General features: G+C 41.3%; 1 protein-coding gene across 1 annotated transcript; it reads left to right on the top strand.

Annotated features, from left to right (window-relative positions):
• The first annotated feature begins 17,114 nt into the window (after nt 1-17,114).
• On the top strand, nt 17,115-85,350 carry LOC142760797 (putative serine protease K12H4.7). Its single transcript, XM_075863977.1, has 9 exons — nt 17,115-17,343; nt 31,694-31,875; nt 34,902-35,134; nt 36,933-37,068; nt 52,300-52,414; nt 68,960-69,161; nt 74,381-74,471; nt 79,687-79,895; nt 84,824-85,350. Exons 1-9 carry the CDS (start codon nt 17,167-17,169, stop codon nt 84,931-84,933), a joined length of 1,455 nt encoding a protein of 484 aa, XP_075720092.1. The 5' UTR covers nt 17,115-17,166; the 3' UTR covers nt 84,934-85,350.
• Nucleotides 85,351-130,618: the final 45,268 nt, after the last annotated feature.

The following is a 130,618-nucleotide window of genomic DNA, read 5'->3' as shown; positions in this document are numbered from 1 at the left end:
CCACAGTTATTTTGCTATATTTATTGGAGTTAGTCTGTGAAAATGAATATCAACATTTTTGTCCACTAAAATGTTGCATCTTTTCATTTTCACAAGGGAAAAAGGAGAAAAAGCCGCCCAAAATTAGTATCGGAATCTCTCCCGAGTACGACAATACAACCAATCTTTTTTTCTGAAGAAACATAAAAATTTTTAATATTTACAAGGAATAGAGGAAAAAATGCACCCCAACATTTGTAAAGCATCTTCTCCCGATTATGGAAATACCCCATATGTGGTAATAAAAGTGACCCCATTTGGGAAACAACACCCCTCAAGGAATTTTTCTAGGGGTATAGTAAGCATTTATACCACACAGGAATTTTGCAGAATTTAGTGGAATTAGGCCGTGAAAATGAATATCAACATTTTTGTCCACTAAAATGTTGCATCTTTTCATTTTCGCAAGGGATAAAGGAGAAAAAGCCACCCAAAATGTATAACTCAATCTCTCCCGAGTAGGACAATACCCCACATGTGGTTATAATTGTTTTTTTTTTAATAGAAATTAATTAACCTTTGCAGGACTGATCCTTTTTTGCGTTTCCATTTTAGTTTTTCACTCCCCACCTTCCAAACGCCATAACTTTTTTATTTTTCCATGATTAGAGCGGTGTGAGGGCTTATTTTTTGCGGAAAGAGTTGTAGTTTCTATTGATACCATTTAAAGTACCATATAATGTACTGGGAAACTGAAAATAAAATCCTTTGCGGGGTGAAATTGGAAAAGACTGCGATACCTCCATTATTTTTTGGGTTTTGCTTTTACAGTTTTCACCGTGCGGTAAAAATCACAACTTAACTTTATTCTGCGGGTCAATACGATTACGGTGATACCAAATGTATATAGTTTTTTTTATATTTTACTACTTTTACAAAGACAAAACTATTTGATAAAAAAAAAAAATTGTTTTGTATCAACACATTCCGAGAGTCATAACTTTTTTATTTTTTGGTCGATTGAGCGGTGTGAGGGCTTATATTTGGCGGGACGAGCTGTAGTTTTTATTGGTACCATTTTTTGGTACATACAACTTTTTGATCACTTTTTATTACATTTTGCTTTAGAGCTAAGGTGACCAAAAAACAGTGATTTTGGCATTTTAAATTCTTTATTTCTTACGCCGTTCATTATGCACCAAAAATTACAGTTTTAGGCCTCATGCACATGACCGTAGTGTTTTTCTGGTCCGCAAATTCCAGGACCGTGTTCCGCGAAATGTCCTCCGCAGTTCATCCGTATGTAATCCGCAGTTCATCCGTATGTAATCCGCAAAAAAAAAAAAAGCCTAGGTAAAACAGGATGACGACAGAACTCATTCCCGGTCGTCGCCTAGCAACACTTCCGCAAATCCGCAAACTGCGGTTGACACACGGAGGTGTACCCGCATTTTCCACGGGCCCATTGACTTCTATGGGCATGTCCGCATCGAATTTGCGGGCCGTAATAAGACATGTCCTGAGTTTCTGCGGCACGGATTTGCGGACATGCGGAGACCCGTGAAAACACGGATAGTGTGTATGGGCCCATAGAAATGAATGGGTCCGCAATTCTCACGTGGATTTGCGGGGGAATTGCGGACGCAAAAACACGTTCGTGTGCATGGGGCCTTACTTTATTCTGCGGGTCGGTACGATTGCGATACCATATGTATATAGTTTTTTATGTTTTGCAGCGTTTGCACAATAAAATCACTTGTTTATAAAATAATTAATTTTCTTGTCACCAAATTCTGAGAGCCGTAACTTTTTTATTTTTCAGTCAATAAAAGTGGCTTGTTTTTTGCGGGACGGGCTGTAGTTTTTATTGGTACTATTTTGGAGTACATGCGACTTTTTCATCACTTTTTATTCTATATTTTGAGAGGGGTGGTGACCAAAAAAATAGTGATTCCGGCATTGTTTTTAGTTTATTTTTTTTGCGGTGTTCGCCGTGCGGGAAAAATAACATTATAGTTTTATAGTATTTTTTTCCTATAAGATACTTATTATAGAGTAAAAACATCTTTTATTTTTCAACTTTTTTTAAATTTTTTTTTTTCTTTTTTACACTTTATTTTTTTACCTGCAGCTCTGATCGCTCTGACCTAGGTAGTGTAATGTATTCCAATGGTCAGTGTGACCTCATAGGCTTTCATACATGGCAGTCCCGGAGGCCGTTATCTGGCCTCCAGATGCCATCACAAGCATCAGCAACCCCCAGAATTGCATGGGGGCTGCTGAGGTGCTACAAACCCCCTAAATGTGGCGATCGCAATCGAGCGCCGCATTTAACGGGTTAATTGCCAAAATCAGCGGCTATAAGCCGCTGATCGGCAATAGTGGAGTGTCAGCTGTCGGGGACAGCTGACCTCCCGGTTCCCGATGCACACTGTCACCGACAGTGTTCATCGGGAACGACACAGTGACTTCCTGTCACTCTGACAGGAAGTCTATCAGGAGGCTGGCACTGATAGGCTTCCGTACATGGCAGACACGGAGACCATTACTTGGCCTCCGGTCACCATGCTAGTCATCTGCAAACCTCATGATTTCATTGTGAGGTCTGCCAATGTGCTAGAAACCCCTAAAATGCGGCGACTGCAATCGATAGCTGCATTTAAGGGGTTAATTGCCTAAATCAGTGGAAATGAGCCTCTGATTGGCAGTAGTGGAGTGCCAGCTGTCAGGGACAGCTGTCCTCCCAGTTCCCGGTGCACACTGTCGCCGACAGTGTGCACCGCGAACCGCGCAGTAACTGTATGTCCTCGTGCGCTAAGATACTGGCCACCAGGACGTACAAATGGATTTCGATGGTGTAGTTTAGAGCCCACCACCCACACTTAATTTTTGCAATTCTCCATAGTATATATATAAAGAAAAAATAGATCTGGAGTTTGTATACAAAATATAACTTTTTACTGTATTTTCATATAAAATCTTGAGACAATGTTAACCTAGACATATAGTGAAATATAATGTCTAATCTGACTAATCAATCATATTGGATATATGCCATAAAAAAAAATGCAAGAATCCACTACGCATGACTACTTGACATATGTATGCACTATATGTCTATGTTAATATTGGCTCAAGATTTTATATGAAAATACAGTAAAAGTTATATTTTATATACAAACTCTGGATCTTTTTTTTCTTCACCAGGACGTACAGTTGCGCCGTAGTGCGCCTAGGGGTTAATTTATTTGTGTGTTGCAGAATTAAGCCTCCTAGCTTCCTACTGTGCTGTGTGGGCACTAGCATCATACTGGGGTACATTGGGCCCACCAAAGGAAATTATCCTGAGTGCCCACCCTCCAGCTATACAGAAAATGAGCATATTCACTTTTAGCTGTATCATAATCTTTGTTGTTATTATTGCACACAAAGGACATACTGTATCATAAATAAGATCTAATAGGTTATCTGTAACTCACCCCATAAGAAATAGACCCTAGTGTCAAGCGGAAAGCTCCAAAGTCACATGGAGTTGTCTTCTTCTAGACCTTTTGGGCCCATTATTGTATCATAGTCTGAGCCCACCAGAGGACCTCCAGTCACTTTTTACAGATCAACTTTACAGTTGTATTGGACACACACTCAATTTTTCCTTTTTTCCTTTCTCTCCCTCCATCTAGATACAACATTAAACAATATATAACACAATATAATTTTCTCCATGTATATATCTAATGGGACAAATTCATCAATCTATGCTAAGGCTCTATGGTGTGAACTTAGCCTAAAAAGGGAGAATCCTGAAAATCGTTGCAAATGACTGGTAAACAAGCGCTGATTTACAATACAGCTTGTCGATCGGCCCTTGTTGGCTCTATTTAAACAAAGCAATGAACACAATGTATGGAGAACAACGATTATTAATACGAACATTTGTCGCCATACATTTTCCATCTTATTAGCATTTTTTTGACTGATTAGCCGACAAACAAGTATTTGTTCGTTTGTCAGCTTATCGCTGCCCTGTTTACACAAGTCAATGCTTGGGAACGAGCGTTCGTACGATTATTGGCCCGTGTAAAATGGCCTCAAGACACTTTAAAATATTTTCTATTAAAAGGGGCATGGCTTATGCATGGAGGAGGTGTGGCTTGTTCTTGGGTGTAGATATCATTTTTTGTTTTGATACATTTGGCCTTTCCCCTAGTTCTTACTAACCTACCAAATGTCAGTAAAGGTAGGGGACTGATGGAAGATAGTGTGATGCAGGGTCAGACTACACAGGGTTTCTTTGGTATCTGTTACCATTGATGCACATATTGAAGTTGTAGAAACAAAACTATATTTTTAATCAAGACTTGCTAATTTTATATGCATCGTGACAATAAAAAAAATGTGTCTGCGAAGGTTCTCATAGCTTTATGGGACTAGTGCACCCTCTAATGGAAAGAAATATGTAAGCAAATTAGGAAACTTTTAAATATTACTCCGTGCTGACTTCTTCTATGTTTCTTATTCAAAGATCATTACTTTCAACGCTTTATGAGCATTTCTCCAAAATATTAAAAGGTTGTCATCTTTTTTTAGGCCCTGATCACATCACGTTTCTGATGTACGTCTAGCATGTATGCTGGAAAAATTCCTGATGTACACGCTAAACGTGTTCATATGGCTCGGTTGTTAAAGTTTGCTTTTTATCTATTTCCTATATCTCTAAAATATTTAAATATTTATTCATTATATTATATTAATCTTATATTTCTGGAAAAACTAGATGATAACACTGGTGGGAGCTTTAATTCTGACCAAAGGGTTTTTGCCAACTTTTCCAGAAACAGAAACAAACAGTAGGACAGAAGGCTGCTAGAGAATACCTCAAGTCGTAGTTTTAAAAGAGCTGCAGAGCGACAGGTTGGAGACCACTGATCTCGAGTAACCAAGAGGATTTTCATCTAAATTCAATTTACACAAAAATCTGATTAATATGTGCATAGGACAAAAGCATTGGTTTAGTACTGCGAAGCCTCCTAGTTTATTTTCAATGAGGCGATGAGCCTAATGCATGAGTAATTTAAAAGACAGACCTGTGGCTGGAAACCTACTGGCTGACAACTCTCCAAATGAGGCTATGTTCACATCTCAGTTTGGCCCTTCTATCAGGGTTTTCCGTTGAGGATTCTGTCACCTTTGACGGGAAGAAAAGCACAGCATGCGCCACAATTATTGCCATCAAAATGAGGGACACCTCAACAAGACATTGATGTACCACATTATAAGTCAATGGGGTTGGTTGGGCGCCACTCAGATTTGTTGTTAGATGGATATTGTACAGCTTTATGACTTTCATTATGAACGAAAGCCGTAGCGCAGATGTTAACGGAGACTAAGGCACTATTTGTTAGGCAGAGTATCCCTAGAAACCAGTCGGTCTCAAATGACCCAGATGTTCAACAGAAAAAAAAAAAAATTAAAGGTGTTCAATACTGGACAACTGATGACCTATCCATCTGATAGGTCATCAGTACATGATCTGTGAGGGTCCGACACCCAGACTCCGCACCGTTAAGCTGCACCGGCTGCCTCCGAGCACCGGACGTACATGCCGGAAGCAGTTGGCTCCGGCCACGGCATAGCGGCCAAGCTGCAGTACTGCAGGTCTTCTCCTATTCAAATGAATAGGAGCAGAGCTGCAGTTCGGCAGCAGGGCCGCTATGCAGTGTACGGAGCCAACTGCTTCCGGCTCCGTACATCGCATAATGGGCCATAACATCCGATGCCCAGAGGCAGCCGGAGTAGCTTAACAGTGCGGGGTCCGGGTATCGGACACGCACCGATGATATACTGATGACCTATCCGGTGGATAGGTCATCAGTTGTTCAGTAGTGGACAACCCATTTAAGGTTTAGTTCACAATGGAATTTTCATGCTGACGTGATTTTTGCATCTGAATCAGCTTGAATTCCGTCACTAACAAGGCCCCCATGAATGTTAATGGGAATCTGCCTTGTTGTTAAGACAAGGTGGAATTTCATCAGGTGGAATTGCAAACCGCCTTACTGAAAAAAAAAAAGAAGTGACTTGTTTGGCCCTGGTAACATTGGGGCAAATTTACTAATACTGTCTAAGTTTTAGACAGTGTAAACTTAGATAAGGGAGTCAAAATTTAGCAAAGAGTTTCATTCTATATTTTTTCAAACTTCAGACACTTCTTATCAAACACGTCGATAAAAGTGTCTAAAACAGTTAATAAATGTGGCAGAATATATACGCCAGAATTCTGGTGCATTATAAATAGAAAATCTGCCCCAATGTGTTTTTTTGCAATAGATGACCTACATACACCTAGTGACAAAAAAAACACATTTTCTGGATACATTTACTCCACAGGAGGCTTATCATATATCTATATATTCGTGTCAATACATACAAAGAACATATAAAATTCAGTGAAAAGCTGTTAACCCTACTGTGGCTATCTTACACGTGTTATATTGCTGATGGATAATCATCCATCAGTGATTTATGGCTTTGAGAAGAAACAGGACATACATCTATTTCTATACCTTTTTTTGTGACCCATTTCAACAAAATCGTTTGCCCCTGCTGGGAACTATCTCTATGGGAGTCTTCAAAAGTTCTTAAAGAGGCTCTGTCACCAGATTTTGCAACCCCTATCTGCTATTGCAGCAGATAGGCGCTGCAATGTAGATTACAGTAACGTTTTTATTTTAAAAAAACGAGCATTTTTGGCCAAGTTATGACCATTTTTGTAGTTATGCAAATGAGGCTTGCAAAAGTCCAAGTGGGTGTGTTTAAAAGTAAAAGTCCAAGTGGGTGTGTATTATGTGCGTACATCGGGGCGTTTTTAATACTTTCACTAGCTGGGCGCTCTGATGAGAAGTAACATCCTCTTCTCTTCAGAACGCCCAGCTTGTGACAGTGCAGATCTGTGACGTCACTCACAGTTCCTGCATCGTGACGGCCACATCGGCACCAGAGGCTACAGTTGATTCTGCAGCAGCATCAGCGTTTGCAGGTAAGTCGATCTTACCTGCAAACGCAAGAGGCAAGTTATGTTCAACTATATCTTTGATCTAATATGTTTAGAATGTATTTAAGAAAAAACATGACAATTATTCCTTAAAGGCTATGTAAACTTTTGAAACAGTGATTTTTTTTAAATAAAAATATCAGTCAGTGTGTTTGGTGCAAATTTCAAATTAGTTTTTATTTAAAATTCTCTTTACTTTTTGAAATACTGCTGCTCTGTATCCTGTATACAACACAGCTGTATCCAGGCGCAATTGTAGCTTTTCTGCTGACTGAGGCGAAAATTGAAATGGCGCTCCCCAGATTTTTATTGACATCCTGGCTGTTCTACATCACTAGCAGCTTCCTCCAATTCTTGCGGATGCGCCGTTGCCTTGTACTGGCATGCGCGGTGCAGACGGGCAGACTACACCTCGCTGCATGGTGCGTGAGAGAAAGTTGGAGGAGACTGGAAGTGATGTATAACAGCCAGGGGGATGTCAATCAAGCATGGAAAGTTGAGTTTGGAGACAGGACTCTGTGACTCTTCAGGATAGCGGCACCGCTCCATGACCTTCTAATGAGTAATCCCTTTTTAATTCTCATTAAAAACAAAGGTAATGTATCAAAAGCTAGATGGAAATAAGTCTAAAAAGTGTTGTGTAATACAGTATCCCTTTTACAAAGAAGTCAAAATCATTCACATGGATACAATAACAGTTTAAAAGCACTATAAAACAAAGGAATTGCAGGGGGATACCTGGATGGAGAGTCGGAGTGAAAGTGAACCAGCCGCCTCGACGCACGTTTCTCAGTGTATTCCTCAGGAGTCGTGATCAATAGGGAGAGGCAGGGAGCTAATGAATAGGACAGCAACCAATAGAAGTGGTTAGAAAAGAGTCATGTGATAATTTCTCCTAATTGGAGACCAGCCATACCTATTTAGACATGAGTCATGTTACCAGGACATCCGGAAATAGCGTCCTTATTGGCAGTGCTCTCCTGAAGGTAATGTATTAAGCCACGATCTCCCAGCCGTGAGAGAACTGATGGCGCATGCGCAAATGTCCGCCCGTGTTGGAATAAGAATGTAACCGCCACGTAAGGAAGGAACATGGAGGGATCGAGTCCCTACCCCTGCCGAAGACAGGGAATAGAGACAAACCCCCCTCCGACACGCCTCCCTCTGCGCGAACGGAACAGCATATGAGAGCAGGAACAAACAGTGCATGCGCACTGTCAATCCCGGAGAGATCACGGAACTGGACCCAGAACATTAAAAAAGAAGAAATAGGGTATATGTATCTATCAAATGTGAAGAAAATAAATATATAATCAATGTGTTACAAAATGTAAAGTTGTAGGTGAAAACAGGAGGTGAATAAAACCATATGTGCAAAAAGGTGCAATAAATAATATATAAATATGCAAATTTTAGAAACACAATTGAACATAATTATAATTATACATGCAATACATCTGAAATGTGATACCAGGTAACACATAAATATAATCAAGATTTAATAATTTTATGATTATATAAGACTTAGGGTCCTAGGAATAAAAGTACAATACAATTCATACAATAAAGTGCCTAGTCTACATAATATTTAACATATTAGTGCCAATAATATACCATAGCAAATAACAAATATCATATATAATTAATAAAGTATCAGGTGACGTGTGAACAATAATAAAGTTTAATATTTAAATAAAAACCTAGGATCCAGAGAATAAAAATACAATACCATCTATACAATAAAGTGCATGGTGCAAAGTATACAAAATACTTTACATATTACTAGTAATAATATGCCACAACTACCTAATAATAAGAGTATCAACTTAAATAATACAAAAAAATGTTTTGGTCTCCTCTTTGACTTTCTTGAATATCTTAATAGTCTGCAAAAAGGAAAAGGAAATGTAGTAACTTGACATCTTTCTGGCTGCCAGTCTGCCCCAAACATGCGCTGCTGAGATCTAATACAAAAATAAAAAATACAAAAAATTTAAACAGCAATAATTTCAATCACAACAAAGAGTACAATGAGAATGACATACTGAATATAGAGTACCTAATTGCCCCCTCCCCCCTTTTTTTTAAATTTAAAAACATGAGGATAACACATCTATAGTCTATCATAGAAAGGCATTGAAACCAAAACTTTCATTAAGGCCCGAGGGTGCCAGGGTGCCCAATTTGTGAATCCATTTACTTTCCAATTGCGCCAGTTTCTTACCCCAGTCACCTCCTCTTGATCCCAGATGTAGTCCGTCAATTCCACGGAAGCGGAGGAACTTAGAATTACTTTGATGAAAAACTTTAAAGTGCTTGGGTATGGTCTTCAATTTCGAAAGGTCTTCCTCATTTTGTGCCTTCTCTATATCATTAATGTGTTCCCGTACTCTCACCCTGAATTCACGAGTAGTAAGACCCACATAAATCATTTCACACGGACAAGTGGCATAATTAATAATGGCTGTGGAGCTACAAGAAACATTTTGTTTAATTTTAAAAATATTAATTTGTCTGGAATCCTGAAAATCCAATGCTCTATCAATGTTGGCACACGCTTTGCACGTGCCACATGGGAAACATCCCCATTTGGGTCTCTTGGTACCCCATGGATTCTGGGTATCAGGAATGTAATGGCTATGACCTAGTTGATCTCTCAAATTTTTTGCACTTCTTGCTGTAATGAGAGGGAATGGAGACAAATTAGGATCGGCTAGTAAAATGTGCCAGTATTTCTGCAAAATCTTGGTCATATTTGACCAATGAGAATGATAGGTGGTAATCATTCTTGTTGATTGATTGTCTGATTTTATCCTCTTATTGGGACAAAGAAGATTAGTTCTGTTATAACCTTTTTTGATACTGCTATTTGAAAATCCTCTTCCCTGGAATCTCATTCTCAAATCATCAGCCTGATCCTCAAATTTTTTTGGGGTGGAACATATTCTCTTCATACGTAGGAATTGTCCTACAGGTATCCCTCTGATAGTGGATGGCAAATGCGTGGATTGGGCATGAAGCAGTGAATTGACTGCAGTTTCTTTTCTAAAGACGTCTGTCTCTAGATTCCCACAGATATCTGCCTGAATGCTGATGTCTAAAAATTCTACATTTTTTCCACTCTTATATGTCAATTTGACATTGATATCATTTTTGTTAAGATTCTTCATTAGCAAATCTAAATAGCTTGGAGTGCCCTCCCAAAAGAAAAGGACGTCATCTATATATCTCATCCAGTTATGTATTTTCTCCATTGCTGCAAGAGGGTCAGTAATGAAAATCTATCTTTCCCAAGCTCCCAAGAAAAGATTGGCATAAGACGGCTCACAGGTGGCCCCCATGGCTGTGCCCTGGATCTGCAAAAAATAACGATCCTTAAAAATGAAACAATTGTGTGTCAAAATGAATTAAAAAAGACCAAGAAGTAACTTACAGAGGTCTTCTGCCAAATTGCTCGATCTCAGAAAAAGGGACACTGCCTGGAGACCATCTGTGTGTTGTATGGAAGTATACAGGGATTCTACGTCCGCTGTGACCAGAATCATATCCCTGTCAAGGGTCATGCCCTCCAAGCGATTAAGAGCTGCAGTGGTATCCTTGATCAAAGAAGGTAATTCAATAACCAATGGTTTTAAATAATAATCAATGAACTTACAAAACATTTCGGACATACCATCATTCTCTGAAACTATTGGACTTCCTGGGGGATCTGAAATGTTCTTATGAATCTTTGGTATCAAATAGAAGGTGGGAACCCTGGGACTCTTGACCATCAGAACATCGAAAATATATTTGGGTATAATGCCCTCATTCATAGCATCTTCCAAAATTTCCCCTAATTGTTTTTGAAAGGACAGAAGGGGATTATTACTAATTTTTTGTAACAGGTAGTGTCATTTAGCAGTCTAAAGGCTTGTTTTTCATACATCGTTTTTGGCCAAATTACTATATTCCTCCCTTTGTCTGCTTGTTTAATTTCTACTCCTTTAAAGGTTTTAAGTTCTTTTAAGGCCTTTCATTCTTGGAAGGAGAGATTATCATTGCCCCATCTCGTGGGCAATGCTTCCAAGTCTTTAATCACCAGTTTAACAAAAATGTCTACTGCCGGGCAGAGACTCAATGGTGGAAAAAAAAATGAAGATTTTATCTTCATATGTGGAGGAAAAGTACTGTCTTGTTTGTCAGACGACTGATCTTGTAAAGATTCTAAAGCCAGGGGCGTAGCTAGGGGGGTGGCAGGCGGGGCATGTGCGACAGCCTTCAGCATTGTGTGGGGGCGGCAAAAGAGAGGCCACCCACACGCTGTAAGCATTGGACCAGTGTGCTGAAAACGTCACTTGCTGCATCACGCAGGACTTCTTTCTCCGCCCTGCATGTCCCTTCTCTGCTCCAGCTGTTCTATCATTAGCTGTCAGCAGTCGGGGACAAGCAGGGGGGAGGGGGAGGAAGTCTGCAGAGATAGGACAGGCATCATATGGAAGTCTTCCTCCCCGGGTTCTTCTTCGTCAAAAAGGATGGTTCTCTTCATCCTTGTATCGACTACCGAGGTCTCAACCAGATCACGGCGAAAAATAAATAACCGTTGCCACTGATCTCAGAACTATTTGATCGTATACGTGGTGCCAAGATTTTTTCCAAACTAGACCTGCGTGGGGCTTACAACCTAGTCCGGATTCACCAGGGTGATGAATGGAAGACTGCATTTAACACCCGTGATGGACACTATGAATATCTAGTAATGCCCTTCGGCCTGTGTAATGCTCCCGCGGTCTTCAAGGAGTTTGTTAATTACATTTTCCAATGACCTCCTCTATGTTTGTGCAGTAGTCTACCTTGATGATATCTTGATTTTTTCTCCAGATCCTATGACGCATCAGAGACATGTCCGTCAAGTTTTGCTGCGGTTAAGGGAGAATCGTCTGTACGCTAAGTTGGAAAAGTACGTGTTTGAAAAAGATGCTCTACCCCTCATCTCTAATCGAGGTCTCGAGATGGATCCTGAAAAGGTAAAGTCTGTCCTGGAATAGCGACGCCCTCATGGCTTGAGGGCCATACAGTGCTTTCTGGGATTCGCTTTCTAATGTATTGCAGTATATCGTGATTCTGACAGGCACCTATTAATCCCTGCCGGAGGCAAGGCTTTATAGGTGTACAAAGATGGCGGACCTGGGGGCGTTCATTAAGCACCCAGGCAGCCAGAGCAACCATCGCCCCTTGCGATTGCGTTGCGGGGGGCGCGATGAGCTGTTAGAGGGGGTCGCCCCCCTCTTTCTGACGATTTAAATGCTGCGGTCGGTATTGACCGCAGCATTTAACGAGTTAAACTAGTGGGATCGCGCTCGAGCGCGATGCAGCTAGTTACTCTGAAGTGTCGGCTGTAAAAAACAGCCCACACCTGCGTGAGCCCGCTCCATACTTCACCTACCCGACTTTGGCGTATGGATACGTCAAATGTCGGGAAGGGGTTAAATTCAGAAAATGCAATTTTTTTCACATTTTTTCAAAATTTTGTTATTTATTACAAATAAACTGAATATATCGACCAAATTTTACCACTAACATAAAGCCCAATGTCTCATGAGAAAACACTCTCAGAATAGCTTGGATTGGTTTAAGTATTTCGAAGTTATTACCACATAAAATAAAATATGTCAGATTTGAAAAATGGGCTCTCAGCCTTAAAGAGACTCTGTCACCACATTATAAGTGCCCTGTGGTACATACAGCAGAGCAAAGCGTAATCTCCCTGTAACCTGTCATTTACAGCGTGATCCCGTGAGATTACGCTTGCTCTGCTGTAGATACCACAGAAACTTTAACAAAGTGTTGGGATTGTGAATAGACATCCCGTCCTGGCTGGAAGGAATGTCTATTCACTGTCTAAACAATTCAGTAATGTTAATGTGTCAGTATAAGACAGCACATACTGATCTAGCAGGATCCCTAAGTGCTGACTAAATGAATGGAGAGAAGTACATGACGCTGATTGGTCTAAAGTAAAAACACGCCCAGTTGGGCATTAAGAAAGTAATTAGCATAAAGCTAAAATCACTCCTAGCGTGGTAAAAATAGATTGTTTTTCTAAATAAAAAGCACTGCTGTCACCTACATTATAGCACCCATCTCCTTATGTAGGAGATAGGGCACTTATAATGTGGTGACAGAGACTTAAGTAGATTTGAGAATGAATGCAAACAGGGGAATAAAGGCTGCTTCCTTAAGGGGGTTAATCTTAAAAATAATTATTTTTTATTTCAATTGGGGGCGGCAATATTTGAACAAAATTTAAAAAAACCAATTTTTTAATAATTTTAACATTATCTTTTTAATTCAAAATCATAGCGGGAGCATATTCCAAAATTTTATAATTATCCTATTAAGCAATTATGAAAAACTTCTAGAACTGAAATGAAAAGGTGATTGTGGTCCCATTTTTTATGAAGAATGTGTAATGCCGGCGGTGGGTTCCGCTCCTCCCAGCGGACCTACTCGTACCTCCGCTGCCAGCACCTTGGCCCTACTCCCCGTCCAGGTCGTCCTGTGTGCATCTGATGCCAGTCTGCTGTTGCTATCTGTTATCAGCCTGTATCCAGTTATCCGCTATCAGTCTGTATCCAGCTAGCTGCTGCCAGCCTGTGTCCAGCTCTCCTCTGTCAGCCTGTGCAAGTGTCCAGCTATCCCTTACCAGCCTATGTCCAGCTATTCTCTGTCAGCGTGTGTCCAGCTATCTGCCAGTGCCCAGCTATCTGATATCAGCCAGTATCCAGCTTTCCGCTGTCAGCCTGCGTACACCTACCTGCTACCAGCCTGCATTCAGCTGCCCCCTGCCAGTCTGCATCCTGCTGCCTACTACAAGTTCGTGTCCTGTTGTCCGCCTTCAGTCTGCATGCCAGCTTGCACTCAACTGTCCGTGACAAGCCTGAAGCTTCCTATCAATTACAAACTGTATCGTGTGGTCTGAATCCATCTGCCATGGTACATCCTGCCAGTGCCAGTATCCTCGGTGTACTGCACCGTATTGTCATGGTCTGCTGGGCCAGCAGCTACTCCACCGGGACCACCTCAAGAGATAGCGGCATGGTAGCCTCCCCGCATAGAAGGCAAGATCCTTGTATAGGGGTTAAAGGATGAAGACCGAGGAGGCTACTTAGATAACGCCCTTAGAGGTGGCATCAAGCCAAATCGATGGATTAGCCCAGTGAGTCCACAACCTGCTGGTAGTAAGTTTGTTCAGGCCACAGACCCTGCTGGCAATCCGAAACCTACGGTGCAGGCGCTCTATGATGCCATCAAGGACCTCCACGTTCGTCAAGATGACAGTGGGCTTATTACCAACTGGGCCCCTATGCAGATGTATGTCCACACCTAAATGGACGTCTCTATTTGACATATGTTCAGACAGTATGCATCGGCGTAGCTGTTTTTTTTTTTTTTACTGTTTTGGAAAAATGAGTCAGCTACATTTTCCAACTCAAGGGTGTCCAGTAAAAATAGGTATTTTCTACAATTTGAGTAAATACTACATTGTGTGTAACTGGCATATATTTCTGATTTATACTCCAGACATATACCGTAAATGTGGTGTGGATTCACAAATGCAAGATTGATGCAGTTTTCAATGCAGTTTTTTTTAGCCAAACACAGGAGTGGACACAAGAGAGAGGATTATAAATAAGGGTATGTTCACATGGCCTATTTTCGGCCGTTTTTCAGGCCGTAAACGCCTGAAAAACGGCCGACAAATCGGAAGCAGAACGCCTCCAAACATCTGCCCATTGATTTCAATAGGTAAAACCGCATTCTGTTCCGATGGGCCGTTTTTTTACGTATAAAAACGGCCGCGAAAAAGAAATGCAGGACACTTCTTGGGATGTTTTTGGAGCTGTTTTTCTATTGAAAAATCTCCAAAAACGGCCGCAAAAAACGCAGCGAAAATCGCGAGTGGCACAAAAAACGTCTGAAAATCAGGAGCTGTTTTCCCTTGAAAACAGCTCCGTATTTTGAGACGTTTTTGACTCTGCGTGTGAACATAACCTTAGGCTTAGTTCAAATCACGTTTTATGCCTATGTTTGATGTAAACGTCGGGAAAAAGCTCCCGTTAAACGTAGGCTGTGACGGATGCCTAACAGGGGGTTCTGCCGCTATAGACTTTAATGTTATGCGTTGAACGGATACGTTGTGAACTAGGTTCATGAGAGTTCATGACGTATCCTCTAAACGGATATCACTTTAGTCTTTTGATGACGGATTCCATAGGCTCCCAAGTTTTAAAAGAATATATCGCAGACTAAACATTATTCTTAGACTACTACACTATTCCATCCTTAACCCCTTAATGACCGCCGATTAGCCTTTTCACGGCGGTCATTAATGGGCTTTATTCTACAGCGCCGCTATTCCACGGCGCTGCTGTAGAATAAGTAAACAGAGAAGGGAGCTGTCAAATCTCCCTGCTCTCAGCTGCTAGAGGCAGCTGAGGGCTGGGGGCGTCCCTGCTCTGCCGGGTGAGATCGATATTAGTATCGATCTCACCCGTTTAACCCTTCAGATGCGGTGCACAATAGCGTGCACCGCATCTGAGTGGTTTTGGAGAGAGGGAGGGAGCTCCCTCTCATCCCACCGACACCCGGCGATAAAATCGCAGAGTGTCTGTGTCTTCTATGGCAGCCGGGGGTCTAATAAAGGCCCCCAGGTCTGCCTGGAGCGAATGCCTGCTAGATCATGCCGCAGGCATGACCTAGCAGATGCCTGTCCGTTTTAAACGGACAGGCAGTAATACACTGCAATACAAAAGTATTGCAGTGTATTATAATAGCGATCGGAGGATAGTGAAGTGGGACTAGTATAAAAGTAAAAAAAGTTTAATAATAAAAAAAGTAAAACAAAAAAAATGAAAAACCCAGCTTTTCCCCTTACAAAATGCTTTACTATTAAAAAAAACTACAATAAAGCAAAAAAGTTACGCATATTTGGTATCGCCGCGTCCGTAACGACCCCGACTATAAAGCTGTTACATTATTTAACCCGCACTGTGAACGCCGTAAAAAATAAAATAAAAAACAATGGAAAAATTGCTGTTTTCTGTTAATCCTGACTTAAAAAACATGTGATAAAAAGTGATCAAAAAGTCGCATCTACTCTCAAATGGTACCAATAAAAACTACAAGTCGTCCCGCAAAAAACAAGACCTTATACAGCTATGCCGACGCAAAAATAAAAAAAAGTTATAGCTCTTCGAATGTGACAATGGAAAAATGTAAAAAATGGCTTGGTCATTAGGGCCCAGAATGCAAGCAGGAGGAAGGGGTTAAAAACAAAATGATATATTGACGTCTGCCAGCCTGACGCACAGGGAGCTTTCTCATCATACACGCTAAACGTAGGGCAGAAATGTGATCTGAACAGGGCCTTAATCTTTTCTTTGTACCATTTCCTCCTTTTGGGTCCACTCCTGGATTTGGTTAAAATAACAGCATCAAAAACGGCATTGAGAGTTGTAAGGGTATATTCAGACGATGCTGTCAAATCGCGGTTATTATGATATGATTTAGCAAAAAAAAAGGCGTTTTGTGGACATTGCGCTGATTAACAGCAGCGTCGGAATGTACCCTTATTAAGCGTATATTCATATTTAGTGGTTGTGGTGTGGTTAAAAACTGCATAAAAACACATCTTAAAATAAACCGCATGCGTTTTTGCTGCGATTTGATGTTTTTTTTTTAACTTACTTGCATTTCTACTGAAACCGCATCAAAGAACGCATCAAACTGTGGTAAAAACGTATGCGGTTTTCAAATGCATTTTTTTTTAATGCGGTTTTAACCTTTAAGCAAAGTCACATTCAACTTCTTTTATTATCCACTTCCGGTTTTGGCTTCAAAAACGGCATAAAAAAGCTGAACAAAACCTGCACACGTCTGAACTAGCACCATGAGGAGGGAGAGCTCATTATAGTGTTCTTTTAACTCTTTCCTTTCCAGAGCGCACCACTCTGGGCTGTAACAAGGCGCTCCACGCAGGAACTGATCTTTACGAGGGAGCCAGATTTCCCCCAGACGTCTCCTTGATTCGGAGATGGGGAAGTCAGCTGATATAAGAGGTCATGTGACCCGGTGCAGGACACAGCGTTGAGGACATGGCGCGCACGCAGCTGCTGGTACTCCTGGCCGGGCTCTGCTTGGCAGGCAGCGATGCTTTCACACAAAGAAGCTTTCAAAGCAAGTCCGAAGTGCTGGTGACCGTGCAGCAGGATCGCTGGTTTATGCAGAGGCTGGACCACTTCAATGGGGCTGACACCAGAGTTTGGGAGCAGGCAAGTTACAGCGAAAGTCTTATATACGGTTTACTGTCTATTCACACAGAGCGGTCTGATCATGGCTTGATGCTGCGTTTACTACAAAATACTGTGATTTTATTTAAAAAAAAAAATATTCAATGAATCATTACTTGACTGCATTGTGTGAACATACCCTAATGCTAGCACCTACGCCAGTTTTGCATTTGGAGCTACTTTAAAAGTAATAGCCGGCAGCTGTGTAACTAGCCGTTCCCTAATAGTGTTCTTGGAATTTGACGTGTGTGTCACACTAATGTGCTCAGATTCAGTTCCGTTATGTGGGCTATACCGGTATTTCGCTGCGTCTGACGTGATGCCTTCTCCCTTTTGCACACTTCTGCAGGTGTAGAGATGTGACTTGTGTGCCCGATAGCAGAGACCTTCCTGATCCTTCTGTATATTAGTGCAGAGGTAAACCGTGTGGGGGATTTATTAAGGCTAGCATTTCATTCACCACTCTTAAGCCCAAGTATGTCTGAGTGCAATATACGCCAAACGTATAATGCGGCTGATTGCTGCCCTTTTTACAGCGGCCAATGATCGGGAATTACAGTTCATACAAGGGTCCGTCCCGACCATTGGCTCATGTATCTGGCTCTTTAGTTATATTCTTGGCATTTTATGCCCCTACAAATGTTGCGGATTTCCATTTCTTCGCATCTACCAAATCTGTGGTGAAATCCATTTTGTTACGTGTGGATTTTGCTACCGAATCCCAATGAATTTCCCCGTTTTACACTGAAAAGGGTGAAATCCGCTGTGAGCGTCCAACAGAACGAGAATGCTGCGTGTTTGTTCAAATCTCATCCACGTGGCTGGGACTGTAATTTGCTGTGGATTTTCCACACAAAAAAAAAAATCTGCAGCATTTCTGGCTGGTGTGCAGGGGCCTAATGTAATAGGGGGCATATATATATTATTAGATACCACCTGCTAGGTTTTTCTTTTTTTGCTCTCCGGCTTCTTTATAATACGGACTAGCAGTGAACATTCTATACCCTGCACTGCTGAATAAAGTGTTGTGCATGTAGTTCTCAGTTATGCAGTTACCCTAAATTTAAAAAATCGGAAGAAAGCGACGCCACATTGTCATGTGATTTAGTTCCTCTTCAAAAGCAGTTTACATGATTAACCGTTTTCTATCCATTCTGGAGCAAATCATTAAACATGTATATATGTAATACCTTTTTAGTTCTGTATCGGTTTAGTCTTCTAGTTGCAGGAGGTTACACATCTGACTTTTTTTTTTTGTTCTCGAGATCTACTCCACTCGTTATGGGAATAGGTGAGCTTTATATATATAATATATGTGTGTGTGTATCTCTAGGTGTAGGGTCCAGCTATGGGGGGATTATACTGTGTGGGCTAAACTGAGGGTTAGAGACATGGCTTAAAGAGGCTCTGTCACCAGATTTTGCAGCCCCTATCTGCTATTGCAGCAGATCGGCGCTGCAATGTAGATTACAGTAACGTTTTTATTTTTAAAAAACGAGCATTTTTGGCCAAGTTATGACCATTTTTGTAGTTATGCAAATGAGGCTTGCAAAAGTCCAAGTGGGTGTGTATTATGTGCGTACATCGGGGCGTTTTTACTACTTTTACTAGCTGGGCGTTCTGAAGAGCAGCATCGGCGTTTGCAGGTAAGTCGATATAGCTACTTACCTGCAAACGCTGATGCTGCTGCAGAATCAACTGTAGCCTCTGGTGCCGATGTGTCCTGGCTCGTCTGACACGATGCAGGACCTGTGAGTGACGTCACAGCGTGATCTGGCAGAAGCTGGGCGTTCTGAAGAGAAGTGGATGATACTTCTCATCAGAGCGCCCAGCTAGTAAAAGTAGTAAAAACGCCCCGATGTACGCACCTAATACACGCCCACTTGGACTTTTACTGTTAAACACACCCACTTGGACTTTTGCAAGCCTCATTTGCATAACTACAAAAATGGTCATAACTTGGCCAAAAATGCTCGTTTTTTAAAAATAAAAATGTTACTGTAATCTACATTGCAGCGCCTTTCTGCTGCAATAGCAGATAGGGGTTGCAAAATCTGGTGACCGAGCCTCTTTAAGTAGAACATGCTCCATAATTCCCGGCATGGTTCTACGGCACTGACACTTATCCGTAGCGATACAGAAAGGTGTCTGCGGCCAATAGAACTAGGCGGGTCCGTAATTGCGGACAGTGTTACGGTCCGCAATTGTGGAGATCTTCTACAGTCGTGTGCATGGGGTCTTACATAGTGTTTCAATCCTGTACGAATTTGTTTGAACGATGTAAGTTGCAATGTTAAATACTTTTGTGTCAAAAATGACAAAAGTATAGTAGATCTGATACCGTTATTGGCTGACCATAAAAGTTCTATATGCAAGCTTTCAGAGCACAAAGGCCCCTTCAGGCAGTTTACAAATGAATGTCTTAGGCCCCATGCACACGACCGTAAACTCCCGTAATTACGGGCCCATAGACTTCTATTGGCCACGGGTACCTCCCCTTATGCTTACGGTAAGGTGCCCGTGCCGTTGAAAAATATAGAACATGTCCTATTTCAGGCTGTAATTATGGCACGGGCAGCCCATAGAAGTCTATGGGGTTCCCGTAATTACGGGTGACTTCGTGTGTGCACCTGTAATTACGGGAGCGTTGTTAGGTGACGTCAGGGGATAGTCACTGTCCACGGTGCTGAAAGAGTTAAACGATCGGCAGTAACTGTTTCAGCACCCTGGACAGTGGCTACCAATCACAATATAGATAAAGTTGTAAAAAAAAAAGACGTTCAGACTTACCCAGAACTCCCTGCTTCTTCCTCCAGTCCGGCCTCCTGGGATGACGTTACAGCCCATGTGACCGCTGCAGCCAATCACAGGCCAATCACTAGCTGCAGCGGTCACATGGACTGCCGCGTCATCCAGGGAGGTCGGACTGCATGTCAAGAGAGGGACGTGTCCCCAAGACAACCGCCGGGTAATTATGAATTTCTTTTACTTTTATTACGGAAAGGGCTGTCCTTTTTCTCTATCCTGCACTGATAGAGAAGGGCTGCCGATTAGTGCAGTGCAATTTTGCACGTACCCGTAAATACGGGTGGAATACAGGTCGAATACGTGTGACCAAGGACCTGTATTTACGGGTGGACAAAAATATGGTCGTGTGCGTGGGGCCTTAGAGGTGATAGATACATCATTAAGATAAGCCGGGCCCATAAAACGGAGGTTATAGGGGTGATGACTTAGGAGTTAAGGCATCTGGAGTCAGTCTGATGGGGGACGTGACGTGTGTCCATGTAGTGGCTCATAAATCCAGGCGTTAGATTGAGGCCTTGTGTCAATGACTGGAATTTTATCATCCCAAATTTTTCTTTCTCTGTTGTTTTTAAAATGACCCTTTTAGTATTAGGACCTTTAAATCTGCCAAACTGTGATCAGGTCCAGAGAAATGTTTTCCCACTGGTGTATCCACCTCCTGTTTTATTGTATGTCTGTGAAGATTCATCCTGGTTTGTAGTTTTTGTATTGTTTCTCCAATGTACACAGGATCATGTACACTACATTGGAGGATGTACAGGAGAACGTGCCAGTGATTTTATAGTCCTGCTGCGTGTTTGGTATCTGGATGGTGTTTGATGACCAGATGTTGGTACAGGTCTTGCACTTTCTATTGTTGCAAGGAAAGGTGCCAGTCTCTGATGGTGGTGAGAGGGACTTCTGACCAGGAGATTCCTTAGGTTTGGTGGCTGTTTGTAGGCAAGGAGTGGTAAATCTGGGAATATTTCCTTCAGTTTATTGTCTTTGTTGACTACAGGTTGGAGATCAGCAGCAATTTTCCTCAAGATGTTAATTTGTGGGTTGTATATGACCACTAGGGGCACCCTGCTGTTGTCTTCCTTCTTTTTGTACTCCAGAAGATTGCTCCTTGGAGTTCTTGTTGCTCTGTAGATCTGATCATCTATAATCCTTGGATGGTATCCCTGTTGTAAGAATGTATTCCTCAGTGATAGCAGGTGTTGTTTTCTGTCTTCACTGTCTGAACAGATTCGTATATACCGCAGAGCCTGGCTGTAGATCATGGATTTCTTTAGGTGTCTTGGATGGAAGCTGTTCCATCTCAGATATGCTGGACGGCCGGTAGGTTTATGGTAGATTGTTGTTTGTATGGTATTGTCTCTCATGTATATGGTCATGTCCAGGAAATGTATTGGAGATGTTGAGTAGTTGAGAGTGAGTTTGATGGTAGGATGGAACTTGTTGAAGTTTTTATGGAAAGAAAGCAGTTCATGTTCAGAGCCTGTCCAGATTATCAGCAGGTCATCAATGTACCGGAAAATGCTAGAGGTTTAGTTGCGCAGGTTGATAAAAACTCCTCCTCTAGTTTGGCCATGAACAGGTTAGCATATTGTGGTGACATTTTTCTACCCATAGCGCTTCCCATACATTGCAGATATAGGTCTTTGTCAAATAAAAAAAAAAATTGTGATGGAGTACGAACCTGATGAGTTGTAGGGCTGGCTCTGTCGCTAGATTGTTCTTTTGAAGAAAGTGTTGGCATGCGGCTCTGCCATCCTCATGGGGGATGTTAGAATACAGAGACTCCACATCGATGTAAGTTGAAATTCATAAGATTGGATTTTTCACTTACGTTGGGAGTGCTACAAGGTTTTCTTTCTAATATAAATATAGATATCTCTCATTCATGTCATGAATATGCATCTGGTTTGTCATGCCATACAGTGTTATACGATCTCACTGACCCGTTACACCCAATCACAGTTCAAAAGAAATCTAATAACTCCTATTAATAAATGTGTCATGTCTTTCACAATTGTGGGGCAACAACTGGGCCATGCACTTTCAATTCTCCCCGTTAGCCATAAAATGATAAAACCTACTCCTCTCACGGCCCCCCCCCTTGTATTGTGGCCCATACAAGGTCCTGACTGCGTCAAGGTATGAATACATATTGTTGTAAATATGTGACGCCGTTCTGATGCTGGGTAACATGGCAAAGGTTGCCATTTTTGTAGCAACTGCAATGTTCCTGTGGTAGTGTGAGCATGCATGAGAGATTTTTGTGTATATTTGTTTCATGGAATTTTATATGGACTCGTGGAGTGTAGCATGTAAAGAACAACAAGTATGTTCATTATGGGACTCTGTGATCATATTGGCGATCCGGCGGTGCAGCGCTCCTCTGTGCGGATTCTATGGTAGACTCTCTACCTGGCGGTTACTGCTTCTCCTCCACTACCAGTCTGGTTGCCTTCATGGATGGGCAACTGAACAGCACTGCTGAAGGAGAGGTTCCCTTTAGGAATGTGGGCCCTGGGTAATTGCCCTGTGTGCCATCCCCCCTAAATCCAGTCCTCACAGTAGGATACATTGCCCCAACCCGCAGGGAATCTCCTGATCTCCCGGTCTATAGATGGACAGTGATGTCAGGAGCTACAATACCAGAGTTCCCGGACAGAACATTGCAAGCGCTCTGGCCAGGGACTCAGTCTGGAGGAGATCCATTGTTAACCACTTTTCAATGCCCGAGTTCCTGGCCAGAGCATTGCAAGCGCTTTAGCCTGGGACTCCGGCTCTGGAGAACATCCTGACGTCACTGTCCATGTATGGATAGTGATGTCAGGAACGTCCCAAGGGCCAAAGTCTGCGGGCAGTGCTCTTCTGATGCTCTGCCCGGGGACACGGGCATTGGAAAGCTCCTGCCATTGCTGTCAATATATGGATAGTGATGTTGCGATGAATACCTGTGACTGATATCATACAGTGGCATCAGTCACCCACAGACTCCCATGTTAAAAAAAATTGGAATAGCATAGTCTACCATGTTCCATTCTTAAAATAAACAAAAATGGACGCCTTCCTGATGTACACGCTGCGTATAGGGCAAAAAAACTATGTAAACTAGGCCTTAGGGGCCGATTTACACGAACGTGAATTGCGTCCGTGCAGGCCACGTGGTTTTCACGCGGCTCGCATGGACCAATAGAAGTATATGGGGCAGTACAGACAGTCCGTGTTTTTTGCGCTGCGTTTGTCCGCAGCGTAAAAAGCGCGACATGTTCAATATCTGCGTTTTTCGCCCATCACGCACCCATTGAAGTCAATGGGTGCGTGAAAACCAAGCATGCCACACGGAAGCACTTCCGTGCGAACAGGCTGTTTCGTGCAACAGCTGTCAAAAGGATGAATGTAAACAGAAAAGCACCACGTGCTTTTCTGTTTACAAACATCCAAATGGCGAGTCATAATGATGGCGGCTGCGCGAAAACCACTTAGCTGCGCATCATATGCTGCTGCCACACGGAGCTGTCAAGTGGCTTTCGCGCAGGCAAAACGCTGCGTGTTTTGCGTGCGAAAACTCCACGTTCGTCTGAATCAGGCCTTAATGGTCATCATACAAATTAGCTAGAAATAGTCCAAAATGGCTTATTTCAGCTGATTATCTGGCAAATGAATCTGGTTGGAAAATGGTAATGCAGGTTCAAATGAAAGGAGGATTCCAAGGCACTGGGTTAATTTAAAACGTAGTATTTATTCTTATGTCAAGTGTAAAAGTGATACGTTAGTGACATTTTGGCCAAATGGCCTTTTCCAAGCTGAGCAGGAAACACTGATGGATGGACCCACGCTGAGTGGAATGGAGTTCCCATTACCTTGTGGTTGCTATATATACACGCACACATGTGTGTTCACCCTCATTAGCTTGAGAGGTCATTTGGCCCAAAAGTCGCTAATATATGGCTTTTACGCTTGCTACGAGAATAAGCCTTACGTTTTCAATTAACCCAGTGCATTGGAAACCCCTTTTTTTGTTTGCTTTTATCCAATAATGGTGGATTATAGCTCGAAAGAGCAAATTTATTTCGGGAGCGGTGCTGAGGATTCTTGTGTTGTCTCGTGGTCTTACAGGTTCACATATCACGAGGAGAGATGGTAAATAAATCTAGCTTATTTAGATAAAAATAAATACTATCCTTTTCAATTTCCAATTCTAGGATTTTCCAAGGACCCTTTCTTTTGCCTTCAGACTCAGGGACACATTTGTTACAAAATTCTAGTTCTGATACTAAATATCCATTCAAGAGGATCAATTAAAATGAGTATCTCTACCATGAACTTAAAGGGAAGGTGTCGCGAATTTTTATTTTTATATATATATATAATATTGCTTTTAGTATGTTATTAAATACTTTTTATTTTTTGTGTTGTACTTTTTTCTTTTACTTCACTATGGGGGCTGCCATCTTTTTTTTTTTTCTTCTCTGTATGTGTCGATTAACGACACATACAGAGATGGAATACGGCACATACATCCCCATAGAGAATGCGAACGGGAGCCGTTCCATTCACTATAGCGTACGCCGTCTGTGTGGGAACGGTGCATGCGCCGCTCCCACACAGACCAAAAGGAAGGTCTTTGGCAGAACGAAATCCGGCGCCATTTTCATGTGGACCGGAAGCCGTGGCCGGACAGTAAGATGACTACTTCCGGTCACGGCTTCCGGACATATGTTCCAGGCAGCGAAGACGCGAGGAGTAGGAACGGAGGCGGCGGCAAGACCAGGTAAGTTATGTTCATGTATGTGATGTGTGTATTATATTCGTGTTATACTGTCTGATTACCACTGTATCTAATCCTCCTACACTGTGTGCTGCCATTTTCTGAGCGAATGCACGCTGTAGGAGGATTAGAAGATTCAACCACCTCTTTCTCCTGGCACTAGTCAGGAGAAGGGAGGGGGGGGGGATTCTGTGAGGACACTAGAGCGAGTGTGTCTACACCAAATTTGCAGCATAAAGCAATGAGGTTGCTTTACCACATTGCAATGCTGCAATTTTGGGAATTGCTCCCTCTAGTGACCAGCACATGGAAATGTTATAAATTAGAATCTAATTTTATAATATTTCCTGACCATGTTTAATCACTTATATACTAACTGTTTAACTAAAAAAAAAAAAAAAAAAAATTCTAGCGACACATTCCCTTTAAATTAATATAAATTCACATGCGGCAGATTTGTGCAGAAATGTCTGACCATCCTATTCATCTGAACGGACTTGCAGAAATCCACACTTCATCAACGTTATCATCCAGTTGTATGATCGGATTTTTCAGTTGCAGAATTTTATGCAACGAATCTGCCGCATGTGAACATGCAGTCTCAAGGAAAATTGACTTTAGGGTAACAGTCTCAAGATAAAGACCACAGATGAAGTCCAATTAAAATACCTTACACTTATATTTTTCTAAAGGAATGTGTCAATTTCTTATACATGTAATGGCCTATGTTTAATTTCGCTAACATCTTGCGCATATAGTTTTTTCTTTTGGGGTGCTTTAACCCCTTCCCGCTTTGGCCACTTTTGGCCTTCCTGACAGCCTTATTTTTCAAACCTGACATATTTCACTTTGATGAAATAACTTCGGAATGCATTTTACATCTCCAAGCGATTCTGAGATTGTTTTCTCGTGACACATTGGACTTTATGTTAATGGAAATTTGCTCAATACATTCAGTTTTTATTTGTGAAAAACACCAAAATTTAGAGAAAAATTGCAAACACATTTAAATTGAGAAAAATGCAAATTATCTGCTTGTAAGACAGGCAGTTATACCACACAAAATTGTCACTAATTAACATCTCCCATATGTCTACTTTAGATTTGCATTGTTTTTTGAACATCCTTTTATTTTTCTAGGACGTTCCAAGGCTTAGAACTTTAGCAGCAATTTCTCACATTTTCAAGAAACTAGTTTTCAGGGACCAGTTCAGTTGTGAAGTGTCTTTGAGGGCCTTCTATATTAGAAACCCCCAATAAGTCACCCCTCAAAGTATTCAAAACAGCATTTAGATAGCTTCTTAACCCTTTAGACGTTCACAGGAACGTTTCAAAGTAGAGGTAAAATTTACGAATTTCGTTTTTATTTTGCAGAAATTCATTTTTAATCCTTTTTACTTTTTTTTGTAACATAAGGTTTTATCAGAGAAATGCAACTGAATATTTATTGCCCAGGTTCTGCAGTTTTAGGAAATATCCTACGTGTGGCCCTAGTGTTCTTATGGACTGAACGGGTCTTCGGAGCACCGTGTGGATTTTGGGGCTTCCTTTTTATTCGGATATATTTTAGGCACCATGCCAGGCTTAAAGCGCTCTCGCGGTGCCAAAACAGTGGAAATCCCCCAAAATGGACGCCATTTGGGAAACTACACCCCTCAAGGAAATTATCTAGGGGTATAGTAAGCATTTTGACCGCACAGGTTTTTTGCAAAAATTATTGGAAGTAAGCTGTGAAAATTAAAATCTACCTGTCGGATAGCAATATTTTTTTTTTTCTCCTTTCCACCAGGACCAAAGGAGAAAAAGCAGCACAACGTTTGTAAAGCAATTGTAAAGATAATACCCCATACGTGGTCGTAAACGGCTGTTTGGACACACAGCAGGGCTTAGAAGGGAAAGAGCACTATTTGGCTTTTGGAGCTTAAATTTAGCAGGAATGGTTTGCGGAGGCCATGTCGGATTTGCAAAGCCCCTGAGGGGACAAAACCATGAAAATGCCCAAGAAGTGACTCCGTGTAGGAAACGACACTAGCTTTAGCTCAATTTCGTTTTCTCAACAAATAAAGGAAAAAAAGAATCCCAACATTTGTAAAGAAACTTCTCCAGAGTACGACAATACCCCATATGTGGTCATAAACGGCTGTCTGGACGCACGGCACGGCTCAGAAGGGAAGGAGCGCCATTTGGCTTTTGGAGTGCAGATTTAGCTGGATTGGTTTCTGGGCGCTATGTCGCATTTGCAAAGTCCCTGTGGGACCAAAACAGTGGAACCCCCCCCCCCCCCAGAAATGACCTCATTTTGGAAACTACACCACTCAAGGTATTCACCTAGGGGTGTAGTGAGCATGTTAACCCCACAGGTGTTTTGCAGAAATCCGTGTGCACTCTGGAAATGGAATTTTGTTGCATAGATATGCCAATATGTGGTGCCCAGCTTGTGCCACTATAACAAGACAGCTCTCATTGTTATGCTGTGTTTCTCGGTTTTAGAAACACCCTACATGTGGCCCTAATCTTTTGCCTGGACGTTCGACCAGGCTCAGGAGTGAAAGAGTACCATGCGAAGTTGGCGCCTAATTTGGCGACTTACAAAGTATTGGTTCACAATTGCAGAGGCTCTGATGTGAAATAATAAAAACCCGCTGAGAAGTGACCCCCATTTTGGAAACTACACCCCTCACGGCATTTATTAAGGGCTATAGTGAGCATTTTCACCCCACAAGTCTTTTCCATAAATGATTGCGCTATGGGTGGTGCAAAGTAAGTGTTAATTTTTCCCTAGATTTGCCACTGAAATGGCATATGTCCTGACCAGCTTGTGCCACTGGAGACACGCATCCCAAAAATTGTTAAAAGGGTTCTCCCGGATATGGCGCTGCCACATATGTGGAAGTAAATTGCTGTTTGGGCACACTGTAGGGCTCAGAAGGGAGTGAGCACTGTTCGGCTTTTGGAGCGTGGGTTTGCCTGGTAGTTTTTGTTTTGGAATTTTACTGGTGCTTCAGCTTATGAGGGGGCACATGTAAACTGGGCAGAGTTCATCAGGGGCATAGTCAGGTGGTATAAAAATGGGCTAAAATAACCCAGAGATGTGTGTTACACTGTGACACAATCCTTTATCCACAGGCCACTGATAGATGATGTCCTTTCTTATCCCTCTTTTGGTCTGCACCTTTGCAGTTTGGGGAATTTTACTGGGAAGTGTTGTCCTGGTATAATATGGGCGCCCTCGCTTCCAGCAGATGTTTGGGTCCTCCCCCTTCCTTGTTCCATAATTTTAGGTCTTTGATAAATCACCTTTTGAAACCGAAGAAATGTTCCCCTTGGGCCTGCACAACTGCATTTTTCTTTCCTGACTCATTGGAGCCTTAACAAATATTTTAATTTTTTTTCTTTAAATTTTTTATAGACTTTTTTTTTTTTTTTTTTTTTAAGAGCATTCACCATGCGTTATAAATTACATGTTAACGTTATTCTGCGGGTCAGTACGATTCCGGCGATACCTAATTTATAGCGCTTTTTTTTTTTTTTTTTTTTTTATGTTTTACAACTTTTTGCACAATAAAATTTACTTTTGTAAAAATGTATTTTCTGTTGCCATGTTGTAAGAACCAAAACTTTCATCTTTTTGCGAAGGAGCTGCATGAGGGCTTGTTTTTTGTGAGACTAGCTATATATTTTTTTTTTTTTTAAGGTACCATCTTTGGATACATGCTACTTTCTGATCACTTTTTATTCCAATTTTTGTAGGGCAGTGACAAAAAACGTGATTTTGTTTTTTTTTTTAACACCGCTCACAGCAGGGAATAAATAACATCTTTTTTTTTTTATAATTCAGGCCGTTACGGACACAGCGATACCAAATATGTACGGTTTATTTTTTTGTTTTTCAATAATAAAGGACCTGTTGAGGGAAAGGGCAATTGTGTTTTATTTTATTACTTTAAACTTTTATTTAGTACTTTTTACAACTTTTACTTTTGTTTTTACACTTTTTTTATTTTATTTTTTGTCCCACTTGGGGACTTAAAAGTCCAACTGTCAGATTATTTTACTAATACTTTGCACTACCTATGTAGTTCAATGTATTAGATCTGTCAGTCATTCACTGACCCCAAGCCGATTTAGGCTTCTTCTCCGGTCGGGGCCTAATCCGCTGCCGTAATGGAAGAGCAGGAGGCCGTTGTTAGGCCTCCTGTTGCCATATCGGCAGCCCTGCTATAGCATGGCGGGGCTGCTGATCTGCTACCAACCACAAAGATGCAGCGATCACTACATCTAAGGGGTTAATGGCAGGAATCAGCGCTAGCTCTGAAAAAATTTAAACAATAATAGTTATTGATGTCCTTTTAAGATATTAACTTTATTTATCTGACCGTCTCCATCCCCTATCAATCCAAATTTATCTGTAATACTGTGAAACGAACCCTTGGTCCATGTTCACACGGCATATGTTCAAGTTGAAAAATATGAGGTTGATTTCAAGAGAAACTTTGTGTCTCTTGTGAAAAGCTTCAACAAATGACATGTCACTTGTTTTTCCAAAACGTATTTTTACAAGGCATTTTCAAATTCAGCGGTGTAAAAATATCCCTCGTATGAACTACACCACGTATTTCAACAGTAATGGGAGTGTTTTTATGCTCCGAAATACACCTGAAAATATGCTGTGTGAACATGGCTTAAGACTGCTACCGGAAGTAATGTGGCTGAAATCCGAATTTCTTTTGGTTCTGCAAAACTAAAAGATCCAAATAAATGCCCATGGGGAAAGCAGGACCAACATGTGGAGGACTGCATGCTTCATACACCGTTATAAATGTAGAGTGTATTTTGTATGCTGAGCCTCTTCTAGTCAACCTCCCAAAAAAAAAAACTATAATTTTTTTTTTATTGTGGCCCGTACGGCACAACTCTCCCAACCAACACCACTGCCCCAGATCAATACGAGATAATTAGTAAACCTGGATCTGAGGCGCGCGTGCAAAGTCTAGCAGCTGAATAAAGGAACGGACTGCAAAGCGAATGCAACAGTGCCTACTGCTTATCCAATTTACGGTTTTAGGTTTCGAAAATCAACGTGAACCTTGGCCATATTCAGTCCGATATCTTCCTGGAAGGAATGTGAGAAATTCCAGAGGTTTCATTGCCCAAGCCAAGAAAACCCCTGAACATACACAGCTATTTCATTGCAGGGCACAGGAAAAAAACGTTTTCTAATCTCTAGATTAAGCCTGGATTCAGACGAGTGTGTGCGTATTGCGCGCGCAAAAAATGCGGCGTTTTGCACACGCAAAAGGTACATAACAGCTCTGTGTGTCAGCAGCGTATGATGCGTGGCTGCTTGATTTTCGTGCAGCCGCCATCATTATGACACTCTGTAAACCGAAAAGCACGTGGTGCTTTTCTGTTTTCATTTATAGTTTTTACTGCTGTTGTGCTAATCACGCGCGTCACACAAGTTCTTCCGTGTGCTGCGCGTGATTTTCACTCACCCATTGACTTCAATGGGTGCGTGATGCGCGAACAACGCACAAATATAGGACATGTCGTGAGTTTTACGCAGTGGACACACGCTGCGTGAAAATCACGGACAGTCTGAACGGCCCCATAGACTAACATAGGTCCGTGCGAGGCGCGTGAAAACCACGCACGTTGCGCGTCTTAACAAGCCCTAACTGATCTCCAATCCACCAACTCCAGGTGGGGTTTTTGCAGGTTACGATGCAGATTGTCCGGGGAGCTGACAGGTCCCCTTAAAGTCACTTTCACATGGCAGTTTATTGCATCAGCGTTTTTATGCCAAGAAACCGAAGAGGCGCCAATATTTCACTTTATTTTTCTCTTTGTTGTACTCTTTTGTGTGAAAGGGACATTAGATTAAGTGTTTGAAGGCAGTTTATGTGCGCACACCAAGCTTGGCTAGAAGAGCGTATTTACATTCATACATTTGTGCATATGAATCTGCGTATTCTATATAAGCATGATGCATTTATTAAAAAGACTGTTCACTTCTTGATATGACCACTAGGGGTCATGCACACCCTGACAATGACTAACATCAACTCTTGTATTTTTTATTAAAGTCAAGCAAGGGTGTTGGGGCTGGGGGTCATGTACTGCGACCCCGCCTCTAATGAAATAATTATTCTCCAACTCTGTAGCAATTAGATTGCATGATGACCTTTTCGTTAGAGAATTGGCTGTAGTATGTGGTGCAGTGCAGAAGTAAGGATTGGAAGTATGAACGTATGGTGACTTGCAGAGAATACTACACCTACTATATAAAACATCTGTCTTTTTGGACAGAAATTGATGTCCCTTTTAAAACCAGTTAGCTGCTCTGAAGATGTTGTAGTAAGGACTTTTTTTATTTAAAAATTTATTTTTAATTTTTTTTTTTCATTTCGCAATATGTTTCACCGGATCCATGTTGGTACCATTCTTAGCCCATAGAAATCCATGAGATGAATTTTAAGAATGTATATTGTGTTTTCATACTTCCTGTACATATTTATTCCGTATTTTTCCAACTTTACACAACCGTACAAAAGCAGCAAAAAAATAGTTAGCTTTTTTTGTTAAAGGACTAACACAATACAGAACAAAAATGAATCCGCTACGGAAACAAAACAAACTGTAAAATCTATATATTGCGCATCCAAATGTGATCCGTGTTTTGATATGTAAGTGTGAATGAGCCCTTATGTGGTTTATTCATTCAATGACTTTGTGTAAACAAGTTTCCCTTTTCTTCTGCAGAGGTATTTCATGAATGTCTCCTTCTCCCAAAGTGGAGGTCCTGTGTTCCTGATGATTGGCGGAGAAGGTGCCGCTAATCCAGCGTGGATGACGCAGGGTACTTGGATCATTTATGCTGAGAAGATGGGAGCCCTATGCCTACTACTGGAACACCGCTTCTATGGCAAAAGTCACCCAACTAAGTATGACTAATGATGTGATAGAGGGATGATCTATTGTCAAATGTATTACCTTGTACATCATTAAATTTAATTACAATAGATTATTTTAGTTAACCCTTTACACACAATAAGACTAAGGCCTCATGCACACGACCGTAGCCCGACCGTAGCCGTGTGCACGGCTGTGATTTTCGGGTCGGCCGGCTGCGGACTGTCAGCGGACTGTCAGCCGCAAGCCGCCCGCACATGGCCGCGGCCATTGTTTTCAATGAGCCCGGACCGCAACTCCGGACCGTAATAAGACATGACCGTACTTTCTGCGGTCCGGGCTCCCGGGCCGTGCACGGACCGCAAAAACTACGGTCGTGTGCACGGCCCCATAGAAAAGAATGGGGCCGCAATTCTCCCGTGGATTTTCGGGGGAATTGCAGACGCAAAAACACGGTCGTGTGCATGAGGCCTAAGAGAATAGCAAAGTAACAAAATAGAGACTTAAATCAATGGAGCAGATTCATTGATGTACTTGCATCGCTTTTCTGCCGTAAGCATCTTAAAAAAAAAAAAAAAAAGAGGCATTCGGGTCGATTTGCCGTATCTCTGAAGCCCAGGTGGCACCTTTTCCAAAATATATAAATGTTGAAAAGTGCCATCGGTTTCACACATGGCACTGGAGGAGAGACTGTCGCTCCACTTGTATGGTGTGCCAATTTTAATAAATAAATATACTCCACTATTTTAATGTCATTCAAATTGTATCCACGTAGAAAATGTAGTTGTTTGTTCTGGCATTCTATCACGGTTACGTTTCTTATCCCTTCCTTATTAATGCCAATATTATATCATGACAATTTAGGATTACACCAAAACATAACATGTATTTTTATTTGTTGCCTGGATTATTTCAATATGTTCTCTATTGGCCTTCCAGTCATCTGGCCATGATACATTGAACATTCAGATTAAAATTTATCAGGAAGAGCACAGCCGAAAGGTTTTACGATCATTAAAGGGAAACTGTGTATTAGCAAATCGGATTCCTTTCGTCATCTGTGATGAGAAAGGAAACAAATTCATAAAACGCTATAAAGTACATTATATCAGCAAAGATGCTAGGAAAGCAGACAATGGTGTGTGTGTGTGTGTGTGTGTGTGTGTGTGTGTGTGCGCGCGCGCACATCGTTTTAAATGACCTAAACGTTGGGACTTATTTGACAGCTTTCTTTTAACGCTGCAATTGTAGCATTTGTTTCACTGTCATTCGCGAAAAAAACAGGAATACTCTCATATGATGGTTTGCATCAGGTCATTGAGTTTACAGAAGTACATAAGGAGAATATCAACTAAAAGCCTTCAATTGGATATATTGCGGCAGATTTACTAATCCAAATGCACCAGATTTCTGGCGCAAATGCAATCTGCTGAATTTATGAAGTGTTTCAGACACACTTTGCGACACTGGTTTTTAGAAAAGGGGTGTGGCTTAATATGTGCCAAATTGCACAAATTCTGGGGTGAAAAAGTAGGTTTATAGCTCTGTCACCAGATTATAAGTGCCCTATCTCCTACATCAGCGCTGTAATGTAGATAAGTCGTTTTTATTTTGAAAAACGATAAATTTTGTCCAAGTTCTGAACAATTTTATATTTATGCTAATTAGGTTCTTAATTGACAACTGGACGTGTTTTTAGTTTTTTACCAACTGGGCGTTGTGAAGAGAAGTGTATGACGCTGACCAATCAGTGTCGTATACTTATCCCCATTCATTTTTAGCAGTATTCTGAACACCGCATGATCCTGCAAGATCATGCTGTGTTGTCATACTCCCACGTTAACTTTACCGAAGTGTCTTGAGAGTGAATAGACATTGCCTCCAGCCAGGATGTGATGTCTATTCCCACTCATGAGGGCGGATTTACACGCGCGTGTGTGTTTTGCGCACGCAAAAACCGTGGCGTCTTGCGTGCGCAAAAGGCACTTGACAGCTCCGTGTGTCATGTTCATATGGATGCGCGGCTGCATGCTTTTCGCGCGGGCCGCCATCATTATGAGACTCCGTTTGGATGTTTGTAAACAGAAAAGCACGTGGTGCTTTTCTGTTTATTCATTCTTTTACTGCTGTTGCGCAAATAACGCGCATCCCACAGAAGTGCTTCCGTGTGGTGCGCGTGATTTTCACGCACCCATTGACTTCAATGGGTGCGTGATGCGTGAAAAACGCCAAAATATAGAACATGTCGTGAGTTTTACGCAGCGGACTCGCGCTACGCAAAACTCACGGACAGTCTGCACTGCCCCATAGACTTGCATAGGTTCGTGCGACCCGGATGAAAAGCACGCGCGTCGCATGGACGTATAGCACGTTCGTGTAAATCCGCCCTGACACTTGGGTAAAATTTCTTGGACTTACTCACACAGCACAGCATGATCTCGTACGATCACGTGTGCTGTCATTCACAGAAACTTTACTGAAGTGTTGGGAGTGTGGGTAGACATAGAGTCCTGGCTGGAGGCAATGTCTATTCACTCAAGACACTTCGGTAAAGTTAATGTGGGAGTATGTGACAACACTGCGTGATCTCATGAGATCACGCTGTGTTCGGAGTACTACTAAAAATGAATGGAGAGAAGTGTATGACACTGATTGGTCAGCGTCATACACTTCTGTTTACAATGCCTAGTTGGTAAAAAAAAAAAAGTAAAAACACGCCCAGTTGTCTATTAAGAAACTAATTAGCATAAATCTAACATTGTGCATAACTTGCTCAAAATTGATTGTTTTTCAAAATAAAAACTGCTGTTCTCTATATTACAGCGCCGATCAGATTATGTATGAGATAGGCCACTTATAATCTGGTGACAGAGCCTCTTTAAAGTAAGCCAGCCAAGAGGTGGTATTAAATATCACAGAAGTGTCTAATGAAGCACCACATTTATCATCTAGCATAACCCACTACATTTTGTGCATCTAGTCTATTTTCTCAAATTCAGACACCTTAGTATTAATTGTAAATCTACCCCATTTTCCTCATTTTTCTTTTCTTTCTTAGTGACATGAGCGTGGAAAATTTACCATACCTGAGCAGTCGGCAAGCCCTGGCAGATCTTGCACATTTCCAGACGGTAATGACTGAGAATCTGGGATTAGGTGATAGAAAATGGGTCGTGTTTGGCGGTTCGTATCCTGGGTGTCTTGCAGCATGGTATCGGATAAAGTATCCTCACTTGGCCCATGCAGCAGTTGCTAGCAGTGCACCTGTTAAAGCTGTTGTGAATTTTTCAGGTAAGTGTAGACTAACTATATGACATTCTTTTAGTGCTTTACCTTTTGGATTGCATCTCACAATTGAACCCACAGCTATATAGGACCCTGTGTTGTTGTGTTTCTCATAGTTTATTCTATGGAGTATGCTACACGGATATTATTCCCCTGTAGTGGACCATATTGGAGTAAGCGGTCTCCGAGAACCTTACCTACCAATACCTCATCTCCTCTGGCATGGATATAAACATACATGAATGATGTGATGATCCGCACAGGAGTGTGGACAGGGGTTTGGGGATATATAACCCTCCTATCCCAAAAAATGTACCCAAGGATTTAATGTTATTTGGTTGACTGACCTTGGCAGTATGGATTGCTACGGGGCCACTTTAACAAAATGGCACCTTCCCTGGGCCCACAAGCCAACATTAACATGACATGACGTTTTCATCCTTCCGTGCTTGTCGGCTGCTTGCATAAGGCCTGCCTGCAGGCTGAAGACCTGCGGAGGGCATGACCACAAGAATACAGGATCTAAGTGGAGGGATCCATAGTCTGTCTTCTACATAACACTTGTTAGAGGGAGTCATCTAAACAAGCGCACGTGCCGCCATTACTTCAGTGAAATCCACCTGGTGTAGAGTACCCCTACCCGTTCTCTTAGTCTTAGACTAGTTTCTTCCTAGTTAGTGATTTACCTCTATCAACCTTCATGTCTGCCTTTACTGTTCTCGTGTAAGAGATGAAGTGACACACATCGACACTTGACCTGTGTAATACAACACGAAGTGGTAAACTACAAGCAGAATGTTAGTAAATTAGACTAAAATTAGGATTTAGGTCACCTCATGCCAGTTTGCATCTGCCCCTATCTATGTTGGAGCTGCTGTGGGTAGTCCACACATGTCCCATAGGACAAATCGATCTATCAGAAATCCTCCCTACCCCTTTACATATGCCAGTAGATCTGTACCTGCAGAGCTGTGAAACCTAAGCGTTAATACTGGTATACATGAATTCATACAGATGGCTTCTCACAAGCCGCTTTTTGCTGTTGGGTAAAAGTAATCCTGACCGCAGAATGGAGACAAGTGTCATATTTTATCCATGTGGCAAATGTGATGCGAGCCGCATGTCCTGCCCAGCTGAGAGCTTCAATGGTGCCTCTCTGGTAGCGGAGACCACATTGCAGCTGAGCGCTTGTTAATAATCTCTAGTTGCGTAGCGGAGCTTTGACCTGCTCAGAATTCTTTAATTGTTGGCGACAGACATGTTCTCACACTTTATTTAACAAAACAAGTACATGTTTGTACGGTAGCCTGCAAATTGGCAGTATTTTGAGGAAAGGGACGTGATTCTATACATCTGTGTGAAAGGAGACCGAACGCATCACACGTGAGGAAATAACTACTCCTTTAGTTTTCATGTCAATGGAAAAAGGAAGAGGGATAAGTTTCCACTTTTTCGTTCTGATCTATCCGGTTTTCAGTCCTTTTGAAAAATATAAGCCGCAACCTGGTTGCTTGTCATGAGCAGCTGCTCCACTTTTTTCCTTTGCACCAGTGCTGATACACCTCCTCAATTTTTTTACTGGTACCCAGTCTAAATACCAGCTAGGCCAGTGGTTTGTTATTGGCATGATGAGGTAGGCATGATCTACGTGCATCGTAGAGGTGAACTTTGTGCCAAATTCCTCATTTTGAAATCGTAAACTTTTTGGTTTCTTTAAGTCTTCTTCTTTTTATTTTATTTTTTTTAAATCCCGAGACCGTTTCATAGATGAGGCTTGTTGTGTGTTTTTGCTTTTGCTTTGTAGAATACCTGGATGTTGTGCAGGAGTCTCTGGCAAGAAATCACTCTGATTGCCCCGGTACAATTAAAATGGCCTCAGACACCTTGCTAGAGCTGCTGGATTACAAGGAGAACTATGGAAAAATAACCAAAGATTTTTAGTAAGTAATGTAAAAAAAAGTTTTGTTTTTTTCAAAATATTGTGTAATTTACATGTTAACCCCTTCCCGCAAAATGACGTGTCTGGTACGTCTGCACATTGCAAGTAATTTACTGCAATCGCACGTATCGGACACGTCCTGTAGATGTAGCGGGCACAGGAGCTGCGCTCACATCATCTTCCGCGGGTGTCAGCTGTAATATACAGCTGCAACGGTGGCGATTGCAGTTACCGCCGATCGCAGCCGTTTAACCCCTTCGATGCGGTGGTCAATGGCGCCCACCACATTGAAGTGGCTGGCAGAGGGATAGGGCTCTGTACCCCACTGGCACCCCCCCCGCGAGCGCTGACTGTTGCTATGGCAAGCAGGCAGCCTAGCAACGGCTTCCTGGTCAGCCAGGTACAGAAGCCTATTAGGTCCTGCCCAAGGCCCTAATAGACTTAACTGTCAGGTAAAAAAATGACCGTTACAATACACTGCACTACATAAGTAGTGCGGTGTATTGTACAGGGGATCAGAAGACCAGATCTTCAAGTCCCCAAGTAAGTGTAAAAGAAAAAAAATGTAAGATAAATTAAGTCTTTTAAATAGCAAACAATTGCCCGGTTTCCCTGATCAAGTCCTTTTTTTTATAATTGAAAAAAAACTATACATAATAGATATCGTCGCATTTGGAACGACTTGAACTATAAAAATAACCCGTTATTTTTACTGCACGATGAACACCATAAAAAAAATGTAAATTTTTTATTTTTTTTTGTGAGACAAGGTGACCATAAAAATAAAATTAAGTGATCAAAAAGTTGCGAGTACCCTAAAATGGTACCCACAAACTACAGTTCATCATGCAAAAAACAAGCCCTCCCACAGCGATATCTGCTGAAAAACAAAAGTTATGGCTGTCAGAAAATGGTGACATGAAGGTATTTTTTTTATTTTAGAAGAGTATCCTTATTGTGGGAAAGTAGTGAACCTTTCACCTGCCTATACATGTGAAACATGTAATGGGCAGGGCCGCACAAACCCTGGGGCACTTTACATTTTTTTTTTTTTTTTTTTTATACCCTCCTCCGTTATATTCATATCGGTGCCGTTATATTCATATCGGTGCCGTTATATTTGGCGCCCGATATTTAAATAACGCCTTGAACTGTTAATGGGGCGTGTGATGGCAAGGGGGCGTGTTACTATGGCTGTGACACCGTCCAATCAGCTATGGACCGTGTTACAGCAAGAGCTGGAGAGAGGAGAGCGTGTGCACGTGCACACTCTCAAGCTGTCGGCTGACCAGGACTAGACTGAACTCTCGAGACATCAGTCTTGTACTTGTTTGCCGAACTGGCAAGGGGGATGTCACTGCTGCAGACCGTCTAAGGCTGGGTTCACACACTATTTACGGACGTAATTTGGACGTTTTAGCCCCGAATTACGTCCGACAATGCGGCTCATAAGCGTCATCTGCCCATTCATTAGAATGGGTCTTACAATGTTCTGTGCCGACGGTAATTTTTTTTTTACGCGCCGCTGTCAAAAGGAGGCACGTAAAAAAGACGCCCGCGTCAAGAAGTGCCTGTCACTACTTCAGACGTAAATGGAGCCGTTTTCCATGGACTCCATGGAAAAACCGCTCCAATTACGTCCGTAATGGACGCAGCAAAAAGCGCCTGCACATGCCATTACGGCTGAAATTACAGTGCTGGTTTCTCCTGAAACCAGCTCCGTAATTTCAGCCATAACGGAGGCTGCCGTGTGAACATACCCTAAGAGCTAGAGAGGAGAGCATGCTGCACATGTATGGGCAGGTGAGAGGTTCTCCTTAAAAAAACAAACAAAAAAAAAAACAACAATATAATCGACCCACAGAATAAAGTATGAATGCTGTAATATCCTGGCTCTTCCTAAGCTGCTGCAGGTGTCCGCTGCTGAAGAGCGCCCCGTATGTCGAACAGCTGCTCTTCGGCGCCCCCCCCTTTCCCTAGCATCGGGTTGCGCCCGTGGCACATGCCCCGCCTGCCCCCCCTAGCTACGCCCCTGAGATAGGACTTGTGAGGTTTCCCACTAGTAAACACTTTTCAGAGGTTTACCCATGGTAATAAGGGTTGGAATATGAAACTTGCATAGAACTGCTGGAACACGTTTTCACTTATCTTTTCCTGTGGTCCGGAGCCAAGGTTTAATTTGGATGTTTTACTTTTTTATTAACCCCTTGATGCACCATGATGTGCCGTTACTTCCTGGTGCAGGGGGAGAAGTATGGGATGGGCTCCTGCACTGAGCTTGCTACAGGTGTCAGCGGTGTATTACAGTTGACACCCTGGACATTAGAAAGAGGTGGATGGCCTCCTCTAAAAACCTACCAGCCCCCGCGACACCATAGTGGGGTGCTGATGGTTGCCATGGCAGTCCAGGGGCCTAATTAAGGACCCCAGGTCTTCCTTCACTCTGTCTCCCTTAACAGAAGCCTATAAAAATTACTATACACTGCAATACATTAGTATTGCAGTGTATTAACCCCTTCCCACTTTGGCCGCTTTTGACCTTCCTGACAGAGCCTCATTTTTCAAATCTGACGTTTCACTTTATGTGGTAATAACTCCGGAATGCTTTTACCTATCCAAGTGATTCTGAGATTGTTTTCTCGTGACACATTGGACTTTATGTTACGGGCAAAATTTGCCCGATACATTCAGTATTTAATTGTGAAAAACACCAAAATTTAGCGGAAAATTTCAAAAATTAGCATTTTTCTCAATTTAAATGTATCTGCTTGTAAGACAGGCAGTTATACCACACAAAAATGTTGCTAACTAACATCCCCCATATGTCTACTTTAGATTGGCATCGTTTTTTGAACATCATTTTATTTTTCTAGGACGTTACAAGGCTTAGAACTTTAGCAGCAATTTCTCCCATTTTCAAGAAAATTTCAAAAGGCTATTTTTACAGGGGCCGGTTCAGTTGTGAAGTGGCTTTGAGGTCCTTAGATATTAGAAACCCCCAATAAATCACCCCATTTTAAAAACTGCACCCCTCAAAGTATTCAAAACAGCATTTAGAAAGTTTCTTAACCCTTTAGACATTGCGCAGGAATTAAGGCAAAGTAGAGGTGAAATTTACAAAGTTCATTATTTTTTTTTCCAGAAATTCATTTTGAATCAATTTTTTTTTTGTACCACAGAATGTTTTACCCAAGAAATGCAACTCAATATTTATTGCCCCGGTTCTGCAGTTTTAGGAAATATCCCACATGTGGCTCTAGTGTGCTACTGGACTGAAGCACCGGCCTCAGAAGCAAAGGAGCACCTGGTGGATTTTGGGTCTCCTTTTTATTAGAATATATTTTAGGCACCATGTGAGCTTTGAACAGGTCTTGTGGAACTAAAACAGTGGAAACCCCCCAAAAGTGACCCCATTTGGGAAACTACACCCCTCGAGGAATTTATCTAGGGGTGTAGCAAGCATTTTGACCGGCCAGTTTTTTTGCAAAAATTTTTCGAACTAGGCCATGAAAATGAAAATCTACATTTTTTTCAAATAAAATGTAGGTTTAGCTAATTTTTTTTTTTTTCATTTCCAAAAGAACTAAAGTAGAAAAAGCACCACAACATTTGTAGAGCAATTTCTCCCGAGTAAGACAATACCCCACATGTGGTAATAAACGGTTGTTTGGACACACGGCAGGGCTTAGAAGGGAAAGAGCGCCATTTGGCTCTTGGAGCTCAAATTTGCAGGAATGGTTTGCGGAGGCCATGTCGCATTTGCAAAGCTCCTGAGGGGACAAAACAGTGGAAACCCCCCACAAGTGACCCCATTTTGGAAACTATACCCCTTGAGGAAATTATCTAGGGGTACAGTGAGCAGTTTGACCCCACAGGTGTTTTACAGAACTTATTGGAAGTAGGCCGTAAAAATGAAAATCTACATTTTTTTCAAATAAAATGTAGGTTTAGGTATTTTTTTTTTTTTTTTTTTAATTTCCACAAGGACTGAAGGAGAAAAAGCACCATAAAAATAGTAAAGCAACGTCTCCCGAGTAAAACAATACCCCACATGTGGTCACAAACATCTGTTTGGACACACGGTAGGGCTCAGAATGGAACTAGCATCATTTGGATAATGTCTGGGTGCCATGTCACATTTGCTGAGCCCCTGTAGTACTAGTACAGTGGAAACACCCCAAAATTGACTGCATTTGGGAAACTGCACCCCCTGAGGAATCATCTAGGGGGTATAGTGAAAATTTTGATCCCAAAGGTTTTTTTGCTGAATTAATTAGAATTAAAGGGGTTGTCCGAGATCCCAACATTTTTTCAAAAACTTTGTCATACATTACCCCTTATACAGACAACCTAAATAAAGCATTATTTTTAAAAAAAATTCTACTTAGCACATTTCTTCTTTGAATTCAGCACAGTTTGTTTACATGCAGTTCAGCTCTGGTTTGTTGATCTTTCCTTGTGCTGAAACTTTTTTCACGTGCACGCTCATTGCAGGCTGCAATGAGCGTGCACGTACCTTCCAAGAGTTCATGTGAGCAGTCCTTGCTCCTCCCGCTGACCTCCTTCACTGGACTTGTCTCCTTGATGACATTCTTGAAGGATGGTGAGCAAATGTTCTCCTCCCCCATTATGTTTTTCACATTTATGTTTTATTTCTCTTTTCAGTTCTATAAACCTCTTCGTGTCTACCCTAAGGGTATGTTCACACGCACTAATTACGGACATAATTCGGGCATTTTTGCCCCTAATTACGTCCGAAAATAGCGCCTCAATAGCGTTGACAAACATCTGCCCATTGAAAGCAATGGGCAGACGTTTGTCTGTTCACACGAGGCGTATATTTATGCGCCGCTGTCAAATGACGGCGCGTAAATAGACGCCCGCGTCAAAGAAGTGACCTGTCACTACTTTGGGCATAATTGGAGCCGTTACTCATTGACTCCAATGAATAGCAGCGCCAATTACGCCCCTAATGGACGCGGCGTTCAAGCGCCTGCACATGCCGTTATGGCTGAAATTACGGGGATGTTTTCAGGCTGAAACATCCCCGTAATTTCAGCCGTTACGGACGCCCTCGTGTGAACATACCCTAACCCTTGTCCGCCCTCCTCTATCTCATGTCTCTCTCCACTAAGGCTTTGTTCACACAGAGTTTTTTGGCAGGAACAATATCTGCCTCAAAATTCCGTCTTGAAGTTTGCGGCAGATTTACCTCTCCCTGCACGTTGTTTTTTGCGTCGTTTTTCCCGGCGTTTTTTGTGCGCTGTTTGCGTTTTTCTTTGCCGATTTTTTTCGGGGCGTTTTCCGCTTACTTTATCTTGGCTTTTTTTGCTTGTTTGTTTGCGTCTTTTTTTGCGATGTTTTTGAATGTGTTTTCCGTTTCGTTTATCGTATCCTTTTTTTCGCGTCGTTTATCGTTTCTTTTTTTGCGTCGTTGTTCTCGGAAATTTTTTATGCGTTTTTCGTTGCGTCTTTCATGTGGTTTTCCCCGTTTTTTTTTTCGCAGCCTTCTTTGCCTCTTTGTTTGCGGCTTTTTTCGCGTCATTTTCCACGATATTTTTTTCGTCGTTTTGCGTGTCGTTTATCATAGCCTTTTTTTCTACGCTTTTCGCGTATTTTTTTTGGGGTTTTTTTTTTTCTGCGTCTTTCGTGGCGTTTTCCCTGTCGTTTTTCGTGGCGTTCTTTGCCTCTTTGTTTGCTGTTTTTTTCACATTTTTTTTTTTAAATGTTTTTCCCCGCGTTTATTGTAGCCTTTTTGGCGTTGTTTGTTTTTTGCGCCGTTGTTTGCAGCTTTTTTTGCTTTCGTCCAGCCCCGTCTTATGCCTCATGCACACTTGCGTGTAAGATTGACGCCCGTGAGAAACGCATATGAAAACAGGCCAATTTAAAATAATGGGTCGCGTGTGCTGTGCGTGGTTTTCACGATCAGCACACGGGCGAGATTCACCCTGTTGAGAATGGGGCCTTAGGCACGATTTACACAAGCGTGAATCACGTCCGTGTGCTGTGCTTTGAAAAAACGCACAACACACGCGACCCATTTATTTCAATGGGGCCGTTGACACATGCGTGACTTTTCACGCAGCGAGAGTCCGCTGCGTGAAACATACTGCATGTCCTCTATTGGTGCGTTATCCTGCACCTACACTCACATTGAAGTCAATGCATGCGTGAAAACCACGCACCGCACACACGTGTTTGGTGCGTGATTTACACAATTTGTTAGATAAAAAAAATGTGCTGGCTTTGTGAGTGCGTGAATAACACATGACAATCGAAAAGCACACTGATGCATAAGGGCGGATTTACACGAGCGTGTGCGTTTTGCGCACGCAAATACAGTGGCGTTTTGCGTGCACAAAATGCACTTGACAGCTCCGTGTCATGTTCATATGGTGCGCAGCTGCGTGCTTTTCGCGCAGCCACCATCATTATGGCACTACGTTTGGATGTTTGTAAACAGAAAAGAACGTGGTGCTTTCCTGTTTACATTCATACTTTTTACTGCTGTTGCGCGAATCACGCACGTCCCACAGAAGTGCTTCTGTGTGGTGCGCGTGATTTTTACGCACCCATTGACTTCAATGGGTGCGTGATCCTCGAAAAACGCAGAAATATAGAACATGTCGCGAGTTTTACGCAGCGTACTTACGCTGGGCAAAACTCACGGACAGTCTGCATGCCCCCATAGACTTGCATAGGTCCGTGCGACCCGCGTGAAAACCACGCGGGTTGCACGGACGTATAGCACGTTCGTGTAAATCCGCCGTAACGCACAGACATGATTGACGCAAGTTTTTCACGCGTGTAAAATACACACGCTCGTGTGCATGAAGCCTTACTAATGGACGCTGTTAGACAGTAATGAACTAGTAATACATTTTAAAATAAATGAGGACATAGAAAAAATATTGTAATGAAATAACACACAACACTGGTTAACGATTTTATTAAAAATAAAAAAGGGTGTCATTGAAGTAGTCCTTGAACTGTAAAAAACACATAACTAAGAAAAAAAAAGTGATGCTTAGATACACTGCTCATGTGTGATACTGTCTGTTTGACCATGTATCTAAGCCTACCACAAGGTAGCCTTAGATACATTACCCAAGCAGACAGTGTCACACATGGGCCATGTATCTAAGAATACATGTTAGGCTTAGCTACAGGGCCCCAAAACACAAATCTTATACAGGAATAAAAAGAATGTCATCTGGGGTCCTGTATCTAAGCATACATTGTGTTAGGCTTAGATACAGGCTCCATGTGTGACAATTTTTTTTAGCCACTGTATCTAAGCCTAACAATGTAGGCTTAGATACAGGACCCCAGAAGATCTTTTACAGTTTAATATTATACGCTCTGCTCCGGGACTCCTGACATCGTAGCAGAGCCTATAATAGAGTAGTGCGGCTCCTCCTTGGGCCTGCTCGGTGCTACGGCGCAACGGTGTCCCGCGGGTCGCAGATAACAGCCTCAAGGGCTGCATGCGACCCGTGTGCTGCATCGAGTTGTCTGATCCCCTATCAAAGCCTACTATGTGTAGGCTTTGATAGGGGAAGAACTAAAAGTACAGAGGTCACTGTACCTCTCTAGTCCGCAGGTGCCGTCCCTCTTCACTTTTTTCACTGTGAACACTCATAGGCGCGCTCACAGTGAAAAAAAGCTGCATAGGCTGGGCGGGCACCCGCAGAAACGACACATCTCCAGTGACGTGTCGTGTCCCATCCGAGGTCTCGCTGGGGCGAGACCATGTGATCGGGACACGACACGACAGTGGAGGAGGAAGAAAACGTGACGTCAGAAGACAGGTGATCTGAAGAAAAGAGCTGCCAGAACGGAGAACAGAAGCAAGATTGCACAGGCAAGTATATTAGGGAATATTTAATGTGTGTATTGTGTGTTTAACTTTTAAATAAAAATATATCTCGGACAACCCCTTTAAGCTATGAAAATGAAAAATATATTTTTTTTTTTCCAACAAGATGTAGTTTTAGATCAACATTTTTCATTTTTACACGGAATAGAGAAGAAAAAGCACCTCAACATTTGTAAAGTAATTTCTCCCGAGTACGGTAACACCCCATATGTGGTTATAATCAGCTGTTTACGTATGTGGGAGCATTCAGAAGAAAAAGAGCGGTATTTATCTTTTGGAGCGTAGATTTTGCTGGAATGGTTTGCGGACGCCATGTTGCATTTGCAAAACCCCTGATGTACCAAACAAAAGTGACCCCGTTTTAGAAACTACACCCCTAAAGGCATTTATCAAGGGGTGTAGTGAGAATTTAGACTCCACATGTGTTTTTCAGAAATGAATACGCAGTGGATGATACAAAGTGAAAATTGCAATGTTTCCACTGATCTGCCCATTCACCGAACAATATGTTGTGCCCCTAGAGAATCTTACCCCATAAATTGTTAAGCGGGTTCTCCCGGGTATGGTAATGCCTTACTTGTGGCCATAAATTGCTGTTTGGGCACGCTGTAGGGCTAAAAAGGAATAGACCGCCATTTTGATCATGGATTTTGCTTGGTAGTTTTGTTTGAGTTTTGCTGGTATTTCCGTTTATAATGTGGTGGCATATGTAATCTGTGCGGAGAACATCAGGGTAGGGATGCACGGTGCATCGAAACTTCGATACTGTTTCGATACTTTGCATCCCTAAACGGTTCGATACCGCTATTTCCTGTATTTCGATACTTTGCTGCGCAGCCGCACAGCTCAGTATAGTAATACATGAATGTATGGGAGCGCAGCTGCGGCTGTGTAATTCAGCCACAGCCCCGCTCCTGAGTCCTGATAACATGTGCGCACGGTCAGGATGATGCGATGCGGCCAGCGCTGTACTTATGAGCGGCGGCACTGGAGACAGAACATGGCGGGCGCTCTGCAAAACACACCCATGTTCTGTCCTCCGTGCCTGAACCGCCGCTCATTAGTGCAGCGCCGGCCGCTTCTCCTCATGCTGACCGCGCGCGCACTTCCTGTCAGGAGCGGGGCAATGGCTGTATTACACAGCCCCGCTCTATAACGGCGGAGATCAGAGAAACCTCTCATCTCCGCCGTTATTCCCCTGAATGCTGCGATCACAGCTGACTGCAGCATTCAGGAGAAAATGAGAAGGGGGGATGCCCCTGGATCGCGTCACAGGGAATTCCTGTGACGCGATCGAGGGCCATACCATATATGGGCAGACAGCCCAGGGTCTATTGACGGACACCAGGGCTGTCTTACCATATTTCTTGTTGTTAGGACATACCCAAGTATGTCCTAACAACTGCCTGTGTGCTATCTGTCCACAGGCTAATGTACTGGCACATATCTGATATATGTCAGTACATTAAAGTTTAAAAATAAAGTAAAAACAAAGTATTGTTAAATGTAAAAAAAAGACACCTTCACCTTTTTTACAATAAACATTAAAATAAGTCTCAATACATAAAATACACACATTCAGTAATGGCGCGCACAACAATGTTTTTGCATCATTTATGATGTGAACGCTGTAAAAAAATGAAATAAACACGGCTTTCATTCACTTATTATTGTGAGGCGCGAGGTGCGATGAATTTACCCTCCATGTTCCTCACATTAATAGTAATTAACCCCATCATGTACCTCGCACATTAACCCATTATGACTGAGAAACATGATGGGATTAATTACTATTAATGTGAGGCGCGTTCAAAATTCATCACACGTCGCGCCTCACATCAGAAAACGGAAGATTTTTTTTTTTTTATTACTGTTGGCAAAAGTATCGAAATTGGTATCGAAATCGCAATACTAAACGAAGTATCGGTATCGAAGTCCAAATTCTGGTATCGTGACATCCCTACATCAGGGCATATGTAATCTGTGCGGAGTATATCAGGGGTATATGTAATCTGTGCGGAGTACATCAGGGTATATGTAATCTGTGCGGAGTACATCAGGGGTATATGTAATCTGTGCGGAGTACATCAGGGGTATATGTAATCTGTGCGGAGTACATCAGGGCATAATAAGAGGGTATAATAATGGGGTAAATAATACAATTATCCATAGATGTGTGTTATGCTGTGAAGCGATCCGTTATGCACAGGCCGGTGTCACACTGATAAACGGTTTTCTTTCTTATCCCCCTTTTGTAACACTCTTTACACTGCACCTTTTGGGGACTTTTTCTCCTTCGTAGTTTGGGAAATATTACTGGGAAAGTTTTGCGCTGGTATAATACGGGCGCCCTCGCTTCCAGCGGATGTGCTGTGTCCATTCCCTTTCCTAGTTCCTGAAACGGAAGGAATGTTCCCCTCCGGCCTGCGCATTGAGATGTTTTTTCATCACCGCATTACTAGTGCCGTAACTTTTTTTGTTTTTCAGTTGATTGAGCGGTGTGCGGGCTTGTTTTTTGCGAGACGAGCTGTAGATTTTATTGGTATCATTTTAGAACACATACGACTTTTTGATCACTTTTTTTAATTTTTTTTTTTTGGTTAAGGAAATTACCAAAAACAAGCAATTCTGGAATCGTTTTTTATTGTTGTTTTTTATCGGCATCCACAGTGCGCCCTAAATTACATGTTAGCTTTATTCTGCGGGTCGATATGATTACGGCGATTGCAATACATAAAAAAACCACTATATAAATTTGGTGCTTTTGCACAATAAAATCACTTGTTTTATAAAATCATTTGTTTTCTGTGTCGCCATATTCTAAGACCCATAACTTTTTTATTTTTGGGTGCACAAAGCAGTGTCAGGAATTATTTTTTGCGGGACGGATTGCCGTTTTTATTAGTACTATTTTGGAGTAAATGTGACTTTTTGATCACTTTTTATAGCCTTTTTTGGAAGGAGATGTGACCTAAAAACAAAGATTCTGGCGCAGTTTTTCATGTTTTTTTTTTTTTGTTTTTTTTTTTACGGCGTTCACCGTGCGGGATAAATTACATAATAGTTTTGTAGTTTGGGTCGTTACGGACGCGGCGATACCAATTATGTATAGTTTTTTTTTTTTACATTTTTACGGTTTTTACCATCATAAAAGACTTACTATGGGAAAAAAGTCAGTTTAGCTTTTTTATTTGAAATGTGTGTTTTTATTGTTTTACCACATTTTTATTATCATTTTTTTTACTTTTCTGACTTGTCCCACTAGGGGACATGAGGGCCTGATGCCCCGATCGTTACTCTAATACACTGCACTACATACGTAGTGCAGTGTATTAGCGCTGTCAGTTATTCACTGACAGCAATCCTATGAGGACTCGCCGCAGGCGGGTCCTCATCGGCTCCCGTACAAGGCAGACTCGGACGCCATTTTCTGGCGTCCGATTGCCACAGCAACCCAGCGATTGCATCACTGGGTTGCCGGTAGGGTGAAAACCTATCAGATGCTGCGCTCTATTGAGCGCAGCATCTGAGGGGTTAATCTGCCGGATCGGAGAGTAGCTCCGGTCCTGGCAGTTACAGGAGGGTGCCAGCTGTATAATACAGCTGTCACCCCACGGTGATGGTGCCGGCTCTGCTTCTGAGCCCGCACCATCACTGCGCCGTACATATACGGCGCTTTGCGGGAAGCACCTCCCGACAGTGCCGTACATGTACGGCGCATGTCGGGAAGGGGTTAAACCTAAATTAATGTAAACAAACAAACAAAATTGTTATCGCTAGAAGTCTGAACTATTACGATATGACCTTATTTAACTCGTGTGCTGAATGCAAAAAACATAAATAACTCCAGAATCGCTGTCTTTTGGTCAACTTGGCACTAAAAAAAATGTGCCAAAAGTGATCAACCGGTCTATTTACCAATAAAAACTAAAGCTCATCCCGCAACAAATAAAGCCTCACTCCACCCAATCAATGAAAAAATAAAGTTATGGTTTTCATATGGCAAGACTATTTTTATTTGAACAAATAATTTTTCCTTGTAAAACATTTAAAAAAAAAAAACTATACAAATTTGGAATCTCTAATTGTGTGGACCAGCAGAATAAAGTTAATTTGTAATTTTTACCACTTGGTGAAAGACTTAAAAGCAGAACCCAATTCCACTCCATATAGAATTATTTTTTTCAGTTACCCAGTACGTTATATGGTACTTTAAATTGTGCCAATAGAAACTACAACTCCTCCCGCAAAAAACAAGCCTCCACACCACTCAATTGACGGAAAAATAAAAGTTATGGGTCTTCGAAGGCAGGGAGTGAAAAATGAAAAAACAAGTCTTGGACTTCAAGGGGTTAATGTGACATTTAATATTTGCATTTTTGATTATGCTCTGATTTTAGGTATAATCTTTACTGATTGTCAAAGAGCGCTTCTATTCCTGAAAACTCATAACTGGACTTCTTCAGTGATTAAATGTCTGGAAATTACTGTGGCTAGATTACATTGATAGGAAATGAATTGATGCTATTAATAAGGTCTTTGGCTTTTTTAAGGGTTACTTCTCATGTGGTAGATTTTGGTGCAACAGTTTCTGCTACTGAAAATCCATTCCATTCATCTGAATAGAACTTGTAGAAATCTATTCACCTGCTGCAGACACCTCCCCATTCAGATGAATGGAACTAATTTTCAGTGGCAAAAATTTCTGCAACAAAATCTACCATGTGTGAATCCACCCTTAGGCCCCATGCACATGAACGTGCTTTTGCGGCTGCAATTCCCCCGAAAATCCACGGGAGAATTGCAGCCCCATTCATTCCTATGGGGCCATGAACACGACTGGTGTCCACAGTCCGTGCATGGCCCAGGAGCCCGGACCGCAGAAAGAACGGGCACATCCAGGCCATGTGTACGGCCCGCAATTTGCGGGCGGTTCGCTAGTGTCACTCTGTGGCCGGCTGACCCGAAAATCACGGCCGTTCACATGGCTACGGTCGTGTGCATGAGGCCTTAGGGTATGTTCACACACTTAGCTCTGTACTTTCAGATGTGTTTTTGAGCTGTTTTCAAGGGAAAACCGCTCCTGATTTTCAGCCGTCTTTTAAGCAAACTCGTTTTTCGCAGCTTTTTTTTTTTTTTTTTTTTTTTACGGCCGTTTTTGGAGCTGTTCTTCTAAAGTGACATGCACTTCTTCTTTTTCACAGGCGTTTTTTACGCGGGAGTTTTTAAAAACTGCGTAAAAGAACGTCCCGTTGGAACAGAACGCAGTTTTTCCCATTGAAATCCATGCCCAGATGTTTAGAGGTGTTCTGCTTACGATTTTCCAGCCCGAAAAACAGCCCAAAATAAGCGGTGTGAACATACCCTTATAGTTAACTATTTTTGTGTTGAATAGTTGTCACTCAAAATTGGCCTGAAGGACACCATTGACTTACTATGGGGTCCATTAGGGTTCCATCATGTCGTTCCTAACTTTTGCAGCATGCTGTCAAATGTGACGGATGGAGACTCCGACGCAGATGTGAACAGTCTTATCTGGCAGAAGTGGTGAGGTTGTATTTCTACAGGGAGAAGAGACCCTGAAAGGAATAATGGAGCACATTGACTACTTAGTCATCACTTTCTGTTTGGTTGGGACATGTGTCATTGGCATAGGATCAAGTTTTTTTTTTTTTGTTTTTTGTTTTTTTTACCAAACTTGCACAATGTCTTGTGTAGTCCAAAATTGAACTCTGCAGGAGCTTAGGACAACCATCAAGCGAATCATTATAAGGCTGGGTTCACACGACCTATTTTCAGACGTAAACGAGGCGTATTATGCCTAGTTTTACGTCTGAAAATAGGGCTGCAATACGTCGGCGAACATCTGCCCATTCATTTGAATGGGTTTGCCGACGTACTGTGCCGACGACCTGTAATTTACGCGTCGACGTTTGACAGCTGTCAAACGACGACGCGTAATATGACTGCCTCGTCGAAGTGCAGGACACTTCTTTGGACGTTTTTGGAGCCGTTTTCTCAGACTCCAATGAAAACCGCTCCAAAAACGGACGTAGAAAGCGCCGCGAAAAACTCGAGTTGCTCAAAAAACGTCTGAAAATCAGGGGCTGTTTTCCCTTGAAAACAGCTCCGTATTTTCAGACGTTTTTGGTCACTACGTGTGCACATACCCTAAGGCTCTGTTTACACTGGTTTTTATGGCTTCCACTAAAGGAGCGATGGTAAATTTCATCACAATACAGCTGCTCTGTATTCAGAATACAGAGCAGTTGTATCTAAAATATTTGAATACAGACTAACTAAAAAGTTACACCAAACGCACTAAGGCTGGGTTCACACTGAGTTTTTTTGATGCGGAAAACGCGCCAAAAAAACGGCTGAAACTGCCTCCCATTCATTTCAATGGGAGACGGAGGCGCTTTTTTTTTTTCCGCGAGTGGAAAAACCGGCTCGTGGGGGAAAAGGGGACATGCCCTATCTTCGGGCGTTTACGCCTCTAACCTCCCATTGACCTCAATGGGAGGCAAAGAAAGCATATTTAGTGGCGTTTTATGCCTGTGGCGCTCAATGGCCGCGCGCGAGAAACGCCACGAAAATCTGTGTGCCATCAGGGGAAAATCTGCCTCAAAATTCCAAACAGGATTTTGAGGAAGATTTTTCCTCCTGGAAAAAAAACTGTGAACCCAGCCTTACTTGTTTAATAACAAAATGTTCATCAAAGGTTTACATAGTCTTTAACTACAGGCCCTTTTGCGTCATACTTATTGAATCGCCTTGTATAGAAAAAAAAATACAAACCAAGCAATAGTTTAAAAAACTCGCCCTAACATGTAAAGATACAAAAAGAACGTTGGGTAATGTCCAATGCACATTGGCAAGAAGATAGGTCTCTTACACACTCACTCTCACAATGGTGACGGATCCGGTGCCAACGGTTTCCATTTGTCTCATTTGTGCAAGGGTTCCGTCATTTTGGCAGAATCAATAGCTTAGTCGACTACGCTATTGATTACGTCAAAACGACTGAACCCTTGCACAACGGAAACCATTGACATCGGATCCGTCACCATTGAAATCAATGGTGACGGAAACGGAAACCTATGGTTTTCATTTGTGTCAGTCAGGGCTCCGTACCGACTGAAAGCTCCAACAGAACGGAGCCCTGACACAGATTTGAACGCAGCATAACTAATGTAAATAAATATAGCATGTTGTATCACGTCTTATGTACAGTATGGATTCTGATTTGTCACACTTGTATGATCTAATGCTACAATGCTTTTATCTGTGTTTGCTGTTCCGAATGCACCTAATTTCACTTTTTTTTTTTTTTTTTTTTTTTTTTTTTTTAAGTCTATGTAAACTCCTGGTTATACGTTCCAAAATGGACATGGCCTTCCTCCTTGACACTATTGCTGAGTATATTATGGATGTAGTTCAGTATAACAATGACAATCGGGAGTTTGAGGTAAGTTCAGTTACTACCCTGTTCACTATCTTAACCCCTTCAGGACGCAGCCACTTTTGGACCTTATGACACAGCCTCCTTTTTTAAATCTGACATGTCACTTTATGTGATAACTCTGGAATGCTTATACCTATCCAAGCGATTCTGAGATTGTTTTCTCATGACATATTGTACTTTAAGTTAGTGAACAAATTTGGTCGATATATTCAATATTTTTGTGTGAAAAACACCGAAAATGTGCAAAAAATTAGCATTTTCTAAATTCAAATGTATCTGCTTGTAAGACAGATGGTTATACCACACAAAATAGTTACTAGCTAACATTTCCCATATGTCTACTTTAGATTGGCATTGTTTTTTGAACATCCTTTTATTTTTTTAGGACGTTACAAGGCGTATAAGTTTTAGCAGCAATTTCTCAAATTTTCAAAAAAATTTCAAAAGCTTATTTTTTTTTTTTTTAGTGGCTAGTTCAGTTCTGAAGTGACTTTGGGGGCCTTATATACAAGGAACCCCCACAAATCACCTCATTTTAAAAACTGCACCCCTTAAAGTACTCAAAACAGCATTTAGAAAGTTTCTTAACCCTTTATGCGTTTCACAAGAATTAAAGAAAAGTGGAAGGGAAATTTTCAAATTTCATTTTTTTTTTTTTTTTTTTTTTTTTTTTGCAAAAATTCCATTTTAATCCATTTTTCCTGTAGTACTGAAGGTTTTTACCAGAGAAACACAAATGAATATTTATTGCCCTGATTCTGAAGTTTTTAGAAATATCCCACATGTGGCCCCAGTGCGCTACTGGACTGAAACACCGGCCTCAGAAGCAAAGTAGTACCTAGAGGATTTCTGGGCCTTCCTTTTCTTAAATTATATTTCAGGCACCATGTCAGGTTAGAAGAGGTCTTGTGGTGCCGAAACAAAGGAAACCCCACAAGTGTGACTCCATTTGGGAAACTATACCCTTTGAGGAATTCATCAAGGGGTGTAGTGAGCATTTTGACCCCACAGGTGTTTCATAGATTTCATTAGAATTGGGCAGTGAAAATGAAAAATTACATTATTTTCCAATAAGATGTAGCTTTACCTCAAAATGTTTTTGTTTTTTTTTCAACAAATAAATGAGGAAAAGCACCCCAACATTTGTAAAGCAACTTCTCCAGAGTACGGAAAGACCCCATATGTGGTAATAAAGTACTGTATGAATACACATCAGGGCTCAGAAGGGAAGGCACGCCATTTAGCTTTTGGAGCGCTGATTTTGCTGGATTCATTTCTCTGCACCATGTCGCATTTGTAAAGCTCCTAAGGTACCAGTACAGTGGTAACCCCCCAAAAGTGACTCCATTTAGGAAACTACACCCCTTGAGGAATTTATCTAGGGGTGTAGTGAGCATTTTGACCCCACAGGTGTTTCATAGATTTCATTAGAATTGGGCAGTAAACATGAAAAATTTCATTTTATTTTTTTTTCCACTAAGACGTAGCTTTAGGTAAAAATGTTTCATTTTCTCATCAAATAAAGGAGAAAAATCACCATAACATTTGTAAAGCAACTTCTCCAGAGTACGGAGAGACCCCATATGTGGTAATAAAGTACTGTATGAATACACATCAGGGCTCAGAAGGGAAGGAGCGCCATTTGGCTTTTGGAGAGCAGATTTTGCTGGATTGGTTTTCTGCGCCATGTCTCTTTTGCAAAGCCCCTTAGGTACCATTACAGTGGAAACTACCCAAAACTGACTCCATTTGGCAAACTACACCTATTGAGGAATTAATCTAGGGGTGTAGTGAGCATTTTGACCCCACAGGTGTCTCATATATTTTATTAGAAATGGGCAGTGAAAATGAAAAATGATATTATTTTCCAATAAGACGCAGCATTAGTTAAAATTTTTTCATTTTCTCAACAAAGGAGAAAAAGCACCGTAACATTTGTAAAGCAACTTCTTTACCCCACACGTGGTCATAAACTGCTATTTGGACACACAGCAAGGCTCTAAAGGGAAGGAGCACCATTTAGTATTTGGAGTGGAGATTTTATAAGATTCGTTTTTTGACACCATGTTGCATTGAGCTATAGTACCAGTACAGTGATACTCCCGAAAAATTACCCCATTTTGGAAACTAGATCCCTCAAAGAATTTATCTAGGGGTGTAGTGAGCATTTTGACCGCACAAGTGTTTTGCAAAAATGAGTAAACAATAGATGTTGCAGATTGAAAATTGCTGTTTTCCACAGATATGCCATTTCAGTGCCCAATGTGTTGTGCCCAGCTTGTACCACCGTAGACACACATCCCATAAATTGTTAAGCGGGTTCTCCAGAATACCCCATATGTGGTCATAAATTGCCGTTTGGGCACACTGCCAGGCTCAGTTGGACCACCATTTGACTTTTGAAGCGCAGATTTTGCTTGGTGTATTAGTGGTATTTCAGCTTATAATGTGGGGGCATATGTAAGATGGGTGGAGTACATCAGGGTATATGTAAGCTGGGTGGAGTACATCGGGGTATATGTAAGCTGGGTGGAGTGCATCGGGGCATATGTAAGCTGGGCGGAGTGCATCGGGCCATTTTTTGTGGAACGAGCTGTAATTTTTATTGGTTCCATTTTGGAGTTTTTTTTTTTTTTTTTATCACTATTTATTCCATTTTTTGGGAGATGAGGAAACCAAAAAACAGCCATTCCAGCACGTTTCTTTTTTTTTTTTTACAGTGTTCACCGTGCAGTATAAACAACATGTTAACTTTATTCAGCAGGTCGATACGATTACAGCGACACCAAATTTATATCGTTTTTTACGTTTCACTACGATCCCACAGTAAAAATACTCTTTTTTTTTTTTTCTAAAAAAAAAAAAATCATTTTTTTGTGTCGCCATTTTCTGACAGCCATAACTTTTTTTTATTTTTTCGTTTATATCGCTGCGGGACGGCTTGTTTTATGCGTGACGAACTGTAGTTTCTATTGGTACCATTTTGCGTTACTTGCAACTTTTTGATCACTTTTTATTATATTTTTTTTTGAGACGAGATGACCAAAAAATAAAATGCTGTCATTGTTTTTTATTAAAAATGTTTACGGTGTTCACAGTGCGGTAAAAATAATGTGATATTTTTATAGATCAGGCCGTTCCGAACGCGGCGATACCTATTATGTATATAGTTTTTTTTTTTTTTCATATTTTCACATTTTTTCTAATCATAAAGGAGTTGATCAGGGAAACAGGGCAAGTGGTGTTTTTATTATTCTTAACTTTTATTTATTTTTTCTTTCACTTTTTTTTTTACATTTTTTACTTTTTTTCTTTTACACTGACCTGGGGACTTGAAGATCTGGTCTTCTGATTCCTGGTACGATGCACTGCACTACTTATGTAGTGCAGTGCATCGTAACTGTCATTCTTCATTTGACAATTAGCGTATTAGGTCCTGCCTCGGGCAGGACCTAATAGGCTACCGTACCTTGGCAACCAGGAAGCCTAGTAACGGCTTCCTGGTTGCCATAGCAATAATCGCCACCCGCGATCCATCGCGGGGGGGCCCGGGGGGATAGAGGGAGCTCTCTCCCTCTGTAAACCACTTCAATGCGACGGACGTCATTGACAGCCGCATTGAAGGGGTTAAATGGCTGCCACCGGCGGTAGCAGCCATTGCAGCGGCATGTCAGCTGTGTATAACAGCTGACAGCCACTGAAGATAAAGAGCGCACAGCTCCTGTGCTCGCTTTATCTGCAGGGCGTAACTACGCCCAAATGCGGGAACTCACTCAGAATTTGGACGTACAGTTACGCCTAAATGCGGGAAGGGGTTAAATGACCCCTCACGGGATTAATGTACAGATGTGTCCACCCTTATCTTTTATTGAATTGCATTAAGTTATACAATTTATCATGCCAATTCAATAAGCCTTGCTCCATCCAGGAAAGGAACGTTTACTATAAAATATATATTGAAGATTATGGCTAACCGTTAATGAAAACCCAAAATTTAGTCTCAGAAAATTAAAATATTGGGTAGAAGTTCAAGATTGTAGACTCCTCATGTCACTCTAATCAGCTAATCAACACAAAACACCTGCAAAGGTTTCCTAAGCCTTTTAAATGGTCCAACAGTCTGGTTCAGTAGGCTACACAATCATGGGGAAGACCGCTGACTTGACAGTTCTTCAGAATAGGGATGCATAGAAACTTCGATACTATTTTGATACTGTGCACCCTGAAACGGTCCGATACCGTTATTTCATGTATTTCGATGCAAAGCGTTGCGGCCACGCAGCTTAGTATAGTAACACCTGAATGTATGAGAGCGGGGCTGCGGCTGTATCAAGTGCACGCGCGGTCAGCATGATGTGTTGCGACCAGCTGTGCACTAATGAGCGCCGGCACTGAAGACAGAACATGGCGGCCGCACACTGAAAGACACCCCCCATGTTCTATCTTCAGTGCCTGTGCCGCTGCTCATTAGGGCAGCCCCTGCCGCTTCACTTCATGCTCACCGCGTGGTGGCACTTATTGTCAGGAGCGGGGCATTGACTGTGTTAAACAGCCTCAGTCCCATTCTAACGGCGGAGATCAGAGAAACCTCTCATCTCCGCCGTTATCCCCCTAAATGCTGCGATCAAGGCTGACTTCAGCATTTAAGGGGTAAATGAGAAGGGGATGACCTTTGGATCGCGTCACGGGGAGTCCCTGTGAAGCGCTCGAGGGACATGCCATATATGGGCAAACAGAGCAGGGTCCATTAAAGGACCCCAGGGCTGTCTGACCATATTTCCTGTTAGGGCATACTGAGTTATGTCCTAACCACTGCCTGTGTACTATCAGTACACAGGCTAAGGTACTGGCATCTAGATATATGCCAGAACATTAGTTTAAAAAAAAAGTCAAAAAATATAGGTAATGTTAAATTCAACATTTACAATTCACATAGTCTCAATACATAAAATATACATGTTCGGTATAGTCGCGACCGTAGTAACACATTTGTTTACCCTGTTATAAAATAAACTGCTTTCTTTCACTTACCCTGTGCCTCACATTAATATTATGAATGTTGAACCTCCATGTGCCTCAAATTCAAAGTAATTAACCCCATCATGTTCCTTACACACTAACCCAATGTTGTCCATTATGACTGAGGAACATGATGGGTTTAATTACGGTTAATGCGAGGCATATGGTGGTTCAAAATTCATCACACCACGCACCTTTTTTATTTTATTTTTTTTGTTGGCAAAGAATCATTTTGGTATAGAGCATCACAATACTACACGAAGTATCTGTATCCAAGTCCAAATTCTGGTATCGTGACAACCCTAGTCAAGAAGACAGTCATTGACACCCTCCAGAAGGAGGGTAAGCCACAAAAGGACATTGCTAAAGAAGCTGGCTGTTCAGAGTGTTGTATCCAAGCATATTAATGGAAAGTTGAAGGAAAAAATGTGGTACAAAAAGGTGCACAAGCAACAGGGCTAACCGCAGCCTTGAAAGGATTGTCAAGAAAAGGCCATTCAAGAATCTGGGGGAAATTTTACAGGGAGTGGACTGCGGCTGGAGTCAATGCTTCAAGAGCCACCACACAGACGTATCCAGGACATGGTCTATAACTGTTACGTTCCTAGAGACCACATCAGAAGTGTCTTACCTGGGCTAAGGAGAAAAAGGACTGGTCTGTTGCTCAGTGGTCCAAAGTCCTGTTTTCAGATGAAAGTGGGATCTTGGTTTCCAAATGAAATGCAAGATTTACAGTCTGGAGGAAGAGTGGGGAGGCACTTAATCCAAGTTGCTTGCGGTCCAGTGTGAAGTTTCCACAGTCGGTGATGGTTTGGGGAGCCATGTTATCTGCTGGTGTTGGTCCACTTTGTTATATCAAGTCCACAGTCAACACAGCCGTCCACTAGGAAATTTTCGAGCACTTCATGCTTCCCTCTGCTGACAAGCTTTATGGAGATGCGGATTTCATTTTCCATCAGGACTTGGCACCTGCTCACATGGCCGAAAGTACCAATACCTGGTTTAAAAACCACAGTGTCACTGTGCTAGATTGGCCAGCAAACTCTCCTGACCTAAACCCCATAGAGAATCTATGGGATATTGTCAAGGGGAAGATGAGACACCAGACCCAACAATGCAGACGAGCTGAAGGCCGCTATCAAAGTAACCTGGGCTTCCATAACACCTCATCAGTGCCACTGGCTGATCGTTTCCAGGCAACGCTGCATTGATGTAGTAATTCATGTAAAAGGAGCCCAGACCAAGTATTGAGTGCAGATGCTGGACGTACGTTTCAGTGGGTGTACATTTCGGTATTAAAAAAAACAAACTATTTTGAAATTGGGCTTATTTAGTCTAATTTTCTGAGGCTAAATTTTGGGTTTTCATTAACTTTTAACCATAATCAACATTAAAAGAATAAAAATTCTGGAAATAGAGCCTTTAACATCTCGCGCCACACATCTCTGGATATGTCTGGTTTAGAGAAGTTAAGGGAGCACACCTCTTTAACATTTAAGTAAATGCCAGCATTGGGTTTATAGTACTAGATCAGTTAAAGGGGTGTTCTCATCTTAACCATTTATGGCAGATCCACAGGATATGCCAAAAATGTCTGACAGGTGAGTGTTCCAGAGGACCCGCACCTATCGGGAGAACGGGTTGTCTAGTGACCCAGTTTGCCGATTTCTGGCTAACGCACTCCTTACAGTGCAATGAAGAAGTGTCTTGTGTGGAGCCCTTCCCACAAAAATTCAATACGTTATAGAAAGAACCAAGCAAGCGGCAACCTGGGAATTGGCTCTCCAGACCTTTGTTCCCCAGATAGGTGAGTGTCCCAGAGATGTAATTCCATAAAGGTTTGCTTTGAAATGACCACTTTAACTTCTGTGGACCGAGTTAGAGGAGTATATAAAAGCTAGGTTTGATATCAACCACTTCCCCCTTTTTTTTATTTATTTTTTTCCCCTTGCCTTTTTAGCTAATGTTTCTATTCGCTGTGTACATATACCTCTATTACAGACCTTGTACAAGTTATCACCTTTTACTCCTACAGCACTCCTGTTCTCCTGTCTGTACCCCTCTTTTCACTATTCTCTTGTACATTTAATATGTTTATATTGTGGATGATCTTTCAGGGCGTAGTTCCACAAAGAAGGCCAGGAAATAATTGTAGCCAGTTTCGTTACGTTAACGTAATCCTTCTGATGCCTTGGACTAGGATTTATTCTGTTTAGGAAGTCTAATTACACTTTTCGTTTATTGGAAGGACTCTGAATGGGGAAGTGTGTGCCAAAAATGTGTTTTCTTTACTCAGTCCTATTTCTATAAAAGAACAAATGAGCATAACAAAGAAAATGTTTTGAGTCTGTACCGACTTTAAAGTAATGATGGTAGCCAAGTAAAAATTCACTTTAATATTTAGCCATTTTCAAAAACCCTATTGGAAATTACAGGACCCTTGTCTATTAGCAATAGTGGAGAGTGGTTACAACCTTGTCTCCATCTTTCTTGCTGTTTCTTTCGGGGACCCAGCACACCTGTGCATTACATGCACGGTCTACTGGCTGTTATGGCAACTGTGTAATGCTTTGTTTGCCCTGTGGGGAAATTTAACTCTGGCTGCCATGTTTATATGTAGCTTACAGCGGTTTGGACAACCCCTTTTAGGCTCTGTTCACATCTGCGTTGGGGTCCCGTTCTGACGTTCCGTCTGAGCTTTCCGTCAGAACGGGACCCTGAACAGACACAAACCAGAGGTTTCCGTTTCCACTAGGCTATTGCTTCCGGCAAAACGATGAAGCGGTGCACAACAGACAAACGGAAACCATGGGCACTGGATCCGTAACCATTGAAATCAATGTTGATGGAAACAGAAACCTCCTGGTTTGTGTCCGTTCAGGGTCCCGCTCTGACAAAGCTCAGACGGAACGTCAGAACAGGGCCAACGCAGATGTGAATGAGGCCTTAATCCATACAAATTACTTTTGGCTGTTTTTTGTTTTTTTTTTGTTAAAGGAAATTAGTGATTGCATGACACACTTCCAAATGAAGAATTGTAGAGAGATACCAACTATAATTGTTGGTCTGCAATTTTCTGCTAGAGAAAATAAGGTCAACTACATGCAGTGTCCCATGTCGCTGGGGATAATTGTTTCTTTTTTTTTCTTTTTTTTTTTTTTTTCTTTTAGGACCTTTTTTATGGCAAGAATTTTATTCATGTGGTTTGTTCTTGAGAAAATTCTAAATATGAAATTTGACTGCCTCCCACATTCTCTGGAGTAAAATGACTGGCCTTTTGGTAGTAAATGTCAGATCCGATCAGCCCCATAAAAAAGAAAGGGTCTTTTCTCATCAATGTATAAAGCTCCTCAAATGATACTGAAGTCTCCTGCTTACTCATCGAAGCTGAAGGAAATGTGTATCCTGCTGTATACGGCCCATTTAGAAAAAAATTAGGCGGAGAATTGGGCAGAGTATGGCCCCATGCACACGACCGTAAAAAGCCTCCGTTTTTGCGGACCGCAAAAACTGACCCATTCACTTTAATTGAACGCGGACACCTTTCAGTAGCGCTACGGAAGGGTGTCTGTGCCGTGGAAATGTTCCGAAAAATATGTAACATGTCCGTTCTTTTGCATTTTGCGGGCCGTGCTCCCATACTTTGTATGGGGGCACGGCCCGAAAATGCGGCTGTCGGCGGGGGCCGTGCCCGCGGGCCATGATTGCGGACATGGTCGTGTGCATGGGGCCTATGGGGCAGGTTTCAATGATCAGTAGGGCTCAACATCATGCAGATCTTGGTGTATGTTAAAATCTCTGTATAATTACCTAATTCTGCCCATTTCCTTGTGAAGAATTGGCACCCTATGCTCTAGAGAAGTTTTTTTCAACCACGGTTTCTTGGGACCTGGTTTGGGTTTTCCCTGAAGAGAACCGCAAGAGCTGCCACTTTTACATATTTAATAAACTCAAACCTTCACCGATTAAACTATTACAATGTACAGTATGAGATCCAAATATATCCTATCACCTTGTATTCTATATTTGGTTCTCATACATCGTAATATTAGTGAATGTTGTAATTTATACGCTGGTGCCATATACGTTTTTGACTATGAACAGTCTAGAATTTTTAAAACCACAAAAAAGGCCATACTCACTAGGTAGGTGGGTGGGTGAAAACCCGTTCCCATCAGGACGCAGACGGGTCAAAGAATGCTGCAGAAGGAGTGTGCATTAAATAGTGATAGCCCCTCCCACTAGTCTTGAGGGGAGTGGCGGACTAAGTGCTCAAAGGTGTGCGATAAATGTGTGTCAGTGTAGTGCTAGGGTGTGAATGGATGGTAAAAAATAAATATGTATGTATGAAAGTGTCAGAACTGTGTAATAATGTAATAAAAATAAATAAATAAAATGTTATGAATAGGGGTCAGTGCTGTGAATAGTACATGGGGTGTCAGTACTATGTGTAATACGTGGAGGGATAAGTTCTGGTTAGGGACTCGCAAGGCACTGGGGACCCTTGACGTTGGGTTGCGAGCTTTGCGTATTTTGGCCAAAATAACAACTAATACCCCATGTTTCATGGATATTTCTTACTACGTACACTACACTTTTTTTCAGGACGCAGCCGGGTCTTATATGCTGGGAGGGCATGATGTGCTGGCGTTTGGTTTGGAATGCAGAGCAGCCCGCTTTAGCTAACACTAGCGGCGTTACAAATAGGCTGTTATTCGGCAAGATACGCCATGCCTGACGACCAGCACATTATCCCTCCACGTATTACACATAGTACTGACACCCCATGTACTATTCACAGCACTGACCCCTATTCATCACATTTATTTTATTTATTTATTTTTATTACATTATTACACAGTTCTGACACTTTCATACATACATATTTATTTTTTACCATCCATTCACACCCTAGCACTACACTGACACACATTTATCGCACACCTTTGAGCACTTAGTCCGCCACTCCCCTCAAGACTAGTGGGAGGGGCTATCACTATTTAATGCACACTCCTTCTGCAGCATTCTTTGACCCGTCTGCGTCCTGATGGGAACGGGTTTTCACCCACCCACCTACCTAGTGAGTATGGCCTTTTTTGTGGTTTTGATATTTATGTCCCATTTTTTCTGTTTGTGTTTTTAGTCTAGGATTTTTAGGCTAGGTTAATTTTACCAGTGAGAGATAGATTATATTTAAAAAAAAAAAAAAAAGTCAATTTTATAGATTAATTTGCATTGTGCACAGAGAAATAAGTATTTGATCCCCTACCAACCATTAAGAGTTCAGCCTCCTCCAGACCAGTTACACGCTCCAAATCAACTTGGTGCCTGCATTAAAGACAGCTGTCTTAAATGGTCACCTGTATAAAAGACTCCTGTCCACAGACTCAATTAATCAGTCTGACTCTAACCTCTACAACATGGACAAGACCAAAGAGCTTTCTAAGGATGTCAGGGACAAGATCATAGACCTGCACAAGGCTGGAATGGGATACAAAACAATAAGTAAGATGCTGGGTGAGAAGGAGACAACTGTTGGTGCAATAGTAAGAAAATGGAAGACATACAAAATGACTGTCAATCGACATCGATCTGGGGCTCCATGCAAAATCTCACCTCGTGGGGTATCCTTGATCCTGAGGAAGGTGAGAGCTCAGCCGAAAACTACACGGGGGGAACTTGTTAATGATCTCAAGGCAGCTGGGACCACAGTCACCAAGAAAACCATTGGTAACACATTACGCCGTAATGGATTAAAATCCTGCAATGCCCGCAAGGTCCCCCTGCTCAAGAAGGCACATGTACAGGCCCGTCTGAAGTTTGCAAATGAACATCTGGATGATTCTGAGAGTGATTGGGAGAAGGTGCTGTGGTCAGATGAGACTAAAATTGAGCTCTTTGGCATTAACTCAACTCGCCGTGTTTGGAGGAAGAGAAATGCTGCCTATGACCCAAAGAACACCGTCCCCACTGTCAAGCATGGAGGTGGAAACATTATGTTTTGGGGGTGTTTCTCTGCTAAGGGCACAGGACTACTTCACCGCATCAATGGGAGAATGGATGGAGCCATGTACTGTCAAATCCTGAGTGACAACCTCCTTCCCTCCACCAGGACATTAAAAATGGCTCGTGGCTGGGTCTTCCAGCACGACAATGACCCGAAACATACAGCCAAGGCAACAAAGGAGTGGCTCAAAAAGAAGCACATTAAGGTCATGGAGTGGCCTAGCCAGTCTCCAGACCTTAATCCCATCGAAAACTTATAGAAGGAGCTGAAGATCCGAGTTGCCAAGCGACAGCCTCGAAATCTTAATGATTTACAGATCTACAAAGAGGAGTGGGCCAAAAGTCCATCTAACATGTGTGCAAACCTCCAACTACAAAAAACGTCTGACTGCTGTGCTTGCCAACAAGGGTTTTGCCACCAAGTATTAAGTCTTGTTTGGCAAAGGGATCAAATACTTATTTCTCTGTGCACAATGCAAATAAATATATATAATTTTGACAATGTGATTTTTCTGTTTTTTTTTAAATATAATCAATCTATCTCTCACTGGTAAAATTAACCTATCCTAAAAATTCTAGACTGTTCATGTCTTTGACAGTGGGCAAACTTACAAAATCAGCAAGGGATCAAATACTTATTTCCTTCACTGTAGGTTGTTCTGTTAGTCCTTCAGCTTTTTCTATCTTCAATCTCTTCCTTTTTTTTTTTTTTTTTTTTGTTCTATTGCCTTATAGATATAAACACCTTTTGTTTGCTATTAAGAATTGTAGATCTATAAATTTATAAAAAAAAAAGGCTAACAAAAATAATTATTGGAAGTATGAAGTGAGTATAAACTAATCTGAGAAAATAGTTAATACCACTCTCCATATGCAGTGGATAAAGTGCGTGAAAGTTGCCAAATACCTAATTAGATTCTCCTTTCTACTACGTGACTTTCTTGTATTGTTCCTGTTGCGACATTTAAGAGCATGAAATTTTCTAAACTCTTGGCCATCTCTGTTACCTCCTCCTTTGACATTTAAATTTATCAGATGTTTGATGTTCGCTCGTAATACTCCTTTCCAGACTGAACATTGTGGTTTTCTATTCCTTCCAACTTTGTATTCCAGCATGTATTGAAAGTTTTTTTTTCCCATGTTTAGGAGGAAGACGCCAAATTTGTACTGTTAATGTTTGTTTTGGAATAAATGGTGTGTACAATGATGTGCAGCCTCTTAAAATCTGTATGGGCGGAAGATTAAGGCGTTTAACCTGAAATCTGATCTTCTCTTAACCATGAAGCATTTGTCAAAATGTTTTGTAAAAAAACAAACAAACCCTTCTCTAAGTTGTGCTGTTCCATTAAGGCCTCATTCACACAAGCGTATCCGATTCACACGTGTGAATCGGGTCCGTGTGTGTTGTGTTCTGCATCAGTGTGCTTTGCGAGGGGCATGCGTTATTCACGCACTGGCAAAGCACCTCACTTTTTTTTTTTTTTTTTTTTTTGCAGCTGAATTGATGTTCTAATCATGCACCGCACATGCGTGTGCGGTGCGTGGTTTTCACGCACCCATTGACTTCAATGGGCACGTAGGTGCGGGATAACGCACCAAAATAGGACATGCAGTGAGTTTCACGCAGCGGACTGTCGCTGCGTGAAAAATCACGCATGTGTGAACGGCCCCATTGAAATCAATGGGTCCGCGTGCTGTGCGTTTTCAACACACAGCACATGGACGTGATTCATGCTCGTGTGAATGGGGCCTAAAGCGGATTTGATATTTTATATTTATGCTGTCCTGTCTCAGGGCAGCATAGAGAAGAAACATACATGCTGATTTCGGCGGTCTGTCACTTATTGGGTAATGTGCTGTCGTTTCTGAGAATTTAGTAATACTTGCCGTGCGCGGCCGGCCTTCAAGCTGGTGCCCAAATATATTCATATTTTCATATTCAATATATTCATATTTTCACGCTGCGATTAAAACCGGAGTACAACTTATTAGCTTCATTCACTTGCAGACTGTGCGCGGTGTACGTTTTAATATGGGGCAGAGAGGAGACTTAAATTACGGCAGCCCTTTACTTCCTCCCTTCTGGAGGAACAAATACAGCATCTGACAACTGTATGGTTTATAGCTGTTTTTGTTTTTTCTTCTCTCCCACGGACTGTAATAGAGGAAAATTAAAAAATCGCTACAAAAAAATGTTCTAATTGGACACGTGTAACGGCCAAGCTTTTACTGCAAATTGGTTCGGTTTTCAAAACCTTCACATTCACTGCTGGTTTTTTTTTTTTGTTTTTTTTTTAAACGTGGTAGATTAGTTTTGTTGAACCACTAAGCAACATCAAAACTCTAAATCATAAATAAATGAAAATGAAGTACACTATTGAATGTGATTGGTTATTTTTCTCTGTTTTAGGTGATTCTTAATTTTATTTTTTTCAAATTTTGTTTTAAATAAAAATATATATTTTTCAGAGGTGTGTGTGTGTGTGTGTGTGTATATATATATACACACACACACACACACACACACACACACACACACACACACACACACACTCTCCTCTCTACAAACAAGCTGTATGGTTCGCTAGGAGCTCAGTCAGTTCAGCTGAACTGATGGCTCGGCTGAGAGCAGGTCCTGTGTGTCTCACAGTTGACCGCTTCTATGTATAGAGGAAGCTGTAGCAGAGAAACTAAACAAAATTGTTTATGCCAATAAAAAGGGTTTACAATTCTCTAAAACATTTAGTTTATTAATGACTAATAAGAAAATAAAGTGTACATGGCCTTTAAGGGTATGTTCACACGGCAGCGTCCGTAACGGACGAAATTACGGGGCCGTTTCCAGGAGAAACGGCATGTGCAGGCGCTTGAACGCCGCATCCATTACGGACGTAACTGGAGCTGGTTTTCCATGGAGTCCATGGAAAAAGGCTCCATTTACGTCTGAAGAAGTGACATGACACTTCTTTGGCGCGGGCGTCTATTTACGCGCCGTATTTTGACAGCGACGCGTAAATATACACCTCGTGTGAACAAACGTCAGCCCATTGCTTTCAATGGGCAGATGTTTGTCAACGCTTTCAAGCCGTAATTTCAGACGTAATTCGGGGGTTAAAACGCCCGAATTACGTCCGTAAATAGGCCGTGTGAACATACCCTAACTCCTCCCAAGCACTCTTGCCTCTGTCCATTTAGCCTGGTGCTAATGACCTGAGTAATCTGAGACACTCGTTGCTAGTGATGTGTAAGGGTATGTGCACCCACAAAATCAAACGTCTAAAAATACGGAGCTGTTAAGGGAAAACATCTCCTGATTTTCAGCTTTTTTTTTTTTTTTTTTGTTTGTTTTAGCAACTCCTTTTTCACTGTCGTTTTTGGAGCTGTTTTTCTAGAGTCAATGGAAAAAAAGCTCAAGAAGTGACATGCACTTTGCAGGCGTTTTATTAGGCGGCTGTTTTTAAAAACGGCCATGTAAAATTAACGGCCGTCGGAACAGAACGTCATATTTCCCACTGAAATCAATGGATAATGTTTGGAAGCGTTGTGCTTCCGATTTTTTTCTTTTTTTTTTTTTTTGGTCTTTTACGGCCCGAAAAAAACTGCCGAAAAGCCGTGTGAAAATACCCTAAGGGTATGTTCACACGGGCTATTTTCAACAGTTTTTTTGGGCCGAAAAATCGGAAGCCGAACACCTCCAAACATCTGCCCATTTATTACAATGGGAAAAGCTGCGTTCTGTTCCGACGGGCCATTTTTTTACGCGGCTGTTTTGAAAAACTGCCGCGTAAACGCCTGTGGATAAGTCCAGGTCACTTCTTAAGACGTTTTCGAGCAGTTTTTCATAGACTCTATTGAAAACCGCTCGAAAGAACGCTGCGAAAATGGCGCGTGGCTTAAAATCTTCTGAAAATCAGGAGCTAGTTTCCCTTGAAAACGGCTGTATTTTCAGACGTTTGAGTTTGCGTGTTAACATGTCCAAATCACATCCCTTGTTAGGGTATGTTTGGCGGCACTTATGCCAATCCTCATTTCAAGCTGTCGAATTAATGCTATTGCTTACAGAAGATCTTTTTTTTTTTCTTGCGTTTTTTTTTTTGGGGTAAATCCTGTGTTTTTATTATCGGGACAGCCAGATAATAAACTTCTGTTGCATAATATTTGCCACTGCACAAAATTTATTAAATAACCCCTTAACGACACAGATACGCACTTTCATGGCTGTTATTAAGGGGTCCTATTCTATGCCGCTGCCTTTCCATGGCGGCCTACTCTAAGTCCTACACAGGTTTCCCGTACAGGCTAGAGTGGGTGCTCTGCTGTCTTATGACGGTTATTCTAAACAAAAAAAACAATATACCCCAAGAGGGTGCCATTTGAAAAATACAACTTATCCCGAAAAAGTACTCATGCAGCCATGTCGACGAGAAAATAAAAATAAAAAGATAGCTATCTGAATGTGACTATTGAAAAAAATAAAAATAGCTTGCTCCATTAAGGCCCAGAATGTATGCAGGGGAACGGGTTAAAGAGCCACTTTGACATAGTTTTAAAGTCAGGTTGAAATAGACAAGTCCATCTAGTACGACTTGTTTTATCTTACAGTATTGATCCAGAGGACGACCAAAGTAAACCCAGTGTGATATTTGCCAACTGTCCTCAAGGGGCAAAAAAAAATCCTATGCTGAAGGTTTTATGAATACTGCCCTGGCTATATAGAGATCATTAGTCGGATCCCTGTATCGACCCTTGATATGTTTATACATAGTCATTCCCCCTCATACATGTGTGCTCTCCAAACTATATGAGCCAATTTTACTGTAATCCTCCTGTTCCCCTAATGACTTGTGACTTGCCTCAGAGACCCCTCCAGCTCTGCCTTGTCATTCCCACCAAAACCATATTGCATGTGTGGTCTAAACATGTTTTATAACTGTCATTTTGATGTATCAAATTATGTCGCTGTGCACTATTCACTAAGGCTATGTTCACACTACATATAAAGTGTATGTTCCACATCTGCATGAGCTGAATGTATTCATAGGGCCCCATTGACCTGATGTATGGCAAAAGATTATCCTCTTGGCATGTGTTGGCAGTGTGCGTCTGCATACATGTTACATAGTTTACTACACGTTATACGTTTTTTACAATGCGACTCTATTGACGACTAATGACATGTCAAATACCTCTGACTGAAGGCTCCAATGCAATGGTAACAGAGCTAACCGCAGTCTTTTTATATCCTATCACAATGGTCTTCTACCTGTATCTCTGCAGCTTTTGCAAAACTACAATTCCCAGTGCATGCTGGGATGGAAAAAAGAAACCCTGCATTCGGTAACACGGTGCATAGATGGGGTTCCGCTCCGTAGAATTATGTGAAGAATTCTTCACGTAGTGCATCCTGGGAGTTATAGTTTGACCACAGGTTAATTACCTCTGCTCAAGAACGAAGAATGATTGACCAGTTAATTATTCATACGTATTATTATGTTTGAGCGTATTTTGTTTCCTCTTTTAAAGGGTGTGAAGGGCGGAAATATGACTATTAATGTGGTCTGTGACATCATGGCCAATGAATCCTTTGGCTCTCCATATGACAGATATGTTGAAGTTATACAGCGCATTATGAAAGCCCGTAAGGAAAAGTGCATTGAAGCAAGTTACCAGCAATTTGTGCGTGACATGAGTAACATCCACTGGGAAGGGCCGGCTTCATCAGGAGGTAAAAAGTGGACCAGTACACGGTCTAAACTAGAAATGTATAGCTAGACCTTTTGCAATATGAATCTCTCAACTCCAAGGAAGCTGTAGAGGATCGATGAATCTAATATACCTGCTGCCCAAAAAAATTCTGTCTGTTGGTATCCATAGGTCTGTTATGACCTGGGTTGCAGTGCCATTTTGTCCATAATGATGTAACCTTGTATGAGAGCCATTGGTCGATAGTCATGTGGTTACATAAAGGCCTCATGCACAAGACCGTAGCCACGTGCATTGCCGTGATTTTCAGGTCGGCCGGCCGCGGAGTCACCCGTGAGCCACCCGCAAATCTATGGCCGCATCCATTATTTTATATGAGCCTGGACCGCAGGACACGGCTGTAATAAGACATGTCCGTTCTTTCTGCGGTCCAGGCTCCTTGGCCATGCACGGAACGTGGAAACCACGGTCATGTGCATGGACCCATAGAAATGAATGGGGCCGCAATTCTCCCGTGGATTTTGGGGGGAATTGTGGCCGCAAAAGCACGTCCGTGTGCAAGGGGCCAAAAGGTTACTGCAACCTTCTCAGAACAGACCTATCCATACCGATCGATTCTAATATAATTACTATCCAAAGACTTCTATATCTTCATTAGAAAATGTTTCTAGAACTATATATTCATTAGAACCTTTTGCTTCAAAAAAAAAAGTTCATGTGCCAGAATGCATGATCCTAAAACTAAAATATCAGTACATGCGAAAACCCTGCAATTGTTCAGTTTGACATTGCCCGAGGAATAGGTACACACAGTTCTGAACTTCTGTGTCCTCCGTTCATGAAGATCAGCAGCACAAGTCGCTGTCTCGGAGGTCTGTCTCCTTCTGTATTTATTGACTCTTCATAAAAAAAAAAGGAACACTGGACAGCAAGGCCTAGCGGATAAGGGGAGGGGGGTGTCAAACTTCAAGGCACGCGTCAGATACGCTGCATAAAAACTGCGACGTGTATCCGACCTGGAACCCGCAGTACATTACGTCTGAGAAACCGGACCACATTGTGGTGTGGTTTTTCGGCCAGAATTTCTGCTGGGGGAAAAAAAAAAAACCCTTTCAAACTTACCCACTCCCTCCCTTCTGCGCATAGTCCGGCCTCCTAAGATGTTGTTGCAGGCCATGTGACACTGCAGCCTGTGATTGGCTGCAGCGGTCACGCAGGATGCAATGTCATCCCAAGATGCCGGACTGCAGGAAGGAGAGTTCTGGGTACGTGTTTTTTTGTTTATTTTTTTCCGGAGTTGCAATTTTTGCGGCGGAATCACTGCGAATCTGCCACAATAGTTGCAACACTTGGCTTTCTGTTGCGGGTTTTGCTGCCCCATTGAATTCAATGGGGAAAACCCACAACAGAAAATCAATGGAAAAGCAGCATAAATTGACATGCTGCGGATTTAAATTCCGCACCGCAGGTTATTTAACGTTTACACTGCGTTTTTGTTTCTTTTTCCACAGCGTGGGCGTGAGATTTTCTTAATCCCATCTCCTTTGTTGCTACTGTAAATACTGTGGAATTTCCACACACCATTCTGTTAGGCCGGGTGCCCACATAGTGTAAGAGCTGCGGAATTTCCTCAAGCCTCTTCTCTTGCCAACTCCTTCCCAGTGCCGATGTATCCCCTGATTGAATGCAGCCCAGGAGAGCAAGGCGCCACCTTTTAAAGGATAGGAGAGCCCTATTCCTTTAATCCTATGTAAGGAAGTATATTAACAATTGCCTAATGACTGGTACAGTGTAGCTTTACTTTTTACTGCAGCTACAAGAGAAAATCCAATATTACTAGCACAAGGTACAGAATAGAATGGGAAAATCCCCATCCGAAATCTGCATTTTAACCCGTTAGCGACCGCCAATACGCCTTTTCACGGCGGCCACTAACAGGCTTTATTCTGATGCATAAGCCTTTTTACATCGCTGCATCAGAATAAAGTAAACAGAGCAGGGAGCTGTCAAATCTCCCTGCTCTCAGCTGCCAGACGTAGCTGAGGGCTGGGGGCGTCCCTGCTCTAACGTGTGAGATCGATATTCGTATCGATCTCACCCGTTTAACCCTTCAGATGCGGTGCTCCATAGCGTGCACTGCATCTGAGTGGTTTTGTATAGAGGGAGGGAGCTCCCTCTCATCCCACTGACACCCGGCGAAAAGATCGCAGAGTGTCTGTCTCCGATGGCAGCCGGGGGCCTAATAAAGGCCCCCAGGTCTGCCTATAATGAATGCTAATGAGTGTTAAACGGACAGGCAGTAATACACTGCAATACAAAAGAAAAGTATTGCAGTGTATTATAATTGCGATCGGATAATCGCATAGTGAAGTCCCCTAGTGGGACTAGTAAAAAAGTTAAAAAAAAGTTTAATAAAGTTAATAAATAAATATGGGAAAAAAAAATATGAAAAACCCACTTTTTCTCCTTTACTATTAAAAAAAGAAAGTAAAGTTACACATATTTGGTATCGCTGCGTCCGTAACGACCCCGACTACAAAAGCTATTACATTACTTAACCTGCACGGTGAACGCCTGAAAAATTGCTTTCTGTGAATCCTGACTTTAAAAAAAAAAAAGGTGATAAAAAGTGATCAAAAAGTCACATCTACTCCAAAATGGTACCAATAAAAACAAGTCTTCCCGCAAAAAAAAAAAGCCCTCCTACAACTGCATCGGTGGAAAAATAAAAGTTATGGCTCTTCAAATATGGAGACACAAAAACAAATAATTTTGAGGGAAAAAAAAAAAGCGTTTTCACCGTGTAAAAGTAGTAAAACATACAAAATATATACAAATTTGGTATTGTTGCAATCGTAACAACCCGCTGAATAAAGTTGTGTGTTATTTATACCACACGGTTAAACGGCGTAGATTTAGGACGCAAAAAAGTGGCGAAATTTCAGATTTTTTTTCTATTCCCGCCCCCCCCCCCCAAAAAAAAGATAATCAATAAATATGTACCTCAAAATGGTGCTATTAAAAAAAAATGTCCGCAAAAATAAAAAAGTTGTAGCTCTTGGAATGCGACGATAGAAAAACGTTAAAAATAGCTTGGTCATTAAGGTCTAAAATAGGCTGGTCATTAAGTTAAACGCTTCAAGACCCAGATATTGTTTCCGTTTTTTTCCTCCCCCTCTTTGCAGGACGAGCTGTAGTTAACAGTACCGTTTCTTGCACCAAATGCATTGGGGAAGCTGTAAAAAAAAAAAAAAAAACTTCGTGGGGTGGAATAGAAAAAAAACCAGCTTCCTTAATCTTTTGAGGGGTTTTGTTTTTTACGGCGTTCACAGTGCGGTAAAAACGGTGCATTAACCTTCTACTGGTCAATACGATTATGGCGATAACAAACGTATATTGATTTGAGCGGTATATGGGCTTATTTTTTGTGTGGCGAGCTGTAGTTTCTATTGGTACCGTTTAGGGCTACATTTTATAAGTGATCAAAAAGTCTCGTAGCCCAAAATTGTCCCAATAGAAACTACAACTCGCCCTGAAAAAAATAAGCCCTCATGCCGCTCAATTGATGGAAAATGAAAAGTTATGGCTCTCAGAATGTGGCGACCGAAACACAAATTTTTATTTTTAACAATTAGTTTTTACACCATTCACTACTTTTACAAGGAAGAAACTAAGGCCCTCAAAAGTTTGAGGAATCGCTGGGTTTTGGTCACTTCATATCACAAAAAATTAAATCGAAAGTGAAGTGACCAAAAACCAGCGACTCTTGCGGTTTGCGGCATTCACCGTGTGCATTAAATAACGCTATAGTGTATTTGGTTGGACTTTTATGCTCGCAGCGATACCAATTTTGTAGGGGTGTTATTTTTGTTTTTAACATCAGAGGAAAAATGGGAAAAGGTTTTTTTTACTTTTAATTTTATTAGAAACGTTAACTTTTTTTTTAGACTTTTTATTAGTTCCCCCTAGGACTTGAACCAGCGATCATTAGTATTGCAGTGTGTTGTACCAGCAATCTAACATTTTGCAGTATATTGTCATTTTTACAGGGTCCTGTTAAACCAAGCCAGAGACATGGCTTAACGGGAGATGAAGAAAGGCAGCCTTGGGTCCTTCATTAGGCCCCTGGTCTGCCATGACCACCATTGGCGCCCCCTGATTGCTTTGTGGGGGGGGAGATGAGCTGTCAGAGGGTGGTGCCCCCTTATTTGTAAGATCTTAGATGCTGCGAATGTGCTTGATCACAGCATCTAAGGGGTTAAACAGCCAGGAACAGCTGTTTTTGTATTTTTCCTGACTGTCCGCTGTAAAACACAGCTTATGCCGCTTAAGAGTCTGAACGTAACTTTGTTTCAATGGGCCATATCAACTTTATTTTTATTTTTTTCTAAATTTAAAGGCGATGTACACCTTTTTGAAAGGGATTTTTTTTTAAATAAAAATGTCTGGTGCGACTTTATATTTCGTTTTTATTAAATTCATTTTTACTTTTTTTAGATACAGCTGCTCTATTCTGTATAAAGAGCAGCTGTATCTTACGCTGAATCCTGTACCCGTCAGGTCTGCGGGACTGATAGGATCAGTGTCAGCGGGTCCTGCGTGTCTGACACACAGGGTCCACCTGTTATCCATCACATTGAAGTTCACGGAGAACCCACTGACACTGAGCCCGTCCGTCCCGTGGACCTGACTGATTCAGGTCTTAGCGCACGATACAGCTGCTCTGTATACAGCTGTCTCAAAGTAAAAAATGTTAATAGAAAATTCATAAAATTTGTCATTTATGCGACTTTTTTTATTTTTATTTTTTTAAATCCCTTTCGAAGGTGTACATAGCATGTGAAACGCGCAGACTTAAAGGCTATGGACTGTAACAAGGAGCCTCCTCGGTGAGCTGTAAGCCTTGGATCTATGACCTACATTTCCTCTTTAGTAGAACATGTACTGATATGCTTATTTTCTCATGAGAATCAAAGCTTACAAGCTATATCCCTCTGTAGATTTGGATGGAAGTAGTAGCGCACAGCTGAAAATTGGAGCCACCGTTTTGTCTTACTACAGTATATGTGAAGCGCCATGTGGTTGTCATTACCAATGTTATTTCAGATGCACTAAAAGGAAGTATTCGCTGCCAGAAATACACTATGGAGAAAAGTTCTCATGCAATTGGTTTTTACACTGCTTCGTATGTCAGTATAGTCCTATATTCAAGTCTTTTTTTAATTTTTTTCTTTCTTCTAGGTAGACAATGGATGTACCAGACATGCACAGAATTTGGTTATTTTCAGTCTTCAGATTCCGTTTTTCAACCATTTTCTGGTTTTCCTTTAAGGTAACATTTTATTGTGATTTGTCATAGAAAAAAAGAGTAACTACTTTGCATAGTACAAAATATCACACCATTGTAAAATGTGCATTTGGTAAATCTAGTTATCTAACCTATTATTAAAAACCTATTATTTTTGGAATATAAATAGGGACACGAAAAAACAATGAAACTTTGTGGTTTTTCACTTTAGCCACCAAGACCTCCGAATAGACTGGCACTTCCTGTTCTACAGAGATCAATTCTCAGCAGTCATTTAATGATCAGACAGGATTTCAATGAAAGTTAACACCTCCATTAACCCCTTGGAGACACAGCCAGTTTTGGTCTTGTGGACATAGCCTATTTTTTAAATCTGACTTGTCAGTTTATGTGGTAATAACTTAGAATCGCTCGAATAAGTAAAAGCATTCCCGAGATTGTTTTCTCGTGACATGTTGTACTTGGTGAAAAACTGCGATCAATAAATTTAATATTTGTGGGGAAAAAAACACAAATTTAGGGAAAATTGGCTATTTTCTAAATTTGAATGTATCTACTTGTAAGACAGATAGTAATACCACAACTAGTTAACATTTCTCATGTCTACTTTGTTTGCATACGTTTTTTTTTTTTTTTAACGTTCTTTTATTTTTCTAGGAAGTTACAAGGCTTAGAACTTTAGCTGCAATTTCTCACGTCTTCTGAACTGGTTCCTAAATAGCCTTTGGAAATGTTCTTGAAGTGGCTTTGAGGGCCTTATATATTAGAAAGTCCCTATAAATCACCCCATTTTAAAATCTGCACCCCTCAAAGTATTCAAAACAGCATTAAGGAAGTGTCTTAACCCTTTAGGCACTTCACAGGAATTAAAGCAAAGTCGAGCTGAAATTTACAATTTTTTTTGTATTTTTATTTTTTTATTTATTTATTTTTGCTGAAATTCATTTGTTGTTTTTTTTCCTGTAACACAGGTTTTACCAGGGAAACACAACTCCATGTTTGTTGTCCAGATTCTGCCGTTTTTAGAAATATCCCACATGTGGCCCGTGTGTGCTAATAGACTGAAACACAGGCCTCCGAATCAAAGGAGCACCTAGAGGATTTTCAGGCCCCCTTTCTATTAGAAAATATTTTAGGCACCATGTCAGGTTTGAAAAGGTCTTGTGGTACCAAAACATGGGGAAAACCCTCAAACAGACAACATTTTGGAAGCTACACTCCCAAGGAATTAATCTAGGGGTATAGTGAGCATTTTGATAAATTTCTTTGAATAAAGCCATAAAACAATCTCCAGTTTGTTTTTTTTTGTTTTTAAATCATACAATTTTTTCATTTTTACAAGGAATACAGTAGAAAAAGCACCTCAACGTTCGTAAAGTAATTTCTCCCGAGTACGGAAATACCCCATATGTGGTCATAAACTTCTGTTTGAACACACGGCAGGGCTCAGAAGGGAAGGAGCGCCTTTTGGATTTTGGAGCTCAAATTTTCCTGTAATGGTTTTCGGTGCTATGTCTCATTTGCAAAGCCCCTGAGGGACAAAAACAGTGGAAACCCCCACCCCCCAAAATGTTACCCCATTATAGTGAGCATTTTGACCCCACAGATTTTTAGCAGAATTAATTGGAAATGGGCTGTGAAAATGAAAATCTAAACTTTTTTTTTTTTCCCCCAAAAATGTAGTTTTAGAGAAAAAGCACCCCTATTTTGTAAAGCAATTTTTCCTGAGCACAGCAATACCCCATATGTGGACATAAATTGCTGTTCGTACCCGCAGGACTCAGAACGGAAGGAGTGCCATTTGGCTTTTGAAGCTCAAGTTTTGCTGGAATAGTTTTTGGGTGTCCTGTCGCATTTGCAAGGAAACCGTGGAAAACCCCCAAAAGTGACCCCACTTTGGAAACTAAAGCCCTCAAGAAATTTATCGATTGGGTATAGTGAGCATTTAGACCCCACAGGTTTTTTGCTGAACTTGGTGAAGTTAGGCCGTGAAAATGAATATCAACATTTTTACACTAAAATGTTTAATTTTTTTCATTTCCACAAGGCATAAAGGAGAAAAAGCACCCCAACATTGGTAAAGCAAATTTCTCCAGAGTAAAGCCATACCCCACATGTGGTCTTAAACTGCTGTTTGGACTGTGCAGGGCTCAAAGGCAGGAGCACTAATTGGCATGCAGGTTTTTCTGAATTTGATCTTTGGGTGCCATGTCGCATTGGCAAAACCCTGAGGTACCAGAGTACAGTGGAAGCCCCCAAGAAGTGACCCCATTTTCGAAACTACACCTCTCAAGGCATTTATAATTTGCCTGGACATATGACAAGGCTCAGAAGTGAAGAGCAGCATATGCATTTGAGGCCGGTTGTGGTGATTTTCACAGCATTGGCCCACAATTAGAGGGCTCAGAGGTCAAATAGTAAAACAAACCCCTAAGTAGTGACCCCTCTATCTTGGAAACTACTGAAGTAGGGAATATTAAGGGGTGCAGTGAGCGTTTTGACCCGACATTTTTTTTTCCATTAGAAATTAATCCATAGCGGATGGTGCAAAGTAAAAATTTAAATTTTCCGCTGATATGCCATTTTAGTGCACAATATGTTGTGCCCAGTTTGTGCCACTGAAGACAAATACCTCATAAAATGCTAAGCGGGTTCTCCCAAGTTTGCCTGCCGTATCTGTGGACGTAAACTGCTGTGTTGGCACCCTGTAGGGCTCAGAAGGGAGGAAGCGCCACTTGGCTTTTGGAGTGCAGATTTTGCTTGGTAGTTTTTCTGTTTGGGCTATTGCTGGTATTTCAGTTTATAATGTGGGGACATATGTAATCTGTGCAGAGTACATCAGGGCATAATAAGAGGGTATAATAATATAATAAATAAATAAATAATTCATAGATATGTGGCTAGTGTCTCACAGATAAATGGTGCCCAATCTTATCTGCTTTTGGAACACTCTGCACATTTTGCATTACCATATTCTGAGAGCCAGAACTTTATTTTTTCCTCCACTGGAGCCGTGTGGGGGCTTATTTTTTGCGAGACAATCCAAGAACCAGCAATTCTGACAGGTTTTTTTTATTTTTATTATTATTCACCAGTGTTCACCATGGGTTATAAATGACATTCTACTTTTATTCTGATTATGGCGATACAATATGTAGTGTTTTTGGGGTGTTTTTTTATATATTTTTTTTTTTTTGGTTTCTTTTGTCACCATATTCTGAGAGCCATAACTTTTTTTTTTTTTTTTTTTTTTTTCACATCAAAAAAGCTGTGTAAGGGCTTGTTTTTTGCAGGATGGGTTGTAGTTTTTATTGGTACTGTTTTGGGGTAGATGCGACTTTTTGATCACTTTTTAGTCTTTTGTAAAGGGGTGGTGAACAAAAAATAGCGATTCTAGCCTTTTGTTTTTTGCGGTGTTCACCATGCGGGAAAAATAACGTTAGTTTTAAAGTTTTGGGTCGTTACGGACACAAATATGTGTACTTAATCAGCCAGATCAGAGACTAGGTCCTGGCCATGGCGCAGGGCGTCAGCTGCAATATACAGCCGACACCTGCTGGCGATGGTGCGGGCTCAGCTTCTGAGCCCACACCATCATCGCGTACTACTACATTGCTTTGCCTTAAGACCTTGGCGACAGCAACGTAATAGTACGTCACCTATCGCAAAGGGGTTAAAGCTTGAGGCAGGTAACACTGGATCACACCTGTGACAATAGGTGATGGGGACAGTTCACCTCTTCCTCTCCCTGTACAGGGCCTTAGAGCATTCTCCCAACACTCCTAGAACTTGACAGAACCTCAGGCAAGATGGCTGTCTACATAATCCTGCAAAGACTATATAGAAAAATACATTATACAATCAGAAAATAGAAAAAAAAAGTTTCAGAATGTATTTTGAATAGGGGAAAAAAGTGATTTCCATTAACCGTTTAGCAAGTCTGCAGTTGTCTACCAGCTTCTGATATCTACTGACTCCCATGAGATTAAAAGGCTTCATGAAGGCACAGACCAGACTTAGAAAATTTACAGATTTCAGTGTTACATGTGTAATTGTTTCTAAAAGAACCGGAAATAAATGTTAGTGATTTCTCATGCACAGAACTGCTCACCTATGACAAAAGATCATTATGTGATATGTAGGCTTGTGTCCAGCTTGGTATTAGATTGCATTTTTAATTCTTCATCTACAATGACATGGATACCAAAGACGACCCTCCCTCATGTCTGTGGATAATTCTCACATGGAAAAGGGCATACAATATTTATTTGTCCTCCTGCCTATAAGACCATAGAGGCTGAAGTGCTGTAATACCGGGTCAAATTTCAGCCTCCATTGTTGAAAAGCCAGTAAAGCAAATTTTCACAGGTGTCTAGAAGGAAGGTATTCAAGAATACAAATACTGAGCATCTATTTTCATAATCTGTGTGTGGGTCTATCAAAATTTTTCATTGGATATTAGGCTCATGTATTGGGAAATGTGTAGGATATTCTGATAGAAGATACAATCCATACCCTGCTCGCAACTCACAGTAAAATTGCAACATTAGCATGACTCACACGACTTCAATGTTTCTCTCTAGGAAAGAAGTTGCAAACAAGCTTGAGACCATCACAAAAAATCTGATAAGGCTTTGTGACTTTGAAGCTGCCATATTATGACAATTTTACATCCATTCACGGGTGACCAAATGTTACTGTGAGCCCTAACATAGCCTTAATGTGAATCTCTACCTTTTTATCATGCTGTATTTTGGTCAAGGTCTGTGCTGATTAATTTCTTTAATATATCTTTTTATAGCGGTCGGAGCTCCATTTCACGGTTCCAGATCTCAAAATTCTCTGCATGCTGGCTACCTGCAGCCACCACTAGAGGGAGCTTAGGAGCTAACTGCATACTGTCTTATTGAATACAAATGCAGTAAGTTCCTAAGCTGCTTCTAGTGGTGGATGCAGGTAGCCCGCATGTTTTATCTGTTAAACCTATGTCTATGCAGGCAATTTGGAGCACTGGATAAGACAAATTAAGCCCCTACTTCTATAAAGATATATTAAGAAATAAATCCACATGGAATTTGAAACTTATTTACAGTAGATAAAAAATAAATAAAAATACTGTTCAAGGGCGACACTCACTTTGAATATGTGGTAACTTTCTCGGTTTTAAACATGGCATAAAGTGTACATTTCAAGGCTTGTTTATAAAACATTGTATTGTAATTGTGTTCACTTTCTGCAGCTACCATGTCCAGCAATGTACTGATATTTATGGGCTGGCCTATAATTTATCTATGGTTGTTGGTGCAATTCAGCAAACAAACGAAAACTATGGAGGTCTCAATGTTCAAAGCAGCAGAATAATTTTTCCAAATGGCTTGATAGACCCGTGGCATGCTCTGGGGATTAACACAAATCTTAGCAGTGATCTTTTGGCCTTTCCAATAGAAGGTAATTGTTTTCTTTATGAAGTATTTTTAAATTGTTAATTTATGCCATGTATATTATGGATTTCAATAATTTCTTTTCTATAAATGACTAATCGTATACACAATTTTTCTCCAATCCATGGGAACAGCTAAAAGGCCATCTGTTACATTTAAAGGGATTTTCTGGCACTAAGCATACGCCATCGTTCTTTAATCTCAGCAAACCACTAACTTTCTACAAGTCTCACTTATCATGCCAGTACCTGTACACCTTTTTTTTTCTTTTTCTCCCCCCCCCCATATGTATGTGCCTTGATTCTTTTTAAAATTAGATTTTCTATGCCAGACAACTTATTTTCAAATACTCTGCCTGGGAATTCTGAGTTATTATAGGGGACCTGCATCTGTAATCTAATACCTAATATCCTCCCTGTGGTGGCACTGTAGAGGAATTAAACACATGCCGTCATGTAACCCCAAAAATTACAGATGGAGGTTCTAAGGCCTTATTCACATAAGCGTATTTCACGTCCGTGTTGTGCGCGTTAAAACAACGGACGTCACACAGACCTATGTAATTCAATGGAGCAATTCAGACATTCAGTGTTTTTCACTGCATGTCCTATACATGTGTGTTTTTTTGCGCATCACGCACAGATTGAAGTCAATGGGTGCGTGAAAATCTCACACGGAAGCACTTCATGTGTCGCTCGTGATTCGCGCAACAGATAAAGAAATAAAGGAAAACATAAAAGCACTTCCTTCATTTCTTTTTCTAAACCGTGTGTCATAAGGATGGCATATGCGTGAAAATCACGCAGCCACACACCATTCACTGATGACACACGGAACTGCAACACGCGCAAAACCCAGCGGTTTTTGCGCGCATAAAACGCACACGCTTGTGTGAATCCGGCCTAAAGAAGGCTTGTCGACTCTGCAGGTTGATCCTTTTTTTTTTCTCCAGACGGAGGGAGTGCCCCCTTTGTTTTTTGAGGGGGTTTTACATGGAACAGGATTTCACCATATTTTTTGTATGTGCCATTCATATATTTATATAAGTTAATCATGTCCCCCCTTAGTCGTCTTTTTTCAATGCTAAATAGGTTTAGTTCTTTTAATCTTTCCTCATAACTTAGATTCTCCATGCCCCTTATTAGCTTCGTTGCTCTTCTTTGTATTTTTTCCAACTCCAGGGCATCCTTTCTATGAACTGGAGCCCAAAACTGAACTGTATATTCTAGATGAGGCCACACTAATGCTTTGTAAAGTGGTACTATTACATCCCGGTCCGGCGAGTCCATGCCTCTTTTAATCCACGACTATATCCTGCTGGCCTTTGAAGCAGCTGATTGACATTGCATGCTGTTATTTGGTTTATGATTTACAAGTACACCCAGATCCTTCTCCACAAGTGACTCCCCCAATATAGCTCCCCCTAGGACATATGATGCATGCAGATTGTTGGTACCCGGATGCATAACTTTATATTTATCTACATTAACTGGTTGCCGACACAGGACGAGTATGCTCGTCCTGATCGGCGAGCACTTCGCGCATTAGGACGAGCATACTCGTCCTGTGTGACAGCCGTCTGTGCGCGCAATCGAGAGCGGGGCAACGGCTTTAATACACAGCCACGGCTCCGCTCTGACAGCGGAGAGAAGAGAAACATCTTCTCTCCACCGTTAACCCTTTGAACGCCGCGATGACAGCTGATCGCGGCGTTCAAAGAGGGGGGACTGCACATTGATCACGTCAGTTATTTTCTGTGACGCGATCAAAGTCCACAACTCGTATGGCCAGACAGCCCAGGGTCCATTGAAGGACCCCAGGGCTGTCTGAGCATATTTCCTGTTAGGGCATACCTCAGTATGCCCTAACAACTGCCTGTGTACAATCGGTAACAGGCTAATGTACTGGCATATAGATCTATGCCAGTACATTACAGTTACAAAATAAAAATGATAAATCCCTTTAAAAAAAAAAAAAGTTAAATAAATGTAAAAAAAATGTAATGATAAATAAAAAGTAAAAAAAATACACACACACATTTTTTATAATACATAAACTTTTTAAAATATAAGTCCCAAAACATGAAATAATATAGACATATTTGGTATCGCCACGACCGTAACAACGTGTACAACAAATGTATAACATTATTTATGATGATCGGTGTATGGTGTAAAAAAAATAAATATTAATACTGCAGCGGAACTGCTTTTTTTTTTCTTCTGCATTTTCGCAAAATAAAAATGTATAGAAATTAAACAATGTACTTGTACCAAAAAATGGTACCTACATAAAGTACAACTCGTCCGGCAAAAAATAAAGTCTCATACAACTACGTCGTACAAAAAATAAGAGTTATGAGCGTCGGGAAGCAAAGAGGGGAAATGTAAAAAAATTGTTCTGTCCTCAAGGCCAAAATTGGCCGTGTCCTTAAGGGGTTAAACCTCATTTGCCAAGTAGACGTCCAAACACTTAGTGTGTTCAAATCGGCTTGCAATTCACAAACGTCTTCTATAGACTGAACATTACTACATAGATTGGTGTCATCTGCAAAAATAGAAATAGTGCTATTAATCCCATCCTCTATATCATTAATAAATAAGTTGAATAATAGGGGTCCCAGCACTGAACCCTGGGGTACACCACTTATAACCGGGGACCATTCAGAGTAGGAATCATTGACCACAACTCTCTGGATACCGTCCTTGAGCCAATTCTCAATCCAATTACAAACTATATTTTCTAAACCTATAGTCCTTAATTTACCCATTAGATGTCTATGAGGGACAGTGTCAAATACCTTTGCAAAGTACAAAAACACTATATCCACAGCGGCCCCTCTGTCTAGGCTTCTGCTCACCTCTTCATAAAAACAGATCAGGTTGGTTTGACAACTTCTGTCCTTAGTAAAACCGTGTTGGCTGTCACTTATAATAATTTTTTTGTCACATAATTCTGTATATAGTCCCTCAAACATTTTCCCCACGATAGTTGTTAAGCTTACTGGTCTATAATTACCCGGGGAGACCTAGAGCCCTTTTTTGAAAATATGTTTATGAGAGTCTTTAGCATTGATCGCTTTTTGTTTGTTTATTTTAAAATGGTTTCCTATACAATTGAAAATTCTGAGAATGGTGATGACTGAGAATTTAGTGTTTTTTTAAACTTGCCATTTTGAATCTCTAGCCACTATTACAGCTTGGCGAATTGACTTACCAATTCTCATATTAGAGTTGGAAACTAAACCTTTTACAAATCTAGTCACCTAGCTGTAGTAATGAATAAAGTTTGCAAAACTTGCTAATAGATGTCTTGAAATGGCATTGATCAATTGATATTTCTTCGAATACCTCCAGTATATGAAATTTCACAGAATAAAACTCCAATTGCGTGATTAAATCCCATGCTAGTGACCAACTTGATTCCATAAGATTTTGTTCAGTTTTTAATATTTAAAGGGGTTGTCCACTTTCACAACTTTAGTTATTTTTGTATAACAAAGTTATACAATTTTCCAATTCATTTTTTCTTAATTCCTTACAGACTTTGAAGATCTCTGCTTGTTCAGTAGAAACCTTCATTGTTTACTTCCAGTGGATAAAATTCTGTCTATGGTCATGTGATGGACACACAGGTGCACGGCTTGTTACAGAATGTGTATCAGAGCTGTGTCTTCTAATGATCCCAGCGCCTGTGTGTCCATCACATGACCATGGACAGAATTTATCCACTGGAAGTAAACAATTAAAGTTCCTACTGAATAACAACAAGCAGAGATCTTGAAAACCGTGAGGCCTCATGCACACGACCGTAAAAACACCCGTTATTACGACCCGTAACAACGGGCTCATAGACTTCTATTGGCCACAGGTACCTTCCCGTTTTCTTACGGGAAGGTGCCCGTGCCGTTGAAAAAGATAGAACATGTCCTATTTCAGGCCGTAATAACGGCACGGGCAGCCCATAGAAGTCTACATGTGTGCACCCGTCATTACGGCAGCGTTGCTAGGTGACGTCAGTAAATAGTCACTGTCCAGGGTGCTGAAAGAGTTAACTGATCGGCAGTAACTCTTTCAGCACCCTGGACAGTGAATTCCGATCAGAATATAGAGCAACCTGTCTTCCTCCAGTCCGGTCTCCCGGCCGTTGCCTTGGTGACGCGTCCCTCTCGACATCCGGCCCGACATCCCAGGATGACGTTTCAGCCCATGGTGACCGCTGCAGCCAATCACATGCTGCAGCGGTCACATGGACTGCCGCGTCATCCAGGGATGTCGGGCTGGATGTCAAGAGAGGGATGCGTTACCAAGGCAACGGCCGGGTAAGTATGAATTTATTTTACTTTTACCTCGGAAAGGGCTGCCCCTTCTCTCTATCCTGCACTGATAGAGAGAAGGGGCTGCCGATTAGTGCAGTGCAATTTTGCATCGAAAACGTGCCCGTAAATACGGGTGGGAATACTGGTGACACCGGAACCGTATTTCCGGGCACGGGTCCGTAAATACTGGTGCAAAACGGGTCGAATACGTGTGACACCGGACCCGTATTTACGCCAGTATTTACGGGAGGGAAATACGTTCCTGTGCATGAGGCCTGAGGAATTAATAAAGCAAGTATATTGGGAAATTAATTGAAACAAAAATGAAGAAATTTTCTGAAACAAGACAACCTCTTTTTTAAATGTTAATCGCCTAATTTCACCTATGCTTGGATAGGATGTGATGAATGTCAGATGTCTGAGTTAGAAGCACTTTCAATATTCCACCAACCAGGTTAAAGCAACAAGATGATGAGTTCATTGTTACATTCTCATGCATTACATTTATAGTAATTGAATCTTGTACTGTGTTTACAATAGAAATTGACCCATATATTTGCCTTCTCTGTACATGGAATTATTGAAAGTTTTTCCACGTTTTTGGTTTATTGTTACAGATGCTGCGCACTGTGCAGACATGTATCCGGCCCGCCCTGAGGAGCCTCCGATGTTACCTGCTGTAAGAAGAGACATGTATGAGCAGCTTACCAAATGGTTACAGTTATAAACCATACACAGAAGTTAGGTTTATTAACGACCACTGTATGATTAGAAATGGATTTGATCTCTTATACTGATGAAGTAAATGAAGATATTTTTGTGTACTGCGAATGTATTGATCTGATTAGCAAACTACAACTTGCAGCATACCCTGCCAAAGCTTTCCATGCTGGGAGCGGTTTGTGGACATCTGGAGAGCCACAGGTTGCCTTTAGATAATATAGAATATCATGGATGTGGAATGTCTGGAACATTCTGGAGACTGCAGATGGCTTTAAAATTTTTGGATAATTTCTGTGTCAATATGACCACACAGCATGTAGCTTTATTTCAATGTTTGTATAAACTTCTTGGTTTTTGATCCTGGCGCAAATCTTGTTTAGTTAGAGCTCCAATAAACTTGCTATTTATTTTTGCAAAATAACTTGTTGTGTTTTTTCCATCCTCTGTCTATGAACATCCATTTAGTGTTATTGTGCGGCCCTCTCCATCTTTACTAGTAAAAAAGTCATCTGCAGATTGGGAAAAAGTCACAAGATTGAGTATACACCAATAAATACTGAAAGGCCATGTTTGCACGGTTTAGTATGTATGGTAAATGTGCCCAGTGTATAAAGACAGTGTGTTGGACGTATACATAACCTGTGATGCACCAGACGTTTTCCAAATGGTGTCCTTTTGGCATATCTGGCTGGTATGTGTCTGCATACCTTTTTAACAAAAAAAAGTTGAACTTAGATGTGATTGTTATTGGCTGGATCCTGGCTGTAGGGGTAAGGCCGCACGGTGCGTTTATGATTTGTTTGTTTTTTTTTTAAACTGCAGCAAGTCATTTTTCAATAGAAGTCCATGGTGACATTTTTGTTATGGACAGACTGCTGCTATTCTACTACAAGGTGGTTTTTGTGCGGTTGAACGCATCGTCATAATTTCCGACCGCATGCAATTAATTACCGCGCTGCCAATGTTGTTGCTATACTGCTTGCGTTTTTGCTAACGCTTCTGCAATGCCTTGTGATGAACTATACACAGGAAGCACCTAACAAACTTCAACACGGGTGAAAACTATGTCCATCAAATATTTCCTTTAAAAACGCAACAGAACTGCAGCGTTACAGAGACTAAAAACGCATGCAGTTGACCGCATGCGGTTTTCAAACGCAACACAACTGCATCAAAACCACGTCAACGACGCACCGTGTGGCCTTACCCTTAGGCCCCATGCACACGAACGTGCTTTTGCGGCCGCAATTCCCCCGAAAATTCACAGGAGAATTGCGGCCCCAATCATTTCTATGGGGCCATGCACACGCCTGTAGTTTACGGTCCGTGCATGGCCCGGGAGCCTTGTCTTATTATGGACTTGTCTTCTGCGGTCCGGGCTCATTGAAAATAATGGCCGCGGCCATGTGCATGGACCGCGATTTGCGTGCGGCTTGCGGCTGACAGTCTGCTGCCGACCGACCCTAAAATCACGGTCGTGTGCATGAGGCCATAGAGACCTACAGGACCAGCTTTCAGCCGAGCAATCAGTCCAGCTGACTCAACGGAATCTGCTTTGATGGCAAAAACTTTCTACGTATAAATCATACGAGCTGATCTTAACCCCTTTAGGACGCAGCCTCTTTTGGCCTTCTGGCACAGCAGATTTTTTTTCAAATCTGACTTGTCGCTTTATGTGGTAATAACTTGGGAATGCTTTTACCTATCCAAGCAATTCTGAGATTTTCTCGTGACATATTGTACTTTAGGAAAAATTTGGTCGATAAATTAAATATTGGTGAAAAACACAAATTTAGAGAATTTGCAAAAATGCGATTAGTAATGGCAATTTCTCACATTTTCAAGAACATTTGAAAAGGTTAATTTTACAGGTACCAGTTTAGTTCTGAAGTGGTTTTGAGGGCCTTGTATATAAGAATCCCCCAATAAATCACTCCATTTTAAAAGCTACACCCCTCAAAGTATTCAAAACCACATTCAGAAAGTTTCTTAACCCTTTAGGCGTTTCACAGGAAATAAAGCAACGTAGAGGGGAAATGTACAAATTTCATTTTTATTTATTTATTTTTGCCGAACTTCATTTCTAATGCATTTTTTTTTACACATAAGCTTTTACCAAAGAAAAACCATCAATATTTATTGCCCAGCTTCTGCAGTTTTTAGACATATCCCACATGTGGCCCTAGTGTCCTAATGGACCGAATCACCGGCCTCAGAAGCAAAAGAGCACCTACAGGATTTTGGGCACCATGTCAGGTTTGAAGAGGTCTTGGGGTGCCAAAACAGTGGAAATGCCCCAAAAGTGACCCCATTTTGGAAACTACACACCTCAAGGAGTTTATCTAGGGGTATAGTTAGCATTTTGACCCCACAGGTATTTTGCTATATTTAGTCTGAAAATTAAAATTTTCTTTTCTGAAAAAACATAGAAATTTGAAATATATTTACATGGAATAAAGAAGAAAATGCACCCCAACATTTGTAAAGCATCTTCTCCCGATTACGGAAATACCCCATATGTGGTAATAAACTGCTGTCTGGATTCACAGCAGGGCTCAAAGGAAGGAGCGCCACTTGAATTTTGGAGCATAGATTTTGCTGGATTGGTTTTCAGTACCATGTCGCGTTTGCGACACCCTGGAGGGACAAAAAGTGACCCTATTTGGGAAACCACACCCCTCAAGGAATTTTTCTAGGGGTATAGTGAGCATTTAGACCACACAGGTTTTTTTGCAGAATTTAGTGGAATTAGGCCGTGAAACTGAATATAAACATTTTTGTCCACTAAAATGTTGAATTTTTTCATTTTCACAAGGGATAGAGGAGAAAAAGCCGGCCAAAATTTGTAGCGAAATCTCTCCCGAGTATGACACTGCCCTACGTGTGTTCTTTTTTTTTTTTTTTTTTTTTTTTAAACTAATTTAACCTTTGCAGGACTGATCCTTTTTTGCTTTTCCAGTTCACTCCCTGCCTTCCAAACGCCATAACTTTTTTTTTTCCCACCAATATAGCGGTGTGAGGGCTTATTTTTTGCGGGAAGAGTTGTAGTTTCTATTGACACCATTTAAAGTACCATATAATGTACTGAGAAACCGAAAATAAAATTCTTTGCGGGGTGAAATTGGAAAAAACTGATTCCTCCATTTGTTTTTTTGGGGTTTGTTTTTACTGGTTTCACCGTGCGGTAAAAATTGCAATTTTAACTTTATTCTGTGGGTCAATACGATTTATGCTGATACCAAATGTATATAGTTTTGTTTTTTTTTTGTTTTTTTTGTTTTTTACTACTTTTACAAAGAAAATCTTTGGCGGGAAGAGCTGTTTTTTTTTTTTTTTTTTTATTGGTACCATTTTTTTGGTACATACAACTTTTTGATCACTTTATTACATTTTATTTAGCGCTAAGGTGATCAAAAACAGTGATTTTTGGCGTTTTTGGAGGGGTTTTTCCTTTAAGACTTCTAGGGAAAAAAATAAAATTATTTTTACACTATTAAAAACGAACTTTTTTTTTTTTTACCTGCAGCTCTGATCGCTGCTAGAATACATTACACTACCTAGGTATTGTAACGTATTCCAACTGTCAGTGTGACGTCACAGTCACTCTGACAGTAAGTCTACGAGGACCAGCTATAAGCTGGTCCTCAGGCTTCCATACATGGCAGACCCGGAGGCTGTTGTCTGGCCTCCGGATGCCATCACAAGCATCAGCAACCCCCACAATTGCATGGGGCTGCTGATGTGCTACAAACCCCCTAAATGCGGCGATCGCAATCGAGCGCCGCATTTAAGGGGTCTATTGCCAAAATCAGTGGCGACGATCGGCAACAGTGAAATGTCAACTGTCGTGGACAACTGACCTCCCCGTTCTCGATGCACACGGTCACCGTCAGGAAGCATATCAGGAGTCTGGTCCTGATCGGCTTCCGTACACGGCAGACACTGAGGCCATTACTTGGCCTCCGGTCACCATGCTAGCCATCGTCAAACATCACTATTTCATTGTGAAGTCTGCCAATGTGCTAGAAACCCCTAAAATGCGGCGATTGCAATCGATCACCACATTTAAGGGGTTAATTGCCAAAATCGGCAGAATTGAGCTGCTAATCGACAACAGTGGAGTGTCAGCTGTCAGGGACAGCTGGCCTCCCGCTTCACACTGTCGCCGATAGTGTGCACCGGGAACCGCGCAGTAACTATATGTCCTCGTGCGCGAAGACCCTGGCCACTAGGACGTACAGTTGCGTCGTGGTGCGCCTAGGGGGTTAAAGTAAAAACAATTAGTCTATTGAGAAGTTGCTAAAAATCACCCTAATGGGGTTTCCACTACCGGACAACTGATGACCTGATAGGTCATCGGTATATGATGGGTGCGAGTCCGACTCCCAGACACTGCATCGGACGTACATGCCGGAAGCAGTTTGCTCCGTACACTGCATAGTGACACTGCTTCAGAACTGCAGCTCTGCTCCTATTTACTTAAATAGGAGCAGAGCTGCAGCTTGGCCACTATTCAGTGACCGGAGCCATCTGCTTCCAGGATGTATGTCCGGTGCCTGGAGCTAGCCAAAGCAGCTGATCGGTGTGGGGTCTGGATGTCTGACCCACACCGATCATATACTGATGACCTATCCGGTCATCGGTTATTCGGTAGTGGACGACCCCTTTTTAAACATTGACTTGTTTAACCCCTTCCCTCTTTAGCCACTTTTGACCGAGCCTCATTTTTCAAATCTCACGTGTCACTTTATGTGGTAATAACTCCGGAATGCTTTCACCTATCCAAGCGATTCTGAGATTGTTTTCTCGTGACACATTGGACTTTATGTTACTGGCAAAATTTGCTCGATATGTTCAGTATTTAATTGTGAAAAACACCAAAATTTAGCGAAAAATTGCAAAAATTAGCATTTTTCTCAATTTAAATGTATCTGCTTGTAAGACAGGCAGTTATACCACCCAAAATTGTTGCTAATTAACATCACCCATATGTCTACTTTAGATTGGCATCGTTTTTTGAACATCCTTTTATTTTTCTATGACCTCACAAGGCTTAGAACTTTAGCAGCAATTTCTCACATTTTCAAGAAAATTTCAAAAGGCTATTTTTACAGGGGCCAGTTCAGTTGTGAAGTGGCTTTGAGGGCCTTATATATTAGAAACCCCCAAAAAGTCACCCCATTTTAAAAACTTCACCCCTCAAAGTATTCAAAACAGCATTTAGAAAATGTCTTAACCCTTTACACATGTCACAGGAATTAAAGCAATGTAGAGGTGAATTTTACAAATTTCATATTTTTTTGCAGAAATAAATTTTTAGTACAATTTTTTTTATAACACAGAAGGTTTTACCAGAGAAATGCAACTCAATATTTGTTGCCCAGTTTCTGCAGTTTTAGGAAATATCCCACATGTGGCCGTAGCGTGCTACTGGACTGAAGCATCGGCCTCAGAAGCAAAGGAGCACCTGGTGGATTTTGGGGCCTTATTTTTGTTAGAATAAATTTTAGGCACCATGTCAGGTTTGAAGGGCTCTTGCGGTGCCAAAACAGTCAAAATCCCCCAAAAGTGACCCCATCTGGGAAACTACACACCTCAAGGAAATTATCTAGGGGTACAGTGAGCATTTTGACAGAAATTAGAAGTAGGCCGTGAAAATTAAAATCAACATTTCTTCAAAGAAAATGTAGGTTTAGCGATTTTTTTTCTCATTTTCACAAAGACTAAAGGAGAAGAAGCACCGTAAAATTTGTAAAGCAATTTCTCCCGAGTAAAACAATGCCCCACATGTGGTAATAAACGGCTGTTTGGAGACACGGCTTGGCTTAGAAGGGAAAGAGCGCTATTTGGCTTTTGGAGATCACATTGAGCAGGAATGGTTTGCGGCGGCCATGTCACATTTGCAAAGCCCCTGAGGGGAAAAAACAATGAAAACGCCCAAAAAGTGACACCATTTAGGAAACTACACCTCTTGAGGAATTCATCTAGGGGCGTAGTGAGCATTTTGACCCCACAGATGTTTCATAGAATTTATTAGAATTGGGCAGTGAAAATAAAAACAATCCTTTTTCTTCAATAAGACGTAGCTTTAGCGCAAATTTTTTCATTTTCGCAACAAATAAAGGAAAAAAAGAACCCAACATTTGTAAAGCAATTTCTACCGAGTACGGCAATACCCCATATGTGGTCATAAACTGCTGTTTGGGCACACGGCAGGGCTCAGAAGGGAAGGACCGCCATTTGGAGTGCAGATGTTTCTGGATTGGTTTCTGGGCGCCTGTGGGCCCAAAACAGTGGAAACCCCCCAGAAGTGACCCCATTTTGGAAACTACACCCCTCAATGCATTTACCTACGGGTGTAGTGAGCATGTTAACCCTGCAGGTGTTTTGTAGAAATTAGTGTGAACTCGATGTTGCAGAGTGAAAATGGGATTTTTTCCACAGATATGTGGACAATATGTGGTGCCCAGCTTGTGCCACCATAACGAGACAGCTCTCTAATTATTATGCTGGGTTTCCTGGTTTTAGAAACACCCTACATGTGGCCCTAATCTCTTGCCTGGACAGTCGATCAGGCTCAGGAGTGAAAGCGTACCATGTAAAATTGAGGCCTAATTTGGCGATTTACAAAGTATTGGTTCACAACTGCAGAGGCTCAGATGTGAAATAATAAAAATAAACCCCTGGGAAGTGACCCCATTATGGAAACTGCACCCCTCAAGGCATTTATTAAGGGGTGTAGTGAGCATTTTCACCCCACAGATCTTTTCCATAAATGAATGCGCTGTGGATGGTGCAAATTAAAAATTTATATTTTTCCCTAGATATGCCATTCAGTGGCAAATATGTCGTGCCCAGCTTATGCCACTGGAGACACACACCCCAAAAATTGCTAAAAGGGTTCTCCCGGGTATGACGATGCCATATATGTGGAAGGAAACTGCTGTTTGGGCACGCTGTAGGGTTCAGATGGGAGGAAATGCCATTTGGCTTTTGGAGCGTGGATTTTGCTTGGTAGTAGTTTTGTTTGGAGTCTTACTGGTGTTTCCGTTTATAATGTAGGGCATATGTAAGCCGGGCGGAGTATATAAGGGGCATAGTCAGGTGGTATAATAACGGGGTAAAAAAAAAACAATAAAATAATCCATAGATGTGTGTTACGCTGTGAAGCAATCCTTTCCGCACAGGCCGGTGTCGCACTGATAAATGGTGTCATTTCTTATCCCCCCTTTTGGTCCACACTCCGCGCCTTTGTAGTTTGGGGAATTTTGCTGGGAAAGTGTTGTCCTGGTATAATACGGGCACCGTCGCTTCCAGCGGATATGTTTGGGCCCTCCCTTTCCTGGTTCCCTAATTTTAGGTCCTTGAAAAATCGCCTCTTCAAACAGAAGAAATGTTCCCCTCGGGCACAACTGCATATTTTTTTATTTCCTGACTTATTGGAGCCATAACTAATTTTATTTTTCATAGACGTAGCGGTATGAGGGCTGGTTTGTTGCGGGACGAGCTGTAGTTATTATTGGTACCATTTTGGGGTACATGCGACTTTTTGATCACCTTTTATCCTATTTTTTGGGATGCCAGGTAAACAAAAAAACGCAATTCTGGCACAGCTTTTTTCGTTTTTTTTTTATACAGCGTTCACCATGCGTTATAAATTACATGTTAACTTTACTCTGCGGGTCAGTACGATTCCGGCGATACCTAATTTATAGAACTTTTTCATGTTTTACAACTTTTTGCACAATAAAATTACTTTTGTAAAAAGAATGTATTTTTTCTGTCGCCAAGTTGTGAGAACCATAACTTTTAAATTTTTTTGTCGACGGAGGTGTATGAGAGCTTGTTTTTTGCGGGACGAGCTATAGTTTTTATAGGTACCATTTTTGGATACGTGCGACTTTTTGATCACTTTTTATTCTAATATTTGTAGGGCAAAGTGACCAAAAAACAGAAACTCTGGTAACGTTTTTTACGGTTTTTTTTACGCTGTTCACCGCGTGCAATAAATAATATAATATTTTGATACCTCCGGTCGTTACGGTCGTGACGATACCAAATACATATGGTTTATTATTATTTTTCAATAATAAAGGACTTGATAAGAGTAAAAGGGGGATTGTGTTTTATTTGATTACTTGAAACTTTTACTGTTTTCAAACTTTTATTTTGTGCACTTTTTTTTACACTTTTTTTATACTTTTTTTACACTTTTTCTCAAGTCCCACTAGGGGACTTGAAGTTCCAACGGTCAGATTTTTTTTTTTCTAATACATTGCACTACCTATGTAGTGCAATGTATTAGATCTGTCAGTCATTCACTGACAGCAAGCCGATTAGGCTTCGCCTCCCGGTGGGGCCTAAATCGGCTTCCGTAATGGCAGAGCAGGAGACCATTGTGTCTCCTGTTGCCATAACAGCAGTCGCCAGTCCCGGTTGCCTGTCAGGGCTGGCGATCTGCTAGTAACCGCTACGATGCAGCAATCGCTTTCGATTGCTGCATCGAAGGGGTTAATGGCAGGGATCGGAGCTAGCTCCGGTTCCTGCCGTTACAGGTGGATGTCAGCTGTACAGTACAGCTGACTTCCACCGCTGATGACGCCGGATCAGCTCCTGACCCGGCGCCATCTTGCCGGCAGCTACGGAAGCCGATCAGGCTCCGCCGCCGGGCGGATCTTGACCGGCTTCGGTGCTAGGCAGACCGGGAGGCCAGTATTAGGCCTCCGGTTGCCATTGCAGCCACCGGAACCCCGGCAATTTCATTACTGGGGTTCCGATGAGCTGCAAACACCTTAAGTGCAGCGATCGCGTTTGAGCGCTGCACTTAAGGGGTTAATGGCGGGGATCTAAGCTAATTTCGGTCCCCGCCGTTACAGCCGGATGTCAGCTGTAAGATACAGCTGAGATCCGGTGATGATGGCACCGGCTCAGCTTCTGAGCCGGTCCCAAACATTTGGCGTACATGTACGGCAAGATGCGGGAAGTCAGTACTTTCCATGACGTACATGTACGGCAAATGTCGGGAAGGGGTTAAAAAAAAATAATAATAATTTGAGTTAAACCGTGTTAATGTATCTGTTATTTGACATATACACCAAGTGCACCACAAACTATAAGCTGCATACAATAATTTGCTGTCTACCAAAATAGGAATTGCAAAGCTCATATCAGTTTGGAGAACAGCTTAAGTTCCCTCTCACCTTTTGGGATTTTCATTCTGTGCAAACCGTGAACTGGTCAAAATGAACTAGAAGATGGACTATTCTAAGAGATTACTAATCTCTAAATCGCAGGCCTGGGAGGGAGGGAGGGAGGGAGGGAGGGGGGTTTCAGGGCAAACCGTATAATAAAAGTAAGTAAAATCAAATATATCTGACCTGTGCTTCCTCAAATAGCAAATGTTGGTGGGTTGTCTGGTAGCCACTGTCAATAGTTAGCTTAAAGGGTTATGCCCAAACTGAGTCAAATATTTTTTATTTTTTTAAGGCATTCTAAACTGAAATAAGAAAAATAATTCTGTTACATTTTTTAAAAATTAACCATCTTGGAATTGCATTTTGAGTGCTCCTGCATTTCTATTTGTGTGTGTGTGTGTGTGTGTGTATATATATATATATATATATATATATATTGTGTATACACGCACGCAACATCGCTGGTAATTACAAAAATTAATATCTTTAGAAAGGTGAGCTTAATAGATAGATAGAATAACCCTTTAACTTTAAGGCTGGAATCACACATGCAAGTTTTTTTTCATGAAGTTTTTTAAGCCAAAGCCAGAAGTGTCTCGACTACTGGCCATTGGCTCAAATTGGACCAAAATTAACCCCTTAATGACCACCCAGTCTTTTGACGGCAGGCGGTGCAGGTTCTTAGTCTACAGTGGCGTCTTTTGGCATCGCTGTAGAGGAGGCTGACGAGCGCTCCTGTGAGCGCTCATCCTCTAAGCAGGAGCTGTTACTAACCGCTCCTGATCTTAAAACCGCCTGCTGAAAAAAAAATTCTCCTGTATGAAACAAGGCCCCGTATGGCCAAGTCCATGAAAAAATAAAAGTTATGGCTGCTGAAAGGCAGAGAGGTAAAAACGGAAAAACTTAAGCTGGTCATTAAGGGGTTAAAAGGTGGCACTTACTGATAAGCAGGGAAAGGGAGGTGTCGGAGACTGGCAAACCCTTAACTTTAATGTGGGTGGGCATGGGACAGGGAAATTTCGTATTGCACATTTTTCCTGGTAGTTCTTTAATGAACCGAACTTTTGATGAGTAATGTTTTTTATTAAACATGCTTCGCTAAACATTACAAGAAGCAACTTGGAAGTCTACTACGGCTTCCTTTTTATGTACAACGTTCTGGCAGTCCTTTTTGAAAGTTCTTGAATAACTATACTTTTCTGAAAATAAATTGCCTGTATACTTGTTTATGGTCCCCAGTCAGCCCTATATCAAGAAGCAGAAAATGAAAACATATACAGTTTATGCCTAGAATTTGTCTTAAGTAACAATCCATCCCAGTGCAATGTAACTTCTGAAACCTCAATAGTTTGTTGCGAGGGCTCGATCGCTGGTGTTGTGTGAAACAAATTGATGATCTGATGATGTATAGGCAGACGTGAGCCTGGGGTCCAGTACCCGCCTGGGCTAATTAGACAAATTTATGGCTGCTATAAAGTGCAAAACAGCAATGTGTCTTTCTCAGTGTATGAATTGTCTTTTTCGCGAAGTCACAATCTATCTGCACAAAATAAATGAGCAATACAGTTATTTGTGGTCCATTTTTATTGGCCTTGGCAGCTATGAACACACTTTATAGTGATGTATAGCACTTCCTATTTTTCTACAGTAAACAGAGGTTCTACCACATCTGTTCTAATTCTACTTATTCAAAAATATGTTAATGTATGGATTATCTTTACTCTTTGCATGTAAACTATATTGCCGCAGGTCAAATCCTTTTAAGGTGATGTTAGGTGATTTATGGGTCGGGTTCACATGTTACGTAAATATTATGCTGCTGAACCCATCTACAAATCTGTGAGGAAATCCACGTGTGTTAGGCCCTGTTCGCACTGAGGTTTATTTTGCAGGCAAGAAAATCTGCCTCAAAATTCCTACTCCTAATTCCTACTACTCCACCTCATGAAATCAATGGGAGGCGGTTTCGGACATTTTTGCCGCTGTTTCTGCGTCAAAATCAGCGTAAAAAAACTCTTTGAACTGGGCCTTACATTGCGGATTTTGGTATGGCTACAACAAAAAGGGCATGCTGCAGATTTTCAAACATGCAGCGTGTCTCTAATCTGCTTCAGAGTTTTCACGCTTTAAGTGGGTGGGGGTTATTAAAACATTCACTTACATTACTGTAGTCAGTACTGTACTTTGATGCAGAATTTATGTGTAGATGCCACGTTCAAAATACTGCAATAAATATGTGATGTGTGAAACCAACCTTTAAAGGTCCATTTCTCAAGAAGAGAGAGGAGATGGACAATAGAGACTGTTAAAGGTAGCTATCGCAGGAGGCTGATACCAACTTTACAGTCTAGCCCCAGTAGAAAAATTTGGAGAATCCCTGCCCTAGAACGCATAGAAATATTCCTGTTACATAAAAACAATTGTCTATAAATGCAGACACGCTACTGTGACGGCATCACAATAGAACACAGCCTATGAATACTACAATCAATTGTGACATCAGTATAGAGCACAGCCTATAAAATTGCCTAATTAATTGTGATATCATGACCATAGACCTCTGCCTCTATAAAGAGAGACACATGCGCACGATCACCTTCACCATAGAACACAGCCTATAAAAGCAGACACACTATTGTGACAAAACAATTGAGTGCGGCATATATAAAACACAGATACGCTATTTTGACACACACACGCACACGCTCATGCACACACTCACACTCATGCACACACACACTCTCTCTGAATTGGATTATTATTAAAAAGTTTATTTCAGTAATTCAATTCCAAAAGTGAAACTCCTCTATTATATAGATTCATTACACACAGAGTGATCTATTTCCAGCATTTTTTTCTTTTAATGTTGATGAGTATAGCTAAGTTAATGAAAACCCAAAATTTATTGTCTCAGAAAATTAGAATATTATATAAACCCAATTTCAAAAATGATTTTTAGTACCGAAATGTAGGCCTGCTGAAAAGTATGTGCAGTATTTGCCCTCAATACTTGGTCAGGGCTCCTTTTGCATGAATTACTGCATCAATGCGGCGTGGCATGGAGGCGATCAGCCTGTGGCACTGCTGAGGTGTTATGGAAGCCGAGGTTGCTTTGATAGCCGCCTTCAGCTCGTCTGCATTGTTAGGTCTGGTGTCTTTCATCTTCCCCTTGACCAACTGTTGCTCAGTGATACAAAGTCCTGTTTTCAGATGAAAGTAAATTTAGCATTTCTTTTGAAAATAAAGGTCCCAGAGTCTGGAGGAAGAGTGGAGAGGCATCAGGTTTCAGTTGCTTGCGCTCCAGTGTGAAGTTTCCAGAGTCAGTGATCGTTTGGGGAGACATGTCATCTGCTGGTGTTGGTCCACTGTGTTATATCAAGTCCAGAGTCAGCGCAGCCGTCTAGCAGGAAATTTTCGAGCACTTCATGCTTCCCTCTGCTGACAAGCTTTATGGAGATGATGATTTCATTTTCCAGCAGGACTTGGCACCTGCCCACAGTGCCAAAAGTACCAATACCAGGTTTAATAACCACAGTATTGATTGGCCAGCAAACTCGCCTGACCTAAACCCCATAGAGAACCTATGGGGTATTGTCAAGAGGAAGAGGAGACACCAGACCCAACAATGCAGACGAGCTGAAGGCGGCTATCAAAGCAACCTGGGCTTCCATAACACCTCAGCAGTGCCACAGGCTGATCGCCTCCATGCCTCTCTGCATTGATGCAGTAATTCACGCAAAAGGAGCCCCAACCAAGTATTGAGTGCATATACTGTACATACTTTTCAGTAGGCCAACATTTCAATATTAAAAATAATTTTTAAAATTGGGCTTATAATATAATAAATTTTCTGAGACACTAAATTTTTGGTTTTCATTAACTGCTTGCTATGCTCATAAACATTAAAAGAAAAAAATGCTGGAAATAGATCACTGTGTGCAACTAATCTATATAATATGAGTTTCACTTTTTAATGGAATTACTGAAATAAACTAACTTTTTGATGGTATTCTAATTCATTGAGAAGGACTGGTGTGTGTGTGTGTGTGTGTGTGTGTGTGTGTGTGTGTGTGTGTGTGTGTGTGTGTGTGTGTGTGTGTGTGTGTGTGTGTGTGTGTGTGTGTGTGTCTGTGTCTCATTTCCTACAAATATAGAGAATTAAACAGCTATATTGTAATGACGCTACAATTTTGGAAGTATATAAATACAGAAACATAATATTATGACATCATCACAATAGAACACAGCCTATGAATACAGATATTGCATTATGATATCATCAAAATAATGTGCACAGTGTATGATGTTACAAGTGGTACAGTCCGTATTGGAATCAACTTCTTCCTTGGAGTACCCAGAACTAGTGATATACTTTATCAAGTCTGGGGCCACCTCATCAGGATTAGATCCATGGACAAATTTTACAGCCAACTTTGTGGCTAGTGTGGTGTCTAAGTAGTCTTAGCAGGGAGTAAAGCAAACAAGTGGGATAAAAATAGAGAACACAACAACATAAGGGAACACTCTGCTGTGGCTCTCTGACACTGAATAGCTGTGCTGCTGACGAGGTCCCACACTACACTGAAAATGATGCCAGGGTGACAATGCACATAGAGGGAATGTGTTATGCCTCACATGATGTCAAACAACATGGTTGTTCAGTTTTGCAGTTTGCAAACATCCTGATCCATAATCATGACATTAAAATATTCCTTCTGAACGATTACATTTCTAGCAAAGCATAAGTGTCTAACATGTTTGTCCAATATATAAATGTCGGGTTTTATGGTGTACGGTATAGAGTAATTCCTTTAAAATGTGCAAATGTGTATAGAAAAAGGTGAGTCAGTATATTTTTGGTGCAACTTTATAGATAGTTTTTATTATAAAATAATTTTAACTTTTTGAGATACAGCTGCTCTATATTCTCTATACAGAGCATCTGTATCGTTCGCCAAATCATATTCTCGTCAGGTCCGCAGGACTGACGTGTTCAGTGAAAACGGATCCTGCGTGCCCGACACGCAGGATCCACCTGTAATCTATCATATCTAAGTACATAACTTAGATATGATAGATTACTGGTGGATCCTGTGTGTCAGAGACACGCAGGACCTGCTGACACTGAACCCGTCATGTCTGTGGGACTGGCAGATTCAGGTCATATTGAACGATACAGCCGCTCTAAAAATGCTCTAAAAATTATTTTTAATAAAAACTATTTATAAAGTTGCGCTAATCACATTGACTGACCTTTTTATTAAGAAAAAAATGGCATTCAAAGGTTTACATATGAAATCATCATCAAGTAGACATCAGCCCCAAAGTACAAATGTTCAACCAGTTGCACAATATTAGCCATTCCAAAATATATGATTGTATTACATGTAGGGAGTTTGGTAAACGTTCAGTAAAATAAATGTATTGTGGAAGAAAGGGAATTTCTCTTTCTTTTCTTTCTCTGGCTGTTAGAATATGGAAATCTCTTTAGTTTGTTATTTACACCGCCTTCATTTTTAGAATGTTTATTCCAAGTCACGTCATTGAAAAAAACATACAAACTACAAAGTTAACACATGCTATAACTCTGACGCAAATGTCTATTCCTGCAGGCAAAATGCATTTTTGACTCTCTTACTACTGTATGTGATTATAAGGAGAGAACTATAACTACAATTCATGTAAAGTAAAAAAAAAATTAAAAAAGTTTTGTTGTACGGATGTAGCCAAGTTTATCTAGACTCCGATAACTTGCTGCAGTGTGATATCACACAACAAAATCCATTGAAATAGTCAAGTTAAAAATTTTGTTGCAACTGTGTATTTAATGCATTAAAAGTCAAGATAAAGACGGCTACATCTGTAAAGGTTTCAGGTCATGTTTTTTCTATCTTTTTTTTTACAAACAAGTAAAATTATATTTTCTTGTGTTTGACAGCTAAAACTAGAATTGTACTACATTTCTGTCTTTTATAGGAGGTACCGTAGACCTGCAAAAAAGGGGATACAACTGTATACTTTTTTGGATAGATCTCTGAAATGGATAACAAAAAGCACATGATTGTGACAACTGTCACATTATCAAGGCGGTTTCCCCCTGTAACTGGTACTGCTATGACAGCTCACATTACAGGGGAAATATATAGTATAAAAGCAAAAAAATACCATGTCTCCCAAAGGATTTCTCTGACCCTTTAGAAGACAAGTTGTAAAAAAGATGTGAAAAGAACTCAACTACTACTAATAATAAAATAATAAAAACAAACCAACTATTAAAAAAAAACCCTAATCTCCCAATCGTGTCTAAAGTACTACCCCTGAGGGGTATTCCCCTAGCTAAGTGCATGTTACATATAAAAATAATCAGTAGACTAAAGCGGATACAAATATAAATTAATTGTTTGGGTTTCTTTATACATATAAAAATAATCAGTAGACTAAAGCGGATACAAATATAAATTAATTGTTTGGGTTTCTTTATGTAATTAGAATTTTTTTTAATTTTGAATTTAAAAAAAAATGTTCTTTAATAAACTTTACAAACTAAAAGCCCAATAATTTAAAAAAAAAATAAACTAAACACTATGTGTGTATAAATAGTAAAAAGACCAAAGCCCTATTTTTCACGGAAAAAAAAGACACAAAAATCACTTTAAGGCTATGTTGAGCGCCGCGGGCATAAAACAGCGCGAAATACGCTTTCTCTGCCTCCCATTGAAGTCAATGGGAGGTCAGAGGCGGAAGCGCCCGAAGATAGGGCATGTCGCTTCTTTTTCCCGCGAGGCAGTTTTACTGCTCGCGGGAAAAAGACGCCGACGCCTCCCATTGAAATCAATGGGAGGCATTTTCGGGCCGTTTTTGCCGAGTTTTGCGACGCGGTTTCCGCGTCAAAAAACTCGGCAAAATACCCTGTGTGAACATAGCCTAAAGCTTTATTCAGATGAGCGTGTGTCAAATCCGCCTTTTTTTATGGACTTGAGTCTATTGACAACAATAGGACATGTGCTATTTTTTCACAGGCCCTTCACATGGTCCGTTAAAACACTGGCGGTTTGAATAGTCCTGTAAAATTACATGCAGCCGCGTGACAGACGTTAATAAAACGTCCGTCACACTGCCGATTTATACATTAGTCTGAATAAAGCTGAATAACAAAAGAAATAAAAAGGTTATAACCATTTAACCAGCATGATCACAAAATCGCTAAAAAGTGCCTGTTCATTAAATAGAAAAATATGGGCAATATCAAGGGGTTGAGAAATATGTTTGTTTTTATAGTTTCCTGTTGTTTCAAGCAGCAAATGCTTGTCAGTACTGTGAATAAAATAGGTATCCAAATGTAAACCTGTCAGATGTATGCCATAAAGAAACATATGGGTACTATATAGTGTAAAGAGGGTGAACCAAGTGCCTCCTCCCCCCATCTGTAGCCTATGCTATGTGTACATATCCATTTTGTAAATAACTTACCTGGCACTTTAAGAAGCTGTCCGGACACCTGTTGATGGTGTCTTTTGAATGTTTTGTTTGCCTTGTCGTTTTGACTTGTAGGTCCCATGAGGAGGCAGACCACGATGCTGATCGTGCGGTGCTGTCATCAGTGGAAAGGAAGCGGTGACAGATGAAGATGAAGGGACTGACAGGACCTGGAAAGGACTAGGATTGTCAAGTAGGGAAGCATGGTGACGCTGATGTGCTGCGCCACTAAGCTGACAGGAGATGGGGCAAGGGGGAACTCATATAAGGAGGAGTTTTTTGGTGCCCAAAGGGAGAGTGAGGGGGTGAACGGAATAAGGTGTAGAGTAGGTTGTTGTAGTTGTGCAGAAGAAAAGAAAGAGATCCTGTGACCAGAGGGCTTCCCTTTTTGCAGGAGGGCAGTGGAAGATTGGTGGCTGCAGCTTTTTGGGTTGGATGCCATAGGGTGATGCCGGCTTATGCAGAACTAAAGCAGAGACTGCTGTGGTGTGGAGTGAAGCAAGAGGCAGGAGTCACGGAGCAGATGGTGAGCTTTTAGACTGATATAGTCTAGAACAGACACAGGCAGGCCGTGAAGGATGGGTGCTTGGCAGGGTACAGGTGGGCCATTGCTAAACTGGTGCTGGTGGCAGAGTATTTGCCAGCCAACTTGGTAGCTCTGGGGACTCTTTTGAGGCTTTGGGGATAGCCTGGTTAAACATTTGAGTAATGGTAAACAGACTGTGCACTTTAAGTGTTGTAACCATTAAGCTTGCTGTGCCTCATTCAGAGAAAGTAACCATTCTATGTGCCACTGTAACACCAGTTGTATTTAGTAAAGATAACTTGTTTAACATTCATTCAGTCTACAATTGTGGGTTTTTTTGTTTTTAAAAAGGAACCACTCCAGTTACAATAGTAGACGTAGGCCACTAACTGTATGATCAAATGTGGGGTGAATAGAACATAATTCAAAGTAGTCCTGGGACCATAAATTAACCCCAAAAAGGGGAGTACATGTAAGAGAGGGAATGTCATATCAAGAATTGTTATGTGATCATGACCGTATCTCTACCTCTACCCAAGGACCTAACACAGTTTGATTTCCTTCCACTTTCTTTGCTTATGTTACAACACTTTTTGAAGAGGGAGAGCCTTCTCTTCCATTAGCTTGCTAAGTTACACTTGTAGTAGGTATGCCCTTCTGCTTAGGGTTGTGACATGACGCCACTAAGGAGCATGTACATCTTCATGAAACTCCTGTTCAAAACTAAATGCCCACCCATCCATTGTGTTGACTCTATGGTTTCAAACAGAAGCCACCATTCTGTAAAGCTTTATCCTTTTTTTATACAAAGGATTTGCTTGACACAGCTTCTTGTACATTACACATTTCTTAGAGCAACATTGATACAGCTTTTAAAAGTGATGTATTGATAAAGCAGCTAGGAAAGCTATTACCTGACACTGCACTATGGCATTTTCGTCAATGTTTGTGATTGCTTGCCTCACGTCCTCGCATTTAGATTGTAAAAATATTAACACAATATAATCCATTCTTGCATATTATTCTGCATGTTTACAGTAATGTAGATCATGTACTATAGTTATGGGAAATATAACACATTTTCCATACTTGTTGCTTTCCCAACTCTACAATATAGTCATAAGTCATATTTACAAAACCAAATCTAATTTAAGTATGCAAAATAGTATTCTTTGTAAAGAAATTGTTCTATTGTTTTAAGTCGGCCATAGTCATTAGATTGTTGTCAACAGATTCTGCTATTTTCAATGTAATCTTTTGCATCCATTCATGGGGAAAAAATACTTTTGACAGGTTGAATTTTTCCTACAGATTTTATTATTTTCCCCTGAGATAAGTGGTGCCAGAGATGTCTGGCAGATACAGTTGACCAGATTGTGCATGTGAATAGAGCATCCTGCAATGTGAAATGCCATCTGAAACACCTTGACTGGCCTAAGTAGAGTCATGCCATGTTTTACCTAATGAACCTGTTCACCCCTTTCTTCTGCCCATCTCCCAATAACGACACGTGACAACCGAGGTTGGATATGAAATTGGCCACAGCAGCCGTTTATTTATTTACATTATTTAAATGCAATTTAATCCGATACATTCGGATAACTCCACTTCTAATTCACATGACCCAACATGGGCCAGAATCAGAATTAACCATGAACATATTTTAATACTTTAACAGAGCAGGGGAAGTCCTTGAAGCCATTTTAAAACCGAATTTTTCTTTAAATTAGCCATCTGCAAACCACCACCAACTCTTTACCTCCAGCCGTAAACCAGCTCGGAGGCACTGCTCACCTCTGCAGATGGCTCCAACCACCAGAAGACCACTTCAAAGGGATAACACCCGATGAAGTCTTCAAATGATATACTTTCCACCAGAAGACCACTTCAAAGGGGTAACACCCTATGAAGTCTTCAAATGATCTACCGTTTTGGGGGACGCATACCCCCGATGTGACCCCCCCCCACCATTTTGTACTGACCTACCTCAAGGACTCCCCCCGCCAGCTGCCATGACATCCGAACCTCCTCCAAAGAAAATGAGAAACACAAGTTATGAAATTATACAACATAAATCAAATAACAAAATCATAGCCACCCCGATCCCCAGGCCAACCCCTAACTTAAGGGTGGGAGGGTGGGAGCTCAGCTAGCTACCCTTTGTTCCTCCCGTTGCTTCCGGCTCAATGCCGAAAACAGCGGGAAGAACAGATAACTCCCCCCGTCCCCTCCCCTCTCCGTTCCCTCCCCTTCCCCAACTACCTCTTCCCCTATTGGCTCTCTTCCCTCCTATGGCAGTCATGGAGGCTTCCCCTTAAGCCCTCCGCGCTGCCATCCAGCCTCTTCTTTTTTCTGCTATTCTATATCCAATGCTAACTTTACTGTTCAGCCATTGTACTATTTGTTTGAACGAGATATGTTCAATATATTCCTGGTGAGTATTGACCAGTACTGTCTTTTTGTGAGAGACTCATCTGTTGTCTCAAACCAGTCCCTCTTTCTCCTCCTCTTCCTCCTCCTCTTCTCCTCCATTCATCATCCTTGTACAAACTTTTGAGTACATTTTACTTGGAACTCCTCATACCCCTGGATTGATTTCCCTTATTTCTTTTAAATTCTTTCCCAACTAAAAATAATTTGTCTATATTTCAACATGGGAGTTATTCCTGGATCAGTGGCTGTCTAGGGGTGCCCCTAAACATAGCAGTAGTGTTCTGCACGGCCAAGAACTACACGGCTAAACGGCATCTAGTTTTACAGTGAATTGCATCAGATTTACAATGTAATTTTTGTCCATGTGATTGACTTAAAGAGGCTCTGTCACCACATTATAAGTGCCCTATCTTCTACATAATCTGATGGGTGCTATAATGTAGGTGACAGCAGTGCTTTTTATTTCGAAAAACAATCTATTTTTACCAAGTTAGGAGCGAATTTTAGCTTTATGCTAATTTGTTTCTTGTTGTTTTGTAGGAAAAGATGGTTGGATCCAGCGCTGACGGTAGTTAAAAGGAAACTTTTTCCAAGTTTTAATAGTTCTTTGTTAAAAGAAGATTTTCATTGGCGTATATAGTATATCTTGCAATGTTAGATTGGAGGTAGGTAGCCTACGCGATTCGGATGGTATCTCCATCCTTATTCATGGCTTAGAATGAATAAGGACGGAGATACCATCCGAAACGCGTAGGCTACCTACCTCCAATCTAACATTGCAAGATATACTATATACGCCAATGAAAATCTTCTTTTAACAAAGAACTATTAAAACTTGGAAAAAGTTTCCTTTTAACTACCGTCAGCACTGGATCCAACCATCTTTTCCTACAAAACAACAAGTTTTTCCGTGTGCCACCACGAGGATCCGAGCGCCAGGACTACCATCCAAAATATACATAATTTCCACAAGGTGAGCTGGAGAAATCCTCCCTATTTTTGCTTGTTTCTAATTTGTTTCTTAATGCCCAACTGGGCGTGTTTTTAATTTAGACCAAGTAGGCGTTGTACAGAGGAGTGTATGGCGCTGACCAATCAGTGTCATACACTTCTCTCCATTCATTTAGTCAGCGCATAGGGATCCTGCTAGATCAGTATGTGCTGTCTTATACTGACATATTAACTTTACTGAAGTGTTTAGACAGTGAATAGACATTCCTTCCAGCCAGGACGGGATGTCTATTCACAATCCCGACACTTCATTAACGTTTCTGTGGTACTTACAGCAGAGCAAGCGTAATCTCGCGAGATCACGCTGTAAATGACAGGTTACAGGGAGATTACGCTTGCTCTGCTGTAAGTACCACAGAAACAATAACGAAGTGTCGGGATTGTGAATAGACATCCCGTCCTGGCTGGAAGGAATGTCTATTCACTGTCTAAACACTTCAGTAACGTTAATATGTCAGTATAAGACATCACATAGTGAACAACGCAGTGTCACTATACACTGACTAAATGAATGGGGAGAAGTATATGACGCTGATTGGTCACTGATTGGTCAGCGTCATACACTTCTCTCCCCAATGCCCACTTGATCTAAAGTAAAAACACGCCCAGTTGGGCATTAAGAAACTAATTAGCATAAAGCTAAAATCGCTCCTAACATGGTAAAAATTGATCGTTTTTCGAAATAAAAAGCACTGCCGTCACCTACATTACAGCGCCCATCTAATTATGTAGGAGATAGGGCACTTATAATGTGGTGACAGAGCCTCTTTAACCCCTTAAGGACACAGCCTATTTTTGCAAATCTGACATGTGTCACTTTATGTGGTAATAACTCCAGAATGCTTTTGCCTAGCCAAGCGATTCTGAGACTGTTTTCTCGTGACATGTTGTACTTTATGATACTGAAAAAATTTTGTCGTTAAATTCAATATTTATTTGTAACAAACACCAAAATTGAGAGAAAATTTGCAAAAATCTGCATTTTTCTAAATTGTAATGTATCTGCTTGTAAAACAGATTGTAATACCACACAAAATATTTACTAGTTAACATTTCCCATATGTCTACTTTATGTTTGCATCGTTTTTTGAACGTGCTTTTATTTTTCTAGGACGTTACGAGGCTTAGAACTTTAGCAGCAATTTCTCGCATTTTCAAGAAAATTTCAAAAGGCTATTTTTTCAGGGACCAGTTCAGTTGTGAAGTGGCTTTGAGGGCCTTATATATTAGAAACCCCCTATAAAACACCCCATTTTAAAAACTGCACCCCTCAAAGTATTCAAAACCACATTCAGAAATTATTTTAACCCTTTAGGCGTTTCACAGGAAATAAAGCAAAGTAGAAGTGAAATTTTCAAATGTACATTTTTTTTTACTAAATTCATTTGTAATACATTTTTTTTGTAACACAGAAGGTTTTACCAGAGAAATGCAACTCAATATTTATTGCCCAGATTCTGCAATTTTTAGAAATATCCCACATGTGGCCCTAGTGTGAAAATGGACTGAAACACCGGCCTCAGAAGCAAAGGAGCACCTGGTGGATTTTGGGGCCTCTATTTTATTAGAATATATTTTAGGCACCATGTCAGGTTTGAAGAGGTCTTGTGGTGCCAAAACAGTGGAAATCCCCCAAAAGTGACCCCATTTTGGAAACTACACCCCTCAAGGAATTTTTGAAGAGGAATAGTTAGCATTTTTAGGCCACAGGTTTTTTGCTAAATTTATTGGAACTGGTCTGTGAAAATGGAAATCTACTTTTTTTCTGAAAAAACATACGATGTTTTAGTTTTTACAAGGAATAAAGGAGAAAAAGCACCCCAACATTTGTAAAGCAATGTCTCCCGATTACGGCAATACCCCATATGTGGTAATAAACTGCTGTTTGGACCCACGGCAGGGCTCAGAAGGGAACGAGGGCCATTTGGATTTTGGAGCGCAGATTTTGCTGGAATGGTTTTCGGTGCCATGTCGTGTTTGCAAAGCCCTGGAGGGACCATAACAGTGGAAACTCCCCAAAAGTGACCCCATTTTGGAAACTACACCCCTCAAGGAATTTTTCAAGAGGTATAGTTAGCATTATTAGCCCACAGTTTTTTTGCTAAATTTATTGGAACTGGTCTGTGAAAATGAAAATCTACTTTTTTTCTGAAAAAACATACGATGTTTTAGATTTTACAAGGAATAAAGGAGAAAAAGCACCCCAACATTTGTAAAGCAATGTTTCCCAATTACGGCAATACCCCATATGTGGTAATAAACTGCTGTTTGGACCCACGGCAGGGCTCAGAAGGGAACGAGGGCCATTTGGATTTTGGAGCGCAGATTTTGCTGCATTGGTTTTCGGTGCCATGTCGTGTTTGCAAAGCCCTGGAGGGACCATAACAGTGGAAACTCCCCAAAAGTGACCCCATTTTGGAAACTACACCCCTCAAGGAATTTTTCTAGGGGTATAGTGTGCATTTTGACCCTACACGTTTTTTGCTGAATTTATGGGAATTATGCCGTAAAATTGAAAATCTAATTGTTTTCTAATAAAATGTAGTTTTAGCTCAGATTTTTTAATTTTTACAACAGATAAAGGAGAAAAAACACCCCAATATTTGTAAAGCAAACTCTTCTGAGCACAGCAATACCCCATATGTGGTAATAAACTGCTGTTTGGACACATGGCGGAAGTTAGAAAGGACGGAGCGCCATTTGACTTTTGGAGCTCAAGTTTTGCTGGAATGGTTTGCAGCACCATGTCACATTTGCAAAGCCACTGAGGGGCCAAAATAGTGCAAACCCGGCAAAAGTGACCCCATTTGGGAAACGATACCCCTCGTGGAATTTATCTAGCGGTATAGTGAGCATTTTGACCCCACAGTTTTTTTGCTGAATTATTGGGATTATGCAGTGAAAATGAAAAATCTACATTCTTTCCACTAAAATGTTGAATTGTTTTCATTTTCACAAGGAATAAAGGAGAAAAAGCGCCCCAACAATTGTAAAGCAATTTCTCCCGAGTACGGCAATACCCCATATATGGTTATAAACTGCTGCTTGGATACACCGCAGGGCTCAGAATGGTAGGAGTGCTACTTGGCATGTAGATTTTGGTTGATTGTTTTTTGGGCGCCATGTCGCATTTGCAGAGCCCCTGAGGTACCCGTACAGTAGAAACCCCTGAGAAGTGACTCCATTTTGGAAACTTTACCGCTCAGGGTAATCATCTAGGGGTGTACTGAGCATTTTGATCCCACAGGTGTTTCATAGATTGTATTAGAATGAGGCAGTAAAAATGAAAAATTCTTTTTTTCCCCAAAAATATGTAGTTTTGCACCCAATTTTTTTTCCCACAAGGGGTAATAGGAGAAAACACAACACATAATTTGTTACCCAATTTCTCCCGAGTACGGCAATACCCCATGTGTGGCCCTAAACTGCTGTTTGGGCACATGGCAGAGCTCAAAATGGAAGGAGTGCCATGTGGCTTTTAGAGCACAGATTTTGCTGGACTGGTGTAGGGGCGCCATGTCGCATTTGCAGAGCATTCTTAGGTACCAGAGTAGAGTGTAAAACCATGAGAAGTGACCCCATTTTGTAAACTACACCCCTCAAGGCATTTATAATTTGCCTGGACATATGACAGAGCTTAGGAGTGACAGGCGCATGTGAGACCTATTTTGGTGATTTTCGCAGCATTAGCCCACAACGGTAGGGCTCGGAGGTCAAATAGTAAAACAAACCCCCAAGTAGTGACCCCCATTTTGGAAACTGCACCCCTCAAGGCATTTTGACCACACAGGTTTTTTTTTCTATTAGAAATGAATGCTCAGTGGATGGTGCAAAGTGAAAATTGCAAATTTCCACAGGTATGTGCCATTTTAGTGCACAATATTTTGTGCCCAGTTCGTGCCACTGAAGACAAATACCTCAAACTGTTAAGCGGGTTCTCCCGGGTATGGCGATGCCATATATGTGGACGTACACTGCTGCTTGGGCACGCTGCAGGGCGCACCATTTGGCTTTTGGAGCGTGGATTTTGCTCGCTAGTTGTTTTGTTTGGGGTTTTGCTGGTATTTCAGTTATAATGTGGGGGTATATGTAATCTGTGCGGAGAACATCAGGGGTATAATAAGAGGGTATAATAATGGGGTAAATAAATAATTATCCACAGATATGTGGACGGTGTCACACTGATAAATGGCGCCCGATCTTATCCGCTTTTGGACACTTTGCACATTTTGCATTGCCATATTCTAAGAGCCAAAACGTCTTTATTTTTTCTCCACCGGAGCCGTGTGAGGGCTTATTTGTTGCGGGACAATCTGTAGATTTCATTGGTACCATTTTGGGGTACATGCAATTTTTTGATCACTTTGTATTTCATTTTTTTGGCAAGCAATGTGACCAAAAACCTGCAATTCTGATGTTTTTTATTATTTATGTTTTTTACGGCGTTCGCCATGCGCTATGAATGACAATTTTACTTTATTCTGCGGGTCGGTACGATTACGGTGATACCAGATGTATATAGTTTTTCTTATGCTTTGAAGCGTCTGCACGATAAAATCACTTTTGTTTCAAATAATTTATTTTTGGTGTCACCAGATTCTGAGAGCCATAACTTTTTTATTTTTCCGTCCAAAAAGCGGTGGGAGAGCTTGTTTTTTGCGGGATGGGCTGCGTTTTTTAATGGTATAATTTTGGGGTACATGCAAGTTTTAGATCCCTTTTTTATTCTGTTTTGCGAGGGGTAGTGACTAACAAACAGCGATTCTGGAATAGTTTTTTATTAAATTTTTTTACGGTGTTCACCGTACGGGTAAAATAGTGTGATATTTTTATCGTTTGGGTCGTTACGGACACGGGAATACGACATATGTGTACTTTTTTTATGTTTTTTGTTTTTTTCCTATAATAAAAGACTTATTATAGGAAAAAAGGCTGTTATAGTGTTTTTTAACATGAAACTTATTTTTTTTAACTTTTTGACAACATTTTTATTAACTTGTTTTAACTTTTTTTTTTGTCCCACTAGGGAACTTGAAGGCATGAAGCCCTGATCGCTATTCTAATACACTGCACTACCTACATAGTGCAGTGTATTAGAGCTGTCAGCTATTCACTGACAGCAAGCCTATTAGGCTTCGCCTCCCGGCGGGGCCTAATAGGCTTCCGTATTAGGAAGCGATTGTTAGGCTATGGTTGCCATAGCAACCATCGGAACACTCGCGGGTGCCGATGGTTGTTATTAGCAACCATAGGGTACGATCTAATCACTTAGATGCAGCAATAGCTGCATCGAAGGGGTTAATCGGCCGGATCGGAGCCTAGCTCCGGTCCTGGCCGTTGCAGAGGGGCGTCGGACAGTGATTTCCCGGCGGTGATAACGCTGGCTCAGCTTCTGAGCCAGCGGCATCACATACACACGTCATAGAGCTGTGATTGGTCAGTCTGCTTTGACTGACCAATCACAGCGATCGACGGCAGGGGACCGCTTTGAATGGTCCCCTGCCGTCTTACTGTGCCGGTCAACTGTCATAAACAGTTGACGGCACAGTTCTGTCACCTTGTCCATTGACAGGGTGACAGTTTTTAGCCAGGACGCACCGGTAAGTCCCTGTGCCGTAAAGCACTTCAATGCAGGACGTACCGGTACGTCCTGGTGCGCTAAGGGGTTAAACAAAAGGTGGGCATACAACGAATAGCAAAACTGCAGTAATTCATGGTAAAACTTTGCTGCACACTACTGCTATGTGTATGGACAACCTTAGGCACGGCTTCTCAATCTACTGGTGCCTCACCAACTAGAACATAGTGATGTCTTGGCTTCACCATTGTTCTTGGTCCATACCAACATATTTACATCTTTAAAAATTCTCTCAATTTATCTTGGAAACTTGCCTCCTGAACCAAGTATTAAAATAAGCACAAAATGTCAGTTATTTTTCTAAACCAGAGATTAGTGCAACCATTGAAAGGTCTGTGCAGCATATAATCACATCCTAAACTGTGCCTCACCAACATCTAGAGGGCGCCTCACCTGTGAGACCCTCCTTACAGTTTGAGAAGCCCTTAGCTAAGACCTTATGCACATGAGTGTATTTGGGATCTGTAAGACAAAGATGAATACGATATTACTGCATTTCAGTGGGACAATTGTCAGGGATCATTACTATGTATATTGTCTGAAAAATATTATCCTCACACATATGTATATACATTTCAGTTCTTTGTGTAATATACTGATATATATATAACAAGTTCTTTCTTCATGTCGGACACACCTATGGAAGACACCGTCCCCTGGAATGCAAAGAGTGCAGAAGAATGTACAGGAAAACTTATAGCTGAGGAGCGAATAGAATTTAAGCAAGTCCCACATCTATAGGGAGGGGCATGTGTCTTCTCTGTGTGTGTTTCTTTGTTCTGAATAAAGTTCAGTTCCTCCTGGCTGACATTGAAGCTGTACCTCAGACATTTGTGTGGTGTACTTCTCTCCAGGCATGCCTTCAGCTTTCAATTTACAGAGGTGTTTATTCGGTGTGAAATACGGACCTGACATTTGGCACCCCAGATGGGACCTCACTCGAGGAAATATCAAAATCCGGACAATCGACAATCACAGGGTGAAACAGATAACTCAAAGTTGCCCACTGAAGGAATTTGATCACCTCCGCAATAACACGGTAAGCGAATTGATTTTATAAATCTTCGTCTTATCTGTGTTAGTGGACAGTCTTGTGGCGATCTGTAGAACCCTTTTGTTGATTTCCTGGATTATCTCAGGCGACAGAGGTGATATTTTCCGCTGTGAGGTCGAAAACCAGTGAGACCTTAGTCGCGCCCGACTAACCATCCTCTGGGTAATTAGGGACTGATTAAAAATTATATAAGCGACCGGAGAGCTGTAGACTGTAAATTTTAATATTTCCAGCGAGGCCAGAGAGTCTAATTAAAGATTTTTATATCCTAGCGAGACGTAATAAATTACATTGCAGACTAGAGATGATACTATTTCGGCTAGACTTAGCGTTGCAGACTGTGAAATTATAATATTTCCTGCCAGACCAAGAGTTGCAGATCGAAAATTGTTATATAAATTACGTGTATAATATAGACTGTTAGAATGGATGGTTTACGGTCCATATTCAAATCATCAGGATCACCCGATCCAATTCATGATTTGGTGAAGTGAATGGAAGTTAGGAATAAGAAAGGTATTGTATGTTATATGTATTAGAAAACACAGGACCAGCCGACGCCCGGTAATGGTGTCCGTACCTCATGTTGAGTGTGTCCTCATTGTGGGTGGGAAGCCACCCCCCCTTCACAGCTGCGCACTGTGTTTCCAATGGGAGAGGCTGCCCCCACCACCCACCCCTGATGTGGCCACGCCCGGCCCAACCAAATCAGTATGAAATAATCGCCTTGTTAATTTTGTCATTTGTAGTGTTTTTTCTATTTACAGAAGTTCCAGTCTAGTTCACTGATGAAACAACACGTCATCATAATATAGAGATGGTGGCCGACAGATTGTACTGTTAAAGATGTGTTTGATGTTTAGATAATTCCTTTACAATGGTGTGATGAATGATTGCAGATACGTATGTTGTTTTGCCGGCATTGAAAGTGTTAAGATTGTGAGACTAGACGCTGTGAGAAGCTGTGAGTTTGTGACCCCCCTCCCTCCCCCCTGTAGTGTGCTGTGTTTGGGAGGAGGAGGAGGGGGGCTGACTGGGTGCAGTCTGCAGGGCTGATGAGACAAAAGGATTTCAATATGCACTGCTGAGAGATATATATATATCAGTAATGTCTACAAACCTAAATAAATTTCTTCTCTTTGCGCATGCGCTGTTGTTTATAAAAGTTACGATATTTATGTGTTATGATGTGATCAGATTTCATGTGTTTTGATGTTAATTCAGATGTATTAAACTACAGATACTGTGAGACACAGGGTTTTGAAAATGTATGTGCCCCCACCGTTCCCTATTTTTATATACAGTTTATTGGTTTGCAGTAATTAATGTTATCAGATATAATATTTTCTGTTTTTATTGAATAACTAACTACAATTGTTTTATTTTTGATTTCACATATAAATTATGTCATTGTAAAGATCAAATGTATTTGTCAGGAAAAAGTCATTTTTGTTTCAGGCTGTTGTACATTACAGGGGGTTAAACTAGTGTTATGTTGAGATGTAATTTTGAACTCTGCTACATTACTCTCGCAGAGTCCACAAAGGGGGGAAGGGTGAAGGAACTGATCAGGTACAATTTTGGTTTATGTGTAAGAGACCATCCCCCTCCAGCAAAGTTACACAGGAGGCGAGGTGACATCACTCACACGAGTCTTTATGGATTTAGATGAGGGAGAAGGCAAAACAAAAATTGTCTGGACATTGTTAATTTGATGTAAAGTTTTTAGGAATGTTTTATTTTTATTTGTTTTTGTATTAATCAAGTATTTGCAGAACCTGATAAAAGTGAGATTCTCAAAGTATTCTGTATTATCAGATGAGTGTTGAGAAGTGTATATCATTTGTTTTTATTTTAGAGGATAAAGACGCCACCCCTTTGAGATGTTCTATCTATATGTGACATGGGTTTTTAATGTAAATTTGTAATACAGAGATATTTTATTATACAATATGTACAAGACAGGATACGAGGCACCAGGTAAATCATCCAGAAACCACTCTCACCTTCTTGTTCATCTCAAGGAGCGGAGCTGGAGGTGCTCGCTGAGGCTGTAACCTGGCAGAAGGTAAGACGGCTGACATCTACACTGGCTCTAGGTACGCTTTTGGCATCGCCCACAATTATGGGCCCATTGGTAGTAGGAACTTTATTGGATCATCGAGTAAGCCAATTGAGAGAGCGAGAAAAGACAGACCTGACAACAAGGGTATGTGCGGTCAGGTGTCAGTAAATTGGCTTGTCCCTGGATACAATAATGCCACCACTAGGTTTGTAGCAGCCGGCGTGATGTGCGCACGGCATGACATAAGTAAAACTGCAAAGGTACCTGTGAAAAGTGCAGCCCGGCCAGATTACCCATCCCAGCCACTGCAGAACATACAACTACCCGAGGTAGTAGAAGTGTATGACAAAGTGCTCGTGTGTGTAGACCTGTTCTCAGGGGGGGCCTGAAGCCCGGCCTGTATTTTCCCCACTGCAGACGTTGTGTGTAAATGACAGGGGAACAATGTTATCCCAAGTATTGAACTGGTGTTTGTACAATGATAAGATGTCAGCAGTTCTCTAGACATTGTCCCAAAGTTAGTTTGTTTAATAATTGTATTTAAGAAGTGTTGTGGGAATATTAAATTCTGAAGTTAAGTTTTATGTAAAGTTCTAGACCAGCCTTAGCATTGGACTATTAGAGTCATGCGTCAGATAAAAGGTACAGAAGTGGAATATTCCCATTAGAAAACATTTTTATTTGTTTATTTTTGTTGTGAAAGGGAAATTTTAGAGCAGAGAATTCTGTGCAGTGTATATGTGTAAGTATAGATATGTATATAAAGAAGAAGAATCAGTTTGTAAGTTTTAGTTACTGACCAGTGTGAACGTTTAAAATAAATCTGTCATTGTTAATGTTCTCCTTCAAGTTAATTATCTGATTAAGATCAATTACTGATTAGGCTATGAAAAGCTTGTTCTTCACAGGAAGAGTCCAACTGGGAGCGGAAGGCGTGAGAACCAGATTCTAACAGAATGTGGACGGATAAGGGAAGATGAACCGGTAACACCCAAGGCACTCTTGATAGCACTTGCATTGATGGTGCATGACCTCACATATGCCCCAAGACTTCAAGGATCGATTTGGTAAGATCTAATTGGTATGTCCCAGGTTTTACAGCTGTCGCTGCTAAATTCTGTTAGAGCTGTTTGATTTGCCTACAGAACAGTCCTGGCAGACCGGTGCCAACCTTATCATACCCGCCTCCCACGAAGAGAACAGACCTTGAGAGGCCTTCCCAGGTAGAACGAACCAGATTAGAGTAAGAAAAATTGGTTTGAGACACTTGTCAGATAAACATGTGGAATCTCTGTATGTTTCTGTGAGGTGGAGATGTTCTAGGCGATCAGCTGAGATCAAGGTACAAATCCTGCTGAAAGAGTATCACCAAGTGCAAATGAAATGTACCCAGTAATCACACATCTTCTAGGTGCCCTGTCCATTGTAACAGAGAAGTTTTTCCTTATATATATATATATATATATATATATATATATATATATATATATATATATATATAAAGGTGTTTGATGTCGTTTAAGGGCCTGACATTATTGTATGTACTTAGAACAACGTTTATAATGTATGCGGATGATGTTATCACCAGATTAGTATTTATTTTAACAATTGACAAGAGTTGGGGGTCCCCAGCAAGTGCCAGTAAATATGAACTAAAAGACTTTTAACACGATGAACTCCATCACTGAGATGCGGCAGGCACAGCCTGAGCCAGTACAACGCGTTTATCATGAACTGACGGCAGTGTCACAATTCTAAGCGGCCACCCAGACAAGTAACTTGCCAGAGGAAGAGTACAGATGCGGAGGGTTTGATAGTCACAATACAACTCCACTAATCCGCCTACGTGGGATCTCACCCCAGGCTCACAACATGAGGTGCTATGTACAGCCTGATGACGTAAACTAAAGGAGATGGTGTCGGACAGATGAGAAGGACCAAACCAAGTCCTGATGACGTCAGCAAAGATCAAAGTAAAGACCAAAGACCTGAGTGAATCCGTCAGCAGGATCAAGTGTTTTGATAAGTAAGTGACTAGGAGGGGGTAATAATAACTCCCCCACTGGACACCAACGTAGTCTGACTCCACAATTGTGTGGGTTACCCTCAGGGTGAAGAGCAGAAGACAGGAGAAGAAGAAGACGATGGTGTACAGGACTGGCAATGAACTGATGGGACCCGAAACCTGAGGGTGATAGCATTATGATTATTAGTTGAGGCCCTATTGTTTATAATGTCTGAGGTTTATAATTATAATGTGTGTAAATATGCCACGGTGCTGTAAATTACAATCTGAGGAGTTTTGTGTGGAGGCGTGAGGTGAAGGTCACTGTGCTGCCCATGACCTGTTATATCTGCAGGGGTAAAAGTCCCATTAGGACAGTAAGTGACAGTGCGACAATTATTACTGTTAATAAAATGTAGACCGGATTAACTATATATATATATATATATTACAACCAGCAGCGGTTTGTAGATTATATCAAGACAACCATCTTGTATCCAGAGGAGAATAGGGAAAGTTAGGACCACTCCGACACCTTGGAAGTCCAGGTACAAAGGGGAGTTTCTCATCAGGAGTAGCTCGTCTCAAGCTGGTGAAGAAATCCAAAACCCCTACCCGCCTGGTTCGAGTGGTCAGTGGTAGGTTGCTAGGCAAGACTCAGGGATAGAATAATATTTTTAGGGGGGACTGTCAGGGATCATTACTATGTATATTGTCTGAAAAATATTATCCTCACACATATGTATATACATTTCAGTTCTTTGTGTAATATACTGATATATATATAACAAGTTCTTTCTTCATGTCGGACATACCTATGGAAGACACCGCCCCCTGGAATGCAAAGAGGAGTGTGCAGAAGAATGTACAGGAAAACTTATAGCTGAGGAGCGAATAGAATTTAAGCAAGTCCCACATCTATAGGGAGGGGCATGTGTCTTCTCTGTGTGTGTTTCTTTGTTCTGAATAAAGTTCAGTTCCTCCTGGCTGACATTCAAGCTGTACCTCAGACATTTGTGTGGTGTACTTCTCTCCAGGCATGCCTTCAGCTTTCAATTTACAGAGGTGGTTATTCGGTGTGAAATACGGACCTGACACAATGCCCGTCCTCATAAAATGAAATGCAACATGCTTCATCACATGTATATCGGACAGAGTTGTCCTCTACCAAATAATGTGATTTGTAAAACAAAACCTCACTCGGAAGTGAACAGGCACAACAAAGTTCGCAAGATAGATCCATTTGGGGGAATCAGATTACAAGCCAAAATGCATGCACACCACACTCTGTATATTAGACTGAGTTCTCCTCTAGAAGCTCTTCAATACCATTATTTTGTTATATAAATAGGTTCAAAATTCTGTGCTTAATAATTTCTAATTATATCTTTATATCAGTTGTAGATCTTTTTTGTTATACAAATCTTCAAATCTACAGCATAGATATAGATTTAAAAGATAACATGCTGGCTGGCTGCCACTAGAGGGAGCATACTGCATTGATTTCAATGTACTGTATAACAGTATGCCATAAGCTCATAAGCCCCCCCTAGTGGCTTCTGCCAGAGGCCAGCATCTTATCATTTAAATCTATTCCTATGCAGGAGAAAGACTGCTGTAAAGTCATATTAAGAAATAATTCAGCACAGAATTTTGGACCAATTTAGATACAAAAACACAAAAAAAAACGAAATGATATTCAAAGGATTTTGTGCCTATAAATGTAATTTAATTGTAAATAAATTATTTTTAACAATAACTAGTCTGGACAATTGAATGACTTGATGAAAATAGGGAAAGAAAAGGGGAAATAACTGGGAAAAATTGGCACTCGGCTCATGGATAAAAAAATAAGAAATGTTATTGAAACAATATTAAAATATGAATAAATGGCATCATAGGTGATCCTGCATCACATCAGAGAAACGTCACATACCCGGCTGGTAGAGGTATAGCAACCTCAGTAAATTTTGAATAATATAGACACTAATCGGATAATACATGAAAAAGCATAATAAATAATGCATAAGAAGTGATGAAAATACGATTCATATATTTACATCAATAAGTGCTATGGACATTAATAAATGAAAAACAAGCTGATAAATGAACCCAGGCGGCTGACTGAAAAATCAGGCGTGCACAATCCTGAGTAACAGAAACAGGAAAGAACAATAAGTAAGTCACCACACACAGTACACTGCCAAAATGAAGGGCATCCCCTAGGGGGATATGGCACAATTGGAGGCCACAATGATATGACAGGTCACAAAGTCAAGGCCAATGAGAAATGTGAGGCCTATAGGCAATTTCGTGGCTTGCAAAGTAGGGCCCAAGCGGATGTATCCAACAGTTGAGGGACCGTGTACACTCACATGATTGATATATGAATACTAATCTGAATTTCCCCAACATAGAGTACTGCACCAAACATAGGTATCAGCTGGGGATAGTAAGTGAAAACAGATACTCCTCCAACATTATGGTTTGTGGTCCGAAACAGACTGGAATATGCCACATGCATCAGGACATCAGAGAACTTGGATGGCCGTCCGGCCAGACTGTGTTCCAGTCCAGTGAAAGTGGCAAGCAGCATCCGTTCCTGTTTGGAGGCCAAGGCAGCATGTGCGATGTGGACAACGTGGTTTGGGTGTGCAACCGATCAAGTGGATCCCAGCATGTGACATCACGTAAGCTATGTGCCCTGACATGTTTCGTCCCCATGTGAATTCTTCAGAGTGTGCTAAGCAGGGTTGGTATAGGGTACTCATTTAAATATACCGGCAGATAATGAGAGACTGGCTTCACCACCAAATCACTTAGGGGTTGTCCGAGATTTAATGACTTAGTGTTAATGCTTGCAATTTATAAATGTAAATACATTTGTAATATACTTACGTTTTCCAAAGTGGCCCCGTTTCCAGATCCTGCTGTGGGGAACTTGACGGGTGACGTGACTCTCTGCACTGGCTCTGGCCACTTTGTTGATCTTGAATTCTTTGCCGGGTATACGACACGTCACTTGTAACGTGGTGTATATTGGTTTGTTCTGCTTCACAGCCCGTAACGCGCATGCTCTGTCACTGCTTTTCTCGCTGTCCCTGCTGTTCTTGAGATAACAGCAGGGGCCGCGCATGCGCATTACAACAGAACAAGCCGATATACACAACGTCACAAGTGACGTGTCGTATACCCGAAAAATAATTCAAGATCAACAAAGTGGCCAGAGCCAGTGCAGAGAGTGACGTCACCCGTCAAGTTCCCCACAGCAGGATCTGGAAACGGGGCCACTTTGGAAAATGTAAGTATATTACAAATGTATTTACATTCATAAATTACAAGCATTAACACAAAGTCATTAAATCTCGGACAACCCCTTTAAAGAGACTCTGTCACCACATTATAAGTGCCCTATCTCCTACATAAGGAGATGGGCGCTATAATGTAGGTGACAGTAATGCTTTTTATTTAAAAAAAGATCTATTTTCACAACGTTAGGAGCGATTTTGGTTTATGCTAATGAGTTTCTTAATGCCCAAGTGGGCATATTTTTACTTTCGACCAAGTGGGCGTTGTACAGAGGAGTGTATGACGCTGACCAATCGGCATCATGCATTCCTCTCCATTCATTTAGACAGCAGAATCGCGTTCTTACTAGAACATGATCTGCAGCCACATACACAGCGATTCTGCTTGATTAACATTAATCCAGTGTCCTGATAATGAATACACATGACCATCCAGCCTGGACGTCATGTGTATTCAGAATCCTGACACTTCTGACTCTTTTCTGTGAGATTTACAGCAAGGGAAACGAAATCTCGTTTACCTCCGTAATCTCGCGAGATTTCGTATCCGTTGCTGGAATCTCACAGAAAAGATTCAGAAGTATCAGGATTCTGAATACACATGACGTCCAGGCTGGATGGTCATGTGTATTCATTATCAGGACACTGGATTATCGTTAATCAAGCAGAATCGCTGTGTATGTGGCTGCAGATCATGTTCTAGTAAGAACGCGATTCTGCTGTCTAAATGAATGGAGAGGAGTGCATGCTGCCGATTGGTCAGCGTCATACACTCCTCTGTACAACGCCCACTTGGTCGAAAGTAAAAATACGCCCACTTGGGCATTAAGCAATTCATTAGCATAAACCAAAATCGCTCCTAACGTTGTGAAAATAGATCGTTTTTTTAAATAAAAAGCACTGCTGTCACCTACATTATAGCGCCGATCTCCTTATGTAGGAGATAGGGCACTTATAATGTGGTGACAGAGCCTCTTTAACCCTTATGTTGAAAAAATGTCAAACAAAGTAAATACAATACAATACCATGCTTTTTTCCCCACCCCAATCCTCAGTCAGGTGCATGGATCCAGGTAGCAGAGGGAAGAAAAAAAAGAAGAAAACCAAAAGATAAATGTAGATAAAAAAGAACAAGAAATGAAATAAAATAAATAGAATGAATAGTAAACAGAAGAGATTTGATGCCGCCTGGTCCCAGGAGTTGGATCTCGCACTGGGAATCAATCGCATGGGCCAAGTCCCGGGAAAGAGGCCGCACCTAGAGAAACATGTGTAACTTCAACTTATTGTTCAAGCCAGATGGATAAAGAGATTTCAAAGTATACTAGTATATCCACATACTTTTCTTTTGAAGCACCAATCGATCATGATTGCCACCTCTACTGTTCTTAGAAAGTTGATAGATAGCCAGAACCGAAAGCCCCTTAGGTGACTGCCTATGAAATTCTTTAAAGTGTATGGCCAGGGGGCTCCTTTCATCCCTATTCTTAATCTCTTAATGACACGTCCAATTTTAATTTTATCAATTTTTTTCCTCCCTGCATTCCATAACTTTAATAATATTTCATCGACATAGCTGTATGAGGGCTTGTTGTTTGCGGGACAATTTATAGGTTTTCATGGCATTTAATGTACCACATAACATACTGTTTTTGGCGGTTTTGTTTTTACGGCGTCCATCAGGCGGTAAATACTACATGCTCACTTTATTGTATGGGTTGATACGATTATGGTGATTTTGCCATCGATTGAGCAATGTAAGGGCTTATTTTTTGCGGGGCAAGCTGTAGTTCTTATGGATACTATTTTGGGTACATGCAACTTTTTGATCACTTTTATTCCATTTTTTGGTGGAGCTAAGGTGACCAAAAAACAGCAATTTGGATGTTTTCATTTTTTTTTTTTGCGACGCTCACCGAGTGTGTTAAATTACAGTAAATTTTAATAATTTGGACTTTTACGGACGCATCAATACCAGTTATGTTAACATTTTTTTAACATTACTTTAGGAATAAAATGTGAAAAGGTTTTTTTTAACTTCAATTATTTTTTTGGAACATCAAAAAAAATAATATTTAACAGTTTTTTTTAGAAGTCTCCTATATGATATACAGAAATACTAATGTTCTTATAGTGTCCTTTGAAACCCTGCTGGAGGCCCTCAGGTCTGCCATACAAAGATGACAGATCTGAGTGCCTTCATTAGGCCCCCAAGGCTGCCATGGCGTCCATTGGCACCCCGCGATCGTCCCTGTTGCAGTGAGGTGTCGACTGTATGTTACGCAGCCGTCACCCACTCGGTATGGAGTGACCTCAGAAAATCAAGTAAACCACCATGCAAGAATAGCAATTTAAGGGCATGGCCAGACGTGGCGTATTTCTGCCGACACTGTCCGCATCAATGCCGCACATAATCTGCGTTGCAGATTCTGTTGCGGCTTTGCCTAAAATGTGCAGGAAATTGATGCGGATTAGCCGTTGCGTATTCAGGTAAAGAGTACTTCCTGCTGTCTTTTAAAACATTTCATCCCAGTCTGGCTATATGTCCAGCCAGAATGAAGAAATATACTTTTCTTAAAACCAATACGCAACACAACACACATAACATCTGCGGATTTTATTGCGGAATTTTGAATCTCCATTGAAGTCAATGGAGAAATTCCGCAATGAGTCCGCAACAAGTCCGCTACACGTCCGCAACAGCCAGTGTATGCTGCGGACACCAAATTCCGCACCGCAGCCTATGGTCCGCAGCGGAGTTTTCCACCACGTGTGCACGAACCTAACTAAAAAGGTGTTGAAACCAATGGAGAAAATGTCCGCTGCGGATTTCCACAGCGGACTGGCCGCAGCGGAATTCCAGAGCAATTCCGCCACATCTGACCATGCCCTAGGAAACTGCTTACAGAAAATTTATTTTTAGCAGTAGAGTAAAAAAATACATTTGTTTTTTTTTTACATATTTTTGGACGTTTGAATGACTCCTTTCATTAAAACAGTTCACCGCTTAAGTAGTCTTCAAGAGGGTGGACATCTCTTCTAATAAATAGATTTAAAAGTACTATTATAATGATAGTATCTACTATACATATAGCAAAAATGAGTCTACTTCAAGTAAAATATGTAATGGATTCTATTAAATATTTATTAGGGTGACAGCTATTTTCCTATTTTATCACTTTTGGTTTCCCCCTTCCCCCACACACACCACAGGTACAAGCAGTAATTGTTAGTTAATTGCAAAAGTTGACAGTTCATTTACCTAATTAGCTGAATACAAAAGGCAGGGAAACGACTTGCACTGATGAGTGAACTGTGAAAGACTTCAACCTTGGCGGATAAATGAATAAAGCCGTCATTCTTAATTACAGGTCTTCATTGCATAAATAATAGTGCCGGAATGCAATGTATATTTGCTTCTATTACTGTAACAGAACATCGGAAATCCTACTGTTCCATTAAATCAGATGGGTCATTAGCCACTAATACCAACATGGGACCATGCGTCAGGTATTGGTTTGTTGTTTTACATGATGAACTAAAATAAGATGGAATTAGGAATACAAAGACCTGACTCATGTTTCTGTGCTATTATTATAAACATATTACCCTCCAACAATCTTCTATTGCTGAGTTTTTTTGGCGCTGTTTTTGACACAGAAACCGCGCCAATTTTTTTTTCGAAATCGCCACCCATTGATTTCAATGGGAGGCGGAGGCGTTTTTTCTCACTAGTGAAGAAAAAACGCTTGCAGGAAACAAAAGTGACATTCTCTTTCTTCCCACGGTTCCGTCTCTGACCTCCCATTAAAATCACTGGGGGGAAGAAAAAGGATTTTCTGCGGCAATTTTTGCCTGCGGCGCTCAATGGCCGCGGCCGAAGAAAGAAAGTGCAGGCAGGGCCAAATCTACCTCAAAATTCCTGAAGGAATGATTCTATAGAAGTACATTTCTTATTAAAGGTCTACATTTCAACGCCCACAATTAAATGTGACATGTTACATCGTATGACTTATTACCAGTGGCGGATTATCATTAGGGCGGTTCGGGCGGCCGCCCGGGGCCCAAGGCTCCCAGTGGGCACATAGCCACCCGAACCCCCTCATGCCCAGTGGCGTCACTAGCACTGGAGGGAGCCCGGTGCCAGGACCGCACCTGTCATTAGACGAGGGGAGCTTCGCTCCTACTTAGCAGCCGTGGTCTGTGCTGCTTTAGAAGCTCCCCCTCCAGCCCCCCTTACCTGCCCTAAACACCTCTCCTCCTGCTGCTAGCTGCCGGGACATGGGGGGGGGGAGGCTGTCGGCGGGCTCTGTGTCGGGCTGTGAACAGGAGAAGAGCTGCAGTGAAGACTCACAAATATCCTACATAAAAGGTAAGTGCATGTGTGTTTACAATGTGTACTTTATATGTGTATAATGTGCATACTCGTGTGTACTTTATATGTGTATAATGTGCATACTCGTGTGTGTTTACAATGTGTACTTTATATGTGTATAATGTGCATACTCGTGTGTACTTTATATGTGTATAATGTGCATACTCGTGTGTGTTTACAATGTGTACTTTATATGTGTATAATGTGCATACTCGTGTGTGCTTTATATGTGTATAGTGTGTGTGTGCGCGCGCGTGTGTGTGTGTGTGTATATATATATTTCTGCAGAAATTCTGCAGAAACTAGCAGAAATTTTTCTGCAGAAAAAAAGCACCATTTCTTGCATTTTTGCTGCAGAAAATGGTGCGTATTTTTCTGCGTTTTTCTCAATGTTGGGAGATGGTGACGTCTCCTCTGAATAAACGCAACAATTCTGTCCACTTTCCGCAGCAGGAATTGACATGCTGCAGTACGAGAAATACGCACCGCAGAACAAAATGTCTGGTCGGAAATTTTACGCAGCGTCTGGATGAGATTTGGTAAATCTCACTCACTTTTCTGCTACCGTATTCTGCGTATTTTCCGGGCGGAAAATACGCAGCAATCCGGTTAAGTGTGGAAAAGCCCTAATCAGGTGCAGCAGAGTAGATTAGATCTGAACAATTCTCATCACACGCTGCGTAAATGATAAGTGGGGGGAAAAAAAGCTCAGAAATTGACCTGCGGTGCGATTTTTCATTCCACAGCATGTCAATTTGTATTTGCGTAAACGCTGCTTATTTGTTTTGGGTTTTCCCCATTTAATTCAATGGGGAGGTAAAACCTGCAACAGATAGCAGATGTTATGTAAAAACACAATTTAGAAAAAATAAAAATCTTATACTTGCCCAGAATTCTGTTTCTTCGTCCGGGCCGGCCTCCTGGGATGACGTTTCACCCCATGTGACTGCTGCAGCCAATTACAGGCCAATCACAGGCTGCAGCAGTCATATGGGATAAAATGTCATCCCAGGGCTGCAGTGTAGCGACGCTGTGTAGCACTATATACAAGGGGGGGGGGGGAGCGCTGTGTGGCACTATATATATAAGGGGGAGTGCTGTGTGATGCTATCTATAGGGGGCTGTGTGACACTCTCTACAGGGGGGTGTGTGTAGCTCTATCTACAGGGGCGGGTGTGTGTGTGGCTCTATCTACAGGGGGGTGTGTGTGTGGCGCTATCTACAGGGGGGTGTGTGTGGCGCTATCTACAGGGGGGTGTGTGTGTGGCGCTATCTACAGGGGGTGTGTGTGTGGTGCTATCTACAGGGGGCTGTGTGTGTGGCTCTATCTACAGGGGGTGTGTGTGTGTGTGTGCGTAGCTCTATCTACAGGGGTGTGTGTGTGTGTGTGTGTGTGTGTGTGTGTGTGTGGCTCAATCTACAGGGGTGTGTGTGTGTGTGTGTGGCTCTAGCTACAGGGGGTGTGTGTGTGGCGCTGTCTACATGGGGTTTGGCGCTGTGTGATACTGTCAGTATGTAGGGACACAGCCCTGTGAAAGGGGAATCGTAACACCCATTTCTTAATGCTTGTGCAAAAAGGTAGTGTTAGCAATAGTTACGGCGTGGCAGGGTGGAGAAGGGGGGCCCAAGTTTGGGTAACAGCCTAGGGCCCATGGTCTTCTTAATCCGCCACTGCCTATTACTAAGATGGCAGTGTATTTAGGGGATAATAAAGTGCCATATGGAGGCTCAACGTGGAGTGCCTACAGCTCTGTAATCCAAGATGGTAACGATCCTGTTTGTTACCATACAGTCCCTGTTCACCTGGCCTTGCCTTCTGTTTGAGACCTTTGATATGTATTTCTAAGCAGCTCGATAGAATACTTTGCAGCTAGTATTACATTCGAACTTCTGGCCACTCAAACTTCTTTGTTCACTCTCAGGGTAGGTTCCCACACATGGTGGATTTGTTGCAAATGTTTCTGTGACCATCCTATACATCTGTAACCCATAAATATTTGCTGTTTATGCTGAGGTCACCGTATTCAGTATTTCATCTTTACATCCCCACATCCCAAAAGCTATACAATCAACCAATGAACAACCGTTAGGTGATTGTTGCCCTGTTTGCACAGGGCAATGATCGGGAACGGGCGTTCACGTGAAAGCTCTTTTGCTCCATAATTGGCCCATGTAAAAGGGTCTTAAGTTGCTCACTTGACTCTGCAGAAAATGCAAGTTGTATCTGTGTGTGTAACATCCATATATGTCACGTCTTCGGTCATGTCTTCTTTGGGTCCGTATGTGTATATGAAACCTCTACAAAAGCCCAACTTTGAGAAAACCACCCCTTTTTGGATAATAAGCATTTTCTAATATAGTTTTACTGCTTAGAAACAGATTTAATCAGATTGTATGTCAGAGGCACACAGGAGCCGCTGTCAGCCAAGACATCAGTACAGCTGACTGACAGATTGGATTATAGCGGCGTTAAATAGTTTCTATGTTAAGTGGATACATAGAAGCTGCAGCGCTAAGACAGTGCAACATTTTTAATAAAACAACATTAGAAAAATGATTATAATGTAAAAATACATACATTACATAAAAAATGGCTTGAAAGGTTTTCCTAGCCCTTAAGTCTGCTTTAGTGTCTGTAAACTGTTGGTGCAACGTGAAAAGTGTCAAAGTCCACAGCACACAAGTACACAAGTTTACAAGTAGTCCAACGGTTGTTGCTTAATTAATGGGAGTGTGTCATGTGTTTAATTTTATATTCATGAATTAGATATAAGTACTGTAAAGAGATGATAAAGAATGTGGTTGGTGTTTTTTGTTTTTTTATGTTGTAGCTTTTTTTTAATTATAAAACCATCCCTCGGGGTGGCCATATTAGAGACATATACTTCTTTCTTGTACTTCCTGGGTGGTCCATACAGCTGGGTGTGTGCACTATATGGCAGCTGAATGGAGTGGGAGTTTAAGGGAATGTGTCATCAGAAAATGACCTATTGTTTAAATCAAGTTTTTATGTTAAACACATTTTTAAGAGTTTTTGGTGATTTTTATCTTTCATTTTCTGCCATTATCTATATTAAAAAACGTAAACCTAAAATCTTGCAGTTTTCACTCTGGCCACTGAGCCTCACAATAGACTGACACTTCCTGTTCTGTAAGAGATCACTTCTCGGAAATCATCTCATTATCATCACAGGTACGCTATGTGTGAACATACCCTTATTATACAAGCAGGGTAAGTCTTTCCTCTTATTATAAGAACAGGATAAGTCTTTCCTCTAATTATACAGACAGAATAAGTCTTTCCTCTTAATATACAAGCAGGGTAAGTCTTCCCTCTTATTATACGGGCAGGATAAGTCTTTCCTCTTATTATATAGGCAGGGCAAGTCTTTCCTCTTATTATACAGGCAGGATAAGTCTTCCCTCTTATCATACAAGCATAATAAGTCTTTCCTATTATTATAAGAGCATGACAAGTCTTCCCTCTTATTATACAAGCAGGGTAAGTCTTCCCTCTTATTATACAAGCAGGGTAAGTCTTCCCTCTTATTATACAAGCAGGGTAAGTCTTCCATCTTATTATACAAGCAGGGTAAGTCTTCCCTCTTATTATACAAGCAGGGTAAGTATTTCCTTTTATAATACAAGCAGGGAACGTCTTCCATCTTATTATACAAGCAGGGTAAGTCTTCCCTCTTATTATACAAGCAGGGTAAGTATTTCCTTTTATAATACAAGCAGGGAACGTCTTCCATCTTATTATACAAGCAGGGTAAGTCTTCCCTCTTATTATACAAGCAGGGTAAGTATTTCCTTTTATTATACAAGCAGGGTAAGTCTTTCATCTTATTGTACAAGCAGGGTAAGTCTTCCATCTTATTATACAAGCAGGGTAAGTCTTCCCTCTTATTATACAAGCAGGGTAAGTATTTCCTTTTATTATACAGGCAGGGTAAGTCTTTCATCTTATTGTACAAGCAGGGTAAGTCTTCCCTCTTATTATACAAGCAGGGTAAGTATTTCCTTTTATTATACAAGCAGGGTAAGTATTTCCTTTTATTATACAAGCAGGGTAAGTCTTTCATCTTATTGTACAAGCAGGGTAACTATTTCCTTTTATTATACAAGCAGGGTAAGTCTTTCCTCTTTTTATACAAGCAAGGTAAGTCTTTCCTCTTATTATACAAGCAGGGTAAGTCTTTCCTCTTATTATACAAGCAGGGTAAGTCTTCCCTCTTATTATACAAGCTGGATAAGTCTTTCCTCTTATTATACAAGCAGGATAAGTCTTCCCTCTTATTATACAAGCAGGGTAAGTCTTTCATCTATTCTATAAGGGTAAGTCTTTCCTCTTATTATACAAGCAGGGTAAGTCTTCCCTCTTATTATACAAGCAGGATAAGCAGTGGCGGATTATCATATGGGCAGTTCGGGCGGCTGCCGGGGCCCGAATCACACATCATTTAAAAAAAAACACATTGCAGCGCGCTAGTGCCGCTAATGGGGAGGAGGGGCGGGCTGAGAGGGAATATGGATGCACCGTCCGCCCTGCTGCCTCTCTGAGGGGGCAGCGGCGCAACTGAAACCAGCCGCCGCCACCCCCTCCTGCACTAATTGTACCTGCGTGTATCTGCATAAGCTCTGAATGGCCAAGTATGTTCCGTGCCCAACCATTCAGTGCCTTACAGTGATGCTGATTGGCAGGGCAGAATGAGTTGTCCTGCCCTTACAATCAATGATGGTAGCAGCGCGATGATGTCATCGCACCGCTTCCATTATTGAAGGGTGCTGATTGACGGGGCATGTCATTCTGACCTGCCAGTCAGCGCCTTTCAAATACACAAGCGGCGCGATGGCGTCCCTCAGCCCCAGCAGACCTGCTCAGAAGAGAGCAGGTCTGCATTGACACAGGACGGCATGGGAACGGGATCACGGTGAGTATGTAAATTTTTTTGTTTTCAACTAAAAAGTGTGGGCGGCATTATCTACAGGAGGGGGGTTATATGTGGGAAACAATCTACAGGAGAGGCTTTATGTGGGACACAATCTACAGTGGGACTATATGTAGGGCACCTTATACAGGGGGAGCTATATGTAGATTGCTATCTTCAGGGGGCTATATGTAGAGCGCTATCAACAGGGGGGCTATATGTGGGGCACTATCTATGGGAGCACTAGCTACAGGGGGCTCTATGGGGCACTATCTACAGGGGGCACTATGTGTGTGTGTGTGTGTGTGTGTGTGTGTGTGTGTGTGGGACACAGTGTATGGTGCTATTATAATCAGGGACACCATGTATGGCGTTATTATAATTAGAAGTGCAGTGTATGGTACTATTATATATAGGGATGTATTTTGTGGCACCATGAAAACTTTATCTTTGTTTATAGATGCAGAAATGTTTGAAAAGTGAGAAGCCCAAGATATCTGAGTGGAAAACAGCAGAAATGGGTTGTGGCCGGGAGAAGTCATAGAGGTCTGGACCGGATGGAGAAGAAAAGAGAAAAATAACTACTAGAATCTGAAATTAAGTCACCGGTAAGTCACTTAATGTAAATGTTTATTCTGCCTCTAATTAGTACTGTAGTCACTGTATGATCTGCAGCGAGATGATGGGCGGTATGATATTTTTTTGTTTGGGAAACAGCAACTCCCAGCATATCCTTACCATTGTTCGGGCCATGCTGGGAGCTGTAGTTTTATCCATACAAACCTATACAGCAGGGGTTGCACTAAATTGAGCTGTATTTGTGCTGGTGCTGTATATATGTACTGTGCTTGGTTCTCGGGCTGTATTTATGTACTGAGTTTGGTTCTGGGGCTGTATTTATGTACTGAGCTTGGTTCTGGTACTGTCTTTATGTACTGAACTTGGTTCTGGTGTGTTATATATGTAGTGAGCTTTGTTCTTGCACTGTATATATGTACTGAGCTTGGTTCTGGTGTTATATTTATGTGCTGAGCTTGGTTCCGGTACACGGTCTCCTTAAGTCCCATAGAACTGAATGGTAGTTACGGAAACAGGGTAGCTCGCATGCTACGCTGCTTCCGTAACTGCCATTCACTACTATGAGTTACGGAAAGTCCATGGTCAGGAAGTGGCCGAGAGGCAGCGATAGCAGAATGAGGTAGAACAGGGTTTAGGGGGTCAGGTTCTAGAGATAGATGCGAGTCCCACCTCTAGGAACTGCACCTATCTGACAGGATCCACAGGATATGTCATAAATTTCCCTCATGGGAAAACCCCTTTAAATGTCAGAAGTTTTGATCGGTGGGGGTCCGAGCACTGAGACCCCCTTAGATCGCTAATACAAAGTGGCAGAAGCGCTCAGTTGACCGCTGTGCCGCTTAGTTTCTGATCCGCCTTTCTCAGAAAGCCGAGCAAGCGCTTTGTACAGACGTACACCACTCCGAGGAATGCCGATCAGAAGCGAAGCTGCGCAGCATTCAATTGTGTGCTTCTGCCGCTTCACTTTAGCGATTGGTGGGAGTCTCAGTGCTCGAACCCCCCACCGATTAAAAGTTCTGACATATCACTATGACATGTTAAAAGTTTATTTACACTTTAAAGAGAGGTGTTATAATTTTTATTATTATTATTAT

Source organism: Rhinoderma darwinii, chromosome 4, assembly GCF_050947455.1.
Source record: "Rhinoderma darwinii isolate aRhiDar2 chromosome 4, aRhiDar2.hap1, whole genome shotgun sequence".
Taxonomy (NCBI): Eukaryota; Metazoa; Chordata; class Amphibia; order Anura; family Rhinodermatidae; genus Rhinoderma; species Rhinoderma darwinii.
The sequence above is the reverse complement of the archived record's forward strand: the minus strand, read 5'-3'. Positions and strand labels throughout refer to the sequence as shown.

Coding starts and splice junctions, on each gene's coding strand:
- LOC142760797 (XM_075863977.1), top strand. CDS start 17,167: ATGGCGCGCACGCAGCTGCTGGTACTCCTGGCCGGGCTCTGCTTGGCA. Junction 74,472..79,686: donor TTTTCTGGTTTTCCTTTAAG/GTAACATTTTAT, acceptor CACTTTCTGCAG/CTACCATGTCCAGCAATGTA. Junction 79,896..84,823: donor TTTGGCCTTTCCAATAGAAG/GTAATTGTTTTC, acceptor TTATTGTTACAG/ATGCTGCGCACTGTGCAGAC.